At 39.0% G+C, this 144,179-nt stretch overlaps 1 protein-coding gene and 1 pseudogene across 3 annotated transcripts; one reads left to right on the top strand and one right to left on the bottom strand.

The window, feature by feature from the left end:
- NLRP3 (NLR family pyrin domain containing 3) lies at positions 30,184–115,355 on the top strand. 3 transcript variants are annotated; one of them, NM_001256770.1, is given in 11 exon segments: positions 30,368–30,399; positions 32,580–32,640; positions 33,266–33,586; positions 38,399–38,503; positions 39,061–40,831; positions 50,228–50,395; positions 55,800–55,970; positions 57,514–57,684; positions 109,636–109,806; positions 110,305–110,475; positions 114,694–115,353. In NM_001256770.1, coding segments are annotated over 9 exon segments (3,111 nt in total). In that variant the 5' UTR covers positions 30,368–30,399; positions 32,580–32,640; positions 33,266–33,303; the 3' UTR covers positions 114,794–115,353.
- Positions 60,369–72,743, bottom strand: LOC106507305 (annotated as a pseudogene).

Here is a 144,179-nt window from a genome sequence, read left to right as displayed (position 1 = left end):
TGGCTGTACTAGCTTACATTCCTACCAACAGTTCAGGAGGGTTCCCTTTTCTCCATACCCTCTCCAGCATTTGTTATCTGTGGACTTATTAATGATGGCCATTCTGACTGGTTTGAGGTGGTATCTCATGGTAGTTTTGATTTGCATTTCTCTAATAATCAGGGAGGTTGAGCCTGTTTTCATGTGTTTACTGGCCATATGTATATCTTCCTTGGAGAACAGTCTATTCAGGTCTTTTGCCCATTTTTCCATTGGGTTGTTGGCTTTTTTGCTGTTGAGTTGTGTAAGTTGCTTGTATATTCTAGGGATTAAGCCCTTGTCAGTTGCATCATTTGAAACTATTTTCTCCCATTCTGTAAGTTGTCTTTTTGTTCTTCTTTTTCTAATTCGTTTAGGTGGAGGGTTAAGTTGTTAATTTGAGATCTTTCTTCTTTTTTGAGGAAGACCTGTATTACTATGAATTTCCCTCTAAGCCCTGCTTTTGCAGCATCCCATAGATTTTGAGCATTGTGCCTTCATTATCGTTTATCTCGAGGTATTTCTTAATTTTCTTCTTGATTTCCTCATTAACCTATGCGTTTTTAGTAGCATGTTGTTTAGTCTCCATGTAGTTGTTTTTTTTCTCATTTCTATTCCTGTGGTTGATTTCTAGTTTCATACCATTGTGGTCAGAGAAGATACTGGAAATAATTTCTTTTTTTTTTTTGTCTTATTGTCTTTTTTAAGGCTGCACCCACAGCATATGGAGGTTCCCAGGCTAGGGGTCTAATCAGAGCCATAGCTGCTGGCCTATGCCAGAGCCACAGCAATGCCAGATCTGAGCTGCATCTGCAACCTACACCTCAGCTCATGGCAGTGCTTGATCCTTAACCCACTGAGCAAGGCCAGAGATTGAACCTGCAACCTCATGGTTCCTAGTTGGATTCGTTAACCACAGCACTATGATGGCAACTCCCCTGGAAATAATTTCTATGTTCCTAAATTTGTTGAGGTTATCTTTGTGCCCTAATATGTGATCAATTCTCGAGAATGTTCCATGCACACTTGAGAAGACTGTGTATTCTGTTTTTTTTTTGGATGTAGTATCCTGAAGATGTCAATTAAGTCTAACTTTTCTATTGTTTCCTTTAGGATCTCTGTTGCCTTATTGGTTTTCTGTCTGAGGATCTGTCCATTGATGTGAGTGGGGTGTTAAATTCTTCTACTATGATTGTATTCCCATTAATTTCTCCTTTTATGTCTGTTAATATTTGTTGTATGTATCTGGGTGCTCCTATGTTTGGGGCATATATGTTGACGATAGTAACATTCTCTCCTTGGATGGATCCCTTAATCATTAAATAGTGTCCTTCTTTGTCTTTTTTTATGGCCTTCATTTTAATGTCTATTTTGTCTGATATGAGTATTGCAACTCCTGCTTTCCTGTCATGTCTATTGACATGAAATATTTTTTCCCACTCCTTCGCTTTCAATCTATATGTATGTTTTGTCCTAAGGTGAGTTTCTTGTAAGCAGCAGATTGACGGTTTTTGCTTTGTATCCACTCAGCCACTCTGTGTCTTTTGACTGGAGCATTCAATCCATTGACATTTAAGGTGATAATGGATAGATGATTATTTATTGCCATTTTGAAACTTGTGTTCCAGTTGATTCTATAATTCTCCATTTTTCCTTTCTTTTTTTGGTTTGATGGTCTCCAATTATTTTCTGCTTGAGTGTTTTTCCTTTCATTTTTTGTGAATGTAATGTTTGGTTTTGATTTGTGCTTGCCCTAGTTTTTAAGTATGTTAACCCCTTCCTATAATTGTGTGTTTTAGCCTGATAATCCTGTAGGTTCAAACATTTCATTATCATAATAAAATTTAATGAAAGAAAAAAATTAAGAAAAGAATCTATTTATTTCCCTACTTCCCTTGCCCACCTTTTATGATTTTGATGTCTCTTTTGTTCTTTTTAATTTAATTTTATTTTGTTTTAAGCATCTTCATGATTAGATCTGTATGCTGGCTTATTTGAGTGACTGCTCTCTGGTTGTGGTTTCTTCCATCCTAGCTCTTCCTCCTCTCTCTCTCTCTCTCTTTTTTTTGATTTAGAGAAGCCCTTTCAATATTTCTTGTAGAATGTTTTTTGTAATGCTGTATTCTTTTAGCTTTTGTTTGTTGGAAAAAATTTTTATTTCCCCTTTTATTTTAAATGATATTCTTGCTGGATAGAGTATTCTAGGTTGCATATTTTTTCCTTTCAGTGCTTGAGATATCTCTTGCCTTTCCCTCCTGGCCTGTAGAGTTTATGTAGAGAAATCAGCTGATAGCCTTATGGGGGTTTCCCTTATAATTGACACTTTGCTTTTCTCTTGCTGCCTTCCCTCCCCAATGTAAATTTGCCTTATTAGAAAAGCTGATTGATTTGTCTGCTGCCTTATGCCCTTCTGTCATGTAAGGAAACATATTTACAACTTACAGGGATTAGTATGTAGACATGCTGGTAGGGGGTGCCTGCCATTACTGTGTCTGCCACCCTGATTTCTGCTTTCTTTGTGTCATGCTACCGTATTCAAGTGTTTGTTATTATCTTCTGTTTTCCAGATGCTTTTTCTTTTATTTTTTCCCTCCTGCATTATCTTTACATAGTTTCCATGATGGTTCTATTAAAAAACGATCAATTTTCTTTGAAATAATGTTGTTTTTCCTGGACGGCTCTTTTTGAAAAAGTAGTTGGAAGAAGAGCTAGCATAAGCCACCAAGGCTTCTGTGGCTATAGTGCATGGGTGTCTGTGAACTCGGTTGTGAAAAACACAAATCTCAATTTTCTCTAATTAATATAGGAAACAACAGCCCAGTAGTAGTCATAGACCATATACATTTGTCACCAGTAGAAATTAGAGATATTTTCACTCACTTTATAATTGTTACAGTTATGCTGAAATATCAGTTACCCTCATTATTACTTCCAAATTATACTAGTTATTGGATCTACTTTCATTAATTGATGCATAAATATCACAAATTAAGAAGTATTTTGGTACCTTCATGTTGATATGTCTCCTTTTGTAATATTATGTGCTTTGTGTATTTTAAAATAGTATTCTGAGAAGGGATCCATTCACATCAGCATGCTGCAGTGTGGGTGCAGCCTTCCTGCCTTTTGTCCTGTTCTCCTCTCTGCTGGGTGTGGTCCTCTTCTGAAAAACAGGAAGTCTCCTTGAGTCAGGTCAAAACTTGCATGTCATAGATTTTGGGTGATTTAGCTTGGACTTCTCCTCAGCTAACCAGCAAGAATCTGTTTCTTATTGATTCACTGTTTCTTCCAACACTGGAAGCAGATAACACCTTCTCTTGAAAATGCATGTACCCATTTCATCCCAATATACTATCACTGCTGTGGGTCACATGTCACTGCACAAAAGTCCTTGTGCCCAATGCACAGTGAGGCCAAACAAACTGAAATACCAGAATTTGGAGCAGAAAAAATTATTGCAGGGCCATGCAAGGAGATGGATGGCTCAGGCCCCTAAGACCCTGAACTCTCTGAAAGGTTCTGGGAGAGCTTTTTTTTTTAAATTTTTGCTGTACCAGCACCATTTGGAAATTCCTGGGCCAGGGATAGAACCTGTGCTACAGCAGGGACCCAAGCTGCTGTGGTGACAATGCTGGATCCTTAATCTGCTGCACCAGAAGAGAACTCCAGCAAAGCTTTTTAAGGGCTAGGTGAAGAAAGCGGAGGGGAGCACAGGGTATGTAATCAGTTCCTGCACAATTCTCTGATTGGTTGATGTTGGGGTAAAAGGGCAGTTAATATGCTCAATCCCTAGGACCCATGAGGCTCAAGCATCATGATCCATGATGCTCCTGATCATCAAGTAATTAACATATTCCATTTGGTGGAGGGGTTTTTGCATCTGTAAAACATCTCAGGAAATGTGCATTGAGTACTGTTATCTAGATGCTTCAAAGAGGAGCTAAATCAGAGGATATGGGGGAAGGGACTGCCCCAGGAAAGTCCTATAGGGTCCTGCTCCATTACATATAGGGTTCTAAGATGTTTGGTGATTTGCCTATATACTTGGACTTTCCAGTTCCAAGGAGGGTGGGACTGGGGTTGCTGCTTCCTACCAGTGTGTGTTCCATACTCTGTAAAACCCTGGATTCTCTTTATTTTCCTGCAGATATTCTCCCTCCTTGTATCCCTCCTCATCCTAGTTCCAGACTCCAAGAGCCTAGGGGCCCTTGTATGATTGGTGACTTTATAGAAGTGGAAGCTCTTTTTTTTTTTTGGTTTGTTCTTTTGGGTTCATTTCAGAAAGGACACAGATTCGCAAGAATTAGAAGTTTCTCTTCTGCTCTCTTTAAAGGAAGTCTTTTTCACATTTAAATTATTTATGTATTTATTTATTTATTATTTTACCTAATTGACTAATTTTGTCCACACCTGTGGTATATGGAAGTTCCTGGGCCAAGCCAGAGCAGTGACCCAAGCCACTGTAGTGACAATGCCAGATCCTACATTGCTGTGCCACAAGGGAATTCCTAATTTTTATTTAGTATTGGAGTATATTTGACTTACAATGCTGTATTAGTTTTAGGTGTACAGCAAAGTGATCCAGTTATAATATACATATATCCATTATTCTTCAGATTCTTTTCCCATATAGGTTATTACAGAATATTGAGTAGAATTTTCTGTGCCATAAAGTAGGTCCTTGTTGATTATCTTTTTATATATAATAGTATGTGTATGTTAATCCCAAACTTCTAATTTATCCCTCCCCAACCACATTTCCCCTTTGGTAATCAAAAATTTGTTTTCTAAGTCTTAGTCTGTTTCTCTTTTTTTTAAAGAAATTCATTTATATTATTTTTTTGTCTTTTTTTTTTTTTTTGCTATTTCTTTGGGCCGCTGCCGCGGCATATGGAGGTTCCCAGGCTAGGGGTCGAATCGGAGCTGTAGCCACCGGCCTACGCCAGAGCCACAGCAACGCGGGATCCGAGCCGCGTCTGCAACCTACACCACAGCTCACGGCAACGCCGGATCTTTAACCCACTGAGCAAGGGCAGGGACCAAACCCGCAACCTCATGGTTCCTAGTCGGATTCGTTAACCACTGCGCCACGGCGGGAACTCCCATTTATATTATTTTTTAAGAGTCCATGTATAAGTGGTATATGATATTTGTCTTTCTCTTTCTGACCTACTTCACTTAGTATGATAATCCCTAAGTCCAGCCATGTTGCTGTAAATGACATTATTTCATCCTTTTTTAAAATTTATTTTTATTTTTTTCAGTATACCTGGTTTATAGTGTTCTGTCAATTTTCTACTGTACAGCAAGGTGACTTACTCACACATACATATATACATTCCTTTTTCTCAATAAACTTGCTCCACCATAAGTGACTAGATATAGTTCCTAGTGCTATCAGCACAATCTCATTGCTTATCCATTCCAAAGGCAATAGTTTGCATCTATTAACTCCCAATCCCCAGTCCATCCCAATCCCTACTCCTCCCCCTTGTCAATCACAAGTCTGTTCTCCATGTTCATGGGTTTCTTTTATGCGAAAAGGTTCATTTGTGCCATATCTTTGATTCTAGATATAAGTGATATCATATGGTATTTGTCTTTCTCTTTCTGACTTATTTCACTCAGGATGAGAGTCTCTAGTTCCATCCATGTTGCTGCAAAGGGCATTATTTTGTTTTTTTTTTTGTGGCTGAATAGTTTTCTATTGTGTACATGTACCACATCTTCTTAATACATTCATCTTTTGATGGACATTTAGGTTGTTTCCATGTCTTGGCTTCTGTGAATAGTGCTCCAATGAACATATGGTTGCATGTGTCTTTTTCAAGGAAAGTTTTGTCTGGATATATACCCCAGAGTGGGATTGCTGCATCATATGGTAGTTCTATGTATAGTTTTCTAAAGTATTCCATCCTGTTCTCCATAGTGGTTGTACCAGCTTACATTCCCACCAACAGTGCAGGAGGGTTCCCTTTTCTATACACACTCTCCAGTATTTGCTATTTGTGGACTTATTAATCATGGCCATTCTGACTGGTTTGAGGTGGTATTTCATGGTAGTTTTGATTTGCATTTCTCTAATAATCAGTGATATTTAACATTTTTTCATGTGCCTTTTGGCCATCTGTATATCTTCTTTCTAGAAATGTCTATTCAGGTCTTTTGCTCACTTCTCAATTGGGTTGTTGGTTTTTTTTGCTGTTGAGTTGTATAAGCTGTTTGTATATTTTAGAGATTAAGACCTTGTCAGTTGCATCATTTGAAACTATTTTTTCCCATTCTTTAAGCTGTCTTTTTTTTTAAAAAATGGTTTCTTTTGCTGTGCAAAATCTTTTGAGTTTGATTAGGGCCCATTGGTTTATTTTTACTTTTATTTCTGTTGCTTTAGGAGACTGACCTGAGAAAACATTTGTAAAGTTGATGTCAGAGAATGTTTTGCCTATGTTCTCTTCCAGGAATTTGATGGTGTCTTATCTTATATTTAAGTCTTTCAGCCATTTTGAGTTTATTTTGGTGCATGGTGGGAGGGTGTGTTCTAGTTTCCTTGATTTACATGTAGCTGTCCAGTTTTCCCAGCACCACTTACTGAAAAGAATATCTTTTTACCTATTTCATCCTTTTTTTAAAATGGCTGTTAAAAATTGCTAAATGAGTTCCCATGTGGCATAGTGGGTTAAAGACCTGGCATTGTCACTGCTGCAGCTCAGGTCACCTCTGTGGCAAGTTCTTAATCCCTGGTTTGGGAACTTTCACATGATATGGACACAGGCAAAAAAAAAAGTTGCTAAATTTCATTATAATAGAGACAATGTAGAATTGTATGAAGCAGAAATATCTCCTTTTTCACACAGTAACCTCTTCCAGGGATGCTCTGAGAGGCAAAAATGTAGTTTGTATCTATTTTCCAGTCTTTTCTTTACATTTATATAAACACTTTAAATATTCAGTCAAGTTTATATTGGTGTAGTTGGTAAAGTGAAATATAACTGCTTATTTTTAACTATATGAGTGCTAGGAGTAGCATTTATTTTTATTTATTTATTTATTGTTTAATTACTTAATTAAAGAACTACAGTTCTTTACCCTCTTCTGGGTTAAACAAGAGAGAGAAAATTAGGGATGGAAATGTATAAAATAACTGAGTTTCACTTTTTTTGGGTAAAAGATATATATAATCTACAATTTACAATTTTACTTTATTCATTTATTAATTTATTTTTTATGATTTACTATTTTAATAAATTTTTTTGGGTAGTACACATGGCATGCAGAATTTCCCGGGCCAGGGATCAAATGCTGAGCCATAGCAGAGACAATACTAGATCCTTAATCAGAAGGTCCCCAAGGAGCTCTGATTTTAATATTTTTTAAGAGTGTAGTACAAGTATGTACATTCATGTTGTTGTTCAGCCTTTACCACCATCCATCTCCAGAACTCTTCATCTTGCAAAAGAAACCCATTAAACAATGACCCCCCCTTTCCCTCACCCTTGGCTCCCTGCCAACCACCATTCTTTCTGTGAAAGAGACTTTTCTAGGAATCTTCTATATATATAAATGGAACAGTATTTGTTCTTTTGTTAAGCTTATTTCACTTAGCATGATGTCATCATGGTTCATATTGCAGCATACGTCAAAACTTCCTTCCTTTTTAAGGCTGAATACTATTCCATGTTATGTAAATAACAAATTTTGTTTATCTATTCATTGGCCAATGAAACTTGGGTTGCTTCTACCTTTTGACTAATGCAAATAACACTGCTACAGACATAGGCCTGCTAAAATAACTTTTTTAAAAAATATGTGTGACTGAATTACTTTACTGAATACCCCTTTTTTCTGATGAGGAAACTTGAAATGTTTATTTTCTCTGTTTAAAGGCTTTCAGGTGGAGTTCCCCTCCTGGCACAGCGGAAATGAATCGACTAGGAACCAAGAGGTTGCATGTTTGATACCTGGCCTCACTCAGTGGGTTTAGGATCCAGTGTTGCTGTGAGTTGTGGTGTAGTTCACAGATGCGGCTTGGATCCTGAGTTGCTGTGGCTGTGGCACAGGCTGGCCATTGTAGCTCCGATTAGACCCCAGGCCTGGGAACCTCCACATGCCATGGGTGAGGCCCTAAAAGAAAAAAAAAGAAAGAAGTATTTCTTGGAGTTCCCGTTGTGGCGCAGTGGTTAATGAATCCTACTAGGAACCATGAGGTTGCGGGTTCGATCCCTGGCCTTGCTCAGTGGGTTAAGGATCTGGCATTGCTGTGAGCTGTGGTGTAGGCAGGCGGCTATAGCTCTGATTAGACCCTTAGCCTGGGACCCTCCATATGCCTCAGGAAGCGGCCCTAAAAAAGGCAAAAAGACAAAAAAAAAAAAAGAGACTTTCAGGTAAAAGATAAATAAGTTATGGGGACCTAACTTACAGCGTGATGACTAGAGTTAATAATATGTATTATATACTCAAAATTTGTTAAGAGCTCTTTAAATGTTCCTAACACACACAACACACACACACACACACACAGTCAAACGTAAATATGTTAAGTGATAGATGCATTAACTAATCTCATTGTGGTAATCATTTCACAATACACACGTGTACCAAATCATGCTGTACACTTTGAACTTACACAATAGTGTTGTATTGTGTGTGTGTGTGTGTGTCTTTTTAGGGCCATATCCTTGGCATATGGAAGTTCCCTGGCTAGGGGTCAAATTGGAACCATTGCCTCAGGCCTACGATACAGCCACAGCAATGCCAGATCTGAGCCACACTGTGACCTACACCTCAGCTTGTGGCTGTGCTGGATCCTTAACCCAATGAGTGAGGCCAGGGATTGAACCTGCATCATTGTGAATACTAGTCAAGTTCTTAACCTGCTGTTAAGAACAGGAAATCCTATATAGATTTTTTTCAACAGTAAATGGGATAGTATTACACAAACCACAGTTGGTTGACTCTGTATGCAGAATTTTTTTTTTTTTGGTCTTTTTGCCTTTTCTAGGGCGGCTCCCGCGGCATATGGAGGTTCCCAGGCTAGGGGTCTATTAGAAGCTGTAGCCACCAGCCTATTCCAGAGCCACAGCAACACGGGATCTGAGCTGCATCTGCAACCTACACCACAGCTCACAGCAACGCTGGATCCTTAACCCACTGAGCAAGGGCAGGGTTTGAACCCGCAACCTCATGGTTCCTAGTTGGATTTGTTAACCATTGTGCCACAAAGGGAACTCCAGAATTGTTGATACTAAGGAACCACTTAAAGGGAGGGCTGGTTATAAATTATATGCAGATTTTTGACTGTGTGGAGGGTCAATACCTCCATCCCTAGCCAGTTTTTCAAGGGTCAACTGTACTTATGAATAGTGGTTTATTTGTTTTTGTCTTAGAATGTTTATCTGTTTTCTTTCTGATTTGCAATCAAAGCTCCTGGATTTGCTTAAACTTGGAATTGGTCTCCCAAAAATGTCAGGGAACATTGAGTGGCACGTCATTTAAAGGCAGATGAGACAATAAGCAATAGTGGAGACTGCATGACAAGGATATCTGACCCTGATATTCTTTTTTTTTTTAATTTTTATTTTTTTGTCCTTTTTTTTTTTGATAGCCGCACCCAGGCTGGGGGTCCAATGGGAGCTGTAGCTGCTGGCCTATATCCAAGCTGCATCTGCGACCTACACCACAGCTCACAGCAATGCTGGAACCTTAACCCACTGAGCAAGGCCAGGGTTTGAACCCGCAATCTCATGGTTCCTAGTCAGATTTGTTAACCACTGAGCCAAGATGGGAACTCCATGACCCTGATATTCTTTTTAAAAATTGTGATTGTAGAGAACACCTTATGAACACAGGGAAAGAGAAAGCTAAATGGGAGCAAAGAAATTGATTCCAAATACTGTGCATGGGATGTCTTTGTGGAGGATTTGTCTTTTAAAAAGATTGAATTTGACGATTTTTTAAAACAATTGCCAGCAAATCTTCAATCCATGTCTCAGAAGGTGTGGTGGTCCAGGAGTTGGGGGCTCATAAAAACACTTGGGCTCTGAAACCCATGGAAACCCATTTCAACCAGGAATGCTAGACAGTCAAGAGGAGGGGGATAGCCCAGCATTCTAGGCCCCAGGAAAACATACTGCATGGGAAAGAGGGAAGAGGATAGTAGCAAGATAAATAGTCTCTGCCAGGCTTCTCCCTACAAGAGCTCACGAAGACTCAGAATGCTAAATTATAACTCTCTTTTCTAGGAGTTCCCGTCATGGCGCAGTGGTTAACGAATCTGACTGAGAACCATGAGGTTGCGAGTTCGGTCCTTGGCCTTGCTCAGTGGGTTAAGGGTCCAGCGTTGCCATGAGCTGTGGTGTAGGTTGCAGATGCGGCTCGGATCCCGCGTTGCTGTGGCTCTGGTGTAGGCCAGTGGCTACAGCTCCGATTAGACCCCTCGCCTGGGAACCTCCATATGCTGCGGGAGTGGCCCAAGAAATGGCAAAAAGACAAAAAAAAAATTGTAACTCTATTTTCTAAAACTAAATTTGACTTGTGCATTACTGCCCCTTCCTGCCACATCACATGTCTGCCATGTGATATTTCCAACAGCACTTTCAGTCTAAATGCAGTCTCTTTCTAAGAAAGCTCAACCACCTCAGCACCTTCCACCTTCTGTCTCCTCTGTTCTCCCTGCAGTGGTGGGGTATGTGGCTTCAAGGCTGATCTCTGTTCTTTTGGGCCCCTCTGACATCTCCCTTGGGTACCAGCCTCCTTCCCAGCTGTTCTGGCATGACGTCATTATCCTAGCCTTAGGCCCCGTGAAATTTCTAGTTGTCCCAGAATGCACGCTTCCTCCTTGTATCTGGGCCATGCAGGGTTTTGTGAATATGTCGTGGTGTGCCCACCTTTGCATCTCAGGCAACACTTCTTTGTTTTAGAAGAGGGATTTCTCTGAGAGGTATGTACTCTCTCTGGGCTACATCTGGGATAATGAGGCATGTTTTCCTCTATTCTCAGATTTCCTACATCCACATATAGTTTCTGTGACTCCTCATCCTGGGGCTTGGGCTGCAGCTATGGGCTTGGGCATTGGTCCTTACCCAGGGACTGTATTAGTTAGCGTTCTCCAGAGAAACAGATGTGTGTGTATGTGTATGCACGTGTAGACATACACACATATAAAAAATACACTGAATGTTTGTGTTCCTTCAAAATTCATATTTTGAGAACTAATCCCTAGTGTGATTAGTATTTAGAGCTAGCCTGGGAACTTCCTTATGTTGCAGGTAGGGCCCTAAAAAGACTAATAATAATACTAAAATGTACAGGGTAAAAGTCCTTTGTGTTAATGTAGAAAATTAAAATCCTCTGTATATTGTAATTGTGTTTGTAGTTTTATTTTTATTTTTTATTTTTTTGATTTTATTTATTTATTTATTTTTTTTTATTTTCCCACTGTACAGCAAGGGGGTCAGGTTATCCTTATATGTATACATTGCAATTACAGTTTTTCCCCCACCCTTTCTTCTGTTGCAACATGAGTATCTAGACATAGTTCTCAATGCTATTCAGCGGGATCTCCTTGTAAATCTATTCTAGGTTGTGTCTGATAAGCCCAAGCTCCCGATCCCTCCCACTCCCTCCCCCTCCCATCAGGCAGCCACAAGTCTCTTCTCCAAGTCCATGATTTTCTTTTCTGAGGAGATGTTCATTTGTGCTGGATATTAGATTCCAGTTATAAGTGATATCATATGGTATTTGTCTTTGTCTTTCTGGCTCATTTCACTCAGAATGAGATTCTCTAGTTCCATCCATGTTGCTGCAAATGGCATTATGTCATTCTTTTTTATGGCTGAGTAGTATTCCGTTGTGTATATATACCACCTCTTCCGAATCCAATCATCTGTCGATGGACATTTGGATTGTTTCCATGTCCTGGCTATTGTGAATAGTGCTGCAATGAACATGCGGGTGCATGTGTCTCTTTTAAGTAGAGCTTTGTCCGGATAGATGCCCAAGAGTGGGATTGCAGGGTCATATGGAAGTTCTATGTATAGATTTCTAAGGTATCTCCAAACTGTTCTCCATAGTGGCTGTACCAGTTTACATTCCCACCAGCAGTGCAGGAGGGTTCCCTTTCCTCCACAGCCCCTCCAGCACTTGTTATTTGTGGATTTATTAATGATGGCCATTCTGACTGGTGTGAGGTGGTATCTCATGGTAGTTTTGATTTGCATTTCTCTTATAATCAGCGATATTGAGCATTTTTTCATGTGTTTGTTGGCCATCTGTATATCTTCTTTGGAGAAATGTCTATTCAGGTCTTTTGCACATTTTTCCATTGATTGATTGGTTTTTATGCTGTTGAGCTATATAAGTTGCTTATATATTCTAGAGATTAAGCCCTTGTCAGTTGCATCATTTGAAACTATTTTCTCCCATTCTGTAAGTTGTCTTTTTGTTTTCTTTTGGGTTTCCTTTGCTGTGCAAAAGCTTTTCAGTTTGATGAGGTCCCATGGGTTTATTTTTGCTCTAATTTCTATTGCTTTGGGAGACTGACCTGAGAAAATATTCATGATGTTGATGTCAGAGAGTGTTTTGCCTATGTTTTCTTCTAGGAGTTTGATGGTGTCCTGTCATATATTTAAGTCTTTCAGCCATTTGGAGTTTATTTTTGTGCATGGTGTGAGGGTGTGTTCTAGTTTCATTGCTTTGCATGCAGCTGTCCAGGTATCCCAGCAATGCTTGCTGAATAGACTTTCCTTTTCCCATTTTATGTTCTTGCCTCCCTTGTCAAAGATTAATTGACCATAGGTGTCAGGGTTAATTTCCAGATTCTCTATTCTGTTCCATTGGTCTGTCTGTCTGTTTTGATACCAGTACCACACTGTTTTGATGACTGTGGCTTTGTAGTATTTCTTGAAGTCTGGGAGAGTTATGCCTCCTGCTTGTTTTTTTTTTTTTTTTTTTTTTTTTTTTTTTTTTTTTTTGTTTGGTATTTTTGATTGTCTGTAGATGTTGATGCCTCCTGTTTTTGGTGGAATATCTTTCCATTTCTTTACCTCTTCTTTGATTTCTTTGATTAAGGTTTTATAGTTCTCGGCATATAGGTCCTTTACCTCCTTGGTCAGGTGTATTCCGAGGTATTTGATTTTGTGTGGAACAATTTTAAAAGGTATAGTATTTTTGTATTCCTTTTCTAATGTTTCATTGCTGGTATACAGAAATGCAACTGACTTCTGAATGTTAATCTTATATCCTGCTACTTTGCTGAATTTATTAATCAGTTCAAGGAGTTTTGGGGTTGAGTCCTTAGGGTTTTCTAGGTATAGAATCATGTCATCTGCATACAGTGACAGTTTGATCTCTTCTCTTCCTATATGGATGCCTTTTATTTCTTTTGTTTGTCTAATTGCTGTGGCTAAGACTTCCAAAACTATGTTGAAGAGCAGTGGTGAGAGTGGGCATCCCTGTCTTGTTCCAGATTTGAGTGAGAAGGCTTTCAGTTTTTCCCCATTGAGTATTATATTTGCTGTGGGTTTATCATAAATGGCTTTGATTATATTCAGGAATGTTCCCTCTATACCCACTTTGGTGAGGGTCTTGATCATGAATGGTTGTTGAACTTTGTCCAATGCTTTTTCTGCGTCTATTGAGATGATCATATGATTTTTGACTTTTTTTTTTGTTAATGTGGTGTATGATGCTGATTGATTTGCTTATGTTGAACCATCCTTGTGAACCTGGGATGATCCCAACCTGGTCATGGTGTATAATTTTTTTGATATGTTGTTGGATTCGGTTGGCTAAGATTTTGTTGAGAATTTTTGCATCTATATTCATCAATGATATTGGGCGATAGTTTTCTTTTTTGGTGGTATCTCTGCCTGGTTTTGGAATGAGGGTGATGGTGGCCTCATAGAATGTCTTTGGGAGTATTCCTTCTTCTTCAACCTTTTGAAAGAGTTTAAGGAGGATGGGCACCAATTCCTCTTTATATGTTTGATAAAATTCACCTGTGAAGCCATCTGGTCCTGGACTTTTATTTGTAGGGAGTGATTTTATGATCTCTTCAATTTCATTTCTAGTGATGGGTCTGTTCAGTTGGTCTGTTTCTTCTTGATTCAGTTTTGGCAGGCTGTAAGATTCTAGAAAATTGTCCATTTCTTCCAGATTGTCAAACTTGTTGCCGTATAGTTGTTCATAGTATTCTCTTATGCTTTTTTGTATTTCTGCTGTATCCGTTGTGATTTCTCCTTTTTCATTTATAATTTTGGTGATTTGGGTTCTTTCTCTCCTCTTTTTAGTGAGTCTGGCCAGGGGTTTATCAATTTTGTTCACCTTTTCCAAGAACCAGCTCTTGGTTTTATTAATTTTCTCTATTGTTTTTTGAATCTCTATTTTATGGATTTCTTCTTTGATCTTTATAATTTCCTTCCTTCTGCTGACTTTAGGACTTTTTTGTTCTTCTTTTTCTAATTCGTTTAGGTGGAGGGTAAGTTGTCCATTTGGGATCTTTCTTCTTTTTTGAGAAAGGCCTGTATTGCTATAAATTTCCCTCTGAGCACTGCATTCGCAGCATCCCATAGATTTTGAGAGGTTGTGTCTTCATTATCATTTGTTTCAAGGTAGTTTTTAATTTCCTTCTTGATTTCCTCATGGACCCATTGGTTTTTTAGTAGCATGTTGTTTAGTCTCCATGGAGTAGGTTTTTTCTCTTTGCTTTTCCCATGGTTGATTTCTAATTTCATGGCATTGTGGTCAGAGAAGATACTTGAGATAATTTCTATGCTCCTAAATTTATTGAGATTCGCTTTATGTCCCAATATGTGGTCGATTCTTGAGAATGTTCCATGAGCATTTGAGAAGAATGTGTATTCTGCTTTTTTTGGATGTAGTGTCCTGAAGATATCAATGAAGTCTAACTTTTCTATTGTTTCCTTTAGGATCTCTGTTGCTTTATTGGTTTTCTGTCTAGAGGATCTGTCCATTGATGTGAGGGGGGTATTTAGGTCTCCTACTATGATTGTATTCTCATCAATATCTCCCTTTATGTCTGTTAATATTTGTTGTATGTATCTGGGTGCTCCTATGTTTGGGGCATATATGTTGATGATAGTAACATCCTCTCCTTGGATGGATCCCTTAATCATGAAATAGTGTCCTTCTTTGTCTTTCTTTATGTCTTTTGTTTTAATGTCTATTTTGTCTGATATGAGCGTTGCGACTCCTGCTTTTCTGTCATGTCTATTGGCGTGAAATACTTTTCCCCACCCTTTCACTTTCAATCTATATGTATCTTTTGTCCTAAGGTGAGTTTCTTGTAGGCAGCATATTGAAGGTTTTTGCCTTTTTATCCACTCAGCCACTCTGTGTCTTTTGATTGGGGCATTCAGTCCATTGACATTTAAGGTGATAATTGATAGATGATTATTTATTGCCATTTTGAACCTCGTGTTCCAGTTGATTCTATGGTTCTCCATTCTTCCTTTCTTTTTTTTTTTTTTGTTTGGATGGTCTCCTGTTATTATCTGCTTGAGTGTATTTTTTTTTTCATTTTTTCAAATGCAATATTTGGTTTGGCTTGTGGTTGCCCTGTTTTTTAAGTATGCTAACCCCTTCCCATAATTGTGTGTTTTAGCCTGATGGTCCTGTAAGTTCAAACACTTCATTACTATATTAAAATTAAGAAGAGAGACATACATACAAACAAAAAGGGTTATTTACCTCCTAACATCCCTTGCCCACATTTTATGGTTTTGATGACTCTTTCATTTTTTTCTTTTTAATTTTATTTTGTTTGAAGCATGTTCATGATTAAATCTGTATGCTGGCTTACTTGAGTGACTGCTCTCTGATTGCGATTTCCTCAGTCCTAGTTTTTCCTCTTCTTCCTTTTTTTTTTCTTCCCTTTCCTTCCTTTCTTTTTGGTTTAGAGAAGCCCTTTCAATATTTCCTTTAACCTGGGTTTTGTGTTGCTGTAGTCTTTAAGTTTTTGTTTGTTGGGAAAAATTTTTATTTCCCCTTCTATTTTAAATGATATTCTTGCTGGATAGAGTATTCTAGGTTGCATATTTTTTCCTTTCAGTGCTTGAAATATCTCTTGCCTTTCCCTCCTGGCCTGTAGAGTTTATGTAGAGAAATCAGCTGATATTCTTATGGGGGTTCCCTTGTAGGTAACATTCTGTTTTTCTCTTGCTGCCTTTAGGATCCTCTCTTTATCACTAACTTTTGCCATTTTTATTATGATGTGTCTTGGTGTGGGTCTGTTTGGGTTCAGTTTGTTTGGGGTCCTCTGTGTTTCCTGTATCTTGAATCCAGTATCCTTTAGATTTGGGAAGTTTCCAGCGATAATTTCTTCAAATATATTTTCCATTCCCTTATCTTTTTCTACTCCTTCTGGAATTCCTATTATGCGTAGATTGGCCCGCTTTATATTATCCCATAGGTCTCTTATATTGCTTTCCAGTTTTTTGAGTCGGTTTTCTGTCTGTTGACCAGATTGAGTGATTTCCATTATTCTATCTTCCATATCACTGATTCGTTCTTCTGCATTATTCATTCTGGTTTTTACTAGTTCAGTTTGCATCTCTGCAAATGAATGTTCTAGTTTTTCTTGGCTCCTCCTTATATTTTCTAGCTCCTTTCTGAGGGTATCTACATTACTGTTCATATCTTCTCTTAATTCCTTCAGTATTTTCACTATTTCTCTTTTGAACTCCAGGTCTGTCTGACTGCAGAGATCTGTTTCATTGTTGACTGTTTTAGGTGAGTTCTCCTGTTGGTTTGACTGGGGGTGGTTTCTCAGCTTCTTCATCTTGCTTGTTGTTTTCTTTCTCCTGAGGGAGTTGTACTCTCCGTTATCGGGCAGTGTTTGCCTTGTCACTGCCGTGGAATATTTCCTGAGGGCTGGCGTTGTTGGTCAATCTTTTTTGAGGCAGTGTGGCTTTTCTGGAGTGTTGATGGGGCTAACAGTGTTTCTTGGAAGCAAAGGAGGGCTTCCTGAGGGCAGACAGGACTGGGAGGTCCACACCACGATGGTAGCAGATTTCACTTGGTCATGCAGCGCTTGCTCTGGTGTTTTTAGGCTGTGGGGTTCTTGCAGGGAGTTGGCAATGTTGGGCAGCTGCTCTTCAGGGGTGCATCACCCCCTGGGGGCTGGAGCAGCTATCTGGGTCACTGAGAACCTAAGAGGCTCTTCCCTAGGGCAGCCCAACTCAGAAGGACAGCCTGAGAATGTAGGCGGATCTTTTCACAGTCTGGCCGAGCTTGTTGCAGCTTTTCTGGGCTGCAGGGGCTCTTCCAGGGGGCTGGTGGTGCTGAGCAGGTATTTCACGGGAGTGGGGCACCCCCTGGGAGCTTGGGCGGGTAGCAGGGCCCTTGGAGACCCAAGAGGCTCCTCCCCAGGGCAGCCCAACTCAGAAAAACCGTCTGAGATCTTTTCCCAACTCGGCCAGGCTTGTTGCAGCTTTTTTGGGCTGCAGGGGGTCCTACCTGGAGCTGGCAGTCCTATGCAGCTGGTCCACTAGGTCTCAGCACCCCCTGGGGGCTTGGGCGGGTAGCAGGGCCGTTGGAGACCCAAGAGGCTCCTCCCCGGGGCAGCCCGTCTCAGAAAAACCGTCGGAGAATTAGGCCGATCTATTCACGGCCTGGCTAGGCTTGTTCTAGCTTTTCTGGGCTGCAGGCCTTTTCTAGGGGGCTGGTGGTGTTTGGTGCTGCTCTGCGGAAGTGTAGCCCCTCCAAAGGGCAAGCAGGCCTGTGCAGGGACAGCCCCTGTGGTGGTAGGCTTCAGGCAATTGTTGAGGCCCGCCCTCCTGGATGGCAGGCAGCCCCAGGTTCGGCGAGAGCGTAGGGGGTGGCGGGGGTGGGGGGAGGGAATGCACTGGGAAGCACAGCTTTCTGCTAGCTAGCAGGCCTGTAAGCTTGCTGTGGCGTGGGGGGTATTCTATGGGGACCCACCCCTTCTTCTCTCCCCTCCCCAGCACGGACGCAGACCTGGCTCTTCTCCCAGGTTCCCTCTGAGGCGGCTTTCCACTTCCCCGCCCCTAGAGTATTGTTTCCTTCCTCTGCGACAGCTTTGTTTTCTAGTCTCCCAGGCAGTCTCTGCCCCGTCAAATGGTTTAGAGACCTCCCAAGCAGTTTCCGCTCTGCCCCGCCCCCCTAGCCCGGGACTAATCTCTGGAGCCGAGGTCTCGGTGCCCAGCCCCCCCCAGGCGTCCCCCGGCCCTTTCTCAGGGATTAACCTTCGGAGGCGATGTCTCGGTGCCCAGCCCCCACCCAGGCGTCTCAATTTTTGGTGACTGTGCCCGTAGTTCAGATGTTCCCTTGGGTTCTTGATCGGTTTTTCCGTACTCTGACTTACTGCTACACTCTTCTCTGCATCTGGGGATTCCTCTGGTTCGTTTGATCTTTCCCCCGGTAGGTGACTTTCCAGGGTGCGGGATCCCTTTCTCCTCTGCAGTTCCCTTTCGGGAGCGCCCGTCCCGCTCGGATTCACCTTCTCTCACTCTCCTCTTTTCTCCCGTTCTGCCCAATAATGTCACGAACTTCTTGCCGTTATTGGAGTTTAGGTTCCTCTGCCAGCGATTGGTTGCTGTTCTGTGCGAGTCATTTATTCTGTAGATGTGCTTTTTTTGTTGTGTTTGTGGGAGAGGGCGAGCGTGTCCCCCTACTCCTCCACCATCTTGTCCTCCCCCCCCCTGTAGTTTTAAATACAGTTCTTTCAAATTTATCTACACATGTATTACTAAGTGCTTATATATATATGTATGTATACATATATATATATAAATAAATAAAGTAATCCTATCTATCTATCTATCTATCTATCTATCTATCTATCTATCTCAACAGCTTGCCTAATATCTGTTAGAATAATATTCTGCAGGACATATTTTAAGATTTCCAAGCTTGAGGAATGAAGCTCCAGGAAGCCCTCCCAGGTGAAGAAAGGAGTCAGACCAGGGCCCCAATAAAACTCTGAGGTGATATGCTTGTCCTTTTCTGCATTGTCCCCACATATGATTACTGAGCCCTAAAATGCCACTAGTGCAGCCAGAACTGAATTGTTGATTTTATTTTATTTAAAAATTTTTTGGGGGCCACACTTTCAGTGTATGGAATTTCCCAAGGTAGGGGTTGAATCAGAGCTACAGCCGCCCGCCCACACCACAGCCACAGCAATGCCAGATCTGAGCCACCTCTGTGACCTACCCCACAGCTCATGGCAATGCCGGATCCTTAACCCACTGAGCAGGGCCAGGGATCTAACCTATGTCCTCATGGATACTAGTCAGGTTCATTATTGCTAAGCCACAACAGGAACACTGAAGGCTGATTTTTTTTTTTTTTGTCTTTTTGCCATTTCTTGGGCCGTTCTCGTGGCATATGGGAGGTTCCCAGGCTAGGGGTCTAATCGGAGCTGTAGCTGCCAGCCTACGCCAGAGCCACAGCAACGCGGGATTGGTGCCACATCTGCGACCTACACCACAGGTCTCGGCAACGCTGGATGGTTAACCCACTGAGCAAGGGCCGGGATCGAACCCGCAACCTCATGGTTCCTAGTCAGATTTTTTAACCACTGCGCCACGACGGGAACTCCTGAAGGCTGATTTTAATTAATTAAATTTAAGTATAAATTTCGGTAGCCATGTGTGGCTTGTGGCTACTGTATTGGTCAGTGGAGGGCTGACAAATGGAAAGTAGCAGCAATGCCTGCAGCCTAAGAGAACATCTCTTCCAGGAAAGCAATATGCCTTCTTGCTTTCTAGCTGCCTATATAGAAGTGAAACCACCTCCCCCACAGGCCCAGGAGAGTCATTAGCATAACATGTTATAACCAGTGTGGAGGTTGAGGGAAGGGGGAAATGGGAGACAATTTGGAAATTTTCAGGCCCAGAGATAAAAGTAGGATTTAGGATATTTTGTACTATTTTTGCTGTTTTTCTTTGAACTTCTTCATAGAATCTTGTCTTTAAATGTTTTGGGTCTTTCTTGCCACACCTATACTTTTGTGTCTGGATTTTTGGTTCAGAAAACTCCCATGGCATTTCCTCACTCTGCTCCCATGAGTAGAACAAGGGCTTGTTCACATGTACTTGGAGGTGGGGAGGGGAAGTAAGCCTGTCTCAGCTTTATTTCTTTCCCCTTCAACCTTTGGCAGGTTGTTTCTTGGTAGCTTCCACCAATCTTTGATTTCCCAGTAGATTTACTTTTATTTTGTTTTGTTTTTTTTTTTCTGTAGTTTATTCAATTATAAAGAATTTGTGGCAAATTTGGGTTTTGAACCCAGTACCCTGAGCTTCAGTCTATTCTGCTTTACAGAATTGAGTGCAGGTATTTCATGGGTGTAATTGTTTTTCCTTGGTTCAAAGTATTAAGTTGTTTTTCTCCATGTTTTGGGGAAGGGGGTCATGAATAAATAGGAAGAAGGATTGTTATATCCTACTTTTGTGAACTTCCTTGTTTATTATTTGTTTAGTTTAAAAAAAATTTTTTTTTTTAATTTTATGGCTGTGCCTGTGGCACATGGAAGTTCCCAGGCCAGCGGTTGAATCAGAGCTGCAGCTGCAGCCTGTGCCACAGCTTGCAGCAATGCCAGATCTTTAACCCACTGAGTGAGGTCAGGATCGAACCCCCATCCTCACAGAGACAGCATTGGATCCTTAACCCAGTGAGCCAGTAACTTCTATTTGCATTGATTTTGAGATTTCCATATCTGAAACAGAATTTTTTGGAATGCAGAATAACAGGCAAAGCATGGGATTTTTTCTTTTTCTTTTAAAAATTTTTTTAACATTATAGTTGATTCACAGTATTCTTTCAATTTCTGCTGTACAACAAAGTGACCCAGATATTCTTTTTCTCATAATATCTTCCATCATGTTCCATCACAGGTGATTGGGTATAGTTTTTTTCTGTGTGCTATACAGCAGAACCTCATTGCTTATCCACTCCAAATGCAATAGATGGCATCTACAAACCCAGTATATCCCACTCCCCCTTCCCTTTGGCAAACTCTCTGTCCATGAGTTTGTTTCTGTTCTGTAGTTATGTTCATTTTTGCCATATTTTAGATTCCACATAAAAGTGATATCATATGGTACTTGTCTTTCTCTTTCTGACTTACTTCACTTAGTATGAGAATCTCCAGTTCTATCCATGTTGCTATAAATGGCATTATTTTATTCTTTTTAATGGCTGAGTAGTATTCCACTGTGTTTATGTACCACATCTTAATCCATTCGTTGTCATTGGACATTTTTTTCTTTTTTTTATTACTCAGTGAATTTATTACATTTATAGTTGTACAATGATCATTACAATCCAATTTTATAAGATTTCCGTCCCACAACCCCAGGGCATCCTCCCACCTCTCAAACCGTCTCCTTTGGAAACCATAAGTTTTTCAAAGTCTGTGAGTCATCATATGTTCTGCAAAGAAGTTCAGTCTGTCCTTTTTTTTTTCAGATTCCACATGTCAGTGAAAGCATTTTATGTTGGTGTCTCATTGTATGACTGACTTCACTTAGCATGATAATTTCTAGGTTCATTCATGTTGCTAAATTTGCTGGTATTTCATTCTTTTTAATGGCTGAGTAATATTCCATTGTGTATATGTACCTCATCTTCTGGATCCACTCCTCTGTCGATGGACATTTAGGTTGTTTCCATGTCTTGGCTATTGCAAACAGTGCTGCAATGAACATCGGAGTACATGTGTCTTTGCGAGTCATGGTTTTCTCTGGATAGATGCCCAGGGGTGGGAATGTTGGATCAAATGGTAGTTCTATGTTTAGTTTTCTGAGGTATCTCCATACTGTTTTCCACAGTGGCTGTACCAATTTACATTCCCACCAACAGTGTAATAGGGCTCCCTTTTCTCCACCCCCTCTCTGGCCTTTATTGTTTGTAGACTTTTGGATGCAGGCCATTCTGGCTGTTGTGTGGTGGTACCTCATCATGGTTTTGATCGTCCTTTCTCTGATAATGAGGGATGTTGAACATCTTTTCACGTGTTTTTTTGGCCATCTGTATGTCTTCTTTGGAGAACTGTCTGTTTAGATCTTCTGCTCATGTTTTGATGGGGTTGTTTGTTTTTTTGGTATGGAGCTGCAGAAGGTGTTTATAAATTTTGGAGATGAATCCCTTGTCAGTTGATTGACTTGCAAAGATTTCCTCCCATTCTGTGGGTTGTCTTTTTGTGTTGTTTAGGGTTTCCTTTGCTGTGCAGAAACGTTGAAGTTTGATCAGGTCCCATTTGTTTATTTTTGTTTTTATTGTCAATACTTCTAAGAGGTGGATCTGAGATGTTGCTGTCATTTATGTCAGAGAGTGTTTGGCCTCTGTTTTTCTCTGAGAGTTTTATAGTGTCTGGTCTTCTATCTAGGTCTTTACTCCATTTGGAGTTTATTTTTGTGTGTGGCATTTGGGAGTGTTCTAATTTCATTCTTCTCCATGTGGCTGTCCATTTTTCCCAGCACCACTTATTGAGCAGGCTGTCTTTTCTCCATTGTATATTCCTGCCTCCTTTGTCAGAGAGGAGTTGGCTGTAGGTACATGGGTTGAATTTTGGGCGTTCTATCCTGTTTGTCATTGGACATTTTATTTTTTTGTCTTTTTGCCATTTCTTGGGCCGCTCCCGTGGCATATGGGAGGTTCCCAGGCTAGGGGTCTAATTGGAGCTGTAGCTGTTAGCCTACGTCAGAGCCACAGCAATGCAGGATCTGAGCCATGTCTGCGACCTACACCACAGCTCATGGCAATGCCGGATCATTATCCCACTAAGCAAGGGCAGGGATCAAACCGGCAACCTCATGGTTCCTAATCAGATTCATTAACCTCTGTGCCATGACGGGAACTCCCGGACATTTTTTTTTAGGGCCATACCCATAGCATATGGAGATTCCCAGGCTAGGGGTCAAATTGGAGCTACAGCTGCTGGCCTATGCCACAGCCACAGCAACACCAGATCCGAGCCACATCTGCAAACTACACCACAGCTCATGCCAATGCCAGATCATTAACCTACTGAGCAAGGCCAGGTATTGAAAGTGCAACCTCATGGTTCCTAGTTGGATTCATTTCTTTTGCCCCAGAATGGGAACTCCTTTTGTTGGACATTTATGTTGTTTCTGTGTCTTGGCTATTGCGAATAATGCCACAATAAACACAGTGTTGCTTGTATCTTGTTCAGTGAAAGTTTTGTCTCTATATATGCCCAGGAATGGGATTGCTGGATCATATGGTAGTTCTATATTTAGTTTTCTGAGGTCCCTCCATAGTGGTTATACCCATTTACATTCCCAGCGACAGTGTAGGAGGGTTCCTTTTTCTCTACACTCTCTCCAGCATTTGTTGTTTGTAGACTTCTTGATAATCAATTCTGACAAGTGTGAGGTGGTACCACATTATAGTTTTGATTTGAATTCTCTAATAATTAGTGATGTTGAAGCATTTGTTCATGTGCCTGTTGGCTATCTGTATGTCTTCTTTGGACAAATGTCTATTCTTTTCTCCTGCCCATTTTGCCATTGGGTTGTTTGTTTTTTTAGCTCTTGAGTTGTATGAGTTGTTTGTATATTTTGGAGATTAAGCTCTTGTCAGTCGTATCATTTGCTACTATTTTCTCCCATTCCATAGGTTGTCTTTTTTTTTTAATGGTTTCCTTTGCTGTGCAAATCTTATCAGTTTGATTAGGTCCCATTGGTTTATATTTGTTTTTATTTCTGTTGCCTTGGGAGACTGACCTAAGAAAACATTTTCATGATTGCTGTCAGAGAGTGTTTTGCTTATGTTCTCTTCTATGAGTTTGATGGTATCTTGTCTTATATTTAAGTCTTTAAGCCATTTTGAGTTTATTTTGGTGCATGGTGTGAGGGTGTGTTCTAGTTTCCTTGATTTACATTTCCCAGCACCACTTGCTGCAGAAACTTTTTCTCATTTTATTTTATTTATTATTATTTTTATTATTTTTGTCTTTTTGCCTTTTCTAGGGCTGCTCCTGTGGCATATGGACGTTCCCAGGCTATGCCACAGCCACAGCAACTTGGGATCCAAGCCGTGTCTGCGACCTACATCACAGTTCACGGCAACACTGGATCCTTAACCCACTGAGCAAGGCCAGGGCTCAAACCTGCAACGTCATGGTTCCTAGTCAGATTCGTTAACCACTGAGCCACGATGGGAACTCCTCATTTTATATTCTTTCCTCCTTTGTCATAGTTGAAATGACCATAGGTGTTTGAGTTTATTTCTGGGTTCTCTATTTTGTTCCTTTGATCTGTACATCTATTTTTGTACCAGTCCCACACTGTCTTGAATATTATACCTTTGTAATATTGTCTGAAGTCTTGAAGAGTTAGGCTTCCTGCTTGGGGTTTTTTCCCCCCTTCGGGATTGCTTTGGTAATTCTGGTTCTTTAATAGTTCTATATAAGTTTTGTGGATTTTTTCTTCAAGTTTTGTGAAAAATGTCTTGGGTAATTTGATAGGGATTGCCTTAAATCTGTAGATTGCTTTGGGTAGTGCAGCCATTTTAATGATATTAATTCTTCCAATCCAGGAGCATGGCATATTTTCCCAATTCTTTGAATCCTTTTAAATTTCCCTGATGAATGTTTTATAGTTCTCAGCATATAAGTCTTTCACCTCCTTGGTCAGGTTTATCCCTAGGTGTTTAATTTTTTTGGGGTGATATTTTAAAAGGTATTGTATTTTTATATTTCTTTTCTAATATTTCATTGTTAGTGTACAGAAAAGCAACTGATTTCTGAATATTAATCTTGTATCCTGCTACTGTGCTGAATTTGTTGGTCAGTTCGAGTAGCTTTTGTGTGGAGTCCTTACAGTTTTCTATGTACAGTATCATGCCAACTGCATAGAGTGGCAATTTTACCTATTTTCTTCCAATTTGGATATTTTATTTCTTTTGTTTGTCTGATTGTTGTGGCTAGGACTTCCAATACTACATTAAATAAAAGTGAGAGTGGGCATCCTTGTCTTGTTCCAGATTTTAGTGGGAAGGTTTTCAGCTTTTCTCCATTGAGAGTGATATTGGCTGTGGGTTTGTCATACATGGCATTTATTATGTTATGTTTTCTCTATACTGACCTGGGTAAGAGTTTTTATCATGAACAGATGTTAGATTTTGTCAAATGCTTTTTCTGCATCTATTGAGATGATTGTGTTGTTTTGACTTTTTTAAATGTGGTGTATGATGAGTGATTTGCATATGTTGAACCATCCTTGTGAACTTGGGATGAATCCCACTTGGTCGTGGTGTTCTATCTTTTTTATGTGTTGCTCAATTAGGTTGGCTAAAGGTTTTTTTAGGGCTGCACCCAGGGCATATGGAAGTTCCCAGGCAAAGTGTCTAATCGGAGCTGTGGCTATGAGCCTACGCCACAGCCACAGCAACACCGGATCTGAACTGTGTCTGTGACCTACACCATAGCTCATGGCAATGCCAGATCTTTAACTCAATGAGCTAGGCCAGGGATTAAACCCACTCCCTCATGGATATTAGTCAGATTCATTTCCACTGCACCACAACAGAAACTCCTGGTTGGCTAAAATTTTGCTCAGTATTTTTGTATCTTGTATTCTTCAAAGATTTTGGCTAGGGTGTTTTTTTCTCTTGATTATACTTTAAACATGACAAGAGCCTCTTTTCAAATTCTAGAATGACTTTTTTTTTTTTTTTTTGCTGTGGCCATGGCATGTGGAAATTTCTAGGCCTGGGATTGAACCTGCACCACAGCAGTGACCCATGCTGCTGCAGTGACAATCCTGGATCTTTAACCCACTAGGCCATGAGAAAACTTCATGGAATGACACTGGAACATGGCTTTGTACTTTGCACTTCCCTCTTAGATATTGTTTGATTTTTGCCTCAGGGAAAAGGTGATTAGCTAGTTCAGAGGTGCAGCATGAACTGGCCGTGGGGTAGTGAAGTCTGAAAATCATGTCTGCTTTTCCTGAGCTTCCCAGTGGCTAATGTACTTAAATAACTGCAACCAGTTCAACTGCATGAATTTTTTGAAACATTTCTTGATTTTTTTTTTTGGTCTTTTCTAGGGCCACATGGAAGTTCCCAGGCTATGGGTCTAATTGGAGCTGTAGCTGCTGGCCTACACCACAGCAACTCGGGATCCGAGCCACATCTGCAACCTACACCACAGCTCATGGCAATGCCGAATCCTTAACCTATTTAGCAAGGCCAGGGATCGAACCCACAACCTCATGGTTCCTAGTCAGATTCATTAACCACTGAGCCACAACAGGAACTCCTGAAACATTTCATAATTAAATTCCCTAGTTCACTACAAAACTGTTAGAATGGTGTAAACAAATAGAACACAATCAATTCTATGAAGTGCTGGCAAGAGGCAATGGAACTGAAACCCTCATGCACTGCTGGTGGGAATATAAAGTGGTACCATCACTTTGAAGACTGGCAGTTTCTTATGAAGGTAAACAAACTCTTTCCAAAAGATCTATCCATCCCACTCCTAGTTTTTTTTTTTTTTTTTACCTATGAAAAGTGAAAACTTATATTCACATAAACATCTGTTTGTGAAAGTTTATTGACAGTTGCCTAGAGCTGGAAACAACCCAAATGTGCCTTGTGTGGGGAATGGATAAACACATTGTAGTATATCCATACCATGGCATACATCCTGGCAATAAAATGGAATGAAGTACTGATAGATGCAATAATAGGGACAAATCTCACATGGATTATAATGATTTTTTGTTTTCGTTTTTTCACCTATACCTGTGGCATATGTAATTCCCAGGCTAGGGATCAAATTTGAGCTTTAGCTCCTGGCCACAGCCAGCCACAGATACTCAGGATCCGAGCTGCCTCTGCTACCTATACTGCAGGTTGTGGTAATGCTGGATCCTTAACCCACTGAGTGATGCGAGGCATCGAACCTGAATCTTCACAGACCTATGTTGGGTTTTCACACACTGAGCCACAACAGGAACTTTTGGATTATAGTGAATTTAAAGGCCTGGATACAAAATGCTGCACACTGTAGGATTCCATTTATATGGCATTATGGCAAAGGAACAGATTTAGCCACAGAACACAGGCCAGTGGATGCCAAGGTCTGAGGTTTATGAAGTGGCCCCAGGAAAAATTTGGGGATGATGGAAGTGTTCTTTGTCTCGACTCTGGTGGTGATCACATGACCATGTGTGCTTGTGAGAACTCAATATACTTGTACATGAAAAGGGCATGAGTTTTTACTGCATATAAATTAACCAGATTCACTCAATTCACCCAAATAAAAACATGCAAAAAAATCCCTTGTTAACAGATCTCAAGGATGAGCTATAACTGAATATAGCCTATTTTCTAGATTATTATTATTATTATTATTGTTATTGTTATTGGCTGTACCCATGGCATGCAAAAATTTCCTGGCCAGGAATCTAACCTGTGCCACAGCAACCACCTGAACCACTGTAGTGACAACACCAGGTCCTTAACCCGCTGTGCTTCAAGGGAACTCCCCATCTGCTATATTTCCTATTACATACACACACACACACACACACACACACACACACACACCCATATATAATAGGAAAGCATGAAATGTACATAATTGTTCTAGGAGAGGAAAAAAAGCCCATTCACAATTAGTTGTTTTTATCATTCAAAAGGTCAGAAGTCAGAAATCTTAAGTTCAAGTATCAATTCCACCACCAAGTACTTACCTGTGTCCTTAAAAAGGCCTAAATCCACCCAATTACTATTTTTCCCTCTTTAACACTACATTTAACACTGTCTACCTCTTTCATAGGTAGGTTCTGATAGTTATTTAAATGTGACAATTTCTTCTAAGATCTTCTCAAAAAAAGCAGTGTTAATTTAATATATTGTTTATTTTGTTTCTTTACATATGAGTAATGCATGTTCATGGCAGCAAAACAAAAATTCAAATAGTGCAGAAAAACATAAAAGGAAAAAGGACACATTCCCTCATCCTCAAAAAAAAAAAAAAAAAAGCAAACCAACCAAAAACCAAACCAAATAAAAATAAAGTCAACCAACTAACCCCCCAAAACTCCCCAAACCCCCAGTTCCCTGTCCAGCAAATGAGCGTCTTCCCTTTTCAGCATGAATGATTTGCTGTCTTTCTTTCTAGCTTCAGCATCTGGAGTCCTCACTGCTCCTACATGTGCCCTGGCCCTTAAAAACATGCAGAGCTTGACATTCAGGTCTGCTATGCTGCCCTTGCTTCAGTGCAAGTAGTTACCTTTTATCTCTCAGAACATGCTGCATGTAATTCTGTAACAACAGTAGCAGCAGGAGCTAACCACTGATACCAGCTTCTCTGATTCAGGCTCTGTTCTAGAGGTCTAATTTGCTTAGGATGCTGAGTGCCCCTCACTCACCACACTCTATGAAACTCATGCCATTGGACTACCGTCTGGCAGCCATGGTGTGAGCTATGAAAGCAGCTCTGGGTATTTGTGTTTCTCTCTCCTCCAGCTCCTCTTGGGTAAGGCAAGGTGCTTTTCAGCTTTGTGTTCATGTTTGTCACACACCAGGTACTCAGTAAGTGTTAGTTGAATAAGTAAGTCAATGAATCAGAGAGTATAGTTTGTGCCTACACAAAGGAATCAAAATCAGGATCTTGAAGAGATAGCCTGCTCCCATGTTCATTGTGGCATTATTCACAGTAGTCAAGATATGGAAACATATTTATATCTTCTATAAATAGCTCCAGTGGCACAACCTGTTAGGCATATTACTTATACATAAATAGAAAATGGATAAAGACAACCAAAATGTCCATCAATAGATGAATGAATAAAGAAGATGTGGTGTGTGTGTATATATAATAATATTATTATTAATATTAATGCGATATTATTAATGAAATATTAATTAATGGAATATTATTCAGCCATGACAAAGAAGGAACTCCTACCATTTGCAACAATATGGATGGACCTTGATGAAACTGCGCAAAGTGAGATAACTCAGTAAAGACAAATACTGAGTGAAATAAGTCATATGTGGAATATAAAATAGTCAAACTCACAGAAACAGAGATTAGAATGGCAGTTGCCAAGGTCTAGGGAGAAATAGAAAGGGAGAGGTATTAGTCAGAGGGTGCACAGTTTCTCTTACGCAAGATGACTAAGCTCTAGAGATCTGCTGTAAATCAGAGCCTGTAGCTGATAATATTGTATTACGTACTTAATATTTGCTAAAATGGTAAATCTTTTAAAAATAATTTTAACAATATTTTTATTTATTTATTATAATTTTAATATTATTTTTCATATTATTTTCCATTATGGTTTATCACAATATATGAATATAGTTCACTGTGCTATACAATAGGATTTTGTTGTTTATCCATTCTATACATACTGGTTTGCATCTACTAACCCCAAACTCCATACCATCCCACTCCCTCCCCCCTCCCTCTTGGCAACCACAAGTTGTTTAGTAGATAAGTTCATTTGTCTCATAGTTTAGATCCCACATACAAATGATATCCTATGGTATTTGTCTTTTTCTTTCTGATTTACTTCACTTAGTATGAGAATCTTTAGGTCCATCCATGTTGGTGCAAATGGCATTCTTTTGTTCTTTTTTATGTCTGAGTAATATTCTCTTGTATATATGTACCACATCTTCTTAATCCATTCATCTGTCAATGGACATTTAGGTTTTTTCTATACCTTGGCTGTTGTAAAGAGTGCTGCCATGAACATAATAGGGTACATGTATCTTTTTGAATTATAGTTTTATTTGGATATATGCTAAAAGATAGATTTTATATTAAGTGTTCTCACTACACACACAAATTCATAACCATAATCAGGTTTGGAGGTACTTTGGGAGGTGATACATGTGTTTAAGGCCTTCATGATATTGATGGTTTCACAGGTATATATTTGCCTTAATAAAATAGTTAAAAAATAACAGGCAATTATTATTGTACTGTCTGCTGAACACCTCCATGTGATGGCTTGATAGTGCATGGGATCTACAGTTTGACGGCTGGGTCATACTCTTGTTTCTCTCTTCTGGCTATATTCTCCACCCCATTCTCCTCTCTGTCATCACGACACTCATGAGACTGCTGTCAGAGTCAGAGAGAACATACATTAAGAAGCAATTGAATTTCCTTTCATTCTCCGCACTGTTGGCCACTGAGGAGAGGTCAGATATCTGGCTACAACCTGACTCAGTTTTGAGAACTTCAGTTTGGAAAATCCAGTGATATGAGTAACTGTTAGTCTCTGCCTTTGCCTGTGATGCAAGCCTGTTCACTCCATCTGAGACCACATCCTTCCTGTCCCTGCTGAGCTGCGACTGCTATAAATTCATCTAGTTTCCTCTTTGGCTGTTCCTGAGGCAGGCTTCTGGGTAAGTCCAGCTCTGTGGATTCGGGGTGGCTGAAATGGTCTGGGGGAAGAATGGGGACACTGTGTCAAGGGCCAGACTTGACTAGAGATTTCTTCTACCAGCGTTGACATCTGTCCTTGAACAATGTTTCTGAAATGTTCTTTTCTATTTGTCCCTACTAGTGCTGTGTGTGTAATTGCATGTGTGTGGGTTGGGGAGGCAAGAACAGGAGTGGTGACCATAGCTTACACCCATGACTCCAGCAGATTTGCCAAGCACTCCTCTAGGGAGTGGATAAATGGGGTACATAAAAGGAAATGAGCAGCTTTACAAAGCAAGGAACACAGGAGGTAAAGATCAGGACAGAGTGCACTAGGGTTAGGGATAGGAGAGCACAGAGGAGAGGCAGAGTTCTGATGTGGATGGAAAGATTGTTGGAGTAGGACCTTGGAGGGTCTGCAGAGCTTGTGGGTCTGTCTGGCTTACCCTCTCCTCTTCTGCCGCCTGCCCAACGCATAGGGGCTGTTTTTGAGGGGGTGGTTCATGAGGCCAGGAGTGAAGAAGCAGGAATGCAGATGGAAGAAGAGATGAATATGTTTGAGATATCTTGAACATTAAATTCTTCTCTTTAAAAATTACAATTTAGGGCTTCCCTAATGGCCTAGCGGCTTAAAGCATTGCCGCTAATGTAGCTCGAATTGCTGCTGTAGCACGGGATCCATCCCTGGCCTGGGAAGTTCTGCATGCTGTGAGCATGGCCCCCAAAAAAATTCCAATCTGGAGAGTGCCAAAGTTGCATGTTTTTTTTTTTTTTTTTTTTTTTTTTTTTTTTTTTTTTTTAGGGGTCACACTTGTGGCAAATGGAAGTTTCCAAGCTAGGAGTCCAATAGGAGCTACAGTTTCCAGCCTACACAACAGCCACAGCAATGCAGGATCCCAGCCTTATTGGTGACCTTACACCACAGCTCACGGCAATGTGGGATCCTTAGCCTACTGAACGGGGCCAGGGATCGAACTTACATCCTTGTGGATTCTAGTTGGGTTCGTTAACTGCTAAGCCACAAAGGGAACTTGGAGAGTGCCAAAGTTTTAAAGGGGGTCTCTCTTCCTTTAGCGTCATTTATGGCTTTGGGCCGATGTTGTTTTCCAAGTTCAGTGATATGAAGGGATCCAAATCCTGATCCCTTTGGTCAATTCCAAAGCCAATGCATTCAACAATCAAAAATCTAGGATATGTGTGTTATTGAAAGGTAACAGCAGCTGATTTCTAGTTTTTGTGGAACTCAAGGTCTAGTTAGAAAACAGAGTTGGTGAACATTATAATTTTATCACATTCCTCTCTGTGATAAAACCTGAGAAACTGTCTTTGTCTTTTAACCATTTATTTTTTCATCTTCGATCATTTTTCCTCCTACCTGACTGAGATACCTACTTAAACAGTGGAAGAAATGGTCTCATACTTTTGCAGGCTTAGAAAAGCACAATGATAGGGGCATGACTCAGAATCTGTGGCTGTGGTTTAAATCCTGGCTTTGTCCCTTCCTGGCTGTGAAACCCTGGGCAAGTCACTTAGCCTGAGAGTCAGTCTCTACTTCTATGTGATGGTGCTAGGAACAAAATCATTGGGCTTTGTCCATCAGTGCAGCACCTAGCCCATGAGAAGCTCTCAATAAATGAGTTCTAATAATTATCATAACTGTGAATTTTTCAAGGAGACATTTAAGAAATGTATATGCTTTTTATTGTCCCTTATGTACCCCAAGTTCGATCTCATTTTAGTTTTTATCAACCATTGGAATGATAAAATGGCTGTCACAGTCCATCCCTTCCTCTGCCTCCTTCTATTTCCTCTCCTTTTCTCTCTCTAGCCCTGTGCTGTTATGTTGTCACCATAGTTACTCATTCCTGGCCTCCTCCTTCTTTTGCCTCTCACTAATCTTTCCTCCGGTCAAAACAGAAAGAAGAGACCAGAGTCTTTCGGTTGGAAGAAATGTAAAACACATCTTTTCTACTCTGTCATTTTATAGATGAGGAAACTGAAGCTGAGGAATAGTTTGTTCAAGGTCATACAAGCCAGTAATCAGTGGGAACAAAATTCTCTTGGCGATATATCACAGTGGCATCAGGAAGTGGTTTAAGACACATATTTCACTGTTAACGTGATTGTGTTTGTGGGCTTAATTATTGTTTCTTTCCATAAGGACACCTTTCTTCCATGGCTCAGGACACACTCCTGGGGACAGCCAATAGGAAGACTTTTTGGTAAGTATTTGACTCACTTTTCAAAACTAAAGATGGCAACTGGTTACAGTACAGGGATTTAAAATTTTTTTTTCAGTGATTTTTTTTCCTTTGAATCTTCTGAGTATTTTTTTTTCAACCACACCCACAGCGTGTGGAAGTTCCTGGGACAGAGATCGAATCTATGCCACAGCAGTGATCCGAGCCACCACAGTGATGATGCCAGACCCTTAACCCACTGTGCCACAAGGGAACTATTGACTCTTTTGAGTTTTTTTTTTTTTTTTTTTTTTTTTTTTTTTTTTGTCTTTTTGCCTTTTCTAGGGCTGCTCCTGTGGCATGTGGAGGTTCCCAGGCTAGGGGTCTAATTGGAGCTGTACCATTGGCCTACACTAGAGCCACAGCAACGCCAGATTGGAGCCATGTCTGCAACCTACACCACAGCTCACAGCAATGCTGGATCTTTAACCCACTGAGCAAGGCCAGGGATGGAACCTGCAACCTCACGGTTCCTAGTCAGTTTCGTTAACCACTGAGCCATGACGGGAACTCCCTGAGTTTTTTATAGTTTACTTCTCTCTGAGGGTAGACTTCTAAAAAAGACTTCTTATGTAAGATGTGCTGTTTTCACTCTCCGACTTTCCAGTGTGGACCTATGCCCTGGGACTCTGACTAGGGCTGCACATGAGCATGGCAAGCGTCCGCTGCAAGCTGGCTCGTTACCTGGAGGACCTAGAAGATGTAGATTTTAAGAAATTCAAGATGCACTTAGAAGACTATCCTTCTCAGAAGGGCTGCATCTCTCTCCCTCGGGGCCAGACAGAAAAAGCAGATCATGTGGATCTAGCCACTCTGATGATAGATTTCAATGGAGAGGAGAAGGCATGGGCCATGGCCACATGGATTTTTGCTGCGATCAACAGGAGAGACCTTTATGAGAAAGCTAAGAGGGATGAGCCAGAATGGGGTGAGTGGAAGGAAGATAGTATTTTTAAAAAAATTGTGATAAAATACACATAATATAAAATATGTTATCAGTCCTTTTTAAGTGTATGATTCAGTAGTGTCAACGACATTCACGTTGTTGTGCAATCAATCTAAAGAACTCTTTTTCATCTTGCAAAACTCTGTACCCATTAAACAACAAATTCCTCATTCTATCCTCCCCTCAGCTCCTGGCAATCACCACTTTCTGTCTCTGTACATTTGACTATTCCAGTACATGTTTACAAGTGGAATCATGAAGTATTTGTCTTTTTGTATCTGGCTTATTTCACTTTGCATAAACATCCTCAAACTTCATCCATGTTGTCACATATGACAGGATTTCATTTCTTTTAAGGTGGAGTAATATTTCATGGAATGTATGTACCACATTTTGTTCATTCATTCATCCATCAATGGACATTTCAATTGCTTCTATCTTTTGATTGTTGTGAATGATGCTGCTATCAACATGGTTGTACAAATCTCTTTGAGACTTTGCTTTCAATTCTTTTGGGTGTATGCCCAGAAGTGGAATTATTTCATTGTATGGCAATTCTATTTTAAGTTTTTGAGGAATTGCCATAATGTTTTCCATAGTGGCTGCGTCATTTTACACTCCCATCAACAGTGTACAAGAGTTCTAATTTCTCCACATCTTTACCAAAGCTTATTTTATGTTTACTTGCAGCATATGGAAATTCCCTATGGGGTTTAATCAAATTAGGGGTTTAATCAGAGCTGCAGATGCTGGCCTATGCCACAGCCACAGCAATGTAAGATCTGAGGTGAGTCTGTGACCACAGCTCATGGCAATGCCAGGTCCTTAACTCACTGAGTGAGGCCAGGGATCAAAAAGCATCCTGATGGATAGTAGTCAGGTTTGTAACCTACTGAGCCACAATGGAAACTCCTTTTTTTTGGTGTTTTTTAATAGTAGCAGTCCTAAATGGGTATGACATGGTCTCTCATTGTGTTGGTTTTGATTTGCATGTCCTTATTGACTATGATATTGACCATCTTTTCATGTGCTTGTTCATCATTTGTTTATCTTTGGAGAAATGTCTATTCAAGTCCCTTTCCCATGTTTTAATTGGTTTGTTTGTCTTTTTTGTTGTTGACTTATGGGAGTTCCTTATATTAACCTCTTATCAAATATATAATTTGCAAATATTTTCTCCCAATCTGTGGGTTGCCTTTTCATTCTATGTATGGTATCCTTAGATCAATCAAAATGTTTTTTTTAAATAATTTACTTTATTATCTTGTCTTTATCTTCCATCTTCTTCTCATGATAGTGCTATGAGAAGATAGAGGAAAGCAGCTTGCTTTTTACTAACTCCCGTAAAAACCTAAGTCAGGGCTCATATACCTCTAGGAATCTTCTCTGATTAGTTACACTTTATCCAAATCTCTCCTGTGGCTGAAACTTCCCTGAGGTTTCCATCTAGCTCCTCCTAAGTCTGCCTGCATGATCAACAAACTTGAATCTCTGCTCCCGAGGCATATGGAGGTTCCCAGGCTAGGGGTCTAATCAGAGCTGTAGCCACCGGCCTACACCAGAACCACAGCAATGCAGTATCTGAGCAGTGTCTGCAACCTACACCACAGTTCACGGCAACATCAGATCCTTAACCCACTGAGCAAGGCCAGGGATCGAACTGGAACCTCATGGTTCCTAGTTGGATTCACTAACCACTGAGCCATGATGGGAACTCCTGGAATCAGTATTTTTAAAGCTTTGTAGGTGAATCTAAAGTCAGCCAAGATTCTGAACACTGAGGTATACATAAGCCAGATTGGTTATTCTTACTCTTTTAAAATTTTAAATTAATTAATTAACTATATTGAAGTATGAGTGATTACAATATGTTGGTTTCAAGTATACAGCACAGTGCTTCAGTTATACATGTACATATATACTTTTGGGGTTATATTTTATTTTACTGCTTTTATTTCTTTATTGATTAACAATATTTGTTTGAGGTATAGTTGTTTTACTGTATTATATTAGTTTCAGGTGTACAACACAGTGATGTAGATACACACACATGCACACACATATATACTCTTTTTTCAGAATTTTTTCTTTTTTCTCTTAAACATTATTTATTTATTTTACTTTTTGGCTGTGGCATATGGAAGTTCCCTGGCCAGGGACTGAACCCATGCCATAGCAGTGACTCAAGCCATGGTGATGACAATACCAGATCCTTAACCTCAGGTTAACAGATTAGGTAATCCTATACCACATCTTCTTTATTCATTCATCTGTTGATAGACATTTAAGTTGCTTCCATATCTTGGCTATTGTACACAGTGCTGCAATGAACACTGAGGTGCATTTATCTTTTTTTTAAATTTTTTATTACTCAATGAATTTATCACATCTGTAGTTGTACAATGATCATCACAATCCAATTTCACAGGATTTCCATCCCACAACCCAAGCACATCCCCCCACCCCTCAAACCGTCTCCTCTGGAGACCATAAGTATTTCAATGTCTATGAGTCAGCATCTGTTCTGCAAAGAAGTTCAGTCTGTCCTTTTTTCAGATTCCACATGTCAGTGAAAGCATTTGATGTTGGTGACTCATTGTATGGCTGACTTCACTTAGTATGACAATTTCCAAGTCCATCCATGTTGCTAAATTTGCTGGTATTTCGTTCCTTTTAATGGCTGAGTAATATTCCATTGTGTACATGTACCTCATCTTCTGGATCCACTCCTCTGTCGATGGACATTTAGGTTGTTTCCACGTCTTGGCTATTGCAAACAGTGCTGCAATGAACATCGGAGTACATGTGTCTTTGCGAATCATGGTTTTCTCTGGATAGATGCCCAGGGGTGGGAATGTTGGATCAAATGGTAGTTCTATGTTTAGTTTTCTGAGGTATCTCCATACTGTTTTCCACAGTGGCTGTACCAATTTACATTCCCACCAACAGTGTAATAGGGCTCCCTTTTCTCCACCCCCTCTCCAGCCTTTATTGTTTGTAGACTTTTGTCTTTTTTTTTTTTTTTTTTTTTTTTTGCTATTTCTTTGGGCCGCTTCCGCGGCATATGGAGGCTCCCAGGCTGTCTAATTGGAGCTGTAGCCACAGGCCTATAACAGAGCCACAGCAACACGGGATCCGAGCCGCATCTGCAACCTACACCACAGCTCATGGCAACGCCGGATCGTTAACCCACTGAGCAAGGGCAGGGACTGAACCCACAACCTCATGGTTCCTAGTCGGATTCGTTAACCACTGCGCCACGACGGGAACTCCTGTTTGTAGACTTTTGGATGCAGGCCATTCTGGCTGGTGTGAGGTGGTACCTCATCATGGTTTTGATCGTCCTTTCTCTAATAATGAGGGATGTTGAACATCTTTTCATGTGTTTTTTGGCCATCTGTATGTCTTCTTTGGAGAACTGTCTGTTTAGATCTTCTGCTCATGTTTTGATGGGGTTGTTTGTTTTTTTGGTATGGAGCTGCAGAAGGTGTTTATAAATTTTGGAGATGAATCCCTTGTCAGTTGATTGACTTGCAAAGATTTCCTCCCATTCTGTGGGTTGTCTTTTTGTGTTGTTTAGGGTTTCCTTTGCTGTGCAGAAACGTTGAAGTTTGATCAGGTCCCATTTGTTTATTTTTGTTTTTATTGTCAATACTTCTAAGAGGTGGATCTGAGAAGATGTTGCTGTCATTTATGTCAGAGAGTGTTTGGCCTCTGTTTTTCTCTGAGAGTTTTATAGTGTCTGGTCTTCTATCTAGGTCTTTACTCCATTTGGAGTTTATTTTTGTGTGTGGCATTTGGGAGTGTTCTAATTTCATTCTTTTCTATGTGGCTGTCCATTTTTCCCAGCACCACTTATTGAGCAGGCTGTCTTTTCTCCATTGTATATTCTTGCCTCCTTTGTCAGAGAGGAGTTGGCTGCAGGTGCATGGGTTTAATTCTGGGCTTTCTATCCTGTTCCACGAATCTGTATTTCTGTCTTTGTGCCAGTACCATATGGTTTTGACGATTGTTGCTTTGTAGTATATTCTGAAGTCAGGGAGCCTGATTCTTTCAGCTCCCTTTTTCTTTCTCAGGATGTCTTTGGCTATTCTGGGTCTTTTGTGCTTCCAAAAAAATTTTAAAATGCATTTATCTTTTTTTTTAATGATAGTTTTCTCCAGATATATGCCCAAGGATGGGATTGAAGGATTATGTGATGGTTCTATTTTTAGTTTTTTAAGGAACTGCCATACTGTTCTCCATAGTGGTTGTGCCAATTTTCATGCCCAGCAACATCGTAAAGGGTTCCTTTTTCTCCATAGCCTCTCCAGCATTAACTGTTCGTAGGCTTTTTATGATGTGATTATTTTTACTTTTGAAGACTCAGAATGTGGGTAAGATGAATTCCAGGCATTTGTGTCAGAGGAGGATGATTGTGAGTGCTTTGGCCATTGTGGAGATATTGGAGAGTTTGAGGATGGTCTCAAAACCAGAGCACCAGGGAGGGAATTGTTCAGAGACATGAGAATAAGAGAAACCTTCTTTGCCTCATATGTTTGCAATTTGATTTCCAGCCTGGGAGATCTGAGACTGGATACTGTGTGGACACAATGCTAGGTGGGAAGCATTGCTTGGAAATGAGGAGTACAGGATTGTCCCCAACTGAACATTCAACTGAGCTGATTTTGGTTTGGGAGATCTTTAGGGCAGGTGCCTTTGACCTGTGTCAGGTGTTGGATATTGAATCTCCATTACATCATCTTAGGGTTTCTGGGTTTTGATATTTTGCATTTTTCTTCCTTTTATTCCCAGACAATGCAAATCTTTCTGTGATAAGCCAGGAAGAAAGCCTTGAAGAGGAATGGATGGGTTTACTGGGGTACCTTTCCAGAATCTCTATTTGTAAGAAAAAGAAAGGTAAGAAAAGGAGGTGGCATTTCCAATTGGGTTTGGAGACTTGGTTTGGTAGGTACTTGAAGCTGGGAAGCTGGATATCTTGGTGATCCTAACATGTTCCTGTTCCTTGGGGTGAAAAAGTCAATCTCAGCTGAAGAAATAGATTCATGCTGGCATGGCTCCTTGCAGTCTAAGAACCAAGGGTACATAATTAAGTGCTTAAGTCTTTAAAAAGCATGAGCTGCAGAGTATCTAAAGAAGTAAACTGAATAAAAAGTGTTTTCTGGCCTGGAACAGTGCCTATGACACTTGGCTGTTCTGTTCAACAATATATTTCAAAGTTCAATAAAACTTTGAAAATTAAAAAAAAAGTGTAATAAGATTTTGACACTCTAGATTTTCCATTAGGGTGTCAGAATCTTCCATTTGTCCATACCTAAGCAGTGCAGAGAAACTGCAACTTCCATTTCTCAATTTCAGTTACCACTCCTTACACACCACAGGCCCCTGATGAAAGCTTATCTCTGGTGGATGAGCTCAGGCTTTGCCCAAAGTCTAACTTTCTTTTTCTGCCACAGATTATTGTAAGAAGTACAGAAAGCACGTGAGAAGCAGATTCCAGTGCATCAAAGACAGGAATGCACGTCTGGGTGAGAGTGTGAACCTCAACAAACGCTTCACCAGGCTGCGTCTCATCAAGGAACACCGGAGTCAGCAGGAGAGGGAGCATGAGCTCCTTGCCATTGGCAGGACCTCAGCCAAGATGCAAGATGGCCCCGTGAGTTCCCTGAACTTGGAATTGCTGTTTGATCCTGAGGACCAACACTCTGAGCCTGTGCACACGGTAGTATTCCAGGGAGCAGCAGGCATTGGGAAAACAATACTGGCCAGGAAGATCATGTTGGACTGGGCATCAGAGAAACTTTACCAGGAAAAATTTGACTATTTGTTTTACATTCACTGTCGGGAGGTGAGCCTAGGAACTCGGAGGAGCCTGGGAGACCTGATCGCCAGCTGCTGCCCTGGCCCAAACCCACCCATAGGCAAGATTGTGAGCAAGCCTTCCAGGATCCTCTTCCTCATGGATGGCTTTGATGAGCTGCAAGGTGCCTTTGATGAGCGCACAGAGGCACTCTGCACAAACTGGCAGAAGGTGGAGCGGGGAGACATTCTCCTGAGCAGCCTCATCAGAAAAAGACTGCTTCCTGAGGCCTCCCTGCTCATCACCACAAGACCTGTGGCCCTGGAGAAACTTCAGCACTTGCTGGGCCGGGCTCGTCATGTGGAGATTCTGGGTTTCTCAGAGGCCAAGAGGAAGGAATATTTCTTTAAGTATTTTTCAGATGAACAGCAAGCAAGGGAAGCCTTCAGGCTGATTCAGGAGAATGAGGTCCTGTTCACCATGTGCTTTATTCCCCTGGTCTGCTGGATTGTGTGCACTGGGCTGAAACAGCAGATGGATAGCGGCAAGAGTCTTGCCAGGACATCCAAGACCACCACTGCCGTGTATATCTTCTTCCTCTCCACTTTGTTGCAATCTCAAGAAGGGAGCCAGGACCACCACGTCTCTGCCACCCTCTGGGGTCTCTGCTCACTGGCTGCGGATGGAATCTGGAATCAGAAAATCCTGTTTGAGGAGTGTGATCTCAGGAACCATGGCCTGCAGAAGGCAGATGTGTCTGCTTTCCTGAGGATGAACCTATTCCAAAAGGAAGTAGACTGTGAGAAATTCTACAGCTTCATTCACATGACTTTCCAGGAGTTCTTTGCTGCCATGTACTATCTACTGGAAAAGGAGGATCAGGGGGAGATGAGGAATGTGCCACGAAGCTGTTTGAAGCTTCCCAGTCGAGACGTGACAGTTCTTCTTGAAAACTATGGCAAATTTGAAAAGGGGTATCTGATTTTTGTTGTCCGTTTCCTCTTTGGCCTTGTAAACCAGGAGAGAACGTCCTACTTGGAGAAAAAACTGAGTTGTAAGATCTCTCAGAAAATCAGGCTAGAGCTGCTTAAATGGATTGAAGCGAAAGCCAAGGCCAAGAAGCTACAGATTGAGCCCAGCCAGCTGGAATTATTTTACTGTTTGTACGAAATGCAGGAGGAGGACTTTGTGCAAAAGGCCATGGGCCATTTCCCTAAAATTGAGATCAATCTCTCCACCAGAATGGACCATGTAGTTTCTTCTTTTTGTATTGAGAACTGTCGCCATGTGGAATCACTTTCTCTGAGGTTGCTCCATAATTCACCCAAAGAGGAGGAGGAGGAAGAGGAGATAGAGGAGGAGGATGTTCAACACTCTGATGTGGACAATTGTATCCTCTCTGAGTCTCATGTTGCATATTCTCAGCGGTAAGGAGATTCTTGCTAGATGACAGTTACCTTCCTCTGAGGACAGGAGATTGCTTTATATGTTCTAGAAACTTCTAAGGACCAGCAGCCTGGGCATCTACCTGGTGCCTGTTAGAAGTGTCTGATCCTGGACCCATGGAGTCAGAATCTGCATTTTTAAACAATAGCTGCATTTTGGAATGACCTGGAAGTGTTAAAAATTTCAACATGCTTGGTCTCACCTCAGAGATTTTATTCCTGTGTTGTGTCTTGGCTTGGAAATTAAAAAAAATTTTTTTATGGACACACCTTCAGCATATGGATGTTCTCAGGCTAGGGGTTGAATCAGAGCTGCAGCTGCTGGCCTGCACAACAGCCACAGAAATACTGGATCTGAGCTGAATCTGCAAACTACACTGCAGCTTGTGTCCATGCCAGATCCTTAACCTACTGAGTGAGGCCAGGTATTGAACCTCCATCCTTATGGATACAATGTCGGTTTCTTAACCTGATGAGCCATAGTGGAAACTCCTGGCCTAGGGATTTTGAGAGCACCGCTGATGCTATTATGCAGCCAGTATGAGAATTGGTCTCTCGGTCACTTAGAAGAGTGTCAAGGGCCATGGGCAGGGCAACTGACTGATGAGGGAGGAAGGAGGAGAATGCCCGAGGGAGGGGCAGGAGAGTATTCACAGTAAGCCAAAATTAGAGGCTCTTGCTCTTTTTTTAGGCCACATCTGTGACATATGGAAGCTCCCAGGCTAGGGGTCTAATTGGAGCTGCAACTGCCAGCCACATCTACAGCTATAGCCACAGCCACAGCAATGCCAGATCTGAGCCATGTCTCCAGCCTACACCACAGCTCTTGGCAGTGCTGGATCCTTTAACACACTGAGTGAGGCCAGGGATCAAACCCACATCCTCATGGATACTAGTCAGGTTCTCTTTTTTTTTTTCTAGTGAGGCTGAGAATCTTGACCATTTAATAGAATTTTAACACATGCATATTATTGTTATAATTTACATATTTGGTCTTACGATATCTTGTTTTCTTCTTTTATTTTCTATGCTTCCTTGCTATTCTTTTTTAAAGCTTTTTAAATTACTCAAATGAATTTATCACATCTGTAGTTGTACAATGATCATCACAATCCAATTTCACAGGATTTCCATCCCATAGCCCGAGCACATCCCCCCACCCCTCAAACCGTCTCCTCTGGAGACCATAAGTATTTCAATGTCTATGAGTCAGCATCTGTTCTGCAAAGAAGTTCAGTCTGTCCTTTTTTCAGATTCCACATGTCAGTGAAAGCATTTGATGTTGGTGACTCATTGTATGGCTGACTTCACTTAGTATGACAATTTCCAAGTCCATCCATGTTGCTAAATTTGCTGGTATTTCGTTCCTTTTAATGGCTGAGTAATATTCCATTGTGTACATGTACCTCATCTTCTGGATCCACTCCTCTGTCGATGGACATTTAGGTTGTTTCCACGTCTTGGCTATTGCAAACAGTGCTGCAATGAACATCGGAGTACATGTGTCTTTGCGAATCATGGTTTTCTCTGGATAGATGCCCAGGGGTGGGAATGTTGGATCAAATGGTAGTTCTATGTTTAGTTTTCTGAGGTATCTCCATACTGTTTTCCACAGTGGCTGTACCAATTTACATTCCCACCAACAGTGTAATAGGGCTCCCTTTTCTCCACCCCCTCTCCAGCCTTTATTGTTTGTAGACTTTTGTCTTTTTTTTTTTTTTTTTTTTTTTTTTGCTATTTCTTTGGGCCGCTTCCGCGGCATATGGAGGCTCCCAGGCTGTCTAATTGGAGCTGTAGCCACAGGCCTATAACAGAGCCACAGCAACACGGGATCCGAGCCGCATCTGCAACCTACACCACAGCTCATGGCAACGCCGGATCGTTAACCCACTGAGCAAGGGCAGGGACTGAACCCACAACCTCATGGTTCCTAGTCGGATTCGTTAACCACTGCGCCACGACGGGAACTCCTGTTTGTAGACTTTTGGATGCAGGCCATTCTGGCTGGTGTGAGGTGGTACCTCATCATGGTTTTGATCGTCCTTTCTCTAATAATGAGGGATGTTGAACATCTTTTCATGTGTTTTTTGGCCATCTGTATGTCTTCTTTGGAGAACTGTCTGTTTAGATCTTCTGCTCATGTTTTGATGGGGTTGTTTGTTTTTTTGGTATGGAGCTGCAGAAGGTGTTTATAAATTTTGGAGATGAATCCCTTGTCAGTTGATTGACTTGCAAAGATTTCCTCCCATTCTGTGGGTTGTCTTTTTGTGTTGTTTAGGGTTTCCTTTGCTGTGCAGAAACGTTGAAGTTTGATCAGGTCCCATTTGTTTATTTTTGTTTTTATTGTCAATACTTCTAAGAGGTGGATCTGAGAAGATGTTGCTGTCATTTATGTCAGAGAGTGTTTGGCCTCTGTTTTTCTCTGAGAGTTTTATAGTGTCTGGTCTTCTATCTAGGTCTTTACTCCATTTGGAGTTTATTTTTGTGTGTGGCATTTGGGAGTGTTCTAATTTCATTCTTTTCTATGTGGCTGTCCATTTTTCCCAGCACCACTTATTGAGCAGGCTGTCTTTTCTCCATTGTATATTCTTGCCTCCTTTGTCAGAGAGGAGTTGGCTGCAGGTGCATGGGTTTAATTCTGGGCTTTCTATCCTGTTCCACGAATCTGTATTTCTGTCTTTGTGCCAGTACCATATGGTTTTGACGATTGTTGCTTTGTAGTATATTCTGAAGTCAGGGAGCCTGATTCTTTCAGCTCCCTTTTTCTTTCTCAGGATGTCTTTGGCTATTCTGGGTCTTTCATGCTTCCAAACAAACTTTAAAACATTTTGTTCGAGTTCTGTGAAAAATGTCCTTGGTAATTTGATAGGGATTGCTTTGAATCTGTAGAGTGCCTTAGGTAGTATGGTCATTTTGATAATATTGACTCTTCCAGTTCAAGAGTGTGGTATATCTTTCCATCTCTTTGTGTCATCTTTGATTTCTTTCATCAGTGTCTTATAGTTTTCAGAGTACAGGTCTTTTGTCTCTTTAGGTAGATTTACTTCCAGGTATTTTGTTCTGTTTAATGTGATGGTAAATGGCATTGCTTCCCTAATTTCTCTTTCTGATCTTTCATTGTTAGTATATAGAAATGCCGTTGATTTATGTGTATTAATTTTTTATCCTGTGACTTTGCCAAATTCCTGTTTGAGCTCTAAGGGTTTTCTGGTAGAGTCTTTAGGATTCTCTAGGAATAGTATCATGTCATCTGCAAATAGTGGTAGTTTTCCTTCTTCTTGTACAATTGGATTCATTTTATTTCTTTTACTTCTCTGATTGCTGTGGCCAGGACTTCCACAACTATGTAGAACAGTAGTGGTTAGAGTGGAGATCCTTGTCTTGTTCCTGATCTCGGTGGGAATTCTTTCAGCTTTTCACCATTGAGAATGGTGTTTGCTGTGGGTTTGTCATATATGGCCTTTATCATGTTGAGGTAGGTGCCCTCTATTCCCCCTTTCTGAAGGGTTTTTATTAGAAATGGGTGTTGGATTTCGTCAAAGGCTTTTTCTGCATCTGTTGAGAGGATCATATGGTTTCATTCTTTGGTTTGTTAATGTGGTGTATCACACTGATGGATTTCAGATATTGAAGAACCCTCGCATCCCTGGGATAAATCCCACTTGATCATGATGTAGAATCCTTTTAATGTATTGTTGGATGCGGTTTGCTAGTATTTTGTCAAGGATTTTTGCATCGATGTTCATCAGTGAAACTGGCTTGTAGTTTTCTTTTTTTGTGGAGTCTTTGTCTTGTTTTGGTATCTGGGTGATGGTGGCCTCATAGAATGAGTTTGTGAGTGTCCCTTCCTCTGCAATTTTTTGAAACAGTTTCAGAAGGAGAGGTGTTAGCTCTTCTCTAAATGTTTGATAGAATTCACCTGTGAAGCCCTCTGGTCCTGGACTTTTGTTTGTTGGAAGTTTTTAAATCAGAGTTCCAGTTTCAGTTCTTCTGATGGGTGCATTCATCTTTTCTATTTCATCTTGGTTTAGTCTTGGAAGATTGTACTTTTCTAAGAATTTGTCCATTTCTTCTAGGTTTTCCATTTTATGGGCATATAGTTGCATATAGTAGTCTCTTATGTCCATTGTTACTCGTCTTTTTCATTTCTAATTTTATTGATTTGAGTCCTCTCTCTTTTTTTCTTGATAAGTCTGGCTAAGGGTTTATCAATTTTGTTGATCTTTTCAAAGAACCATCTTTTGGTTTCATTGATCTTTTCTATGGTTTTCTTTCTTTCTGTTTCATTGATTTCTGCTCTGATCTTTATGATTTCTTTCCTTCTACTAACTTTAGGTCTTGTCTGTTCTTTCTTGAGCTGCTTTAGATGTAAAGTTAGCTTATTTTTTTGAGCTTTTTTCTTGTTTCCTGAAGTGGGCTCCTATTGCTATAAACTTTCCTCTTAGAACAGCTTTTGCTGCATCCCATAGGTTTTTGAGTGTCATATCTTTGTTGTCATTTGTTTCTAGGTACTTCTAAATTTCCTCTTTGATTTCTTCAGTGATCCATTGGTTGTTTAGTAGCATGTTTAGTCTCCATGTGTTTGTGTTTTTTGCAGTTTTTTTCTTATTGTTGTTGTCCAGTCGTATGTCTTTGTGGTCGGAAAAAATGCTTGATATGATTTCAATTTTCTTAAAGTTACTGAGGTTTGGTTTGTAGCCCAGGATGTGATCCATCCTAGAGAATGTTCCATGTGCACTTGAGAAGAATGTGTATTCTGCTGCTTTTTGGTGGAATGTCATATAAATATCTATTAAGTCCATCTGGTCTAATGCTTCATTCAGGGCCTGTGTTTCCTTATTGATTTCCTGTCTGGTTGATCTGTCCATTGCTGTAAGTGTGGTCTTAAAGTCCCCCACTATGATTGTGTTATTGTCAATTTGTCCTTTTTAGATAGTTATCAGTTGCCTTATATATTGTAGTGAACCTATGTTGGGAAAAGAAGATATAACAATTTTAAATATCTATGCACCCAACATAGGTTCACTGCAATATATAAGGCAACTGATAACAACCTGAAAGGACAAATTGACAATAACACAATATATTTTCTTCTTGGATTGATCTTTTGATCATTATGTAATGACATTCTTTGTCCCTTAAAATATTCATCATTTTACAGTCTATTTTGTCTGTTAAGAGTATTGCTACTCCAGCTTTCTTTTGATTCCCATTTGCATGGAATATTTTCTTCTATCCTCTCACTTTCAATTTGTATGTGTCCTTAGAAGTGAAGTGGGTCTCTTGAAGACAGCATATATATGGGTGTTGTTTTTGTATCCATTCAGCCAGTCTGTGTCTTTTGGTTGGGGCGTTGAATCCATTAACATTTAAGGTAATTATTGATATGTATGTTCTTATTGCCATTTTATTAATTGCTTTGGATTTGTTTTTGTTGCTCTTTTTTCTTCCCTTCTTCTCTTTTTCTCTTCTCTTGTGGTTTGAGGACTATCTTTAGTGTTGTATTTGAATTGATTTTTCTTTGTGTATCAATTGTAGATTTTTGGTTTGCAGTTATTCTGAAGTTTTGTTATAAGAGTCTATATGTATATGAGATTGTTTTAAGTTGTTCTCTTAATTGCAAGATAATCTCCAGTGTCCTGCATTTGTACCCTCCTCTTTCATGATTTCTGATTTTGGTGGCATGATTGTGCGTGGATGATTTCATGTCTTTACTGTATATATATCTTTATTGGAGCCTTGTCATTTGTGGTATTTTTGTTTCTGCTTGCTGTCTTTTCTCTTCTGCCTAGAGAAGTTCCTTTAGTATTTGTTGTAAAGCTGATATAGTGTTGCGGAATTCTCTCAGCTTTTGCTTATCTGTGAAGGTTTTGGTTTCTCCTTAAAATCTGAAAGAGAGTCTTGCTGGGTAAAGTAATCTTGGCTGGAGGTTTTTTCCTTTCATTATGTTAAGTATATCATGCCACTCCCTTCTGGCCTGCAGAGTTTCTGCTGAAAAAATCTGCTGATAACCTTATCCGTGTTCCCTCATTCCTTTGTTTCTTTTCCCTAGCTGCTTTCAAGATTTTCTCTTTGTCTTTAATTTTGGTCATTTTGATTAATATGTGCCTCAATGTAATCCTCCTTGGGTTTATTTTATATGGTCCTTGTTGTGTTTCCTGGAATCGAGGAGGGAAGTTTTTGGCTATTATCTCTTGGAATATGTTTTCTGTCCCCTTCTCTCACTCTTCTCCTTCTGGCACCCCTGTAATACGGATGTTGGTGCATTTAATGTTGTCCCAGAGTTCTCTGAGACTCTCTTCATTTGTTTTCAATCTTTTTTCTCTTTTCTGTTCGGCATCTGTGATTTCCACTAATCTGTCCTCCACCTTGCTTATTCATTCTTCTGCCTCCTTTATTCTCCTGTTGGCTGCTTCTAGTGAATTTTTTATTTCAGTTATTGTATTTTTCATCTCTTGTTTAAGTTTTATGTCTCGTGTCACTTTTCTCAGTGTTTCCTGTAAGTTATCCATTTTTTCCTCCAGTTTATTTCCAATGTCTTGCATCATCTTCAGCATCCACAGTCTAAAGTCTTTTTCCTGGAGGCTAAGAATCTCCTCATCACTTAGCTGATTTTCTGGGGTTTTTCCTTTCTCCCTCATCTGAGTTATAGTTCTCTGTCTTTTCATTTTTATAGGTTTTTGGCATAGTGACCTTTTTTTTGTTTTTTGTTTTTTCCTTTTCTAGGTCTGCTCCTGTGGCATATGGAGGTTCCCAGGCTAGGGGTCTAATCAGAGCTGTAGCCACCAGCCTACACCAGAGCCACAGCAACACAGGGTCTGAGACTTGTCTGCAACCTACACCACAGCTCATGGCAATGCTGGATCCTCAACCCACTGAGCAAGGCCAGGGATCGAACCTGCAACCTCATTGATCCTAGTTGGATTCATTAACCACTGTGCCATGATGGAACTGCAGGTTTTTGGCGTGGTAACATTTTACAGATAATGGAGTTGTAGCCCTTCTTACTTCTGGTGTCTGCCCTCCTTGTGGCCAAAGTTGGTATGGGGGCTTGCTGTAGGCTTCCTGATGGGAGGGACGGATGCCTGCCCACTGGCAGGTGGAGCTTATTCTAAGCCCTCTGGTGGGGCTTTGTCTCTGGATGGTATTAGAGGCAGCTGTGTGCCTGGGGGGTCTTTACGTAGCCTGTTTACTGAGGGGTGGGGCTATGATCCCACTGGATTGTTGTTTGCCCTGGGGCTTCTCAGTGTGGACTGATGGGTGAGGCCATATTTTCCCAAAATGGCCACCTCTAGAGAAAGGCATGCTGCTGAATATTCCCGAGATCTTTGCTTCCAATGTCCTTCCCTCACAACAAGCCACATTCACCCCTGTTTTCTCAGGATGTCCTCTAAGAACTGCAGTCAGGTTTGACCCCAATTCCTATGGAGACTTTGCTTTGCCCTGGGACCCAGTGCACGTGAAAGTCTGTGTGTGCCTTTTAAGAATGAGGTCTCCATTTCCCCCATTCCCGTGGAGCTCCTGAGTACAAGCCCCAGTGGTCTTCAATGCCAGGTGCTCCAGTGGCTCTTTCTCCCAGTGCCAGATGCCCACACATGGGAGTTTGATGTGGGGCTCAGAATTCTCACTCCTGTAGGTGAGTCTCTGTGATTCAGTTAGTTTCCATTCTGTGGAGCTTCCCACCCAGGAGGTATGGGGTTGTTTATATCATGTAATCACCCCTCCTACCTCTTGATGTGCCCTCTTCTTTGTCTTCTGGAGTAGGACCACTAGTCAGGTTCTTATTTTATTTTCATTTTATTGAGGCATAGTTGATATATAATATAGAAATTTCAGGTGTTGGATAAGCAATGAGATATTGCTGCATAGCACTGGGAACTGTATCTTGCCGCTTATGATGGAGCATGATGGAGGATAGCGTGAGAAAATGAAGGTATATATGTATGTGTGACTGGGTCCCTTTGCTGTACAATAGAAAATTGACAGAACTTTTTAAATCAAGTATAATGGAAAAAATGAAAATCATTTAAAAAATATAATAAAAATAAATATTAGCTAATAAGAAAAGAATAAATTTCAGGTGTGATTCATAGTGATTCAGTTTTTCAAGTTTATATTCCATTATAGTTATTACAAAGTATTGGCTATATTCCATGTTGTGTACAATACATACTTGTAGCTTATTTTATTTATTTATTTATTGGCCACACTGTGTCCTATGGAGTTTCAGCTAGGGAATCAAACCTTCATCCTGGTGCTGCAGAGATGCCACTAATTCCATTGCGCCACAGTGGGAATCTCCTTATTTATGTTACACATACACATTTTGTACCTCTTAAGTCACAATCCCTATCTTGCCCCTCTCCAATTCCCTCTCCTAAAAATTCATTAATTTTTAGCCATGCCTAAGGCAGGCAGATGTTCCTGGGCCAGGGATAAAACCTTGCCACAGCACTAATCAGAGGCCCAATAATGACAATGCAAGATCCTTAACCTGCTGAGCCACTAGGGAACTCCAATTTTTATTTTTTAATTGAAGTAGAGTTGACTTACATTGTTGTGTTAGTTTTAGATATACAGCACAGTGACTCAGTTATAAACACACATACATATAATTTTTCAATATTTTCCATAGGTTATTACACAATATTTAGTAGAGCTCCCTGTGCTATACAGTATGTGTATCTGTTAATTTCAACCTCTTCATTTATCCCTCCCCCCATGTCCTTTCCCCTTTGGTAACCACAAGTATGAGTCTCTTTTTGTTTTGTAAATAAGTTCATTTGTATCTTTTTTTTGGATTCCATATATAAGTGATATCATACGGTATTTGTCTTTCACTTATTTCACTTAGTGTAATACCTTCCTAGTCCATCCCTGTTGTTTCAAAAGACAAAATATCATTATTTTCTATGGCTGAATAATATTCTGTATGTGCGTCTATAAATTTACATATATATATCATCATATATCATATGTATCATATTTATGATATATATACTTATATAGTTTATATCACATCATGTATCTGAGATATTATATATATATATATAATCTCACATCTTCTTTATCCATTCATCCTGGGCTCTTCTATCATAAGGTTTGAAAAAATAATTATATATATATATATATAAAATCTCACATCTTCTTTATCCATTCATCCTGGGCTCTTCTATCATAAGGTTTGCAAAATATTCTTATCAAGTCTTCTCTGGTCATTTTCATTCCTCAGTGCACAGTCTTTGGTTCTGTGACTCATTTCTTAATTTCTGGAAGGCCTTTGAACTGATGTCAGCCACCCCTGGTCCCTAGTTTCAGCTTGATATTTTTAGAGATTGACTTTGTTTTCTCTCATTTTTTCTTCCTTCCAATCTCTAGATTGGTGAACTATCTCACTTCCAGCTTTTGTAGTGGCATCTTCTCAGTCCTGAGCAATAACTGGAATCTCACTGAATTGAACCTCAGTGGTAACAGCCTGGGAGACCCAGGGATGAAGGTGTTATGTGAAACGCTCCAGCAACCTGGCTGTAACATTCGAAGATTATGGTAAGAACCCACATGTTTGTGTGTGTGTGTGTGTGTGTGCATGCGTGTGCGTGTGTGTGTGTGTGTGTGGTGTGTGTGTGTGTGGTGTGTGTGTGTGTGTGTGTGTGTGTGTGTGTGTGAGAAAGAGAGAGAGAACCAGATTAGTGGTTTATTAGTTTTCCAAGGCTGCCATAACAAAGTATCACATACTGGGAGCCTTAAACAAACAAACAAAATTTTCTCACAGTCCTGGAACCTAGAAGTCCAATATGAAGTTGTCAACAGGGTTGGTTTCTCCTGGGACCTCTCTCCTTGGCTTGTAGATGGCTATACTCTCCCTGTGTCTTCACACAGTCTCTCTCTCTTTCTCTCTCTGTGTCTGATCTCCTCTTCTTCAAGGGCACCAGTCAGATTGGATTAAGACCTGCCCTAATGACCTCATTTTAACATAATTACCTTTTTAAAGCCCTCTCTCCAAACACAGTCACATTCTGAGGTTCTAGCTTTTGAGACTTCAACATGAAATTTTGGGCAGGCGGACACAATTCGGTCTATAACAAGTGGAAAGTAAAATGGATTGGAGGCCAGTTGTTTAGGAAATTTCATATGGGGAAGAATAAAGGGGAACCAAAAATCAGTCATTTGTTGATGGTATGAAAGAGCATGACTTTGAGTATCTTCCATTTCTTCATCAACCATGCTTATAGATAAGAACTGAAGCATTTCATCATTTACAGCACAACTACCTGGGTTGAAAGCCGTCAAAATATTTTGTATAGATTAAAATTTCACAGGGAATCTCCTGTAGATTTATTAATAAAGTGCTTGCTTTGAGCCTGAACTGTGATTTAGACTCACATACCCTGAGTTAAGCACACAATTGCATGGGCCATCCCTCTAGCCCTCCTCCATCACATATCTGCACTTTTTTTTTTTTTGGCCACATTGGTGACAAGCTCCTAAGCCACTGCCATGAAATGCCAGATTCTTAGCCCACTGCACCATAGGAGAACTCCACATATCTGTACTTTTGATGAGCTACACAGCCAATATTAAAGCCCACCACTCCAGGATGTTTTCATACCTTCCTCTCTTACTTATCACAACCACCCCATCACCAGCCTTATTAATTTTACCTAATATGCAGGCTGTTGTCCATTTTTCCTTATCCTCACTCCATTGCTGTCCATGATCCTTAGACTCCTTAATCAATATAAATTCATAAGAGGAATTCAGGCAAGTCCTTATTGGCATTTGTGTTACAGCATGAGGAAGTGAAAACAGGTAACAGGTGCCCTTACTTGCTCCCCAAGGTGGAGTGAGTTGGTGGCTTAAATGGAGTGAGAATAGGGGCTAGAGGTGTGGCTTTGGTGGTCTGCTCACACTTTTGGTGGTGTTATGTGCAAGGATCGTGCACAGTACTCTGGAACTTCAGGAATGGCAGTTGGAGTTTTAACATTTTATATCTTATTGTTTATAATTTGATTAACTATGCATGCATGCAATTATTTTTATTCCCTTGTAGTTTCTTTGTATTCTGTTGCTCAAGGAGATGTTTGTTCAGGTATAAGCATTACAGTAAAGCGTCCCAGGTCCTGGGTTCCAGCCTATCTCAACTTTACCAGTCCAGGTCCAACAACCACCATTGTTTGTCTGGATATTGCATTTGCCTCCAAGACCATCAGCTTCTTATGACGGGATTCATGTTTGTCTACAATTGTCTCTGTAATGTCTGGGCAAGCTTCCTACCACATGTTAATGCTCAGAAATACATACTGAATTAATGTTGACCCTTTGGTTTACTTTTGCCACCCACCCAAATATTTTCTGTAGAGAAAAAAGAGGGTTATTTATTTATTTAAGTTTTATTGAAGTATGATTAATTTACAAAGTAGACAGATGGTTATTTAGAAAATTATACTTTGACCATACCATTTCCTTGCTTAAGTGCTTTTTCTTTGCTCCTTTGATAAATTATAAAATCTTGCCTTCAAGGCTCTGACAGGTTTTGACACTTAACCTGCCCTCTCCACTTTTATCCCATGTCACTCTCCCCATCTCCTCTGTTGTATTCTGTATGCTTTTTCTTATTTGTGTGTGTATCTATTATAGATTTTTGGTTTGCAGTTACCATGAAGTTTTGATATAGGGGTCTGTATATATACAAAATTGTTTTAAGTTGGTGACTCTTAATTGCAGGTGCATCTCCAGTGTCCTATATTTGTACTCTATTTTTCTCATGATTTCTGGATTTGGTAGCATGTTTGTTGGTGGATGATTTCCTACCTTTACTATATGTATGTCTTTCCTGATGAGCCTTGTCATTGGCAATATTTTTGTTTCTAGTTATGAACTTTCCTTTTCCATCTAGACAAGTTCCTTTAGTATTTGTTGTAAAGCTGGTTTAGTAGTGCTGAATTATCTTAGCTTTTGCTTGTCTGTAAAGCTTTTGATTTCTCCTTCAAATCTGAATGAAAGCCTTGCTGGGTAGAGTAATCTTGGTTGGAGGTTTTTTTTCCTTTCATCACTTTAATTATATCATATCACTCTCTTTTGGTCTGCAGAGTTTCTGCTGAAAAAACAGTTAATGACCTTATCAGGGTTCCCTTGTATATTATTTGTTTCTTTTCCCTAGCTGCTTTCAATAGTTTGTCTTTGTTTTTAACTTTGGTCAGTTTGATTAATATGCATCTCGGGGTGTTCCTCCTTGGGTTTATTTTATATGGTACTCATTGTGCTTCCTGGATTTGAGTGAGTGGTTCCTTTCCCATGTTAGGGAAGTTTTCAGCTATTATTCAATTATTTTCTCTGGCCCTTTCTCTCTCTTCTCCTTCTGGCACCCCTATATTGTGGATGTTGGTGCATTTAACATTGTCCCAGAGTCATCTTAGACTGTTTTCATTTCTTTTCAATCTTTTTTCTCTTTTCTGTTCTTCATCTGTGATTTCTACTAGTCTATTTTCCACCTTGCTTATTTGTTCTTCTGCCTCCTGTATTCTGCTGTTTGTTGCTTCTAATGAATTTTTTTATTTCAGATATTGTATTTTGCATCTCTTCTTGCTTGTTTTAAATCTTGTATTTCTTTGCTCAGTGTTTGTTGTAAATTATAAATCTTTGCCTCTAGTTTATTTCAAATGTCTTGCATCATTTTCACTATCATCAGTCTAAAGTCTTTTTCCTGGAGGCTGATGATCTCCAGAGCACTTATTTATTTTTCTGTTTTTTTTTCCTGTTCCCTTATCTGAATCATAAATCTCTGACTTTTCATTTTGTATGGATTTTTGGTGTGGTTTCCTTTTTGTAGACAATAGGGTTATAGCCTCTCTTGGTTCTGATGTCTGACCCCCTTGTGGCTGAAGTTGGTATAGGGGCTTGCTGCAGGATTCCTGATGGGAAGGACTGTTTCTTGCCCTCTGGCAGGTGGGGCTGATTCTTATCCATCTAGTGGGTGGGACTTTGTGTGAAATTATAGGTGGCTATGTTCCTAGGGGTGTCTTTAGGCAGGCTATTTGCTGATGGGTGGGACTGTGTTCCTACCCAGATTATTATTTGGCATGGGGCTTCTCAGCCTGATGGGTGGGGCCAGATTTTTCAAAAGTGACTAGGTCTAGAGGAGCACATGCTGATGATTATTCCTGAGGCCTTTACCTCCAATGGATTTCCCTCACAACGAGCCACAGTCACTGCCTGTTTTCCCAGGAGATCCTCTAAGAACCACAGTCATATTTGACCCAGATTCCTATGGAGTCTCTTCTTTGCCCTGGGACCCAGTGCACATGAAAACCTGTGTGCACCTTTCAAGAATGGAATCTCTGTTTCCCCCAGTCCTGTGGAGCTCCTGCACACAAGCCCTGCTGGCCCTCAACACCAAATGCTGCAGGGGCTCCTCCTCCCAGTACCAGATCCCTGGGCATGGGAACCTGATATGGGGCTCAGAACTCTCACTCAAGTGGGTGAGTCTCTGTGATATAGCTACTTTCCAGTCTGTAGGCCTCCCATCTGGTGGGCATGGGGTTGCTTATATTGTGAAATTGCCCCTCCTACCATCTTGATGTGGCCTCCTCTTTGTCTTCTGGAGCAGGATATCTTTTTTTGATAGTTTGCAGTTTGGTTGATGGTTGTTCAGCAGTTGTTTGTAATTTTGTTGCTTTTATGAGAGAAGGTGAGCTCCAGTACTTCTACTCTGCCATCTTCCCCTCGTCTCCTCTGTGGGTGCCCCTATGTGATTCTAGAAAGTGAGATACAAACAGGGAGACATACGTAGGAATGAGATGCTTTTCAGATATATAAAGACATTGTCATCCATTTGCTTTTATTTGGTGTGGAAATCGAGGCAGAAAGGTGATTCAACAAAGTTCTGGGATATTTGAATTATTATCCTGGAAATGGGCTAGTGTATTGTTGTTGCTTCTCTCTCTCTCTCTCTCTCTCTCTCTCTCTCTCTCTCTCTCTCTCTTTCGTCCTTTTAGGGACGCATCCACAGAATATGGAGGTTCCCAGGCTAGGGGTCAAATTGGAGCTGCAGCTGTAGGCCTACACCACAGCCACAGCAAAGCAGGGTCCAAGCTGCATCTTTGACCTACGCTACAGCTCACAGCAATGCTGGATCCTTAACCCACTGAGCGAGGCCAGGGATCAAACCTGTGGCCTCATGGATGCTAGTCAGATTTGTTTCTGCTGAGCCATGAAGGGAACTCCTGTTGCTTCTCTTATAGAGACTAATTCCTTTTGTTGGTGGTGATGGTGATGGCAATGATATGTGTGCATGTATAAAGCAAATCAAGACTCAGAGCTGCTTGCTCCTTCAGTATGGATGGAGGGCTTGGATTAAATCAAGCAGAATAACAAAGAGAAGAGGTAGATGGGTATAACCCTGGAGAAAACAGCATTCTTCTGAGGGAGTTTCACCTGTTAGGAATATGTGGTAAAGAGATAGAATCCATAGGTTTACCATTCTTTTCATTTATGAAACAGGAACATGCTATTTATACGTTTGAGAGTTGACCATTATTTACAGAGGGAGTTCACTGACTAGTTCTTGCTAGCTGTTGGTCTCAGACTGAGCTAGTGAGCTGAGAGCTAACTTCCTGACATGCCTTGAGCTGTAGTCAGTAGTTCTGATGAGATGATACTTTTTTCTTCACCACACCTGCATCATATGGAAGTTCCTGGGCCATGGATCTAATTTGAGTCACAGCTGTGACCTACACTATAGCTGGGCAACATGGGATCCTTAACCCACTTCACCACAGCAGGACCTCCAAGATGATATTTTCTTTCAAGAAAACTTAGTTATAGCTTTCTCTTTGTAACATGAGAACACAAGTGCCTCTGCCTGGTGCTTGAAAACTAGCATTGACCAGAAGTCAGTGACAGCAAAGCAGCCCATGTTCAGAGGTTTTCTGTTTCTGTGCTTGTTATAAAGGTTGGGACAGTGTTGCCTGTCCCATCAGTGCTGCTTCAACATCTCCTCTGTCCTGAGCAACAACCAGAAGTTGGTGGAACTGGATCTGAGCCACAATGCCCTGGGAGACTTTGGGATCAGACTTCTGTGTGTGGGACTGAGGCATCTATTCTGCAAGCTAAAGAAGCTCTGGTGAGTCTGAACTAACTTCCTTCATGATGCGTGAACCATGGCTTCAACTATTCATGATGGATTCTAGAGGGTTAGCATTTTAGTGTGAGAATGGCCTTAGCTGCTTAGAGGATTCTGTATTTATCTCTGGGTGTTTGTCAATAATTAATTCAGTGAGTGCTTCTTGTGGGAAAAGCCCCTTACTGAGCCCTAGAGAGAAACTAAAACCATCAAAAGTATCATGCTTGCCTGTAAGTTATTTACAATATAGCTTGGAAAATAAAACCAATATATTGCATTGCTTTAGAAGAGTTTTGGAGCTTCATGCCAAGGCCTTGGTCCACACTGAATAGGAAAAACAGTGCTAGACCAATGCAGACACTTGGCATTCCATGCAGCTCTTTGATGTATGCTTCTGGGGGTACTTGAATTTTGAAGAAGAAAAGAAAGCCTTTGAAAATGGTAGAGCTGAGTCACACCCTTTAAGAATGGGTATTATGAAAAAAACAAAGCAAAAAACAGGATTTTATATTAAGTAAAATAAACCAGATGAAAAGGGCAAGCACTATATGATTACCCTTTTATAAAGTACCTAAAATAGACAAATTCTAGAGACAGGAAATAGAATGGTGGTTTTTAGGGGCCCCGGGGAGGAGAATTGGGAGTTATTGTTTAATAGGTAAAAATTTTCAGTGTGGGTTCCCTTCATGACTCAGAAGTTAACAAACCCAACTAGGATCCATGATGAGGGTTCGATCCCTGGCCTTGCTTAGTGGGTTAAGGATCCAGTGTTGCTGTGAGCTGTGGTGTAGGTCACAGATGTGGCTTGGATCCCACATTGCTGTGGCTGTGGTGTAGGCTGGCAGCTGTAGCTCTGATTGGACCCCTAGCCTGGGAACTTACATATGCCACTGGTGCAGCCCTAAAAAGCAAAAAAAAAAAAAAAGTTTCAGTTTGGGAAGATGAAAAGATTTCTGGAGATTGGCAGTGGTGATAGTTGAACAATGACATAAAAATACTTAATTGTACATTTATAAATTAAAAAAAATTTTTTTTGGTCTTTTTTTTTCATTTAGGGCTTGCACCGGTGGCATGTGGAGGTTCCCAGACGAGGGGTCTAATCGGAGCTGTAGCCACCGGCCTGTGCCACAGCCACATAACATGGGATCTGAGCCATATCTGCGACCTATACCATAGTTCACGGCAACATCAGATCCCTAACCCACTGAGAGAGGCCAGGGATCAAACCGGCGTCCTCATGGATGCTAGTCGGGTTTGTTAACCACTGAGACACAACAGGAACTCCTATAAATGTTTTTAATGGTAAATTTTATGTTACATCTCAATTAAAAATAAGTGTAGAGATTTGAGAAGATGTTGCAATGTTTCATGGGCTTAGAAGGTGTTTACTTGCTATTAGACCAACAGAAATGGAACAAAAAATTAATAGAGAGCTTGAGTACTCTTACCATGCTGGACAGGAGGCAGGGGCAGGGGCAGCACTCACAGCAGAGTGGGAATAGGGAAAGAGAGGTGTTGTGACATTCTACCATCTCTATGGAAGGTTGGTCAGTTGCTGTCTCACATCAGCGTGTTGTGAGGATCTTGCGTCCGTCCTGAGCAGCAATCATTCCCTGACCAGACTCTACTTGGGTGAAAATGCCCTGGGAGACTCAGGAGTTGGAATTTTATGTGAAAAAGCAAAGCATCCACAATGTAACCTGCAAAAACTGGGGTAAGTCTTCATGAGTTTCTCAGCAGTAAAGCAAGTTATCTTCAGGGATGCGTTATTTGGAAAATGTGAATGAGGGTTACTCTAAAAAAAGGTTAATCAGATAAAGTTGAGGGTAGAGAATGGAAGAGACAATGTCCAAGGTAGTTTGGAGTGCTAGATATTACCTACTGCTAGTAAGATAGTTATGTTTGTAGAACAGGAGATTCTCAGAGCTGAAAGTAACCTTAGGAATTGTGCAGCCCAGTTCACTATTAAGTGAAACACTTACTTCTAAGACATTCACATGGATAGTCAGTCGCTTGTTTTATGTGTGAAAACTTCCAAGCAGTGCGGTCATTACCACACCTCCTGCAGTTCTTATTTCTATGCAGCATCTTCTTTAATTTTTGTGCATTTGTCTGTGTTCTGCTCCCCAGATTCTGCTGAAGGATGCTAATCTCAATTCCTCAAAGACAACATTTATACTCTAGGTCTTCTCATCTTTTGCCTGGATGTCTCTAAATCCTTAACTAGGACATGGCTTAGTACCTTCACCTCTTTGGATATGCTGCCCTAGGTAAAGGTTGGTCTGTTAATGTTCCTATTGGAAGGGCAGTGCCCAGACCTGAACCTGATACCGCTCAAAACATGGGGTGGAATTTTACCTCCTGTATGAGGGCACTATGCTGTCACTGGTTAGATCTGGAATTTTCCTTATACTTTTGGCAATCACATCAGATCATGAGTTCAATTGGAAGTCTGCAGTTAATAATATTATACAATTCTGGGGGTGTTTTCTAACACCAATAATCAATTCTCTGCAGACGCCAACCAGGTGTCTTACAAGTCAATTCAGTTTCGACACTAACCACCCAGAGTTATTATAGACCCCAAGTTAAGGGCTCAGTCCTACAAGACTGCCTTCTCCCAGCCCCACACCAATGTCAGATATCAACTGCAAGTAGTGGGTCCCTAGATTACGCATACTGCTTTCTGACTTGGCTACAAATTGGGGATTCCCATGATGCCCTACTCAGGTTTGAAAATTTGCTAGAATGACTCAGAAATCAAGGAAATAATTTACTTACATCTACATTTATTATAAAGGATATTTTAAGGAGCACAAATAAACAACCTGATGAAGAGACGCATAGGGTAATGTTCAGGAGTGTTTGGAGTCCAGGAGCTTCTAGCACCATGGAATTGGGGTGTTCCACCCTCCTGGCATGTGGATGCATTTACCAACACAGGTCTCCAAATCTCATTGTTCAAGAGATTTTTTTTCTTTTACATTTTAAAAATTGTACTTGATTCACAATGTTGTGCCAATTTCTTCTATAGAGCAAAGTGACCTGGCCATACGTGTGTGTGTATATATACATATACATACATATATATATATTTTTTTCTCATAGTATCTTCAATCATGTTACATCTCAAGAGATTGAGTATAATGCCTTGTTCTATACAGTGGGATCTTATTGCTTATCCATTCTTTTTTTTTTTTTTTTTTTTAGGGCCACACCTGTGGCATATGCAAGTTCCCAGGCTAGGGGTTAAATCAGAGCTGCAGCTGCTGGCCTACACCACAGCCACAGCAATGCGGGATCTGAGCTTCATCTGTGACCTATACTACAGCTCACCATAACACCAGATCCTTAACCCACTGAGCAAGGCCAGGGATCAAACCTGAGTCCTCATGGATACTAGTTGGGTTTGTTACTGCTGAGCCACGACAGAAACTCCTGCCTATTCATTCTAAATGTAATAGTTTTCATCTACTGACCCCAAATTCCCAGTCCATCCTACTCCCTCCCCTTTCCCCCTTTGCAACCGCAAGTCTGTTCTCTACATCTGTGAATCTGTTTCTGTTTTGTCAATAGGTTCATTTGTACCAATCACATATAAGCGATAGCCTATGGTATTTGTCTTTCTTTTTATAACTTCCTTCACTTACTATGAGAATCTCTAGTTGCATCGATATTGCTGCAAATGGCATTATTTCATTCTCAAGAGATTTTTTATAGAGCTTTATCTCCAGACTTCCACCCCTCTCTTTTTTGGAGGTTAGTGGGTGGGCTGAAATTTCCAACTTTCTAATCACTGGGTCTTTCGGATGATCAACTCCATCCTGAGCCTACCTAGGGGCCCTGCCTTAAGTCATCTCATTAGCATAAGATCAGATGTGATCAAAAGGGGCTCCTTTTCAATGGGGACCTGCTGTATAGCACAGGGAACTCTACCCAAAATTCTGTGATAACCTATATGGCAAATGCATCTAAAAAAGAATGGATATGTGAATGTGTATAACTGAATCACTTTGTTATATAGTAGGACTTATCACAACTTTGTAAATCAACTGTATTTCAATAAAGCTTTCAAGGGGAAAAATGGGGCTCCTTTGAAAAGCAAAAGACACTCCTATCACTCAGGAAACTCCAAGGGTTTTAAGACCTTGAGCCAGGAATGGGGGACAAAGACCAAATATATTTATTATACCACAAAAATACCCACTGATACTTGCACTTAACTATGTGATATTGCTCTTGCATGTACTTTGCATGGGTTTTCTCAGTTGGCCTCATAAAAACTATGCCAAGTAGGTATTAGTGTCTCCAATTTATTTTTTATTATTTTTTAAAAAACAACTCAGGAATGTACATCTAATTGATACTACATTGTATTAATCAATAGCTACACTTTTGGCAAACTGTGGCTATGACAGTCCTGAACAAGAAGGGTTTCCTGTTTAAGCTGCAGTAACTTTTCTGTCTATGTTGTGAGCCACATGGGAAGTCCAGCAGTAAATTTTCTGACTATGGATCATTGTTCCTCTTTTTACAGTTCCTCTGATGCATTTGGGATGACTGTCTCAAAGTAACCTGCAACTTTCCTGACAACTCCTTGCTCTCTCTCCTGCTAAGAACTGTAGCCCTTTTCTGCTGAGTTTTTAGAACCTTCTGCTACCATATCCACCACTTCCACCACCAGATCCATAACCACCACCATAGGGACTGCCTGAGCTTCTTCCACCAAAACATCCCCCCTTCACGGGTCCATAATTTGTTGTTGTCCACTATAGTTTCCAAAATCATTATAGTTCCCACCACCATCATAGTTACCACCTCCAAAATTTCCTCCTTCATTGTAACAATCATATCCCCCCCACCATATCCACCACCTTGGTTTCCACATCCTGGTCCTCCACCGCCATAGCCTCCTCTACTACTGTAACCAGGACAACCACCATATTTGCCACCATCACCTCTAAATCCATTATATCCACCATCACCTCCTCCATAACTACCCCTGCTGCCACCACCTCCACCACTATAACTTCCTCTTCCACCAAAGTTTCCACCACAGCCAAAGTTGCCTCTACCATCTCCATGACCCATAAAGTTGCCAGATCCCTCTCCATGAGCTCTCTGTGATCTGGTAAATTGCATTTCTTGTTTAGAAAGGGGATTTTTCACTTCACAATTATGCCCATTTATAGTGTGGTATTTCTGAACAGTTTTAAAAACTGTATCATGATCATCACAAGTTACAAAAGCAAATCCTCTCTTTTTCCTACTCTGCCTGTCTTCCATAACTTCTATGGTTTCAATTTTGCCCTACTTTTCAAAGTAGTCTCTCAAATTGTATTCTTCTGTATCTTTAATACCACCAACAAAATTTTCTTCACTGTTAGATGGGCACCAGGCTTTACAGAATCCTCTCTAGAAACAGCTCTCTTTGGTTCCACTACCTGCCCATCAACCTTATGTGGTCCAGCACACATTACTGCATCCACCTCTTCAACATAAGAATAAGTCACAAAACCAAATCCCCTGGAACATTTTGTTTGGGGGTCTCTCATCACCACACAATCTGTAAGTGTTCCCCATTTCTCAAAATGTTCTCTTAAACTATCATCTGTAGTTTCAAAGTTCAGACCACCAATAAACAGTTTTCTCAATTGCTTTGGTTCCTTTGGATCATGGCCCTCCTACCCCCCACCCGCCCTACTGCAGTGGCGGCAATGGCTGGAGTCCAGCTGGGGGTGACCAGGCGGTGGTTTTACCTCCACTTTGAGACTGGACTCACTGCTTCCAGCTCAAGTTCAATATCAATGTCTTCAGTTTAAAGAGGAAAAAATGAAGCTCAAAGAGCTTAGAACCTTTGCTCAAAGATACCCAGGTAGAAGGCAGTGGAACCAATGTAGATACAGCCCAGTGTGACCCACCACCCACTACCTTAACCCCAGTGCAACACTGCCTCCTGACCAGTTTCTAGTAGGCTCTCTAGAGGGCTTCGGTGTTCTGCTGTCTCCAACGCATGGGACCTCACATTTAGCTGTTAAATTTCATCCTTTTCTTTTGACTAGGCATTTTTGAATCATGATTCTGTCAATATTACCTAGATATACAGCAAATGTAAATGTCTTCATTCACATTTACTGTAAATGTCTTCATTCACATTACTGATATACATTAAATACGAACCATATCAGCACCAAATAGAGCAGGAAGGGTCTTTATGAAGGAAGAATCTGTTAATCCATAATTAAATCTATAGATGTTCACAAAGTTCTGTTACCTCCTTGGGCCTGTCCCAGCGGTCTATCCACAGATATTGCCACATCTCTTTACTAAAAAAAAGTCTGTATTCAATGCTTTCATTTCCTTCCCTTGTATTATCACTCTACCTCAGCAATTCGGCTTCTGCTAGTCTTGGTTTGTTCAACAGACACAATAGGCCCCTTCGTTTTCCAGGTCCTCTGGGGACTCAGTCATGGGTGCTAACATTGGTAGTGAGTACAATGAAGACCCTATTTTCACATTCTCATAGGGGGTAATAATAACTAGGCAATAGATAAGCAAAATAATATACATCTATGTAAGTGGTATTATAAAAACTAGAGTGACAATGAAGGCTGCTTCCTTGCCCAGATGTTCAGAAAATGCTCTAGTGGAAGTGACATGGGGATTAGGTACTAAATGAACTGAGGATGAGAGACGTGAAGGAGATGGGGAAAACACTCCACACAGAAAGCAAACAGAAGTGAAGAGACTCAGAACAGAAACTCTCAGTTGATCCTCAGTGATCCTGGTTCTAACTCTTGAAGATCCTTCCCAGTCCTAATTCTAGTTGACATCTGTTGCCTTTAATTCTATTCATCATCTCTTCCTTGAAACTCTTATTTATTTTTAAGACCCTGCTCAGACTTTCCTGCTAATTTTATAGCTCCTGCTTCTTTGGGTTCTGCATTGACTTATTTTCCTGTGGTCTGCAGATTTCACCGCTGATTTTCTCTTTCACTAAATGTTTCTATACTCCCTGGGAACTCTCATGTACACCTGAGTTTTTAAAACAGCTTGTATACAGATGGCTCTCCAAACAGATCTTAAACCTAGATATTGCTCTTAAGCTCTTTTCTTTCTCAGTGGAGTTATATTTTAGAGCAGGATTAGATTCACAGAAAAATTGAGAGGAAGATACAGAGATTTCCAAAATACCTCCCACCCCTACATATGCATAATCTCTCTCTCCCATTATCAATGTCCCCCACCCGAGGGGTACAGTTGATACAATTGATGACCCTATGTTGACATATCACTATAACCCAAAGTTCATTGTTTACATTAGGGTTAATTCTTGGTTTTGTACTTTCTATGGGTTTGGATAATTGTGTAATAATATGTATCTACTATTGAAACATAGAGAGTCATTTTACTGCCCTCCAAATCCTCCATGCTTGGTTTATTCATCTGTCCTTCACCCTTAATACCTGGTAACCACTGATCCTTTTTCTGTCTCCATAGTTTTTTCTTATTCAGAATGTGATACTGTTGTAATCATAAAATACGTATTCTTTATATTTGGGGCACTCCTGTGACATGTGGAAGTTTCCAGGTCAGGGATGGACATGCACAACAGTAATAACCCATGCCACAGCAATGACGATGCCAGTTTCTTAACCGCTAGGTCACTAGGGAATTGGCTTCTTTTATTTAGTAATATGTATTTAAGTTTTCTCCATTTCTTTCTTTTTTTTTTTTTTTCCTTTTTGCCATTTCTTGGGTCACTTCAGCGGCATATGGATGTTCCCAGGCTAGGGGTCGAATTGGAGCTGTAGCTGCCAGCCTACGCCAGAGCCACAGCAATGCAGGATCCGAGCTGCGTCTGCGACCTACACCACAGCTCACGGCAATGCCGAATCGTTAACCCACTGAGCAAGGGCAGGGATTGAACCCACAACCTCATGGTTCCTAGTCAGATTCGTTAACCACTGCTCCATGATGGGAACTTCTTCTCCATTTCTTTATAGCACTGGCTAGTATTCTACTGTCTGGATGCCAAACAGTTTATTTATCCATTCACCTACTGAATATCTTGGTTGCTTCCATTTTTTAAAATGATATTAAATTTATTTCACTTTTTTTTGCCTTTTCTAGGGCCACACCTGTTGCATATGGAGGTTCCCAGGCTAGGGGTCCAATTTGAGCTGTAGCCGCTGGCACACACCACAGCCACAGCAACGCGGGATCCGAGCCGCATCTGTGACCCACACCACAGCTCATGTCAACGCTGGATTCTTAACCCACTGAGCAAGGCCAGGGATTGAACCTGCAACCCCATGGATCCTAGTTGGATTCATTAACCACTGAGCCATGATTGGAACTCCAAGTTTATTTCACTTTAAAAAGTTTTATTGAAGTATAGTTGAGTTACAATGTGGATAATTTCTGTTGTACAACAAAGTGACTCATTTATACATGTACACATATCCATTCTCTTTCACAACTTTTTCCCACATAGATTATCACAGAATATTGGGTAGAGTTCTCTATACTATACAGCAGGTCCCCATTGGCCAATCATTCCATAATACCTCAGTGTGCATATGTCAGTCTCAAAAACCCAGTCCATCCTTCCCTCACCACCTGTCCACGTTAGTTACCATAAGTTTGTTTTCAAAGTCTGTAGGTCTGTTTCTGTTCTGCAAATAAGTTCATTTGTATAATTAATTTTTTTGTTTTTATTTTTATATTTTAAAAACATTTATTAGAATTTTTATTAAAGTTAATTTGCAATGTTCTATCAATTTCTGCTCTACAGTAAAGTGACCCTGTTACACATATACCTACTTTCTTTTTCTCACCTTATTCTCCATTATGTTCCATCAAGTGACTGGATAGGATTCTCTGTGCTTCACAGCAGGATCTCATTGTCTTTCCACTGCAAATGCAATCTATGCCAAATTTCCAGTCTATCCCACTCTCTCCCCCTCATCCATGGCAATCACATGTCTGTTCTCCATGTCCATGAATTGCTTCTTTTCTGTAGATAAGTTCATTTGTGCTACATATTAGATTCCAGATATGTGATAACATATGGAATTTGTCCTTCTCTTGCTGACTGACTTCACTTAACATGAGAATCTTAAGTTCCCCTACATGTTGCTGCAAAAGGCATTATTTTGTTCTTTTTTATGGCTGAATAGTATTTCATTGTGTACATGTACCACATATTCTTAATCCATTCATCCGTTGTTGGACATTTAGGTTTTTTCCATGTCTTGGCTATTGTGAATAGTGCTGCAATGAACATAGGGGTGTGTGAATCTTTATCAGTAAAAGTTTTGTATGGATATATGTCCAAGGGGGGGATTGTTGGATCAGGTGGTAGTTTCTATATTTAGTTTTCTGAGGTCCCTTCATATTGTTTTCCATAGTAATTGTACCAATTTACATTTCCAGCAACAGTGTAGGAGGGTTCTCTTTTCTTCACACCCTCTCCAGCATTTGTTATTTGTAGACTTATTAATAATAGACATTCTGACAAGTGTGAGGTGGTACCACATTGTAATTTTGATTTGCATTTATCTAATACTTAGCAATTTTGGAGCATTTTTTTTCATGTGCCTGTTGGCCATCTGTATGTCTTCTTTGGAGAATTGTCTATTCAGGTCTTCTGCCAATTTTGCCATTGGGTTGTTTGTTTTTTGCTCTTGAGTTGTATGAGTTGTTTGTATATTTTGGAGGTTAAGCTCTTATCAGTTGCATTGTTTGCAACTATTTTCTCCCATTCTGTAGGTTTTTTTTTTTTATGGTTTCCTTTGCTGTGCAAATCTTTTGAGTTTGATTAGGTCCCATTGGCTTATTTTTTTTATTTCTGTTGCCTTGGGAGACTGACCTAAGAAAACATTTGTATGATTGCTGTCAGAGAGTGTTTTGCCTATGTTCTCTTCTATGGGTTCGATGGTGTCTTGTCTTATGTTTAAGTCTTTAAACCGTTTTGAGTTTATTTTTGTGCATAGTGTGAGGGTGTGTTCTAGTTTCATAGATTTACATGCAGCTGTCCAGTTTTCCCAGCACCACTTCCTGAAAAGACTGTCTTTTCCCCATTTTATGTTCTTGCCTCCTTTGTTGAAGATTAATTGACCACAGGTGTCTGGGTTTATTTTTGTGTTCTCTATTTTGTTCCATTGGCCTGTTTGTCTGTTTTTGTACCCGTCCCACACTGTCTTGATTATTGCAGCTTTATAATATTGCCTGAAGTCAGGGAAAGTTAGGCCTCCTGCTTGGGTTTTTTTCCCCCTCAGGATTGCTTTGGCAATTCTGGGTCTTTTATGGTTCCATATAAATTTTTGGATTGCTTTTTAATGATATTAATTCTTTCAATCCAGGAGCATGGCATATTTTCCCAATTCTTTTAATCCTCTTTAATTTCTTTGATTAATATTTTACAGTTCTTAGCATATAAGTCTTTCACCTCCTTGGTCAGGTTTATTCCTAGATATTTAATTTTAAAAGTCATTGTATTTTTATATTCCTTTTCTAATATTTCATTTTTAGTATACAGAATAGCAACTGATTTCTGATATTAATCTTGTATCCTGCTACTGTGCTGGATGTGTTGATCACTTCAAGTAGTTTTTGTATGGAGTCCTTAGGGTTTTCTATATATGGTATCATGTCATCTGCGTAGAGTGACAATTTTACCTCTTGTCTTCTAATTTGGATACCCTTTGTTTATTTTGTTTGTCTGATTGTTGTGGCTATGACTTCCAATACTACATTAAATAAAAGTGGTGAGAGTGGGTATCCTTGTTTTGTTCCAGATTTTAGTGAGAATCTTTTCAGTTTTCCTCCATTGAGTGTGATATTGGCTGTGTGTTTGTCCTAAACAGCCTTTATTTTTTAAGGTATGGTCCCTCTATACTGACTTTGGTAAGAGTTTTTGTCATGAGTCGATTTCGAATTTTGTCGAATGCTTTTTCTGTGTCTATTGAGATGATCATGTGGTTTTTGACTTTTGTTAATGTGGAGTATGACATTGATTGATTTTCATATGTTGAACTCTCCTTGTGAACTTGGTTTGAATCCCAATTGGTGTATGATCATTTTTATATGTTGGTGTATTTGGTTGGTGAAGATTTTTGTTGTTGTTGCTTTTTAGGGCCACTCATGCAGTATATGGAAGTTCCCAGGCCAGGATTGGAATGGAGCTACAGCAGCTGGCCTATACCACAGCCACAGCAATGCAGCATCCATGCCACATCTGCAACCTACACCACAACTTACGGCAACACCAGATCCCTGACCCACAGAATGAGGCCAGGGATCAAACCTGCATCCTCATGTCTATTAGTCAGATTTGTCTCTGTTGTTCCACAATGGGAACTCTGGTTGGCTAAAATTTTGTTGAAAATTTTTGTGTCTATATTCACCAAAGATATTGGCCTATAATTTTCCTTTATGGTGGTATCTTTGTCTGGTTTTAGTACTTGGGTGATGGTGGCTTCATAGAATGTTTTGGGATCATTCCTTCTTCTTCAACCTTTTGAAACAGTTTGAAAGTGTGGGTATAATTCTTCTTTGTATGTTTGGTAGAATTTTCCCGTGCAGCCATCTGGTCCTGGACTTTTGTTTGTAGGGAGTGTTTTTATTACATATTCAATTTCATTTCTAGTGATCAGTCTGTTCAATTGATCGATTTATTCTTGACTCAGTTTTGGCAGGCTGTATGTCTCTAGAAAGTTTCCCATTTCTTCTAGTTTGTCAAATTTCTTGGCATATAATTGTTCATAGTATTCTCTTATGGTTTTTGTATTTCTGCAGTATCCATTGAGATTTGTCCTTTTTCATTGCTTATTTTGTTTATTTGACTTCTTTCTCTCCTCTTCTTGGTGAGTCTGGTGGGAGGTTTGTCAATTTTGTTCAATCTTTCAGAGAACCAGCTCTTAATTTTGTTGTTTTTTCCTATTGTTTTCTGAATCTCTATTTCATTGATTTTCCCTTTGATCTTTATGTTTACCTTCCTTATGCTGACTTTCTTTTTCTAACTCTTTTAGGTGGTATGTTCAGTTGTTGATTTGAGATTTTTTTTCTTTTCTTTTTTTTTTTTTATTTTCCCACTGTACAGCAAGGGGGTCAGGTTATCCTTACATGTATACATTGCAATTACAGTTTTTTCCCCCACCCTTTCTTCTGTTGCAACATGAGTATCTAGACATAGTTCTCAATGCTATTCAGCAGGATCTCCTTGTAAATCTATTCTAAGTTGTGTCTGATAAGCCCAAGCTCCCGATCCCTCCCACTCCCTCCCTCTCCCATCAGGCAACCACAAGTCTCTTCTCCAAGTCCATGATTTTCTTTTCTGAGGAGATGTTCATTTGTGCTGGATATTAGATTCCAGTTATAAGTGATATCATATGGTATTTGTCTTTGTCTTTCTGGCTCATTTCACTCAGTATGAGATTCTCTAGTTCCATCCATGTTGCTGCAAATGGCAGTATGTCATTCTTTTTTATGGCTGAGTAGTATTCCATTGTGTATATATACCAAAGCTTCCGAATCCAATCCTCTGTTGATGGACATTTGGGTTGTTTCCATGTCCTTGCTATTGTGCATAGTGCCGCAATGAACATGCGGGTGCATGTGTCTCTTTTACGTAGAGTTTTGTCCGGATAGATGCCCAAGAGTGGGATTGTGGGGTCATATGGAAGTTCTATGTATAGATTTCTAAGGTATCTCCAAACTGTTCTCCATAGTGGCTGTACCAGTTTACATTCCCAGCAGCAGTGCAGGAGGGTTCCCTTTTCTCCACAGCCCCTCCAGCAGTTGTTATTTGTGGATTTATTAATGATGGGCATTCTGACTGGTGTGAGGTGGTATCTCATGGTAGTTTTGATTTGCATTTCTCTTATAATCAGCGATGTTGAGCATTTTTTCATGTGTTTGTTGGCCATCTGTATATCTTCTTTGGAGAAATGTCTATTCAGGTCTTTTGCCCATTTTTCCATTGATTGATTGGTTTTTTTGCTGTTGGGTTGTATAAGTTGCTTATATATTCTCGAGATTAAGCCCTTGTCAGTTGCATCATTTGAAACTATTTTCTCCCATTCTGTAAGTTGTCTTTTTGTTTTCTTTTTGGTTTCCTTTGCTGTGCAAAAGCTTTTCAGTTTGATGAGGTCCCATGGGTTTATTTTTGCTCTAATTTCTATTGCTTTGGGAGACTGACCTGAGAAAATATTCATGATGTTGATGTCAGAGAGTGTTTTGCCTATGTTTTCTTCTAGGAGTTTGATGGTGTCCATTTTTTTTTTCTTTTCTGAGGAAGGCCTCTATCACTATAAACTTCCAAGAACTGCTTTTTGGCATCCCGTAACTTTTGACTGGCAGTGTTTTCATTATCATTTGTTTTGATGTATTTTTTAGTTTCCCTTTTGATTTCCTCATTGATCCATTTTTTTAAAATAGCACGTTGTTTTATATCCAGGCAGTAAGTTTTTTCTCATTTCTTTTCCTGTGGTTGATTTCTAGTTTCATGCCATTGTGATCACAGAAGATGCTTGAAATCATTTCCATACCGTTAAATTTGTCGAAGTTAGTTTTGTGCCCCAGTATGTGGTCAGTCCTTCAGAATGTTCCATGTGCACTTGAAAAGAATGATACTCTGATTTTTTTGGATGTAATATCCTGAAAATATCAAGTCTAGGTTTTTTATTATGTCATTTAGGATTTCTGCCTATTGATTTTCCTGTCTAGAGGATCTGGCCATTGATTTGAGTTTGGTGTTAAATTCTCCTATTATAATTTTGTTAACCTCAATCTCTTTTTTATATATGTTGGTATTGTTGTATGTATTTGGGTGCACCTCTGTTAGGGGCATATGTATTGACAAATGTAATATCAACTTCTTGAATTGATCCATTTATCTTTAAATAGTGTTCTTCCTTGTCTTTCTTTACGGCCTTAATTTTAAAGTCTATTTTGTCTGATATGAGTATTCCAACTCCTGCTTTCCTGTCTTTTCAATTTTCATAAAATATCTTTTTCCATCCCCTCAGTTTCAATCTGTGTGTGCTGTTTGCCCTAAGGTGGGTCTCCTGTAAACAGTATATTGTAGGGTCTTGTATTTTTTTATCCCGTCTGCTGTCCTATGTCTTTTGATTGGAGCATTTAGTGCATTGATATTTAATGTGATTATGGAGAAATATGTATTTATTGACATTTTAAACCTTGTTTTCCAGTTGATTCTATTTCTTCTTTGTTCCTTTCATTGTTTACTTGGATGAATTCCTTTATTTTATGCTTGTGTCCTTTTCTTTTAGTTTTTGTGAATGTATTGTTTGGTTTTGATTTGTGGTTGCCCTGTTTTCAATTATGTTAGCCCCTTCCTAAATCAGCTTGATGGTCATATAGGCTTAAACACATTCTAAAAAAAATATCAAAATTTTCTTACTCTCATTCCCCATATTTTATGATTTTGATGTCCTGTTTTCCCTTTTGTTGTTCCTTGTCTTTATTGTTGCTTTTACAGTAGGTTTTTTTTTTACCCTTTAGATCAATATACTTGCTTATTTAAGTGATTACTTTCCAATTGTGATTTCCTCCATCCCATTTTTCTTACTTTTTTCCTATTTAGAGACCTTTCAGTATTTCTTTAGAATGGATTTAGTATTGCTGTATTCTTTTTGTTTTTGTTTGTTGGAGAAATACCTTATTTCTTTTTCTATTTTAATTGATATTTTTGCTGGGTACAGTATTCTAGGCTGTGATTTTTTCCCTTTTAGGACTTGGAATATATTTTGCCACTCTCTTCTGACATTAGTGTTTCTGTAGAGAAATCAGCTGATAGCATCACGGGTGTCCCCTTGTAATTAACTCTTTGGTTTTTTCTTGCTGCCTTTAGAATCCTGTCTTTAACTTTTGCCATTTTTATTACATTATGTCTTGGTGTGTGCCTGCTTGACTTCAAGTTGTTTGGGGGCCCTCTGTACTTGAAAACTGTTTCCTCTGGATTTGGAAATTTTTCAACCATAATTTCTTCATAAACATACACACATATATATGTTTTAGGGCTGCACCCATGCCATATGGAAGTTCCCAGGCCAGGGGTCAAATCAGAGCTGTGGCCACTGGCCCAAGCCACAGCCACAGTAATGCAAGATCCGAGCCACTTCTCCAACCTACACCACAACTCATGGCAACTCCAGATCCTTCACCCACTGAGTGAGGCCTGGGATTGAAAAAGCATCCTCATGGGTATTCTTTACCACTGAACCATGTTGGGAACTCTCTTAAATATATTTTCAATCCCCTTTTCTTTTTCTTCTTCTCCTTATGGAATCTCTATTATGCATATAATGGCTTGTTTTATGTTATTCCGTAGATCACTTATATTGCTTTCATGTTTTTTCATTTGGTTTTCTGTTATTGTCCTGATTTGGTGATTTCCATCATTCTATCTCCCAAGTCACTTATTTGTTCCTCTGAATTATTCATTCTGCTCTATGTGCCTTCAACTCAGCTTGCATTTCTGAAAATAAATTTTCTAATTTTTCTTGGCTCTCCCTTATATTTTGTATTTCCTTTCTAAAGTAATCTGCATTACTGTTCAGATCTTAATTCCTTCATATTTGCTCTTAATTCCTTCAGTATTTTCACTCTTTCCTTTTTCAACTGGGTGTCTATTAGACTGCAGATGTCTGTTTCATTATTTGCTCCTTCAGGGGAAATCTGTTCTTTTAAATGGGAATCGTTCTTGAGTTCTTCATTTTGCACATATTTTTCTTATTTTGTGAGTTCAAGGAAACGAAGTACTGTTGTCTTGGAGGGCAATTTATATGCAAGAGCACCCCTGAGTATTTTGTGAGGGCTTACTCTTTATTTTTGGTGTGAGGGATGCTTTTGGTTTGGATGCTTGCTGTCTCTTCCTTCAGCATGTGCATGTTTTTACCCTCATGCTGGTGTGTGGCCTGTGCATCCTTCCAGGGAGATGGAGGCAATGGGCAGGGCTAGTAGTCAGAGCCTGGTTGCTGGGCCATTGGTAGTAGGAAGGAAATGCAGGAATGTGGCACAGGCTGCTCCTGGGAAGTGGCAGTGACTCTAAGGTAGATGTAGGTGGCACCAAAAGTGTTTGGCAGTGGCACCAGCAGTGTGTGTGTGTTCCCCGGGGAGTAAGAACAATAATAGGTTGTGCTCAGTTGCAGTGCCCTCCTCTCTGCCAATCCCTGAGTTGACAAGGGCCATTGAAGGTGTCTTTTCTAGGACCCCTAGTAGTCATGGGCCATTCCCACCTCTGGATTCTAAGATGGCTGTGGTTGTTAGCCCCACCACCTGTATCCTATGCAAGAGTCTTCCCTGCCACCCTTAGCCCTCCTAAGAGGTGCCCTACTGCCTTTAGCCTGCGTAAGAAGTGCCCTGCCACTAAGAGTCTATGTGTGCACAGAGGAAGATATTCCTATGGTGGTCCACACCTCCTCATCTTGCCTTCCCCAACAATGACTCCGTCTTTTCCGGTGGGCACAGGCCTTCACCTGCATTCCCTCAGCTCTGGTGCTCCATCTCCCAGCCTGTGGCACACTGATCCCAAGCCTATCAGGCTGTATCCACACAGGCTACCCTGGTCCTCTCCCTGGAACTGACCTCCAGAACCTGAGTCTCAGGGCCCAGCCTCCATTTGAATTTCTCAGGTGTGTTATCTGGGGCAGAGGTACTGATGGTTTGTGCAGCTCTCTCTCTGCTTTTCCCATCAGGTCCAGCTTCTGCAGTTTTCTCTGAGGTTTTTTCAGCTGATTTCTGCATCAGTTAGGTGGCTTTCTAGGGTGTGTATTCCTTTCCTCTTTCACAGCTCCCTCTTAGGAATGCTGTTGCTTTCCTGATTCCCTTTTTCTCTCTTCTCTCTCTCTCTCTTTTTTAACCGCTTTTGTTCTACCTAGTTATGTGCAGGGATTCTTGCCCTTTTTTGAGGTTTAAGGTCATCTGCCAGAGTTCAGTAGGTGTTCTGTATGAATCATTGTACATTTTTTTAAAATGTGTTTGTGGGAGAAGGTGAGTGTCATATCTTGCTCCTTTGCCATCTTGATATCCTCTATCCTTTTTTTAGATTCCACATATAAGTGATATCATATGATGTTTTTCAATGTTTGACTAACATCAGATAATATGATAATCTCTAGGTCCATCCATGTTGCTGCAAATAACATTACTTTATCTTCTATGACTGAATAATATTTCTTCCAAGTTTTGATAATTATGAATAAATCATCCATAAACATCTGTGTGCAGGCTTTTGTGTGGACACAAATTTTCAGCTCTTTTGGGTAAATACCAAGATGTGATATTGTTGGAGTATATGTTAGCATAATGTTTAGTTTTATAAGAAACTGCAAAGCTGTCTTCCAAAGTGGCTATGCCAGTATGCATTCTCATCACTAATGACTAAGAGTTCCTGTTGTTCCATACCCTTGCCAGAACTTGGTGTTTTCACTGTACCAGAGTTTGATCACTCTGATACATGTGTGGTGGAGCTCATTGTTGTTTTTTTTCCCCAAGTCTCCAGTATGTGGAAATTCGTGGGGGCAGGGATTGAACCTGTGCCATAGTAGTGACTCCAGCCACTGCAGTGGCAATGCAGTATCCTTAAACCACTGTGCTGCAAGGGAACTCCTCATTATTGTTTTAATTTGCATTTCACTGATAGCATATGAGCAGAGCATCTTTTCTTAAGTTTATTTACCATATGTATATCTTTGGTAAAGTGTCTGTTAATGTATTTGGCCCATTTTTAACTGGATGATTTGCTTTCTTTTTCTGGCTATGCCATGCAGTGGCTTGATGTAGGATCTCAGTTCCCAGACCAAGGATTGAACTCAGGCTGCAGTGGTGGAGGTGCTGAATCCTAACCACTTGGCTACCAAGGAACTCCCAGGGTTACTTTTCATACTGTTGGCTTTTAAGTGTTTTGGATGATAGTCCTTTATCAGATATGTCTTTTGCAATATTTTCTACCAGTAGGACTTGTCTTTATTCTCTTGACAGTGTCTTTCCCAGAGAAGAATATTTTAATTTTATTGTTTTTTTGTTTTGTGTTGTTGTCATCTGCAGCATGTGGAAATTCCTGGGCCAGGGATCAAACCCATGCCACAGCAATGATCTAAGCCACTTCAGTGACAATGCCAGATATTAAGCCCATTGAGCCATACAGGAACTCCAGAAAATTTTAATTTTAATAAAGTCCAACTTATCAATTTTTTCTTTTCTAGATCATGAATTTAGTGCTATATCTAAAAAGTCATTGCCAAACCTAAAGTCCTCTATTTTTTCTTCTATGTTATCTTTTTAGGAGTTTTATATTTTTGCATTTTACATTGAGGTCTGTTTGGGGTTCATTTTTTGAATTATTTTTTTGTGAAGGGAATAAGATAACTGGATTCATTTTTTTTGTATGTGGGTGTCTAGTCATTATGTCAATATCCACACAAAAAACTTGCTGGGAGCTGGGGATTTTATTGGAACTGCATTGAATCTGACATCTTGACAGCATCAGTTCTTTCTATCCACAAACAGGAAATACCTGTCCATGTATGTAGTTTTCTGATTTCTTTGATCAAAGTTCTATAATTTTCATTATGTAGATCTTATGCATATTTTGTTAGATTTATATATATATTTCATTTTCAGGTACAATATAAATAATGTATTATTTCAAATTTTACTTGTTCATTGCTAGTACATAGGAAAGTGATGGATTTTTTTTGCATATTCAAATTGTATCCTGCACTCTGCTATAATTGCTTTTTCACTCTAGGAGTTTTTAGTCAGTTCTTTCAGATTTTCTAATAGAAAATCATGTCATCTGTCAACACAACTTAATTTTTTTTCTTTCCAATCTTTATACCTTTTATTATTTTTTCTTTTGTCATCTTACTTCATTAGCTAGGACTTCCACTATGAAGAAATGGATTGGTGATGTTACCAGAATTCTTGGCATCCTTAATCAATAGAAATCGATAAGAAGCTAGACGAGAAATTCAGACAGCTTTACTGCGGCTCCTGCTGCAGCAGGAGTGAGCAAAAACAAGGAATAGTTTCCCTTGCTTGCTCCCTGATGGGGGATGAGCTGGTTTCTTATGTGAGATGAGGAAATGGGTGTCTTAGGTGGTCTCCCCACCCACTTGGTGGTTCCGTGTCCAGGGTTCATGCACAGTGCCCTGATTTTGGTCCAGATACCTAAGAAGTGGCAGTTGGGTTTTGACCTTTTTGTATTTTTTTATTTTATTTTATTTTATTTTCCCACTGTACAGCAAGGGGATCAAGTTATCCTACATGTATACATTACATTTTTTCCCCACCCTTTGTTCTGTTGCAACATGAGTATCTAGACAAAGTTCTCAATGCTACTCAGCAGGATCTCCTTGTAAATCTATTCTAAGTTGTGTCTGATAAGCCCAAGCTCCCGATCCTCCCACTCCCTCCCTCTCCCATCAGGCAGCCACAGGTCTTTTCTCCAAGTCCATGATTTTCTTTTCTGAGGAGATGTTCATTTGTGCTGGATATTAGATTCCAGTTATAAGTGATATCATATGGTATTTGTCTTTGTCTTTCTGGCTCATTTCACTCAGTATGAGATTCTCTAGTTCCATCCATGTTGCTGCAAATGGCAGTATGTCATTCTTTTTTATGGCTGAGTAGTATCCCATTGTGTATATATACCACATCTTCCAAATCCAATCCTCTGTCGATGGACATTTGGGTTGTTTCCATGTCCTGGCTATTGTGAATAGTGCTGCAATGAACATGCGGGTGCATGTGTCTTTTTTAAGTAGAGTTTTGTCCGGACATATGCCCAAGAGTGGGATTGTGGGGTCATATGGAAGTTCTATGTATAGATGAACAATTTTCTAGAATCTTACAGCCTGCCAAAACTGAATCAAGAAGAAACAGACCAACTGAACAGACCGATCACTAGAAATGAAATTGAAGAAGTCATAAAAACACTCCCTACAAATAAAAGTCCAGATGGCTTCGCAGGCGAATTCTACCAAACATATAAAGAGGAACTGGTGCCCATCTTCATAAACTTTTTCAAAAGGTTGAAGAAGGAACACTCCCAAAGACATTCTATGATGCCATCATCACCCTAATTACAAAACCAGGCAGAGATACCACCAAAAAAGAAAACTATCACCCAATATCATTGATGAATATAGATGCAAAAATTCTCAACAAAATCTTAGCCAACTGAATCCAACAACATATCAAAAAAATTATATACCATGACCAGGTAGGGTTCATCCCAGGTTCACAAGGATGGTTCAACATATGCAAATCAATCAACATCATACACCTCATTAACAAAAAAAAGCCAAAAATCATATGATCATCTCAATAGACGCAGAAAAAGCATTTGACAAAGTCCAACATCCATTCATGATCAAGACCCTCGCCAAAGTGGGTATAGAGGGAAAGTTCCTGAATATAATCAAAGCCATTTATGGTAAACCCACAGCAAATATAATACTCAGTGGGGAAAAACTGAAAGCCTTCTCACTCAAACCGTATCTTGTTTTTTATAATTTGCTCCAACTGCATATGCATGCAGTTATTTTCAGTCCCTTATGGTTTCTTTGTATTTTGCTGCGGAGGGAACTTTGTCCAGGTGCAAGCACTGTAGTAAAGAATTTCAGGTCCCAGAACCCAACTGGTCTCTGTGAGAGGAGATATTCTTGTCTCTAGCCTAATATTAGTAAGGAAACAACGTTCCTTACCTTTAAGTATGTTGTTAGCAGTAGGTTTTTTGTAGATTTCTTTTGCCTTTTTAAGGGCTGCATCCATGGCATATAGAGGTTCCCAGGCCAGGGGTTGAATTGGATTCAGCTGCTGGCCAACACCATAGCCACCACAACACCAGATCAGAGCCGTGTCTATGACCTACACTGTAGCTCATGGCAATACTGAATCTTTAATCCACTAAATGAGGGCAGGGATTGAACTTGCATCCTCATGAATACTGGTCAGGTACATTACCACTGAACCATAATGGGAACTCTTGGATTTTTTTTAACAAGTAAGGGGAGGTCCCCTCAACAGTATGTTGAGTACTTTTATCATTAATGGGTGTTAGATTTTGTCAAATGCTTTTTCTGTATCTATTGATATTATCCTGCAGTTTTTTCCTATATTTTGTTGCTGTGATGGATTACATTAATTGATTTTCTAATGTTGATTCAGTCTTACATACCTGGGTAAATTCTATCTGATCATGGTGTATAACTTTACATTGTTGGATTGAATTTGGTAATATTTGGTTGAGAAATTTTGCTCCTCCCTTCGTAAGAGATATTTGTAATTTTCTTATCACATTTTTAGTTTTGATATTAGGGTAATGAATTTGGAAAAGAATGAGTTTGGAAGTAAGTGTTTCCTCTGCTTCTCTTTTCTGGAAGAAAATGTAGAGAGTTGGTAAAATTTCTTCCTTAAATATTTGTTAGAATTCTCCAGTGAAACCATCTGTGTCTAGTGCTTTTTTAAATATATTGATTCAATTTCTTTAATAGATAAAATTCTCTTCAGATTGTCTATTTCTTCTTGTTTGAGTTTTGGCAGATTTTGTCCTTCAAGGATTGGTTCATTTCATCTAGGTTATAAAATTTGTGAGCATAGAATTGTTTATAAGATTCCTTTATTATTCTTTTAATATTCTCTGAAACTGTAAAGATCTCCCTTCTTTCTTTTCAGATATTAGTAATTTGTATCCTTTTGCTCTCTCTTGTTCGCCTCCCTAGAGGTTTATCAATTTTATTAATCTTTTCAGTAAATTAGCTTTGGATTCATTGATTTCCTGATAAGAATTTACTGTTTTCAATCTCATTGATTTTTGCTCTAATTTTTATTACTTCTTTTCTTCTGTTTATTTTAAATTTAACTTGGTCTTCATTTTCTAGTTTCCTAAGGTGGAAGCTTAGATGATTAATGTTAGACCTTTATTCTTTCCTAATATATGCTTTCCCTCTAAGAACTGCTTTTGCTGCATCCCCCGAAATTTTTAAATAGCTATTTCCCCAATACAATTTTTTTTTCTACTGCACATCATGGTGACTTAGTTACACATACATGTACACATACTATTTTTGCACATTATCATGCTCCATAATAAGTGACTAGACATAATTCCCAGTGCTATATAGCAGGATCTCATTGCTAATCCATTCCAAAGGCAATAGTTTGTATCTATTAACCCCAAGCTCCCCTCCCCAACCACCTGACTCTTTTCCCCTCCCTCTTGGCAACCACAAGTCTCTTCTGCAAGTCCATGATTTTCTTGTCTGTGGAAAGGTTCATTTGTGCCTTATATCAGATTCCAGATGTAAGTGATATCATATGGTATTTGTCTTTCTCTTTCTGACTTACTTTACTCAGGATGAGAATCTCTAGTTCCATCCATGTTGCTGCAAAAGGCCTTATTTCATTATTTTTTTGTGGCTGAGTAGTATTCCATTGTGTATATATACCACATCTTCCGAATCCAATCATCTGTTAATGGACATTTGGGTTGTTTCCATGTCTTGGCTATTGAGAATAGAGCTGCAATGAACATGCGGGTGCATGTGTCTTTTTTAAGGAGAGTTTTGTCCAGATATATGCCCCAGAATGGGATTGCTGGGTCATATGGTAGTTCTATGTATAGTTTTCTAAGGTACCTCCATCCTGTTCTCCATAGTAGTTGTACCAGCTTACACTCCCACCAGCAGTACAGGGGGGTTCCCTTTTCTCTACACCCACTCCAGCATTTGTTATTTGTGGACTCATTAATGATGGCCGTTCTGACTGGTGTGAGGTGTTATCTCATGGTAGTTTTGATTTGCATTTCTTTAATAATCAGGGATGTTGAACATTTTTTCATTTGCTTGTTGGCCATCTGTATATTTTCCTTGGAGAAATATCTACTCAGTTCTTTTGCCCATTTTTCCATTGGGCTTTGGATTTTTTGCTGTTGAGTTGTATAAGTGTTTCATGTATTCTAGAGATTAAGCCCTTGTCTATTGCATAATTTGAAACAATTTTCTCCCATTCTGTAAGTTGCCTTTTTTTTTTTTTTTTTTGGTTTTCTATGCTGTGCAAAAGCTTGTCAGTTTGATTAGGTCCCATTGGTTTATTTTTGCTCTTATTTCTGTTGCTTTGGTAGACTGACCTGAGAAAATATTCATAAAGTTGATGCCATAGAATATTTTGCCTATGTTCTCTTACAGGAGTTTGATGGTGTCTTTTCTTATATTTATGTCTTTCAGCCATTTTGAGTTCATTTTTGTGCATGGTGTGAGGGTGTGTTCTAGTTTCATTGCTTTGCATGCAGCTGTCCAGGTTTCCCAGCAATGCTTGCTGAAATGACTGTCTTTTTCTGATTTTATGTTCCTGCCTCCTTTGTCAAAGATTAAGTGACCATAGGTGTCTGTGTTTATTTCTGGGTTCTCTATTCTGTTCCAGTGGTCTATATGTCTTTTTCAGTACCAGTACCACAATGTCTTTATGACTATGGTTTTGTAATATTGCCTGAAGTCTGGGAGAGTTATGCCTCCTGCTTCTGTTCCTCAGAACTGCTTTGGCAATTCCGGGTCTTTTGTGGTTCCATATAAATTTTTTGATTGTTTGTTCTAGTTCTGTGAAAAATGCCATGGGTAATTTGATGGCGATTGCATTGAATCTGTAGATTTCTTTGGGTAGTATACCCATTTTTACAACATTAATTTTTCCAACCCAGGACCATGGAATATCTTTCCATTTCTTTACATCTTCTTTAATTTCCTTGATTAAAGTTTTATAGTTTTTGGCATATAAGTCCTTTACCTCCTTGGTCAGATGTATTCCCAGGTATTTGATTTTTTGGACATCCCACAAATTTTATATTGTGTTTTGTTTTCATTTAGTTTTAAATATTTTAATTTTTTGATATTTACTCTTTGACCTATATTTTATTTAGAAGTGTGTTGTTTAGTCTCCACATATTTTGGAATTTTCCATCTATCTCCTTGTTAGTTATGTCTAGTTTCATTCAGTTGCAGTGTGATTTTTTTTTAACTTATTAAGGTATATTTTATGACCCAGAATGTGGTCTATCTTGGTGAAAGTTACATGTGAGCCTGAGAGAAATGTGTATTCCTCTGTTTTTGAATGAAGTAGCCCATATATGTCAATTGTATTCAGTTCATTGATTATGTTGTTGAATACAAATATGTCCTTATTTTCTGCCTTCTGGGTCTGTTTATTTCTGATAGAGGGATGTTGAAGTATCCAAACATGTAGATTTATATAATTTTTTCTCCTTGCAGTTCTGTAAGATTTTACCTCACATATTTTGATTTTTTAAAAAATCCATAGACGTCTACTACTTAATTTATTTATTGTTTATTTATTTTTTTTGTCCATGCCTGTGTTATGTGGAAGTTCCCAAGTCAGGGACTGGACCCGCACCCAAGCCATAGCAGGTACAATGCCAAATCCTTAACTGCTAGGCCATATTATATTTAAAGTGGGTTTCTTATAGACAACATACAGTTGGGTCTCATTTTTTGTTCACTCTCCAATATCTGTCTTTTAATTGGTTCATTTAGACCATTGATAATCAAATTAATTATTGACTTATGGACTGGTATTTCTTTTTTTTTCACTTAAAATATATGCATTTTATTGTATGTAATTCTATCATAAATTTAAAAAAACAAAACAAACAACCAGAAAAAGAAAAATCTCTTTAATGCCCTACATCTCAGTGTGGTTGACAGAATAAAAAGAGATTCTACTTTGGTCAGGGTGTCTGGTTTGCACATACCTAATGAACTAGGTCTTTTATATACTAGTAGAAGGCTGATTAAATACATACAAAGTACTGTAGGCTATTTATGAAAATCATAATTTTAAGCAAGGTTTATTCCACCTGGACAGCGTGATAAAGCCCAAACACGATGGACTGGTATTTCATATTCGTTCTTCTTTTCCCTTTGTTGCTTTTGTTCTTTGATCTTATTATTTGTTTTTCCTTTAGCTGTAGCCATGACATATGGAAATTTCTAGGCCAGGGATTGAATCTGAGCAGTGCAGTTGCAACCTACACTACGATTGCAACACCACTAGATCCTTAACCTACTGCAGCACAGAGAACTCGTGATCTTGTTTTCGGCTTCATTGGGCCTTTTGTGACTTTAATTGGGCCCTTTGTATAATTCCATTTTGTCTCTTCTTTTAGCATATCCATTATACTTTTAAAAAACCTTTCTTAGAGGTTGCTCCAGAGTTTGCAATATGTATTTACAACTAATCTAAGTTTATTTTCAAATAACCTTAAACTGCAATAATACCTATCATTAACAAAGTAATCCTAATTCCACTTTCTGTCCCTTGTAGATTTGCTGTTATTCATCTCACTTATACACAAGCATATAGATACACATAAATATAAATAATTGAATACATTGTTTCTGTTATTTTGAACATCACATTATTTGATCACAAGAAAAATAAAAATAAGATTTTATTTTACATTTACTCGTTCCTTCCTTGATTTTCTTCCTTTCTTTATGCACATCTAATATATATTATTTTCCTTCTCTCTAAAGAACTTTAAAAAATTTATTTTCTTGCAAAGTGGTCTATTGGCAACAAATTCCCTTTCTCAAACAGCCATTGTTTGTCTGAGAAAGTCTTTATTTTTCTTTCATTTTTGATGGCTAATTTCACAAGGTACAGAATTTTAGTTTTTGTTTTTTTCTCTAAACACTAAATATTTCATTCTATTGTCTTTTTGTTTGCATGGTTTCTGAGGATAAATCAGTTGTAATTCTCATCTTTGCTCCTATACAGATAAATCTGCCTGGCTTCTTTCAGGATTTTTATTTTACCTTTAATTTTCTGTGTTCTGAAAATGATATGCCTACCTGTAGGTTTTTTTTTTCCCTTTTTTTTTGGTATTTATCTTGCTTGATGTTCTCTGAGCTTCCTGTATCTGTGGTTTGGTGTCAGATATTAACTTGTGGGGAATGCTTGGTCCTACTTGTTTCTTGTAATTCTTCTGTTTTCTTCTCCTTCTGCTATTCCCATTATATGTGTGTTACACTTATATAACTTTTTATAGTTATTCTACAGTTCTTGGATAGTCTGTTTTTTTCTATTTGCTTTTCAATTTTTGAGGTTTCTATTGAGATATCTTCAAGCTCAGAGATTCTTCTCTCAGCTATGTTCAGTCTATTAATAATCCCATCAAAGGCATTCTTTTCTCTTAAAGTTTTAAAAAAATCTCTAGTGTTTCTTTATGGTTTCTTCTTGAAATTGTCATCTGTCTTCTTCTTCTATTGCCCATCTGTCTCCCATGCTATCTACTTAGACCATTAGATCTCTTAGTGTTTTAATCATAATTGTTTTAAATTTCTAGTCTGATAATTTCACATTCCTGCCATATCTGACTCTGGTTCTGATGTTTCCCCTGTCTCTTCAAATTCTATTTTTTGCCTTTTAAAATGTCTTGTAGCATTTTCTTGGTGGCTGGACATGATGTACTGGGTAAAGGGAACTACCGTAAATAGAACTTCAGTAATGTGGTAATGAAGTATGAAGAGAGGGGAAGCACTCTATAATCCTATGATTAGGTTTTACTCTTTTATTGAGTTCATACCCCTGGGCTCTCATTTCCCAGTGCTCTTCAGCTGCTTCTGAGTCTTTTTTTTCCCCTTATTAGCAGAATGGGATGGCTAGAGTGGGCTGGAGTTATTTATCTTCCTTTAGATCAGTTATATGCCCAGCATGTTAGGCTTTGGGTAACTATTTTCTCCTGAGTACAAGTATTATTGAAAAGGACAGAGTGCTATCTATGGTATATAGGCATACATCAACTTATTGATATTTGCTATATTGTGATTCACAGATACTGCATTGTTTTTTTACAATTGAAAGTTTGTGGCAACCCTATATTTAGCAAGTCTATTCACATAATTTTCCAACAGCATTTTCTCACTTTTTGTCTATCTCATTTTGATATTTCAGATTTTTAAATTATTATTATATTTGTTATGGTGATCCACAGTCAGCATATTTTGATGTTACTGTTGTAATTGTTTTGGGGCACCACAGAAAATGCCCATGTAAAACAGTGAGTTAATTGAAAAATGTTGTGCCTGTTGTAACTGCTCCACCGACCAGCTGTTCCAGTGTCTCTCCCTCTCAATGGGCTTTCCAGCTTCCTGAGATACAACACTATTGATTAATTATCCAGCAGTTCCTCTCAGTTCAAGTGAAAGGAAGAGTCAATTGATGTGGCAAACTTCATTGCTACCTTATTTCAAGAAATTGCCACAGCCACTCTAATCCTTAGCAACCACCATCTTGATTGGTTAGCAGCCATCAACTCTGAGTCAAGACCCTCCACTTGAAAAGATTATGACTCATTGAAGGCTTAGATAATAGTTAGAATTTTTTTTCTATTTAAATTTTAATAGCTTTATAAAAACATAATTGGGTTCCTTTGGAATCCTATATTTTTCATTTTGTTATTAAAAACACTCGGAGACCCGGCCCAAGCACAAAAAAGTTCCAGTGCTGCCACCTAGCGTCCTCTCTAGGCCCTATTTCACATCTGTAAATGGTAAACCTTGGAAGTTGAGAACCAAAATGTCTCTGGTACGTGCAGCCTTTAGAACAGAGCCTGGAATAAAGGACATCAGCTATTATTATTGCAGTAATGGTGGACACCTCCCCGCCTGTGCTAATAAACTTTCAGTGATCTGTGCTGTCAGGGTGGGCGGTGACTCGTGGGAGCTGTTGAGAATCCCGGAAGTAAGGCCCAGCTGTTTTGAATGCAGAACGGAAATTGACAAAGAATGGAAATTCTGAGTCATGTCAGAGAAACCCTCGAAGCACCTCCTCACCCTCTATCCAAAGGGTCGCCCAGGCAACCCGACAGAACCTTGCCAAGGGACCAGAAAGACTTATAGCGACCGATGGGCAGTTGCCAGGCCGAGCTAGAAGGCAGGAGGCATGGAGGATGCGTTCAGATTCCCACCCCAACGTAGCTTCCCTAAGGCCTTCCAGCAGGAAGCTGTGGCGTCGGCTAGGTCGCAGGTGGCGGGGGGTGGGGTGGTGGTGGTGATGGTGGCACAGGCCCACTGGCCCCTGGGGTCCTCACCTTGCAAGGCCGCTCACTCTATCAATGGGCTGCAATGGGAGGCGGCAGAGCCTGTCTAACCCGAGGCTCAACGACCCCTTCAGTCTTGGTTCAGCTCTCCAATTTACCAGCCTCCCCCCCAAAAACCTTGAAGTGGCCTCCAAATTCTTGGCCGATCTCTCCCTTGCACCCCTCCCCCGCTCTCGGCTGGGGCGCGACTGGGTATCCGCCCCCGGCCTCTCAGCCTCTCCTCCAGGTTACCTGCCGCGCCCTCGGGCACCAGCCCCAAGAGCAGCAACACCAGCAGCGGTGGCGGCAGCAACGGCCGGCCCCGGAAGCTCCCGGGGCTCGGCGGCCCCCTGGTCGCCAGCCTCACGCGCAGCCCCAGGGCGCAAGTGCCCGCGGAGTCCGTCTTCAGCTGTGGGGCCGGTGGCCTGTTGCCAACGCCGGCCGCCGGCCGACCACAGCACGCGTCCCTCGCCCGGTCCGGAGCGGGGAGCGCTCAGCGCCTCCAGAGCCGCCCCTTCTGCGACTCAGATAATAGTTAGAATTTTTAACAATAAAGTATTTTTAATTAAAGTATGCACTTTATTTTTTTAATAGACATAATGCTATTGCACACTTAATAGGCTACAGTTCAGTGTAGACACAACTTTTACATGGACTGGAAAACCAAAAATATTGTGTGACTTTATTGCAATATTTGCTTTATGGTGTGGAAATGAACTCACAGTATCTCTGAGGTATGAATAGTTCCTTTACTCCTCCCTCTGCTGGAAGCAGAGAGGTATTTTTCTGATATTTAGTGTGAGGACCTAGTTGAGCTCCTGAAGATAAAATTCACGAATGTATGGGATCCCCCTGTGATGGTCCACTGGTGTTTTTATCTCTCAGACTTGTCCACAGCTATCCTTTAGCTATTATTCAATTATAGTTCAGATTTTCCTACCTGGGCACTGATTCTCATGGAGGTTTAAGTTCATGGGTTTCTGACCCAGGCAGTTGTGAGTCTTTGTACTTGCCTCTGTGTCTTCCCAGCTTGGGGGCAGCAGATTGTGCTTTGAACACACTTCTCGTGTAGGTTTAAGAAGAATTGTTGATATGTCTTTTTTGTACAGCTTTTTTTTTTTTTTTTTGGCTGCCCCACGGCATAAACCAGGGATCAAATCCAAGCTGAGGTTGCAACCTATGCCACAGCTGTGACAACACCAAATTCTTAACCCACTGTACTGGGCCAGGGATCCAATCTGCATCCCTGCCACTGCAGAGACATTGTAGATCCAATTGCACCACAGTGGGAACTCCAGTTTGTACAGCTTTTAACTTGTTCTGATAGGATGGCGACTTTTAAGCTTTCTACCTGCCTGCATGGAAACTAGAAGTCCTACTTGTGAGTTTTTATTATAAAAGTAATACATATAGTGTGTAAATATTAAATAATACAGATACATGAAGTGATAAGTGAAAGCTCCTTTTCAGTTTGCTTCTGAGAGAACCATTTTCAACAGGCTGATGAGCGAACTTCCAGACATTTTGTTACCCATGAGCATTCATCCATTTATTTATCTGTCCATCTACCTACTCATCTTAATACATTCTGCATGTTAGTTTTCAGGGCTAGCAAAGTACCATAAAAGGAGCAGCTTAAACAACAGACATAGATCTTTATTTTTTCTTTCAACTTTTTGGATATATAATTGGCATACAGCACTGTATAAGCTTAAGTTCTACAGCATAGTGACTTGACACATGTCTATTGCAAAATTATTACAGTTAATATCTATCACCTAATCTAGTTACAAAAAATGTTTTGGAATTTACTCTCTTAGCAACTTTCAAATATATCATGTAGCAGTGTTAACTATAGTCATCGTGGTGTGTATTATATCCCCAGAACTTATGTATGTTAAATACCAGGAAGTTTGTGCCTTTGACCACCTTTATCCAATTCCATCCTCCCCACCCCCTTACCCTTTGCCTCTGGTAATCACAAATCTGATCCCTTTTCCTATGAATTTGTTTTGTTTTAGTTTGTGTTTTAGATTCCACATGTAAATGAGATCATATATTATTTGTCTTTCTCAGTCTGACTCACTTCACTTAGCATAATGGCCACCAGGTCCATTTATGTTGTTGCAAATTGCAGGATTTTATGACTGAATAGTATTCTGTTGTAGATATCTGTACCTATATTATATGTCAATCTCACATCTTCATCTTCTTAATCCATTCATTTGTTGATGGACACTTAGGTTGTTTCTCTGTTTATAAATAATGCTGCAATGAATGTAGAAGTGCACATATCTCTTTGAGATATTGATTTAATTTCCTTAGAGTTAGTGATTTCATTTCCTTTAGATATATACCCAGAGGTAAGATTGCTGGATCATATGGTAGTTCTATTTTCAAGTTGCTGAGAATACTCCATACTGCTTTATGTAGTGGCTGTACCAATTTACAATCCCATAAACAGTGCACAAGGGTTTCCTTTCTCCATGTTCTCCCCAACGTTTGTTATCCCTTTTCTTTTTGATGATAGCCATTTTAACAGGCATGAGGTAATATCTCATTGCAGTTTTAATTTGCATTTCCCTGATGAATAATCACATTGAACATTTTTTCATGTACCTGTTGGCTATTTGAATATCTTTGGAAATATATCTATTTAGGTTCTTTGCCTTTTTTTTTTTTTTTTTTTTTTTTGCTGTGCCATGGCATGTAGAAGTTGTTTGGGACAAGGATCAAACTCAAGCCACAGCAGTGAAAATACCGAATCCTTAAGCACTAGGCCACCAGAAAACTCCTCTTTGCCCATTTTAAAATTGAATTATTATCATTATTGCTATTATTGAGTTGTCTGAGTTCTTTATGCATGTTGGATATTAACCTCTTATCAGGTAGATTATTTGCAAATATTTTCTCTCATTCTGTTGATTATTTCTTTTGTTATGCAGAAACTTTTTAGTTTTATGTAGTCCCATTTGTTTATTTTTAATTTTGTTGCTAATGCTTTAGGTGTCATGTTAAAAAAATCATTACTAAGACCCATGGTAAGGAGGTTTGTTTCCTATATTTTTGTTCAAGAGTTTTATAGTTTCAGGTCTTACATTTAAGTCTTTGATACATTTCAAGTTGACTTTTGTGAGAGGTGTATGATAGGGATCTAGTTTCATTCCTTTTCACATGAATATCTAATTTCCCCAGCACCAGTTATTGAAGAGATTGTTTTATCCATTGAGTATTCTTGGCTTTGTCAAATATCTATTGACTGCATATTATGGGTTAATTTCTAGGCCCTTGAACCTGTTCCACTAGACTTTTGCATGTTTTTATGCCACTGCCATACTTTTTTTTATGTCTTTTCCAGGGCTGCACACACAGCATATGGATGTTCCAAGGCTAGGGGTCTAATCAGAGCTGAAGCTGCCAGCCTATGCCACAGACACAGCAATACCAGATTCAAGCCACGTCTGCAATCTACACCACAGCTCACGGCAATGCGAGTTCCTTAACCCACTGAACGAGGCCAGGGATTGAACCCGCAAACTTATGGTTCCTAGTTGGATTCATTAACCACTGAGCCATGACGGGAACTCTTTCTTCCCATACTGTTTTGATTACTATAGCTTTACAATATACTTTGAAATTGGGAGAAGTGATGCCTCTGGATTTGTTCTTCTATCTCAGAATTACTTTGGCTATTATGGATATTTTGTAGTATCACATAAATTTTATCAGTGTTTTTTATACTCATGTAAAAAATTCCATTGAAGTCTTGATAAGGATTACATTGAATCTATAGACATCCTTGGGTAGTATGAACCTTTTGAGGACATTAATTTTTCCAATACGTGAACAAGGGATATCTTTCCATTTGTTTGTGTCTTTTTAAAAGTTATATTTGAATTATAATGTTGTGTTAATTTCAGCTGTGCAGAAAAGTGATTCAGTTATATGCACACTCTTTAAAAAATATTCTTTTCCATTACAGTTTATCATAGGACATTGAATGTAGTTCTTTGGGCTATGCAGTAGGATCTTGTTGTTTATCCCTTCATGTATATATCTGCTAACCCTAACCTCCCACTTCATCTCTCCCCCAGTGTCCTCCCCCTTGGGAATCTTGAATTTGTTCTCTATGTCTGTGAGTATGTTTCTGATTTGTAGATAGGTTCATTCGTGTCATGTTTTAGATACAACATGGAGTTTGTCTTTCTCTTTCTGATTTGCTTCACTTAGTATGATGATCTCTGGTTGCATCTACGTTGCCATGAGTGGCATTACTCCCTTATTTTTTTAAGGGCTGACTAATATTCTGTTGATATATGCACCGCATCTTCTTCTTGTTTTCCTGCAACTCCCACAGCATGTGGAAATTCCCAGCATAGGGATTGAATTGGAGCTGTAGCTGATGGCCTACACCACAGCCATGGTAATGCAAGATCTGAGCTGCATATGTGACCTACACCATAGTTCATGGCAATGCCATATCCTTAACCCTGAGTGGGCCAGGGATTGAACCCGAATCCTCATGGATACTAGTCAGGTTTGTTACCATTGACAAAAGAATGGATAAAGAACTCCCCACATCTTCTTTATCCATTCTCTGTTGATGAAGCATTCAAGTTGCTTCCATGTCTTGACTATTGTGAATAGTGCTGCAATGATCATATGAGTGTATATATCTTTCTGAATTATGGTTTTGACTGGATATATGCCCAGGAGTGAGATTGCTGGCTCATATGGTAACTCTATCCTTAGTTTTATGAGGAATCTCTATACTGTTTTCCATAGTGGTCGTATCAATTTACGTCCCCACCAACGGTGTAGGGGGGGTTCCCTTTTCTCCATACCCTCTCCAGTATTTTTTTTTGTAGACTTATTAATGACAGTCATTCAGACTGGTGTGAGGTTGTACCTTCTTGTAGTTTTGATGTACAGTTCTTTAATAATTAATTAGTGATGTTGAGTATTTTTTCATGTGCCCATTGGCCATCTGTATGCCATCTTTGGAGAAATGTATATTTAGGTCTCTGCTCATTTTTCAATTGGGTTTTTTGGTTTTTTATTGTTTAGTTGTATGAGCTGTTTGTATATTTTGGAGATTAAGCCCTTGTCAGTTGCACTGTTTGCAACAATTTTCTCCCATTCTGTAGATTGTCTTTTCATTTTTTTATGGTTTCTTTTGCTGTGCCAAAACTTGTAAGTTTGATTTGATCCTATTTATTTATTTATTATTTATTTATTTATTTATTTATTTCTATTGCCTTGGGAGACTGACCTAAGAAACATTTTTATGGTTTATATCAGAGAATGTTTTGCCTTGTTCTCTTCTGAGTTTTATGATTCCTTATCTTATTTTAATTTTTTTTTGTCTTTTTGCCATTTCTTGGGCCAGTTCTGCAGCATATGGAGGTTTCCAGGCTAGGGGTCTAATTGGAGCTGTAGCCGCCGGATCATGCCAGAGCCACAGCAACGTGGGATCTGAGCCACATCTGTGACCTACACCACAGCTCATGGCAATGCTGGATCCTTAACCCACTGAGCAAGGCCAGGGATCGAACCCACAACCTCACTGTTGTTAGTCGGATTCGCTAACCACTGAGCCATGATGGGAACGCCTGATTCCTTATCTTATGTTTAAGTCTTTATGCCTTTTTGAGTTTATTTTTGTTCATGGTGGGAGGGTGGGTTCTAATTTCATTGATTTACATACAGCTGTCCAACTTTCCTAGTTCAACTTGTTGAAGAGACGATCTTTTTCCCATTTTATGTTCTTGCCTCCTTTGTTGAAGATTAATTGATTTAGGCGTCTGGGTTTATTTTTGGCTCTCTATTCTGTTCCATTGATCTATATGTCTGTTTTTGTGCCAATACCATGCTGTTTTGCTTACTGTAACTTTGTAGTATTGTCTGAAATCTGGGTGAGTTAATTGTTTTTTTTTTTACCCCCCTCAGGATTGCTTTGGCAATTCTGGGTTTTTTATGGTCCAATATAAATTTTTGGATTTTTTTTCTAGTTCTGTGAAAAATGTCATGGGTAATTGGATAGGGATCACATTAAATCTGTAGATTGCTTTGGGTAGTATGGACATTTAATTTTTTTTTATTTTTTAAGCTGTTTGGAGTAATTTATTTATTTTCTTTTTTCTTTTTTAAATACTTAATGAATTTTATTACATTTATAGGCATACAACAATCATCACAACAAAATTTTACAGCATTTTCATCCCAAACCCTCAGTTCATCGCCCTACCCCCTCAAACTGTCTCAATTAGAAACCATGAGTTGCTCAAAGTCTGTGAGTCAGTATATGTTCTGAAAAGAAGTTCATCATATAGCCATTTTAATAGCATTAATTATTCCAATTCACTCTCTGACATAAATGACAGCAACATCTTCTCAGATCCACCTCTTACAGTAATGACAATAAAAACACAAATAAACAAATGGGACCTAATCAAATTTAAACGCTTCTGCACAGCAAAGGAAACCCTAAACAAAATGAAGAGACAACCCACAGAATGGGAGAAAAATCTTTGCAAATGAATCAACTCACAAGGGATTCATCTCCAAAATTTATAAACACCTCCTACTTCTCAATACCAAAAAAACAAACAACCCCATCAAAAAATGGGCAGAAGTTCTAAACAGACAATTCTCCAAAGAAGACATACAGATGAGAAAAAAACACATGAAAAGATGTTCAACATCCCTCATTATTAGAGAAAGGATGATCAAAACCATGATGAGGTACCACCTTATACCAGCCAGAATGGCCAGCATCAAAAAGTCTACAAACAATAAGTGCTGGAGAGGGTGTGGAGAAAAAGGAGCCTTAGTACACTGTTGGTGGAATTGTAAATTGGTGCAACCACTGTGGAAAACAGTATGGAGATGCCTCAGAAAACTAAACATAGAACTGCCATTTGATCCAGCAGTCCCACTCCTGGGCATCTACCCAGAGAAAACCATGACTTGCAAAGACACATGTACTCCAATGTTCATTGCAGCACTATTTACAATAGCCAAGACATGGAAACAACCTAAATGTCCATCGACAGAGGAGTGGATCCAGAAGATGAGGTACATATACACAATGGAATATTACTCAGCCATTAAAAAGAATGAAATACCAGCATTTTTTGCAACATTGATGCACCTAGAAACTATCATGCTAAGTGAAGTCAGTCATACAATGAGACACCAACATCAAATGCTTTCACTGACATGTGGAGTCTGAAAAAAGGACAGACTGAACTTCTTTGCAGAACAGATGCTGACCCATAGACATTGAAAAACTTATGGTCTCTGGAGTAGACAGTTTGGGGGTTGGGGGGATGTGCTCGGGCTATGGGATGGAAATCCTGTGAAATTGGATTGTGATGATCATTATACAACTACAGATGTGATAAATTCATTGAGTAATAAAAAAAAGCATGGAATATCTTTCCATTTCTTTAAAGTATCTTCAGTTACCTTTATTAAAGTTTATAGTTCTCAGTGTATTAGTCTTTCACCTTCTTGGTCAGGTTTATTCCTAAGTGTTTTATTTTTGAAGCTGTGATTTTACAAGGAATTATGTTTTTACATTTCTTTTCTGATATTTTCTTGTTATTGTAAAGAAATGTGACTGATTTCTGTATGTTAATCTTGTGTCCTGCCACTTTGTTGAACTCATTTATCAGTTCTGGTAATTTTTGTTTGAAGTCTTTAGGGTTTTCTACATATAGCATCTTTTTGTCTGCATATGCAGATAATTTTACCTCTTCCCTTTGAATACTTTTATTTCTTTTTTGTCTGATTGCTGTGGCTAGGAAGTCCAATTCTATACTGAATAGAAGAAGTCAGAGTGGGTGTCCTTGTCTTGTTCTGGATTTAGTGGGGAGGCTTTCATCTTTTCACTATTTAGTATTATATTGGCTGTGGGTTTGTCAGGTAGCTTTCATTATGCTTTCTATATATTTTTTCTATACCCATTTGGTAAGCATTTTTGTCATGAATATGTGTTGAATTTTGTAAAATGCTTTTCCTGAATCTATTGAGATGATCATGTGGCTTTTGCTTTTTCTTTTGTTAATGTGATGTATTACATTGATTGATTTGCCTATGTTGAACTGTCCTTGTGAATGTGGGGTGAATCCCACTTGGTTGTGTTGTATGATTATTTTTTATGTGTTGTGGGATTCAGTTCACTAAAATTTTGTTGAGAATATTTGCACTTTTTTAATCAAAGATATTGGCCTATAGTTTTCTTTTTTAGTGGAGTCTTTTGTTTTCTATCAGGGTGATAGTGGCTTCACAGAATGTTATTGGGACTGTTCCCTCCTCTTCAGTTTTTTGGAAGAGTTTGAGAAGGACTGGTATAACTTCTTTACATGTTTTGTAGAATTCACCTGTGAAACCATCTGGCCTCAGACTTTTGTTTGTATGGAGTTTTAAAATTAGAGATTTTATTTCACTTTGTGTGATTTGTGTAAGTTAGCTATTTCTTCTTTCAATTTTGGTGGGCTATGTGTTTCTAGAAACTTGTCCATTTCTTCTATGTTGTCAAGTTTGTTGATATATAGTTGTTCATTGTTTTCCATTACGGTTTTTTTTTTTTTTTGTATTTCTGCAATGCTTTTTGCTATGTCTCTTTTTTCATTCCTTATTTTATTTGGGTTCTCTATCTTTTCTTCTTGCTATGTCTGGCTAAAGGTTTATCAATCTTATTTACCCTTTCAAAGAACCAACTCTTGGTTTTATTAATTTTTTTCTTTATTTTTTGGTTGAGCTCAAGGCATGTGGAACTTTCTGGGCCTGGGATTGAATGTGAGCCATGGCTGTAATAACACCAAATCCTTAATTACTAGGCCATTTCTATTGTTTAATCTATTTTATTTATTTCCACTCTGATCTTTATTTTTTCCTTCCTTTTGCTGACTTTAGGTTTTGTTTGTTCTTCTCTTACTAATTCTTTTATGTGGTAGGTCAGATTGTTCATTTGGGATTTTTCTTTTTTTTTGAGGAAGGCCTGTATTGCTATGAACTTACCTCTGTGAACTGCTTTTGTGGCATCCTGCAGATTTTGTATGGTTGTGTTTTCATTGTCAACTGTCTCAAGGTATTTTTAAATTTTCTCTTTGATTTAGTTTTTGACCCATTGATTTTTTTTAGTAGCGTGTTGTTTAATCTCCATGTAATCAATTTTTTCTCCTTTCATTTTTTTTGTGGTTGCCATTTTAGTCAGAAAAGATGCTTGAGATAATGATAATTTATATCCTCTAAAATTTGTTGAGTCTTTTTTTTTGCCCTAATTGATTTTTTCTTTTGTCTTTTTGTCTTTTCTAGGGCTACACCTGCAGCATATGGAAGTTCCCAGGCTAGAGGCCTAATTGGAGCTGTAGCCACTGGCCTATGCCACATCCACAGCAACATGGGATCCGAGCCACGTCTGTGACCTACACCACAGCTCATGGCAATGCTGGATCCTTAACCCATTGAGCAAGGCCAGGGATTGAACCTACAACCTCATGGTTCTTAGTCAGATTTGTTAACCACTGAGCCACAATGGGAACTCCCCTATTTGATTTTTGATCAATCCTAGAGAATGTTCAATGTGCACTTGAAAAGAATGTGTATGTTGATTATTTTGGATGTAATATCCTGAAAATATCAATTAAGGTAAACTGTTCTATTGTATCATTTAACATCTCTGTTACCTTCTTGATTTTCTGTCTAGAAGATCTGTACATTGATGGGATGCTAAAGTCTCCTACTATTGTTTTCCTGTCTATTTCTCCTTTATGTCTGTTATGTCTGTTATATATGGATTTGGGTACTCCTATATTGGGTGCATACATGTTGACAAGTACAAAATTCTCTTTTTGTATTGATCCTTTTATCATTGTATAGTGTCCTTTATCTTTTTTATGGCCTTTTTTTCAGTCTGTTTTGTCTGACATGAGTATTGCAATCACTGCTTTTTTGTCATTTCCATTGCATGAAAAATCTTTTTCTATTCTCTAATTTTCAATCTGTGTTTGTCCCTTACCTTAAAGTAGGTCTCTTGTAGGCAGTGTATTGCAGGCTATTATATTCAAAATCCATTCTGCCAGTCTGTGTCTTTTTTTTTTAATGGCTGCTCCCATGGCATGTAGAAATTCCTGGGGCAGGAATTGAATCTGAACTGTAGATGTGACCTACATTGAAGCTGTGGCAATGCCAGATCCTTTAACACACTGTGCTAGGCTGGGGATTGAACCTGTGTTTCCACAGCTAAATGAGCCACTACAGTTGGATTCTTAACCCACTGCATAACAGTGGAACTCCCAGTTTGTGTCTTTTGATTGGAACTTTTAGTTCATTTACATTTAAGATAATCATTTATAGATATGTATTTATTACCTTTTTACATCTTGTTTTCCTGTTGATTTTACTATTTCATCTTTGTCCCTTTCTTTTTCTTTTTGTTTTTTCTTTTGTGGTTTGATGATTTTCTTTCTTATTATACTTATGTTCTCTTCATTGTGCTTTCTGTGAATTTTCTGTATGCTTTTGGTCTGTGGCTACCTTGTTTTTCAAGTACATTAATCCCTTCTTACATCTGCTTGCCTTAGTTTTATAGGCTCAAACACATTCTAGGAAAAAAAAATCTACATTTTTTTTTACTCTCCTCACCCACATTTTTTATTTTGATGTCCTCTTTTACATCTTAATGTTCATCTTTTTGCTGTTCATTGTGGTAATCATGGTTTTCACAGAGGCTTTTTAATTTTTTTCTTTAAAAAATGTGTTTACTGGTTTATTTAAGTGATTTACATTCCAACTCTGTTTTTCTCTTTCCTATAGATTCTTACTTCTTTTATTTAGAGAAAAGCTTTTAATATATTCTTTATGGTCGGTTTCATATTGCTGTATTCTTGATTATCTGGTAAATTCTTTATCTCTCCTTCTATTTTACTTGATAATCTTCACTGGATAGAATATACTAGGTTGCACATTTTTCACTTTCAGAATTTTAAATATATCTTGCCACTCCCTTCTAACATGTCATGTTTCTGTAGAGAAATCACCTGATAGTTTTATGGGGTTTCTGTTTGGGGTTAACTTTTTCAGACCCTCTGTGTTTCCTGTACCTGACAATCCCTTTCCTTCTTTAGGTTTGGCAATTTTTCAGCCATAATTTCTTCAAATACTCTTTCAATCCCTCTTCTCTTTCTCCCCACTCTGGAACCCCTATTATGCATAGATTTGCACACTTTGTATTTTATTTTAGGACTATTATCTTGCTTTCATTTTTTTTTCCATTTGACTTTCTGTCTGCTGTCCTGATTGGGTGATTTCTATTAGTCTACCTCCCAACTCAGTTATATGTTCCTCTGAATTATTCATTCTTCCGTTTGTTGCCTTAGCTCAGCTTTTGTCTCAGCAAATGAGTTTTCTGATTTTCTTGATTCCTCTTTATAGTTTCTAGTTCTCTTTTCCAGTACTCTGCATTTCAATCAATGGCCTTTCTAAATTCCTTACATATTTTCATTATCTCCTTTTTGAAGTCAGGGTCTATTAATCTGGTCTGTTTCTTTTTATGTCATTTCAAGAGAGTTCTCTTATTCTTATAACTGGGAGTGGTTCCTCTGCTTCTTCATTTTACTTACATTTCTCTTATTTTGTAAGTTTAGGAGAAACAGTTTTCTACTGTCTTCTTGGGGACCTGTTTATATGTGGGAGCATCACTGTGTAGCTTCTTTTTGTTTAATATTTTTGGTGCAAGGGCTATTTTTATATAGATGCCGGTTGCCTCTTTTCTCAGCATGTGCTAGCCATTGTCCCTTTGATAGAGGGTAGGAAGAGGCAGTGGCTGGTGCACAGTCCTGCCATTCTTGGTGGTGGTGGTCAACCAACTGCGCCCTCGGAGCACAGGTTGGGAGTGGAGGCAGGTCATGATTGCTCCTAAAGCTTGGGAGGGTGGAGGTAGGGGTGGAAGCTCATGATTGCTCCTGAACCATGTTGGTAGCTAGGCTGGTGGCAACTCATAACCACTCCTGCAGCTCAGGAGGGGACAGCATCAGCTCATGTCTGCTCCTAGAGCTGCGTAGGCAGTGTCCTCTCCCTGAATATAATCTCCGAAGCTCAGGCTCTAGCTCTCAGATACTGCCCACATGGTGGGGGGGGGTGTAGGACAGTGGCACTGACCATCTGTGCAGGTCTAAAACTGCTTTGGCTGCTGAAAACTGGTTTCTTTGTTCTTCTCCAAGGCTCTAAAGCTCCCCAAATCTCCTGGCTGACCTCCCTGTGAATGAGGGTATTTCTAAGCTCCATTCCAGGGGTGCAGGTCCCATTTTGTTTCCTTTCTCACTTTCTTTTTACTTTTTCTTTTGTCCTATCCAGTTGTGTGGAAATTTTCTTGCTCTTTCAGAAGCCTGAGGTCTTCTGCCAGTGTTCAGTAGATTTTTCTGTGAGATTCTTTCCACATGTAGGTGTATTTTTGATGTATTCCATCCTCTTTGATTTTTGGAAGAGTTTGAGAGGAATTGGTGTTAATTTTTCTTTAAATATTTAATAGAATTCACCGGTGAAGTCATGTGCTTCTGGGCCTTTCTTTGTTGGCAGTTTCTTGGTTACTGATTCAATCTCCTTACTAATAATTGGTCTATTCAGATTTTCTATATATTCCTGATTCAGTATTGGTAGTTTGTTTGTTCCTAAGAATATTTCCATTTCTCCTAGGTTGTCCAGTCTGTTATAGTTGTTTATAGCAGTTCTTGTGATCTTTTTTTATTTCTGTGGTATCAGTTTTAATGCCCCCTCTTTTGTATAATTTTATTGATTTAAGCCTCTCTCTTTTTTTCCATTGGTTTGTCTAGGTAAAGGTTTATAAATTTTGTTTATCTTTTCAAAAGGCTGACTCTTATTTTGCTATTTTTTCTGTTCTTTTTTATTGATTTCTGTTGTAATCTTTTAAATTTTCTTCTTTTGTTAACTTTGGGCTTGGTTTATTACTCTTCCTCTAGTTCCTTGAGGTGTAAAGTCAGTTGTTTAATTAAGATCTTTCAGAGGAGTTCCATTCATGACACAGTGGAAACGAATCTGACTAGGAACCATGAGGTTGTGGGTTCAATCCCTGGTCTTTCTCAGTGGGTTAAGGATCCAGTGTTGTCATGAGCTGTGGTGTAGGTCACAAATGTGACTTGGATATGGCATTGCTGTGGCTGTGGCATAGGCTGTCAGCTATAGCTCCAATTAGACCCCTAGCCTGGGAACCTCCATATGCTGTGAGTGTGGCCCTAAAAAGCAAAAAAAAAAAAAAACAAAAAAAAAAAACTTTCAATTTTCTTTTTTTTTAAAAATTATAGTTGATTTACAATGTGCCAATTTCTGCTGTACAGCAAAGTGTCTCAGTCATATATTCTTTTTCTCATACTATCTTCCATCATATTGTATCCCAAGAGATTCATTCCCTGACCTGTACAGTAGGATCTCATTCAATTTTCTTGATGTATGCATTTATAGTATACATTAAAGCTAGAAACTTGCCCATTAGAACTGATTTTTGCTGCATCCTATAAATTTTGGTATATGTGTTTTAATTTTTTTCTGTGTTTGTGTTAATTTTTTTGATTCAAGATTTTTAAAAAAATTTTCCCTAGTTTCTTCTCTGATCCATTGGTTGTTCAGAAGAGTGTTGTTTAATTTTCATGTATTCTTGAGTTTTTAAGCTGTGGTAAGAGAAGATATTTGGGATAATTTCAATCTTCTTAGAGTTGCTAAGAACTTTTTTTATGTGGCCTAGCATATGATTTATCCTAGAAAATGTTTCCTATTTCATGTGTGCTTGAGCATAATGTGTATTATGCTATTGTTAAAATATTCCAACCAAAATTTATTTTGTCTTAGCATTGGAGGCTAAAAGTCCAAGATCAAGGTGTCTGCAGGGTTGGTTCCTTATGAAACTTGTGAGGAAGAATCTGTTCCATACTTCTTTCCAGCTTCTTATGGTTTTCTGGCAATCTTTGACATCCCTTGACTTATAGATGCATTACTTCAATCTTAGCATTATCTGTGCATGGTGTTCTCACTGGGTTGTGCATATCTGTCTTTGTGTTTAAATACAGCAGTTTTATAAAGATACCAGTCATGTTGGATTAGGGCTTACCTTACAACCTCATCTTAACTAAATACATCCTCAGTGATCTTATTTCTAAATAAGGTCACATTCTGAAGTACTGAGAGATAAGACTTCAACATATGACATTTTTGGGGACACAATTCAAACCATAAGATCTGTCCAAACTGGAATCTTTATATGAATACTTTTCCATGATTTTCTTTTTCATTTCTTGTTTACACATTGCCATGCTGATATATACAAATTCACACATTTTGGCATAATGCTCCATAATTTGCATTATGGTGATATATTTAGATGCTCATTGAGGATGAACCTTTGAATGAGTTTCTACTTTTTTACTATTACAAACAACTCTGAATAAAAGCATATTTATACATACAATTTTATGTATTTTTGAGTCTTTCTTTCTTTCTTTCTTTTCTTTCTCTCTTTCTTTCTATCTTTCTTTCTTTCTTTCTTTCTTTCTTTCTTTCTTTCTTTCTTTCTTTCTTTCTTTCTTTCTTTCTTTCTTTCTTTCTTTCTTGTTTCTTTCTGCCTTTCTCTCTGACTGCATATTGACTCCACAGTGTTACACAAGCATCACACACCAAATACTTGCAAAATTCTTTATTTCTTATAAATTTCCCCCTACTCCTCTCCTTCATCCTAGTTTTTTCTCTTTTCTGCCTTGTTTAATAGTGGAACTTTTCAGGAGGCTGACAAGTAAGCAGAGGAAAAATATAATTTTTTAAACTTTCAGTTCCTTCTACCTCTCATTTTCCTTTTACATAACATCAAAGGGAATTTTCTAAAGTACAATTTTTTTTACTTTTTTTTTTTTTGCTTTTTAGGGCCACACCCATGGCACATGGAAGTTCCAGGCTAAGGGTTGAATCAGAGCTGCAGCTGCTGGCTCACACCACAGCAGCATGGAATCTGAGCCACATCTGTGACCTATACTGTGGCTTGTGGCAAAGCCAGATCCTTAACCCTCTGAGTGTGGCCAGGGATTGAACTCATCCTCATGGATACTAGTCAGATTCATAACCCACTGAGCCACAGTGGGAACTCCCTACTGCATATTTTGAAACAAAGTGCTGTTTTTATTTTATTGCTTATGTTTTATTGTTTTGTGCTTATATTTACTTTGGATATGAGATCAATATTATTAAATATGCATAATTCTGCAATTCAAATTCTGCAATACACACACACAGGCAGACACACACTGATATAATCTGGTTAAAAAATTCTTTCTTGCCCATTTACAAGAGAGTCAATATAGCTGTTTCATCATAGCTTCAGAATTTTCTAAAATGCAAATTTGATAATACTGAGCTTTAGTTCAAAAAACATTCAAAAGTTCTTCTTTGAAATCAAGGTGAATTTGGTCTATCTTAGCTTGGCACACAAGGCTATGCCATATGTGGCTGTTCCTTTCCTCTTGCCTACCATACCCTTCACTCTATTTTGAGTCATACTGAATTAGTTTTTAGTTCTAAGAACCTGGTCTACTTTCTCACCCTTCCTCATCCTTGCATACTTCTTTTCTTTCCCTCTTACTCTCCCACTGCAACTTCCACCATCCATCTAGAAAACCTCTTCTTGTTCTTCAATTCATTTCTCTGGTCCTCAGTTTTTCTATTTAAAAATAGGGACAAAAACAGCACTGCATCTTGGTTTTGTAATAATTCAATGAGAGAGCCAAGATCTTAGTAAATACTCAATGAATGTTAAATCTTCAGTTTTCTTTGTGAGACATTTTTTGTGACATAATTCATATCATTAGTAATTTTTTAATGAAAAAATTAGTAATTTAACTTAATATAGTACATGGCAAGATATCTTTGCTCAGTAAGTGTAGATCTGAATTGAATGGAGTGGTTGAAACCAAGATGTATTATGTTGGTTACATGCTCTTAATCTAGTGATAGGGTTTGTTGTTTGATTTTCTAAATATTTCTATATATCCATCACTCAGTCTCAGTGTTTACCAATATTTTGATAATTCTGATGTGACTTATTCTTAAAAAAAACACTCTATCAGCTTGTAATTGCTGCCTCATTCGCTGTGTACTTCTCCTCAAAAGTCTGTTGCATAATATCTTCTAGCCATTTTCTGGAAATTATGGTAAAGATTACTATTCTGTAACGTTCAAAATAGTCTTTCATTTCCTTTTTTATGACCACATCTAGTCTTCTGGAATGTTTTCATCTTTACTACAGTCTTAGTCCATAGACTGGGTGGCTCAAACAGCAAACATTTATTTCTCATGGTTCTGGTGGCTGGAAATTGAAGATCAAGGTACCTACAGATAATTTGGTTCCTGGTGAAGCCTTGATTTCTAGCTTTAATACAACCACTATTGCTTTGTTCTCACATGGTGATGGGGAGAGGCAGGTTTCTTGGGTCTCTATCATAAGGGCACTAACCCCGTCATGAGAACTCCACCCTCAATTTCATCTCAAAGGCCCTACATTATAGTACCATCACATTGGGAGTTATGATGCCAACATATGAAATTTGGGGGGAACTGAAAACATTCAGTCTATGACAGCCAGGAATCCTGAAAATCCCTTCTGCATGTTCACTAGAGACCCTCTGATAGAATTCTTCTTAGCTGGAGATAAGAACTTACTATAAATAATTCGATTGTTTTTGATCATCCCTTTTGGGCCTCATTTCCCTTTTCATGTTGCTTACTCAATCTTTTTCTTTTTTTTTAAATTACTCAATGAATTTATTACATTTATAGTGTACAATGATCATCCTAATGCAATTTTATAAGGTTTCCACCCCACAAACTGAACACATCCCCCACCCTCCAAAATGTCTCCTTGGGAAACCATAGGTTTTTCAAAGTCTGTGAGTCAGTATCTGTTCTGCAAAGAAGTTCATTCTGTAATTTTTTCAGACTCCACATGTCAGTGATAGCATATGATGGTCTCTCATTGTCTGACTGATTTCACTTAGCATGATAATTTCTAGGTCAATGCATGTTGCTAAAAATGCTGGTATTTCTTCACTTTTAATGGCTGAGTAATATTCCATTGGGTATATGTACCACATTTTTTTTTGTCTTTTTGCCATTTCTTGGACCAATCCCATGGCATATGGAGGTTCCCAGGCTAGGGGTCTAATTGGAGCTGTAGCTGCCATCCTACACCAGAGCCACATCAATGTGGGATCTGAGCCACGTCTGCAACCTACACCACAGCTCACAGCAATGCCGGATTCTTAACCCACTGAACAAGGGCAGGGATCGAACCCACAACCTCATGGTTCCTCGTCGGATTTGTTAACCACTGCACCAAGATGGGAACTCCCCATGTACCACATCTTCTGAATCCACTCCTCTGTCGATGGACACTTAGGTTGTTTCCATGTCCTGGCTATTGCAAACAGTGCTGCAATGAATATTGGAGTACATCTATCTTTGCAAGTCATGGTTTTCTCTGCATAGATGAACAGCAGTGGGATTGCTGGATCAAATGGGAATTTTCTTTTTAGTTTTCTAAGGAATCTCCATATAGTTTTCCACAGTGGTGGCACCAATTTACATTCCCACCAACAGTGTAATATGGTTCCTTTTTCTCCACACCCTCCAGCACTTATTGTTTGTAGACTTTTGGATAATAGCCATTCTGGCAAGTGTAAGGTGGTACCTCATCGTAGTTTTGATTTGCCTTTCTCTAAATAAATAGTGATGTTGAACATCTTTCCATGTGATTTTTGGCCATCTGTATGTTCTTTGGAGAATTGTCTGTTTAGATCTTCTGCCCATTTTTTGATGGGGTTGTTTGTTTTTGTGGTATTGAGCAGTAGGAGGTGTTTATAAATTTTGGAGATGAATCCCTTGTGAGTTGATTCATTTGCAAAGATTTTTCTCCCATTCTGTGGGTTGTCTCTTCATTTTGTTTAGGGTTTCCTTTGCTGTGCAGAAACGTTTAAGTTTGATTAGGTCCCATTTATTTCTTATTGTTTTTACCGTCATCACTCTAAGAGGTGGATCTGAGGAGATGTTGCTGTGGTTTATGTTGGAGGGTGTTTGGCCTCTGTTTTCCTGTAAGAGTTTTATAGTGTATGGCCTTCTATCTAGGTCTTTAATCCATTTGGAGTTTATTTTTGTGCATGGTGTTAGGGAGTGTTCTAATTTCATTCTTTTCCATGTGACTGTCCAGTTTTCCCAGCACCACTTATTGAAGAGGTTGTGTTTTCTCCATTGTATATTCCTGCCGCCTTTGACAGAGAGGAGTTGGCTGTAGGTGTGTGGGTTTAATTCTGGTCTTTCTATCCTGTTTCACTGATCTATATATCAGTCTTTGTGCCAGTACCATGCAGTTTTGACGACTGTTGCTTTGCAGTATAGTTTGAAATCAGGGAGCCTGATTCTTCCAGCTCCATTTTTCTTTTTCAGGATGTCTTTGGCTATTCTGGATCTTTTGTGCTTCCAAACAAACTTTAACATATTTCATTTGAATTCTGTGAAAAATGTCCTTGGTAATTTGATAGGGATTGCATTGAATCTGTAGATTGCCTTGGGGAGCATAGTCATATGACTATGCTATCAATATTTGATAATATTGACTCTTCCAATGCAAGAGCATGGTATATCTTTCCATCTATTTGTGTCATCTTTGATTTCTTTCATCAGGGTCTTATAGTTTTCAGAGTACAGGCCTTTTGTCTCTTTAGGTAGGTTTATCCCTAAGTATTTTATTCTCTTTGGTGTGATGGTAAATGGGATTGTTTTCCTAATTTCTTTATCTTTTGCTGTTAGTATATAGAAATGCAGTCGATTTCTGTGTATTAATTTTGTATCCTGAGACTTTGCCAAATTCATGGATGAGCTCTAAGAGTTTTCTGGTAGAGTCTTTAGGATTCTCTAGGTATAGTGTCATGTCATCTGCAAATAGTGATAGTTTTACTTCTTACCTACCTATTTGGATTCCTTTTATTTATTTTTGTCTCTGATTGCCATGGCTAGGACTTCTCAAACTATGTTGACTAGTAGTGGCAGGAGAGGATATCCATGTCTTGTTTCTGATCTCAGCAGGAAGTCTTTCAACTTTTCACCATTGAGAAAGATGTTAGCTCTGGGTTACTCATACATGGCCTTTATTATGTTGAGGTAGGTTCCCTCTATGCCCCCTTTCTGAAGGTTTTTTTTTTTTTTATCAGAAATGGGTGTTGGATTTTGTCAAAGTCTTTTTCTGCATCTATTGAGAGGATCATATGGATTTGATACTTCAGTTTGTTAATGTGGTGTATCACACTTAAGGATTTCAGATATTGAAGAACCCTCGCATCCCTGGGATATATCCCACTTGATCATGATGTACAATCCTTTTAATGGATTGTTGGATGCAGTTTGCTAGTATTTTGTTGAGGATTTGTCCATTGATGTTCATCAGTGAAAGTGGCCTGTAGTTTTGTATTTTTGTGGTATCTTTGTCTGGTTTTGTTATCCGGGTGATGGTGACCTCATAGAATGAGTTTGGGAGTATCCCTTCCTCTGCAATTTTTTGGAATAGTTTCAGAAGGAGAGGTGTGTTAGCTCTTCTCTAAATGTTTGATAGAATTCACCTGTGAAGCCCTCTGGTCCTGGACTTTTGTTTGTTGGAAGTTTTTTGATCAGAGTTCCAATTTCAGTGCTTGTGATGGGTGCATTCATCTTTTCTATTTCATCTTGGTTTAGTCTTGGAAGATTGTACTTTTCTAAGAATTTTTCCATTTCCTCTAGGTTTTCCATTTTATTGGCATAGAGTTGCGTATGGTAGTTTCTTATGACCCTTTGTATTTCTTTGATGTCCGTTGTTACTTCTCCTTTTTCATTTCTAATTTTATTGATTTGAGTCCTCTCTCTTTTTTTCTTGATAAGTCTGGCTAGGGGTTTCTCAATTTTGTTGATCTTTTCAAAGAACCATATTTTGGTTTCATCGATCTTTTCTATGGTTTCCTTCATTTCTGTTTCATTGATTTCTGCTCTGTTATTTATGATTTCTTTCCTTCTACTAACTTCAGGTCTTGTCTGTTCTTCTCTCTCAAGCTGCTTGAGATATAAAGTTAGCTTGTTTATTTGAGCTTTTTCTTGTTTCCTGAGGTGGGCTTGTATTGCTATAAACTTTCCTTTTAGAATGGCTTTTGCTGCATCCCATAGGTTTTGGAGTGTCGTATTTTCATTGTCATTTGCTGCTAGGTGTTTTTTAATTTCCTCTTTGATTTTTTCAGTGATCCACTGGTTGTTTAGTAGCATGTTGTTGAGTCTCTACATGTTTGTGTTTGTTGCATGTTTTTCTTGTTGTTGATGTCCAGTCCTATAGCGTTGTAGTAGGAAAAGATGCTTGATATGATTTCAATTTTCTTAAAGTTACTGAGGTTTGGTTTGTAGCCCAGGATGTGATCCATCCTAGAGAATGTTCCATGTGCACTTGAGACGAATGTGTATTTTGTCACTTTTCGATGGAATGTCCTATAAATATCTCTTATGTCCATCTGGTGCAATGCTTCATTCAGTGCCTGTGTTTCCTTATTGATTTCCTGTCTTGATGGTGTGTCCATTGCTGTAAGTGTGGTGTTATAGTCCCCCATTATGATTGTGTTATTGTCGATTTGTCCTTTTAAGGTTGTTAGCAGTTTCTTTATATATTGTGGTGAACCGGTATTGAGTGCGTAGCTATTTAAAATTGTTATATCTTCTTCTTGCATTGATCCTTTGATCATTATGTAATGTTCTTCTTTGTCCCTTAAAATATTCATCATTTTAAAGTCTATTGTGTCTGATATGAGTACTGCTACTCCAGCTTTCTTTTGATCCCTGTTTGCGTGAAATATTTTCTTCCATCCTCTCACTTTCAATTTGTATGTGTCCCTAGAAGTGAAGTGGGTCTCTTGAAGACAGCATATGTATGGGTGTTGTTTTTGTATCCATTCAGCCAGTCTATGTCTTTTGGTTGGGGTGTTTAGTCCATTACCATTTAAGGTAATTATTGATATGTATGTTATTGCCATCTTATTAACTGTTTTGGATTTGTTTTTGTTGCTCTTTTTCCTTTCCTTCTTCTCTTGTTCTTTTCTGCCTATAGAAGTTCCTTTAGTAATTTTGTACTGCTGGTTTAGTGTTGCTGAATTCTCTCAGCTTTTGCTTATCTGTGAAGATTTTGATTTCTCCTTCAAATCTGAACGAGAGCCTTGCTGGGTAGAGTAATCTTGGTTGGAGTTTTTTTTCCTTTCATCATGTTAGGTATATCATGCCACTCCCTTCTGGCCTTCAGAGTTTCTGTTGAAAAATCTGCTGATAACCTTATCGGGGTTCCCTTGCATGTTATTTGTTTCTTTTCTCTGGCTGCTTTCAAGATTTTTTCTTTGTCTTTAATTTTGGTCAGTTTGATTAGTATGTGTCTCAGGGTGATCCTCCTTGGGTTTTTTTTATATGGTCCTCGTTATTCTTCCTGGATTCGAGTGAATGATTCTTTCCCGATGTTAAGGGCGTTTTTGGCTATTATCTCTTGGAATATTTTTTCTGTCTCCTTCTCTCTCTCTTCTCCTTCTGGAACCCGTGTAATATGGATGTTGGTGTATTTCACGTTGTCCCAGGGTTCTCTGAGACTCTCTTCATTTCTTTTCAGTCTTTTTTCTCTTTTCTGTTCTGCATCTGTGATTTCCACTAATCTGTCCTCCACCTTGCTTATTCATTCTTCTGCCTCCTTTATTCTCCTGTTGGCTGCTTCTAGTGAATTTTTTATTTCAGTTATTGTATTTGGCATCTCTTCTTGTTTAAGTTTTATATCTCGTATCTCTTTGGTCAGTGTTTCCTGTAAGTTACTCATCTTTGCCTCCAGTTTATTTACAATGTCTTGCATCATCTTCAGCATCCACAGTCTAAAGTCTTTTTCCTGGAGGCTGAGAATCTCCTCATGGCTTAGCTGTTTTTCTGGGTTTTTTCTTTTTCCCTCATCTGAGTTATAGTCCTCTCTCTTTTCATTTTTATAGGTTTTTGGTGTCGTGACCTTCTTACAGATAATAGAGTTGTAGCCTCTCTTACTTCTGATGTCTGCCCCCCTGTGGCTGAAGTCAGTATGGGGGCTTGGTGTAGGCTTCCTGATGGGAGGGGTTGATGCCTGCCCTCTGGTAGGTGCAGCTGATTCTAATCCCTCTGGCTTAGTCTCTGGATGGGATTAGAGGCAGCTGTGTGCCTGAGGGGTCTTTAGGCAGCCTGTTTACTGAGGGGTGGGGCTGGGATGCCACCTGTGTTGTTTGCCCTGGGACTTCTCAGCAGCTGACTGATGGGTGGGGTTAGATTTTCCCAAAATGGCCACCTCCAGAGAAAGGCATGCTGCAGCTGAATATTCCTGAGAGCTTTGCTTCCTATGTCCTTCCCTGACAGCAAGCCACATTCACCCCTGTTTTCCCAGGATGTCCTCCAAGAACTGCAGTCAGGTTTGATCCCGATTCCTATGGAGACTTTGCTTTTCCCTGGGACTCAGTGCACCTGAAAGTCTGTGTGATCCTTTTAAGAATGGGGTCTCCATTTCCCCCAGTCCCATGGAGCTCCTGCGTATAAGCCCCACTGGCCTTCAATGCCAGATTTTCCAGGGGCTCTTTCTCCCTATGCCAGATCCCCACACGTGAGAGTTTGATGTGTGCCTCAGAACTCTCACTCCTGTATGTGAGTCTCTTTGAACCAGTTAGTTTCCAGTCTCTGGAGCTTCCCACCCTGGAGGTATGGGGTTGTTTATGTCATGAAATTGCCCCTCCTACCTCTTGATGTGGCCTCCTCTTTTTCTTCTGGAGTAGGGTATCTTTTTTAAGGTTTCCAGTCCATTTTGGTGAAGAGTGTTCAGTCTTTAGTTGTGAATTTTGTTGTTTTTAGGAGAGAAGTTGAGCTCCAGTCCTTCTATTCTGCCATCTTAATCCTGTCTCTACTCAATCTTTTTCATTGTGATTCATCTCTGATATGGAAGATAAATACCAGTGTATGGATAAGTACTTCTATTTCCTTTGGTCATCTGTTCATACTATACTGTCTGAATGACTTATTTCTCTGTTTCTATTTTTCCTGATTTCAAGACAACTTTGAACTCAAGGATTCTGGTAGAAAGGAGTGTGATTGCATGAGATATTCTTTTTTAAAAAAGTTTTATCGAAATATAGTTGATGTGTGAAACATTCTTAAATCAAAGCTGAAGGGCTGGCATGTCACTTTATACTGTATAATACCCTCTGTGTTTCTGTGTAGGAGTGACACAGCTCTATTTCAGAGCCTTATGCTCTTGATAGTATATGCTCATCTTGGCCAAGATTATTTGGTCAAAATTCTTAATTCCATTGAGTATAATGGTGCCTTAGACTTTATGCTTAAAGAGGCCCTTGACAATGCAGAAGGTAGCATGAAATGGACAGAAGAGGAAATAGAATGGGGGATAACACTAGAAAGCATAAATTTGGGTCCCCTCTCCACTACATACTTTCTCTTTGACCCTAAAAAAAAATCACATGATTTGATGAACTTTAGATTTTTTTTTTAAATTGGGAACTCCCATTGTGGCACAATGGAGACAAATCTGATTAGTATCCATGAAGATGAGGGTTCAATCCCTGGCCTTTCTCAATGAGTTGGGAGCTGTGGTATAGGTCACAGACACAGCTCAGATCCTCTGTTGCTGTGGCTGTGGCATAGTTTTGCAGCTGTAGCTCCAATTTGACCCCTAGCCTAGTAACTTCCATATTCTATGAATACAGCTCTAAAAAGCACACAAAAACTTTTTTAAAATAGAAGTGTAGTTGATTTACCATGTCACATTAATTTCTGCTATACACCAAATTGTTTCAGTTATACATATATACAATTCTTTTTTAAATACTATTTATTGCCCAACACTGTTAGTGAAAGGGTCAAAAACAAATATTTGATATATATATACAAGAACACTTCCTAAAGTCTACAGAACTAAAAGTGTTTTTTTTTACCTTTGGCTAATTCCATTGTGAATGGATAGAAGAGTTGAATTCTATTTTTGGCTCTCTCACTAACAAACTCTGCTGATGTTGCTTGACCTCTCTTGGCTGTATTCGTATACTAGATAATTATAGCAGTAATGGCCACCTTAGATTGCTGGTTACCACACATAAACATATTATTTTTCATATTCTTTTCTATTATGGTTTATCATGGGATATTGAATATAGTCCCCTGTGTTATACAGTAGGGCCTTGTTTATACATCCCACATATCATAGTTTGCATATTCTAATCCCAACCCTCCCAATTACCTCCCCCTTGGCAACCACAAGTCTGTTCTCTATATCTGTGATCCTATTTCTGTTTCATAGATAAATGCATCATATTTTAGATTCCATATATAAGTGATATTTATAGTATTTGTCTTTCTCTTTCTGACTTATTTCACTTAGCATGATAATCTCTAAGTCCATCCATTTTGCTTCAAATGGCATTATTTCATTCTTTTTTATGGTTGAGTAGTATTCCATTGTATATATATGCCACATCTTCTTTATCCATTTATCTGTTGATGGACATTTAGTTTGTTTCCATGTCTTGGATATTGTGAGTAGTGTTTCTATGAACTAAGGGTGCGTGCATCTTTTTGAGTGATAATTTTGTCTATATATACCCAGGAATGAGATTGCTGCCACCTCTATTTTTTTAGCTTTTTTGAGGAAACTCCACATTGTTTTCCACAAATTTACATTCCTGCTAAGAGTGGAGGAGGGGAGGGTTCCCCAGATTTCTAATGTGTAAGAAAAATATTCAGTAGTTACATTTGCACTGACACTTTGCCTGGTTGATATAAGAATGAAATAAGATGAGCTTGTGCAGTGCTGTGGGAATTATTATTAAGAGACAATACAGGATGTCTTTCTGGAATAAATGGCAGTGAGGAACATGTAGGGCCAGATGAAATATGTATAAGAAGAAAGAGGAGGGAGTTCCCGTCGTGGCTCAGTGGTTAACAAATCTGACTAAGAACCATGAGGTTGTGGGTTCGATCCCTGGCCTCAGTGGGTTAAGGATCCGGCGTTGCCATGAGTTGTGGTGTAGTTTGCAGACGTGGCTCAGATCCCGCGTTGCTGTGGCTCTGGTGTAGGCCGGCGGCTACAGCTCCGATCGGACCCCTAGCCTGGGAACCTCCATATGCCGTGGAAGCGGCCCAAGAAATGGCAAAAAGAAAGAGGAATGTGGAGGGAATGTTGATCAGCTTGCTTTTGCTCTATCTCTTCTACTGATCTAAGAAAGCATCTGCTGAGACCATCATTTGTTTCTTTTATGGGGACAGATATAGGGAGTCATACATTCCTCAGATTATATCCAAGATGCTAGTTTTGACCTTTAAGTTGGAGGATGAGGCTTTTCAGACAGGTTGAAGTTCCTGTATTGAGACAGCTGTCCAAGGAAGGCTGGATGTTGAGGATTCTTTTCCTTGTTCCTTCTACAGGTTGGTGAATTCTGGCCTTACATCAGGTTGTTGTCTAGCTCTATCCTCAGTGCTCAGCACGAACCAGAATCTCACTCACCTCTATCTACGGGGAAATGCTCTTGGAGACATCGGAGTCAAGCAACTCTGTGAGGGACTGTTGCACCCGAACTGCAAGCTTCAAGTGTTGGAGTAAGTCTCTTAGCTTATTATGGTGATGGGGATGCATAGTGGCTACAGGGAAGGGAATAGTTTGGGAGAATTATGAGATAATCTGTATCTGAGAAGTGATGGTGTCTTCTTAGGGTTTGACTCATTATAGGATCATGGGACTGGAAGGAGTTGTACTTTTAGATTGTGGAGAGGTAAATACTGGTGTTGCTTTCACCATAAATATTGGAGTTGGAGCGGTGTGGCACTTGTGTTTTAGGAAAATTTGTTTGGGAGACACAGAATTCTGGAAAAATTATTTCACAAACTACTATTACCAATTTGATCTGCACAAGCCAATAGGCTGGAAAATATACTCTCATTTAAGAGAGAGAAAAGAATAACCCTTGGCACATAAGGCAGTTCCAAGCTTGTTAATCTTGTGCTTTTTCTTCACTTGAAACATTACAGGCTAAGATCTGGAAGACTTGGAGGCGTAATTAAGAAAACATTTTCTTTAAATCGTCTTATTTCTTGCAGATTAGAGAACTGCAGCCTCACATCACACTGCTGCTGGGATCTTTCCACACTTCTGACTTCTAACCAGAGCCTGCGAAAGCTGAGCCTAGGCAACAATGACCTGGGTGATCTGGGGGTCATGCTACTCTGTGAAGTGTTGAAACAGCAGGGGTGCCTCCTGAAAAGCCTTAAGTAAGCATGCACTGCAGAGATTTGTATGACAGGACTCATAGTTGTAAGGAAAATTTGGCCAGTTTCCCAAATCCAGGATGGCTTCATTTGCACTTTGGGTGAGGTTGTGCCTGGAACAGCTGCAGTTTTTTTCTTCTTTTTTTTTGGCTGCATCCACGGCATATGGAAGTTTCCAGTCCAGGGGTTGAATCTGAGCTGAAGCTGCAACCTATGACATAACTATAGCAATGCTAGCTCCTTAACCCATTGTGCCACCATGGAAACTCCTAATTTTTTTTAATACATGGGATATGTGAGTCATGAAATACATAGTCAAATTCATTCAGACATTTATAATAATCATGGTTTAGTGGGTGTGAAAAGTGTTTCCATTCCATTCCTGAAAGAAACACAAGTCCCAGTGAAAACAAGACAAATAGAGTTATATTCCTATGCAAGGTATTGTACTTTATAGAATTCGACAAGTCATCCTAATTGCAAAGATCTTTGCATAGTTGGGGTCTGTTGGTCTTGGTTCTGAGAACTAGTAAATGGAAAATTCTCCAGAAACATCAAAATTAGAAATTCTATAAAATTTGGCCTATCTACAATGTGTTGGGACCATTCTCTCCCTTCCATCATCACTGGTACCACTGGGGTACTCATTACCTCTCTAGTAAGAGCTAGTCTGTCATCCCTGATGATCCCATTCTCCACTTTATATATTTCCTTCACTTGGCTTTAGGGACAACACACTCTCCTCTGCATTTTCTCCTACTACATTAACTATTTCTGCATAGTATCCTCTGGCTTCTCTTCATCTTTTTGACTTCTACATGCTGAATCTCCAGGACTCAATCAGTGGGTTAATTTTTCTTCTCCACACTTTCTTTTGTTTATATCATCTAGTCTTCTTGTTTTATCATATATGTGCTATGCTACCTCCAATTAATATCTTCACAAATTCCATGTCCAAATGCTTATCTCAGAGTTCCCATTGTGGCTCAGTGGGTTAAGAACCAGACATAGTGTCCATGAGCATGTGTGTTAAATCCCTGGTCTTGCTCAGTGGTGTTGTCACAAACTTCAACCTAGGTTTCAGGTGTGACTTGGATCCAGTGTTGTCACGGCTGTGGTGTAGGCCTGAAGCTGCAGCTCTGATTCTACCCCCAGCCCAGGAACTTCCATATGCCACAGGTGTGGCCATTAAAAAAAATGCTCGTCTCATCTTTCTACTTGGATGTCTAAGAAGCCTCCCAAATTTCAGATATCCATTTCCAAACATATGCTATTCCCTTCTGCCTAAAACCTGCTTCTTCTCCATCTCAGTCAATGGTAACCCAGTCTGAATTATTCAGTTCAAAAAAAAAAAACCTGCTGTCAGAGTTCCCTGTGTCTAAGCAGATTAAGGATATGGTGTCACTCCTGCAGCTCGGGCCATTGCTGTAGTGCTGGATGCCTGGTCAAAAAGAAAAAAGATCCTGGAGTTTTCTTTGACATTTTTTTCCTTAGGCACATATTCAATCCACTGGCACGTCCTATTAACTCTGCTTTCACAGTATACCCACTCATTGATGATTTTTTTTGGCCAGCTTCATGGTTCTTACCCTGGTTCAAGCCATTGTCATCTCTTGTTTTGATTATCCTGGTGGCATTCTTTAAGGCTACTCTGCATTTCTTGTTCTTACTATAGCAGATGGAGGGTAGAGCTAAAACATAAGTCAGATCATATCATTCCTACTAACATGTTCTTGTCACATTCAAAGTAAGAGCCACAAACTCATGACAATGTCCAAGGCCCCACATGATCTGGACCCTGCTGTTTCCACAAATTAATCTTCTCCTAGCCCTAGTTCCTTCTGCCTCACTCACACTGGTCTCCTTGCTGTTTTGAAAAAACATGGTCACCTCCAAAACTTTACACTTGCTGTTCCCTCTGCCTGGACATCCCCCTTGCTTTGATATCCACATGGTTTATTCCTGTGCATCTTTAAATTCTCTGCCTAGAAGTCTTCTCTGTGAGTCTGATTCTAACCATTCTACTGAAAATAGTGGGCCCAGCATGCTTTTCCTCTTCTCTACTAATTTTCCTCCTGAGTGTTGACAACCATCATACATTCTATATCATTTTCTCATTTATTTTTTATCTATGTACCACCTCAAGATTACAAATTATTTTTTCCCTTTCTTATGGCCGCACTTATGGCATATGGAAGTTCCCAGGCCAGGAATGAATCTGAGCTGCAGCTGCAACCTACGCTGCTGCTGTGGCAATGCTGGATCTCTTAATTCATTGTACCCAGTGAGGGATCGAAACCAGATACCCTCTACAGATACCCAAGCTTCTACATTCAGATTCTTTTTTTTTTGTCTTTGTAGGGCTTTACCTATGGGATATGAAATTTCAGCTAGGCGTTGAATCGGAGCTGTAGCTGCTGGCCTACGCCACAGCCACAGTAATGTGGGATCTGAACCACATCTGTGACCTACACCACAGCTCACGGCAACACCAGATCTTTAACCCTATGAGTGAGGCCAGGGATTGAATCTGTGTACTCATGGATGCTAGTCAGGTTCATTACCATTGAGCCACAATGGGAACTCCCTGCAGTACAGTGGGAACTCCAAGATTATAAATTCTATTTAGCCCAGAAATTTCTGTTCTTGCCCATGACCTCAAGGCTGAGAACCCACTGGCATTCAGGTTTGAATAAGTAGTTCAAATTAGCATTGTATCCTTATACTAACAGAGTGGAGCATATTCATTGCAGGAAAAGCCATTCTCAGAGCTAAGAGAAATAAGGAGCAAAGGGAATTATTGGTCAGGATGAAGCTGGGGATATTGTTATATGTGGGTTCACTGACTCAGCCCTGAGAGATAGTTTGTAAATGAGGGACAGGTTTAAAATAGACTGGGGAATTCTTGGATGCAATCAACCTGGCTTGTGAACTCAGGCTGCCATAACAAAATAACATAGATGAGGCGCCTTAAACAAACAATGAACATTTACTTCTGACAGTTCTAGATGATGGAACATTCAAGATCATGGTGCTGGCTGATTTGGTTTCTGGTGGGAGCTCTTTTCTGGGCTTGTTTTGTCCTCAAGTACACAGAGAGAGACAGAGAATATGTGCTCTGGTATCTTCTAATCCACTCCCATGACCTTATCCAACCCTAATTACATCCTAAATGCCCTATATCCAATTACCATCACACTGAAGGTTAGGGCTTTAACATGAATTTTGAAGGAACACACATAGTCCATAACATAACCAAATCGAGATTATTATAAATGATGCAGGACAATGGTATGATTTCATAGTCAAGTTGCAAGGGGAACATATAAAAAGAAAAGGAGGAAGAGCTGATATCAAAGAAGACTTGAGAGGGAATTCCCTTGTGGAGCAGTGGGTTAAGGATCAGGCCTTGTCACTGCAGCGGCTCGGTTGCTGCAGTGGCACAGGTTTGATCCCTGGTCTGGGAACTTCCACATGCAGCAGGTATGGCCAAAAGAAAAAAAAAAACAAAAACAAAAACTGAGAAGCATAGTGAGAAATTGCAATGTGTGGACTTTAGTTCCTGACTGAATGAAGATGATATAAAAATCTTTTCAGACAGTTGAGGAAATTTAAACATATTGACAGCTATCGGTTTTAGAAAATTTAAATATATTGATATTTAGAAATTATTATTAAATTTTTTCGGTGTGATGATGACATTATGGTTATGTTTTAAAAATCTTCATTTAGAAGTTCCCTGGTGGTCTAGAGTTTAAGGATTTGGCATTGTCACTTCTGTGGCTTGGGTTCAATCCCAGGCCCAGGAAATTTTCATTCATGGGGTTGGCCAAAAAAAGTCTTCATTTAATGTTATACATTGAACTATTTATAGATACATGAATGCTGTTTTTAAAATAATTTATTGATGTAAGTAGTGAGTGGGTGATAGATGAAGCAAGATTGAACATGTGCTGTTAATTGTCAAACCTGTGTGAAAAGCATGAAGTGATTCGTTATAATACTCGCATTATGTTTTCATTATACATTTACAAGTTTCAACATTTCTAAACCTGAAGGTTAAAAAATACAACAGAAACCGAATTAGGCATATAGTGCAGCCCTGGAAAGCTGAGAAATATAGGGTGAAGTGAAGTGAGAAGAGGAGATTTTTTAAAGCCCCAAACTCTGAACCTGTTCATTTGAAGAGAATAATCTATGGCTCTCTATTTGCTTTTACAGGTTGTGTGAAATGTATTTCAATTATGATACAAAACATGCATTACAAACACTGCAAGAAGAAAAGCCTGAGTTGACCATTGTCTTTGAGCCTTCCCAGTAGTGGTGGAAGCAGGGCTGCCAGATGCCAAGGCTGTCAGACGCCAATGTTATTTGCCCTCCCTGACATCTGGGTGTGTATAAGTGATAGTGAGCCTTCTCCATCTCTCTGGTCCAGCATGGAAGAGTCAAAGCTCGCTGATGGTGTCTGCCTAGAGAACATGAATATCTCTTCTACTCTAGGTTGAAGACATCAGGGCAATAAAATCATCCAAATGACAGTTTTCACCACAGTGCCTCATTCAGAGAATGTGTTCTTCTTGGTGACCTCATATGACTAACTCATTCAATACAGCACTTTTTCTTTCCTTTCCTTTTTTTTTTTTACTCTGACTCTCCTTTCTCTCATATCTTTTTCCTCTTTTTACTTTTTAACATATCATCCCTCCTGCCATCTTTCTCTTAACTGACCATAGCAGAATAAGTTATATATATTATGTTGCAATTTTGTGGCAGCGATTTATTTATTTTTAATTTTTTGAACGGTGATATTTTCTAATAAAATAATTCATGTTTATTGTGTTGTGGCTAGTTGAAGATTTGGAAAATATAAAAACTTTATTGTATTTATTGAGTTAATTTTTTCCCTTTCCTTAATTTTAAAAGACCATGCCTAGAAATCTTTTTAATTATTTATCTAAACTACTAAAGGTAAATCAAATTGCTTTAAAAATGTCTTTGCCAAATGATTCAGTTGTGAGGAGTAGGAAAAAATTCCTCAGCCTAACTCTGAGGTTGGAAATCTCAGCTCTAGTATGGCAAGAGGTTGAAAATCATGAAAAGGAAGCATTGTTTACAATAGCCAAGACATGGAAATAAGCTAAATGTCCATCAACAGATGAATGGATTGAGATGTGGTACATATATACAATGGGATACTACTCAGCCATAAAAAGAACAAAATAATACCAATTTGCAGCAACATGAATATAACTAGAAACTCTCATACAAAGTGAAGTAAGAAAAAGACATATACCATATGATATCACTTGGTGTGAAATCTAAAATGTGCCACAGATGAACCTATCCACAAAGCAAAAACAGACTCATGAACATAGAGAACAGACTTGTGATTGCTGGGGAGGTAGGGAGTGGGATGGATGGAAAGTTTGGGGTTAGTAGGTGCAAACTATTATGTTTAGAATGGATAAGCTATGTGGCCTACTATATAGCACAGGAAACTATATCCAATCTCTTGGTATACAACTTGATGGAAGATAATATGAGAAAAAGAATGTATATATGACTGGGCCACTTTGCTGTACAGCAGAAACTGACAGAATATTGTAAATCAAGTATAATAAAAATAAAAAAATAAGGTCTTTAGGAGTTCCCATTGTGGCTTAAATCGGTAAGAACCCCAAATAGTTTCTGTGAGGATGTGGGTTTGATACCTTAACCCACCTCTCTCAGTGGGTTAAGTCAAGCTGTGGTGTATAGGTTGAGGATATGTCTTTGGTGCAGTGTTGCTGTGGTTGTGGCATAGGCTGTATGGCTGGGTCACTTTGCTGTACAGCAGAAATTGACAAAACATTGTAAGTTAACTATTCTTTAATTCTTTTAAAAGAAAATTATGCAAAGGAATGTTTTAGAGTTGATGGCACCTATACTCATAAATAGAAGTATTATATAGAAAATGCATTTTGCCTTCAGTTGTGGGAACTTGGATTTATTCATTCCAGATTCAATTAATCTACCATACTTCACATAGCATTGTATCATTAATAAGTATTAATTAATTACTTCTTTACATGTAGAACAATGCTTGAGCCACATTGTTCAGAATCATTTAGGGTAGAAATACTACTTTCTTTGACAAATGAGACACCCAGACCTCTGCTTGTCAAAGTGTGCCCTGTGAACTGTTGATATAAGGAACTTACATAAATCAATGACTTTACTAAGGATGATTTTTAGATAAAATGACTTTTTTTATGGTAAGAATTTTTCAATAAAGGAAGCGGTGTGTTATTTATATTGTGATACACACACACACATTCATTTTTTCACATTATCCTCCATCATGTTCCATCACAAGTAGCTGTGCTATACATCACATGGTTCCCTGTGCTATACAGCAGGATCTCACGCTTATCAAACCAAATGAAACAATTTGTATCTACTAATACCAAACACCCAGTCCATCCCACTGCCCCCAATTTGGTAAACACAAGTCTGCACTCCATGTCCAGGATTTTCTTTATTTTCTGTAGATAGGTTCATTTCTGCTATATTTTAGTTTCCACATTTAAGGGATAAATATGGTATTTGTATTTCTCTTTCTGACTTACTTCACTAAGTATGAGAATCTCTCATTCCATCCATGTTGCTGCAAATATCATTATCTTGTTCTTTTTTATGGCTGAGTAGTATTCCACTGTGTATATGTACCACATCTTCTTAATCCATTCATCTGTCGATGGACATTTAGCTTGTTTCCATGTCTTGGCTACTGTGAATAGTGCTGCAATGAACATAGGGGTGCATGTATCTTTTTCTTTTTTTTTAATTGTTATTTTGTTTTTTTATTGTTATTTCCACAATACAATTCTTCCCCCCACTATTTAGCATGGTGACCCAGTTACATATACATGTATATATTCTTTTTTCTCACATTGTCATGCTCCATCATAAGTGACTAAACGTATTTCCCAGTGCCACACAGCAGGATCTCATTGTTAATCCATTCCAAAGGCAGTGGTCTGTATCTATTAACCCCAAGCTCCCCAACCACCCCACTCCCTCCCCCTCCCCCTTTGGCAATCAAAAGTCTATTCTCCAAGTCCATGATTTTCTTGTCTGTGGAAAGGTTCATTTGTGCCATATATTTGATTCCAGATATAAGTGATATCATACGGTATTTGTCTTTCTCTTTCTGGCTTACTTCATTCAGGATGAGAGTCTCTAGTTCCATCCATGTTGCTGCAAATGGCATTATTTTGTTCTTTTTTTATGGCTGACTAGTACTCCACTGTGTGTATATGCCACATCTTCCTAATCCAATCACCTGTCAATGGACATTTGTGTTGTTTCCCTGTCTTGGCTATTGTGAATAGAGCTGCAATGGACATGAGGGTGCATGCGTCTTTTTTTAAGGAAAGTTTTGTCCAGATATATTCCCAAGAGTGGGGTTGCTGGGTTATATGGTAGTTCCATGTATAGTTTTCTAAGGTACCTCCAACCTGTTCTCCATGGTGGTTGTACCAGCTTACATTCCCACCAACAGTGCAGGAGTGTTCGTTTTTCTCCACACCCTCTCCAGCAATTGTTATTTGTGGACTTACTAATGATGGCCATTCTGACTGGTGTGAGGTGGTATCTCACGGTAGTTTTGATTTGTAATTCTCTAATCAGAGATGTTGAGCATTTTTTCATGTGCTTGTTGGCCATCTGTATATCTTTCTTGGAGAAATGTCTACTCAGTTCTTTTGCCCATTTTTTAATTGGGCATGTATCTTTTTCAACGAAAGTATTTGTCCAGATATATGGCCAAAAATGGGATTTTTGGATCACATGGTATTTCTATATTTAGTTTTCTGAGGTCCCTTCATACTGTTTTCCATTGTGGTTGTATAAGTTTACATTCCCACAAACGTTGTAGGAGGGTTCCCTTTTCTCCACATCCTCTCCAGCATTTATTATTTGTAGATTTAATAATGATGGCCATTCTGACTGGTGTGAGGTGGTACTTCATGGTAGTTTTGAATTTTATTTCTCTAATAGTTAGTGATGTTGAGCATTTTTAATGTGCCTGTTGGCCATCTCTATGTCTTCTTTGAAGAATGTCTATTCAAGTCTTTTGCCAATTGTATTCAATTGTTTTAATTTTTTTTTGTTGTTTAGTTGTATGAATTGTTTGTATATTTTTGAGATTAAGTTCTTTTCAGTTGGCTTATTTGCAACTATATACTCCCATTCCTTAGGTTGTCCTTTTTATGTTTTATGTTGAAGTCTTTAAGTCATTTTTAGTTTATTTTTGTGCATGGTGTGAGGATGTGTTCAGGTTTCACTAATTTACCTGCAACTGTCCAGTTTTCCCAGCACCACTTGATGAAGAGACTCTTTCTCCTTTTATATTCTGGCTTCTCTTGTCAAAGCTTAATTGACCATAGGTGTCTGGATTTATTTTGGAGTTCTCTATTCTGTTCCATTGGTCTGTATGTCTGTTTTTGTACCAGTACCACACTGTCTTGTTTACTTTAGCTTTGTAGTGTTGTCTGAAGTCTGGGATATTTATGCCTCCTGTTTGGTTCTTTTTCCTCAGGATTCCTTTGGCAATTCTGGATCTTCATTCTAGTTCTGTGAAAAATGTCATGGGTCTTTTGATGGAGATTGCATTAAATCTGTAGATTGCTTTGGATAATATGGATAATAATTAATTTTTATGATATTAATTTTTGTAGCCCAGGAGCATGGAATATCTTTCCACTTCTTTGAATCCTCTTTAATAATGTTTTATAGTATTCTGCATATAAGTCTTTCGTCTTTTAGTTAGGTTTATTCCTAGGTATTTAGTTCTTTTGGGTGTGATTTTAAAATGTATTGTGTTTGTTCCTTTTCTAATATCTCATTGTAAGTATACATAAATGCAACTACTTTTGGAATATTAACTTGTATCATGCTACTTTGTTTAATTTGTTGACTAGTTCCAGTATTTTTTGTGTGGACTCCTTAGGGATTTCTATATATAGTATCATGTCATCTGCATATAGGGACGATTTTACCTCTTTTCTTCTAATGTGGAATATATTTTATTTCTTTTGTTTGTCTGATTGCTGTGGCTAGGACTTCCAATAATATGGTGAATAAAAGTGGTGAGAGTGGGCATGCTTGTCTTGCTCCATATTTTAGTGGTTAGGTTTTCAGTTTTTTTCCATTGAGTATGATATTGGCTGTGGGTTTTTCCTAAATGCCTTTAATTAAGTTATGTTCCCTGTACACCTACATTGGCAAGAGTTTTTATCATGAATGGGTGTTGGCTTTTGTCAAATGGTTTTTGTGCATCTATTGAGATGATCATGTGGCTTTTGAATTTTCTTTTTTAATGTGGTGTATGATGTTGGTTGATTGCCTGTGATTAACCATCCTTGTGAACTTGGGTTGAATCTTACTTGTCATGGTGTATGACCTCTTTTATATGTTGTTGGATTCAGTTGCAGAAAATGTTGTTGAGAATTTTTTTGTTTATGTTCATCAAATATATTGGCTTATAGTTATCTTTTTAATTTTATGCAATTAATTTTATTACATTTATAGTTGTACAATGATCATCACAACCCAATTTTATAGTATTCCCACCCCAGACACGCAGCTCATCCACCCCCCCACATGTCTCCTTTGGTAACCATAAGTTTTTGAAAGTCTGTAAGTCATTATCTGCTTTGCAAAGATGTTATGTCCTTTTTTTAGAGTCCACACGTAAGTGAAAGCATATGATTTTGGTATTTCACTTAGCATGATAATTCTAGGTAAATCCATGTTGCTGCAAATTCCATTATTCTTTCCTTTTAATGGCCGAGTAATATTCCATTATGTATACATACCACCTCTTCTTTATCCACTCCTCTGTATATGGGCATTTAGGTTGTTTCCATGTCTTGGCTATTGTATATATAATGCTGCAAAGAACATTGGAATACGTGTGTCTTTTTGAGTCATGATTTTCTCTGGATAGATATCCAGGAGTGAGACTGTTGGATCAAATGGTAATTCTGTTTTTAGTTTTCTGAGGAAACTTCATACAGTTTTCCACAGTGGTGGTACCAATTTACATTCCCACCAACAGTGTAATAGGGTTCCTTTTTCTCTACCCCCTCTCTAGCATTTATTGTTTGTAGACTTTTTGATGCTGGCCATTCTGGCTGGTGTAAGGTGGTACCTCATTGTGGTTTTGATTGACATTTCTGTGATAATGAGTGATGTTGAACATCTTTTCACGTGTTTTTTTAGGCCATCTGTGTGTCTGCTTTGGAAAATTGTCTGTTTAGATCTTCTGCTCATTTTTTGATGGGGTTGTTTGTTTTTTTGGTATTGAGTGGTAGGAGGTGTTTATAAATTTTGGCAATGAATCCCTTGTCAGTTGATTCATTTGCAAAGATTTTCCCCCATTCTGTGGGTTGTCTTCTTGTTTTGTTTAGGGTTTCCTTTGCTGTGCAGAAATGTTTAACTTTGATTAGGTCCCATTTGTTTATTTTCATTTTTATTGTCATTACTCTGGGAGGTGGGTATGAGAAGATCTTGCTTTGGTTTATGTAGGAGGGTGTTTGGCCTATGTTTTCCTCTAAGAGTTTGATAGTATCTGGCATTATATTTAGGTCTTTAACCCATTTTGAGTTTATTTTTGTGCATGGTATTAGGGAGTGATCTAATTTCATTCTTTTTCATGTGGCTGTCCAGTTTTCCCAGCACCACTTATTGAACAGGCTGTCTTTTCTCTATCATGTATTCCTGCCGCCTTTGTCATAGATGAGTTGGCTGTGTGTGTGTGGATTGAATTCTGGTCTTTCTATCCCGTTCCACTGATCTATATCTATGTCTTTCTGCCAGTATCATGTGGTTTTGATGACTTTAGCTTTGTAGTATAATCAGAGTCTAATGCCTCTAGCTCGATTTTTCTTTTTCAGGACGTCTTTGGCTATTCTGGATATTTTTTTTCTTTTTGCCATTTCTTGGGCTGCTCCCATGCCATATGGAGGTTCCCAGGCTAGGGGTCGAATCAGAGCTGTAGTGGCCAGCCTACGCCAGAGCCACAGCAACTCGGGATCTGAGCCACATCTGCAAGCTATGCCACACCTCATGGCAATGCCAGATCCTCAACCCACTGAGCAAGGCCAGGGATTGAACCCACAATCTCATGGTTCCTAGTCAGATTCATTAACCACTGAGCCATGACAGGAACTCCAGGCTTTTCTGGATATTTTGTGCATACAAACTTTAAGATATTTTGTTCTAGTTCCATGAAAATGTACTTGGTAATTTGATAGGGATTGAATTGAATCTGAAGATTGCCTTGGGTAGTATAGCCATTTTGATAATATTGACTCTTCCAATGCAAGAGCATGGTATATCTTTCCATCTATTTGTGTCATCTTTGATTTCTTTCATCAGGGTCTTATAGTTTTCAGAGTACAGGCCTTTTGTCTCTTTAGGTAGGTTTATCCCTAAGTATTTTATTCTCTTTGGTGTGATGGTAAATGGGATTGTTTTCCTAATTTCTTTATCTTTTGCTGTTAGTATATAGAAATGCAGTCGATTTCTGTGTATTAATTTTGTATCCTGAGACTTTGCCAAATTCATGGATGAGCTCTAAGAGTTTTCTGGTAGAGTCTTTAGGATTCTCTAGGTATAGTGTCATGTCATCTGCAAATAGTGATAGTTTTACTTCTTACCTACCTATTTGGATTCCTTTTATTTATTTTTGTCTCTGATTGCCATGGCTAGGACTTCTCAAACTATGTTGACTAGTAGTGGCAGGAGAGGATATCCATGTCTTGTTTCTGATCTCAGCAGGAAGTCTTTCAACTTTTCACCATTGAGAAAGATGTTAGCTCTGGGTTACTCATACATGGCCTTTATTATGTTGAGGTAGGTTCCCTCTATGCCCCCTTTCTGAAGGTTTTTTTTTTTTTTATCAGAAATGGGTGTTGGATTTTGTCAAAGTCTTTTTCTGCATCTATTGAGAGGATCATATGGATTTGATACTTCAGTTTGTTAATGTGGTGTATCACACTTAAGGATTTCAGATATTGAAGAACCCTCGCATCCCTGGGATATATCCCACTTGATCATGATGTACAATCCTTTTAATGGATTGTTGGATGCAGTTTGCTAGTATTTTGTTGAGGATTTGTCCATTGATGTTCATCAGTGAAAGTGGCCTGTAGTTTTGTATTTTTGTGGTATCTTTGTCTGGTTTTGTTATCCGGGTGATGGTGACCTCATAGAATGAGTTTGGGAGTATCCCTTCCTCTGCAATTTTTTGGAATAGTTTCAGAAGGAGAGGTGTGTTAGCTCTTCTCTAAATGTTTGATAGAATTCACCTGTGAAGCCCTCTGGTCCTGGACTTTTGTTTGTTGGAAGTTTTTTGATCAGAGTTCCAATTTCAGTGCTTGTGATGGGTGCATTCATCTTTTCTATTTCATCTTGGTTTAGTCTTGGAAGATTGTACTTTTCTAAGAATTTTTCCATTTCCTCTAGGTTTTCCATTTTATTGGCATAGAGTTGCGTATGGTAGTTTCTTATGACCCTTTGTATTTCTTTGATGTCCGTTGTTACTTCTCCTTTTTCATTTCTAATTTTATTGATTTGAGTCCTCTCTCTTTTTTTCTTGATAAGTCTGGCTAGGGGTTTCTCAATTTTGTTGATCTTTTCAAAGAACCATATTTTGGTTTCATCGATCTTTTCTATGGTTTCCTTCATTTCTGTTTCATTGATTTCTGCTCTGTTATTTATGATTTCTTTCCTTCTACTAACTTCAGGTCTTGTCTGTTCTTCTCTCTCAAGCTGCTTGAGATATAAAGTTAGCTTGTTTATTTGAGCTTTTTCTTGTTTCCTGAGGTGGGCTTGTATTGCTATAAACTTTCCTTTTAGAATGGCTTTTGCTGCATCCCATAGGTTTTGGAGTGTCGTATTTTCATTGTCATTTGCTGCTAGGTGTTTTTTAATTTCCTCTTTGATTTTTTCAGTGATCCACTGGTTGTTTAGTAGCATGTTGTTGAGTCTCTACATGTTTGTGTTTGTTGCATGTTTTTCTTGTTGTTGATGTCCAGTCCTATAGCGTTGTAGTAGGAAAAGATGCTTGATATGATTTCAATTTTCTTAAAGTTACTGAGGTTTGGTTTGTAGCCCAGGATGTGATCCATCCTAGAGAATGTTCCATGTGCACTTGAGACGAATGTGTATTTTGTCACTTTTCGATGGAATGTCCTATAAATATCTCTTATGTCCATCTGGTGCAATGCTTCATTCAGTGCCTGTGTTTCCTTATTGATTTCCTGTCTTGATGGTGTGTCCATTGCTGTAAGTGTGGTGTTATAGTCCCCCATTATGATTGTGTTATTGTCGATTTGTCCTTTTAAGGTTGTTAGCAGTTTCCTTATACATTGTGGTGAACCTATGTTGGGTGCATAGATGTTTAAAATTGTTATATCTTCTTCTTGCATTGATCCTTTGATCATTATGTAATGTTCTTCTTTGTCCCTTAAAATATTCATCATTTTAAAGTCTATTGTGTCTGATATGAGTACTGCTACTCCAGCTTTCTTTTGATCCCCGTTTGCGTGAAATATTTTCTTCCATCCTCTCACTTTCAATTTGTATGTGTCCCTAGAAGTGAAGTGGGTCTCTTGAAGACAGCATATGTATGGGTGTTGTTTTTGTATCCATTCAGCCAGTCTATGTCTTTTGGTTGGGGTGTTTAGTCCATTACCATTTAAGGTAATTATTGATATGTATGTTATTGCCATTTTATTAACTGTTTTGGATTTGTTTTTGTTGCTCTTTTTTCTTCCCTTCTTCTCTTGTTGTCTCCTCTTGTGGTTTGATGACTATCTTTAGTGTTGTGTTTGAGTTGCTTTTTCTTATTTGTTTATGTATTTTGGTTTGCAGTTATTCTGAACTTTTGATAGGTCTATATATATATATATATATATATATATATATATATAATTGTTTTAGGTTGTTAGTCTCTTAATTGCAAGTGAAAGTCCACTTTCCTGCATTTGTTCCCACCTCTTCTCATGATTTCTGATTTTGGTGGCATAATTGTGCATGGATGATTTCATATCTTCACTGTATATATGCCTTTACTGGTGAGCCTTATCATTGGTGGTATTTTTCTTTCTGGTTGTGGCCTTTTCTCTCTGCTTAGAGAAGTTCCTTTAGTGTTTGTTGTAAAGCTGGTTTAGTGGTGCTGAATTCTCTAAGCTGTTGTTTATCTGTGAAGCTTTTGATTTCTCCTTCAAATCTGAATGAGAGTTTTTCTGGGTTAAGTAATCTTGGTTGGAGATTTTTTCCTTTCATCATGTTAAATATATCATGCCACTCCCTTTTGGCCAGCAGAGTTTCTGTTGAAAAATCTGCTGATAATCTTATTGGGGTTCCCTTGTATGTTATTTGTTTCTTTTCGCTAGCTGCTTTCAAGATTTTCTCTTTGTCTTTAATTTTGCTCAGTTTGATTAATATGTGTTTCGGGGTGTTCCTCCTTGGGTTTATTTTATACGGTCCTCGTTGTGCTTCCTGGATTTGAGTGAGTGGTTCCTTTCCCATGTTAGGGAGGTTTCCATCTATTATCTGTTTGAATATATTTTTCTGTCCCCTTCTCTCTCTCTTCTCCTTCTGGCACCCATGTAATATGGATGTTGGTGCATTTAAGGTTGTCCCAGAGTTCTCTGAGACTCTCTTCATTTCTTTTCAGTCTTTTTTCTCTTTTCTGTTCTGCATCTGTGGATTCCACCAATCTGTCCTCCACCTTGCTTATTCGTTCTCTGCCTCCCGTATTCTGCTGTTGGCTGCTTCTAGCGAATTTTTTATTTCAGTTACTGTATTGTGCATCTCTTCTTGTTTAAGTTTTATATCTTGTATCTCTTTGCTCAGTGTTTCCTGTACATTATCCATGTTTGCCTCCAGTTTGTCTCCAATGTCTTTCATCGTCCTCGGTATCCACAGTCTAAAGTCTTTTTCCTGGAGGATGAGAATCTCCTGATCACATAGCTGTTTTTTCTGGGCTTTTTTCTTTCTCTCTTATCTGAGTTATAGTTCTCTGTCTTTTCATTTTCATAGGTTTTTGATGTGGTGACCTTTTTACAGATAATAGAGCTGTAGCCTCTCTTACTTTTGGTGTCTGCCCCCCTTGTGGCTGAAGTTGGTATGGGGGCTTGCTGTAGGCTTCCTGATGGGAGGGACTGATGCCTTCCCATTGATAGCTGGGGCTGATTCCTATCCCTCTGGTGGGTGGGGCTTAGTCTCTGGATGAGATGAGAGGTGGCTGTGTGCCTAGGGGTCTTTAGGCAGCCTGTTTACTGATGGGTGGGGCTCTGATCCCACCTGGATTGTTGATTGGCCTTGGCTTCTCAGCACTGATGGTTGGGGCCAGATTTTCCCCAAATGGCCACCTCTAGAGAAATGCACGCCTAGTGAAGATTCCAAAAAGCTTTGCTTCCAATGTCCTTCCCCCAGAACAAGCTATATTCACCCCTGTTTTCCCAAGATATTCTCCAAGAATGCAGTCAGGTTTGACTCAGTTTCCCTTGGAGACTTTGCTTTGCCCTGGGACACAGTATATGTGAAAGTCTGTGTGTGCCTTTTAAGAATGATGTCTCCTTTTCCCCCAGTCCTGTTGAGATCCTGTGCACAAGCCCCACTGGTCTTCAATACCAGAGGGTCTGGGGCCTCTTTCTCCCAGTGCCAGCTCCCTACAAATGTGAGTTTGATGTGAGGCTCAGAACTCTCACTTCTGTAGGTGAGTCTCTGTGATACAGGTACTTTCCAGTCTGTGGGGCTTCCCACCCTGGAGGTATGTGCTTGCTTATATCACATAATCATCCCTCCTACCTCTTGATGTGACCTCCTCTTTGTCTTTTGATATAGGATATCTTTTTGAAAGTTTCCGTTCCATCTTGTTGAAGACTGCTCAGCATTTGGTTGTAAATTTTGTTGTTTTTAGGAGAGAAATTGAGCTTCCAGTCCTATTCCACCTTCTTAATCCCATCTCTTCTTTTCCTATTTTATATTCTTGTCTCCTTTGTTGAAGTCGAATTGACTCTAGGTGATTGGGTTTTTTTTTGAGTTCTCCATTCTGTTCTATTTGTCCATTTTGCTGTTTTTGTACCAGTCTCATACTGTCTTGATTATTGTACCTTTTTAATATTGTCTGAAATCTTGGAGAATTTTGCCTCCTTTTTTTCCCCTCAGAAATTGCTTTATCAATTCTGGGCCTTTTATGTGTCAACATAAATTTTTGGATTGTTTGTTCTAATTCTGTGGAAAATGTCGTGGGTCATTTGATAGGGATTGCATTGAATCTGTAGATAATTTTGGGTAGTATGGGCATTTGAACAATATTAATTCTTCCAGTCGGGGATCATGGAATATTTTTCCATTTCTTTCAATCCTCTTTAGTTTCCTTGATTAATGTTTTATAGTCCTTAGCATATGTCTTTCACTCCTTGGTCAGGTTATTTAATTTTGGGAGTGCAATTTTAAAAAGTATTGCATTTTCATATTCCTTTTCTAATATTTCATTGTTAGTATATAGATATGCAAGCAATTTCTGAAAGTTAATTTTTTAACCTGCTACTTTGCTGAATTCTTTAATCAGTTCAAATGATTTTTGTTTGTAGTCCTTAGGGTTTTCTATATATAGTATAATGTCATCTGCATAGAGTGACAATTTTACCTCTTCTCTTCCTATTTGGATGCTTTTTATTTCTTTTGTTTGCCTGATTGCTGTGGCTAGGGCATCCAATATTATGTTGAATAGAAGTGGTGAGAGTTGGCATGCTTGTCTTGTTCCAGATTTTAGTGGGAAGGCTTTCAGCTTTTCTCCACTGAGTATGATATTAGCTGTGAATTTTTCTAAATGTCTTTAATTATATTATATTCCCTGTACATCCACTTTGGTAAGAGCTTTTATCTTGAATGGATGTTTGATTTTGTCAAATGCTTTTTCTGCATCTATTGAGATGATCATGTGTTTTTTTTCTTTTGTTAGTGTGGTGTATGATGTTGATTAATTTGCATATGTTGAACTATCCTTGTGAACTTGGAATGAATACCACCTGCTCATGGTGTATGTTTTTTTAGTATATTGTTGGATTCAATTGGCTCAAATTTTGTTGAGAAATTTTGCATCTATATTCATCAAATATATTGGCTTATACTCTTTTTTGGTTGAATCTTTATCTGGTTTTGCTGTTAGGGTGATGGTGGCTTCATAGACTCTCTTTGGTAGTGTTCCTTCTTCTTCAACCTTATGGAAATATTTAAGAAAGATGGGTATAAATTCTTCTTTGTATGTTTGGTAGAATTCTCCTGTGAAGCCAACTGGTCCTGGACTTTTGTTTGTAGGGAGTGCTTTTATTACACATTCAATTTCATTTCTAGTGATCAGTCTGTTCAATTGATCTATTTCTTTTGTTTTGTGTTGTTTTGTTTTCTCATCTTTTTTAGGGCTATGCCCACAGCATATGGAGGTTCCCAGGCTAGCGTTCGACCAGAGCTGTAGCTGCCAGTGTATGTCACAGCCACAGCCAGATCCAAGATGTGTCTGCAACCTACACCACAGCTCATAGCAATCCCAGATCCTTACCCCACTGAGGCCAGGGCTCAAACCTGCATCCTCATGAATACTAGTTGTGTTCTTTAATGCTGAGCCATGATGGGAACTCCAGTCTATTTCTTCTTGATTCAATTTTGACAGGCTGTATGTCTGTAGAAATTGTCCATTTCTTCCAGGTTGTCAAATTTTTTGGTATATAATTGTTCACAGTATTCTATAACTTTTTTTGTATTTCTGCAGTATTGTTGGGATTTGTTCTTTTTAATTTCTTATTTTGTTAATTTGAGTTCTTTCTCTCCTCTTCTTGGTGAGTCTGGCCAGAGGTGTGTTAGTTTTGTTTACCCTTTCAAAGAACCAGCTCTTGATTTTATTGATATTTTATATTGCTTTTAAATCTCTGTTTTGTTGATTTTCTCTGTGATGTTTATGATTTCCTCCCTTTTGCTGATTTTAGGCTTTGTTTGTTCTTCTTTTTCTCATTCTTTTAGGTGGTAGGTTCAGTTGTTGATTTGAGATTTTTCTTCTTTTTTGAGGAAGGCCAGTATCATTATGAACTTCCCTTTCTGCCTTTGTGGCATCCTGTAGATTACGAATGTTTGTTTTCATTACATTTGTTTTGAGGTATTTTTTAATTTTCCTTTTGATTTTCTCATTGGCCCATTTTTTTAAGAGCATGTTGTTTAGTCTTCATGTAGTGAGTTTTTTCTCATTTATTTTCCTGTGGTTGATTTGTAATTTCATTGCCTTGTTGTCAGAGAAGATACTTGAAATAATTTCTATACTATAAATTTGTTGAGGTTACTTTTGTGCACTAGTATGTGTTCAATTCTTGAGAATGTTCCAGATGTACTTGAAAAGAATTGTATTTTCTTTTTTTGGGGGGGGGTGTTCTAATGTCCTAAAAAATATAAATAAGGTCTAACGTTTCTATTATGTCATTTAGGATTTCTGTTGCCTCATTGATTTTCTGTCTAGAGGATCTGTCCATTTATGTTAATGGGGTGTTATAGATTCCTACTGCTATTCTATTCCCAATGATTTCCCCTTTTATGCCTATTAGTATTTGTTGTATGCATCTGGGTGTTCCTATATTAGGGGCATATATTGAGATGTGCAGTATCCTCTTCTTGAGTGGATACTTTTATCATAAAATAGCGTCCTTTTTCTTTCTTTATGGGCTTCATTTTTGACTATTTTGTCTGCTATGAGTATTGCAACTTCTGCTTTCCTGTCTTTTCCATTCACATGAAATATCTTTTTCCATCTGCTCACTTTCAAATTATGTGTGTCCTTTGCCCTAATGTGAGTCTCTCTTAGGCAACATATTGTAGGCTCTTGCTTTTTTAAATCCAGTCTGCCAATCTATGACTTGATTTATGTATTCAGTCCTTTGACATTTAAGGTAATTTATGTATTTATTTCCATTTTAAACCTTGTTTTCCAGTTTTCTATGTTTTTCCTTTGTTCCTGTTCTTTTTTTGCTGTTGGATTATTTCCTTTTTTATGCTTGTGTCCTTTTATTTTCAGTTTTTGTGAATGTATTGTTTGGTTTTGATTTGTGGTTGCTCTGTTTTTTAAGTATGTAAACTGCTTCCTATATCTGCTTGCTTTGGTCTGATAGTCATATAGGCTCAAACACAGTCTAGAAAAAAAGGGTCTAGATTTCTTACTTTCCTTCCCCACATTTAATGACTTTGATGCCTTTTAACATCTTGGTATTTGTTGTTTTCTTGTTCCTTGTGTTTATCGTCACTTTTATAGTAGGTTTTTTTTTTTCCCTTTTAGATCTGAATACTGGATTATTTAAGTGATTGCTTTCCAGTTGTGGTTTCCTCCATCCTATTTCTTCTAACTTCTTTTTAATTTAGAGGACCCCTTTCAATATTCCTTTTAGAATGGGGTTGGTTTTGCTGTATTCTTTTTTGTTGTTGGTTTGTTGGAGACATTCTTTATTTCTCCTTTTTAAATGATAGTCTTGCTGTGTAGAATGTTCCAGGCTGCAAATGTTTCCCTTTTAGAACTTTGAATATATTTTCCCCCTCTCTTCTGACTTATAGTGTTTCTGTAGAGAAATCAGCTGATAGCTTTATGGGGGTTCCCTTATAATTAACTCTTTGTTTTTCTTTTGCTGCCTTTAGAATCATATCTTTACCTTTGTTTTGTCATTTTGATTATAATATGTCTTGTGGGCCTGTTTGGATTCAACTTGTTTGGGGCCCTCTGTGCTTCCTATAACTTGCTATGAGTTTCCCTTAGATTTGGAAAGTTTTCAGCCATAATTTTTTGAAATATATTTTCAATCCCCTTTTCTTTTTATTCTTCCCTTTCTGGAGTCTCTATCATGCATACATTGTCCTGCTTTATATTATCCTATCGATCTCTTATATTGCTTTCATGTTTTTTATTTGATTTTCTGTCTGCTGTCCTGATTGGGTGATTTTTATTATTAAATCTTCCAAGTCGCTTATTTCTTCCTCTGCATTATGCATTCTGCTCTTCAGTGCCCTTAACTTGGCTTGCACCTCTGCAAGTTAATTTTCTAATTTTTCTTGGCTCCTCCTTTTATTTTCTATTTCCTTTCTAGAGTAATCTGCATTGCAGTTCATATTCACTCTTAATTCCTTCATTATTTTCATATCTCCTTTTTGAATTGAACATCTGTTAGAATGCAGAAGACTGTTGCACTGCTTGCTCCTTCAGATGAATTCTCCTGTTCTTTTAACTGGGAATGGTCCTGAGTTTCTTCATTTTGCTTATATTTTTCTTATCCTGTGAGATTAGGGAAGAACAACTACTAGAGTCTTGGAGGGCTATTTTTATGTGAGAGTGCCCCTGGGTATTTTGTGAGGGCTTTATTAATTTTCAGCATGAGGGTGGCTTTGGTGTCTCTTTACTCATGTGTGCAGGCTGTTATCCCCTTGACAGGGTGCTGCATGTGCTTAAAGGGAGATAGAGGCAGTGGGCAGTGCTAGTAGTCATTGCCTGGTTTTTGGTCCCTTGAAAGTAGCAAGGACCTGTGGGGAGGTGGTGCAGGCTGCTCCTAGTTGCAGAGCCCTAAGAAGTGGCAGTGATCTTCAGGATGGTGTGTGTGGTACCCAGAGTGTTTTGCAGTGGCAGCAGAAGCACATGTGCATTCCCAGAGTGTGAGAGAAACAATGGGTGGTGCTTGGCTGCAGTGCCCTTCTCTTTGCCAACCTCTGAAGTGATTGTGCCTTCAGGTAGTGCTGTTCATGGACTCCTAATGTTGGTGGGGCACACCTGCCTCTGATGTCTGATATGACTGCCATTGTTTGCCCTTGCTACCTGTAGACCATGCAAAAGGTGTCATGTTGAACTTAGCCCCCTTCTGACCTTAGCCCACGCAGCAGGTGCCTGGCCACCCATACTCCACACAAGAGCTGATGCCCAGGCACCTGTAACCTGAGCAAGTGGTGCCTCACCACTTGTAGCCTGTGTCAGAGGTGCCACACCCTTTGAGAGTCCTTCTTACATAGCAAAATATATTCTTTTGGTGATTCCCCCCTCACCCTCCCTGACAATGGTGCCTTGCTCCTCCTGTGGGCCCAGACCTCCTCCTGGGTTTCCTCAGATGTGGTGATCTGCTCCCTACACTGTAGTGCACCACTCCCTAGCCTCTCAGGCTTTCTCCACATAGCCAACCCTAATCTTCCCACTGAAACTGACCTCTGGAGCCTGAGTCTTAACACCAGTCACTGCCCAGGCATGTCAGACTGTGGTCTGTGGTATTGTCTCTCTCTCTTTGCTTTGCCCTCCTCAATCCAGCTGCTGCACTTTTCTCCAAGACTTTGAGATCCTTCCATCTAAGCTGATCACTACATTTGTTAGGTGGTTTCCCAAGAGTGGGTTCCTCTCCTCTTTCACAGTTCCCTCTCAGGAGAGCTAGTCCCATTTTGATTTATTTTTTTTCTCTCTCTCTTTCTTCCCTTTTGTACTACCCAGTTATGTGGAGGGTTTATGGCCCTTGTTGGAGATTTAGTCTTCTGCCAGCATTCAGTAGATGTTCTGTGTAAATCATTCTACATGTAATTTTTTTTTGATGTGTTTATGGGAGAGGGAGAGTGCCATGTCTTACTCCTCTGCCATCTTGATTTTTTTCACTCTTTTTTTTCTCTTTTTTTTTTGTCTTTTCTGGGGCCATACCCATGGCATATGGAGGTTCCCAGGCTAGGGGTCTAATTGGAGCTATAGCTGCCAGCCTACACCACAGCCACAGCAACACCAGATCTGAGCTGCATCTGTGACCTACACCATAGCTCATGGCAACGCTGGATTCTTAACCCTCTGAGGAAGGCCAGGGATTGAACCTGCAACCTCATGTTTCCTAGTCAGATTCATTACTCACTGAGCCACGATGGGAACTCCCTCTCTTTTTTTTCTATTTTATAGGTTGACTTTTCACTTTATCAATGGTTTCTTCTGTTATGCAGAAGCTTTTTAGTATCATGCACTCTCAATTTTTAATTTTTTATTTTGTTGCTTGTGCTTTAGATGTCATATTGAATTATACATTTTATTTACTTTTTTTGCCTTTTTAGGGCCACATCAATGGAATATGCAAGCTCCCAGGCTAGGGGTCAAATCACAGCTGTAGCTCATGGCAACACCTGATACTTAATCCACTAAGTGAGGCCAGGGATCAAACCTGAATCCTCATATATACTAGTCAGTTTCATTACCACTGAGCTACAATGGGAACTCCTTGAAAAATCTTGACTGATCAATGGCAGACCATCTATGGGTGTCAGTGAAAATTTTAGATTATATAATTCAAATTTTCTTGAGGTAGATCTTGGTTTTCTCTTGGCATACTTCCATGTTCATTTGAGAAGGTTAATACCAGGCTACTTTGACTAAAGCATCAACCATGTGGCCCATTAAAGATCATGACTTTACTCTTAACTGGCAACATGTAACACCCACATTCAAATACCTCTTAAAATATACACGTGGGCATTTGCAATGAAAATATTCTCATCATTACTAATTATTAGAGATATGCAAATCAAAACTCCAGTGAGGTACCACCTCACACTTTTCATAATGGCTATCATCAAAAAGTCTACAAATAGGAGTTCCCCAGTGGCTCAGTGGGTTAAGTCTGGCTTTGTCATTGCTGTGGCTTTGGTTACTGCTGTGGCACAGGTTAAATCCCTGGACCAGGAACTCCCACATGCTGCAGGAATGGGCAAAAAAAAGTCTACAAAATAATACATGCTGCAGAGGAGGTGGAGGAAAGGTAATCCTCCTACCGTGTTTGTGGTAATGTAAATTGGTACAGCTACTATGGAGAACAGTATGAAAGTTCCTCAAAAAACTAAAAATACAATTGTCATATGATCCAGAAATTCCACTCCTTGTCATATATCTGGATAAATCTACAATTCAAAAAGATACATACATACACCCTATGTTCATAGCAGCACTACTCAATACCAAGACACGGAAACAATCTAAACATCCATTGACAGATCAATGCATAAAGAAGTGTTATATGTACACACACACACACACATACACACACACACAAACACACAATGGGATACTACTTAGCCATAAAAAGAATAAAATAATGCCATTTGCAGAAACATAGATGGACCTAGAAGTTATCATACTCTATAAAATAAGTCAGAAAGTTAAAGACAAATATGGTATTGCTTATATCAATACCATATTGTCATATTTTATATTCCAAAAATGAACTTACCTACTGGGCACAAAAAAATCTCATGGACATAGAGAACAGACTTAGAGTTGTCATGGGTGAGGGGTTAAGTGAGAGGGATGGATTGGGAATTTGTGATTAGCAGATTCAAACTGCTATATATAAAGTGGATAAACAAAATGTCCTACTGTATAGTGCATGGAATTTTATCCAATATTGTGTAATAAGCCATAAAAGAAAATAATGTGAAAAAGAATATATAATATAAATGAATCATATTTTGCACAGCAGAAATTAACACAACATTATAAGTTACCATACTTCAATAAAATATGTTTAAAAAAGAACTTGGAGTTCCCGTCATGGCGCAGTGGTTAACGAATCCGACTAGGAACCATGAGGTTGTGGGTTCGGTCCCTGCCCTTGCTCAGTGGGTTAACGATCCGACGTTGCCGTGAGCTGTGGTGTAGGTTGCAGACGCGGCTCGGATCCCGCGTTGCTGTGGCTCTGGCGTAGGCCAGTGGCTACAGCTCCGATTCGACCCCTAGCCTGGGAACCTCCATATGCCGTGGGAGCGGCCCAAAGAAATAGCAAAAAGACAAAAAAAAAAATAAAAATAAAAAAGAACTTCTTAAGAGTTTCAATATATTCACATTACATGCCAATATATTCACATTACATGCCAATATACTTCCAAAGCTTTATAGGTAAAAATAATATTTTTGAAAGAGTACATGAAGAGCACACATTCTTTTTTTTTTTTTTTTTTTTGTCTTTTGTTGTTGTTGTTGTTGCTATTTCTTGGGCCGCTCCCGCGGCATATGGAGGTTCCCAGGCTAGGGGTCCAATCGGAGCTGTAGCCACCAGCCTACGCCAGAGGCACAGCAACGCAGGATCCGAGCCGTGTCTGCAACCTACACCACAGCTCACGGCAACGCCGGATCGTTAACCCACTGAGCAAGGGCAGGGACCGAACCCGCAACCTCATGGTTCCTAGTCGGATTCGTTAACCAATGCGCCACGATGGGAACTCCAAAGAGCACACATTCTATCCTTTCTTTTCCACCAGTGTTTCTAAATTTTCTACCAAGTATAAAGGAAGAAGAAAATGGATTTTAGGAAACTTACTGCAAAACAGAGCAGGGCACTAAGAACACACAAATATTTAAAATTATGGGTTTTATTATAAAAGTTTATCTATATTTTTATATCTAGGATGTCAGTTTATTATAATGTGAACATATTAGTTTAATTATTAGTCAAATTTTTAAAGTATTTCCCTTAAAATGTTGCATAATATTGATGCTTCTGGAAAATTTAGCATGTATATCTTGTGGTTTTACATAATTCTGATATTAGATATTCTTGGGTTCCCTGGTATTCCAGTTTTCTGTTGCTTCCTGCCAAACCCCATGAGGCTTAGAATGACAACTTATTATATCTCAAAATTTTATGGGTTAGGAGCTTGGGCAGAACTCAGTTGGGAGATTCATCTTCTCCATGTTGTGTGTGCTAAGGTCACTGGATGGTGTTCACCTGTGGACATGTCTAGGCTAGCTCCACTCAGGTGTGGAAAATCTGGCTGGAAGCCTGTCTTGGATGAGATGGTGGATAATAGCATTCACCTGTAGTATCCCTAGCATGGCTATCTTAGGGTAGCTGGAATTCATATCTGGCATCTCGGGGACCCAGAAAGACTGTTATTAGCTAAAGCTGCCAAAATTTTCTTACAAACCTGCCTTGAAAAATCTACAGTATACTTTTACTTCATTTAAATAGTTAAGTCTTCATTGTCAGACTTTATTTAAAAAGAAGAAAAATGGGTCTCCATTTTTCATTGAAAGGTAGAAAAGATCTTGAGATTATTTTGTCTGTTTTGAGAAATTGAATACTCTAAAATGTGTCCTAGAATTGGGTCAGTTAACGACTCAGCTATGTGTACTTACTGACTTTTTTCCAGGCTACATTATATTAATTGAATTGTGCCTTGGATCTGTGCCATTGGGAAAAATTAGAAAAGAAATTTCTGGGAGGAAGGCAAGATGGCAGAAGAGTAGGGGGACACGCTCACCCTCTCCCACAAACACACACACAAAGAACACACATCTACAGGTTAAACGACTCACACAGAATAGCAATTAGTCACTGGCAGAACTTAAACTCCAATAATAGCAAGAATATCATGACATAACTGGGTAAAACAAGAGAAAAGATGAAAGTGAGAGAAGGGGAATGAGGGCTGGAGGGGCGCTCCCGAAAGGGAACTGTGGAGAAGAAAGTGATCCCACACCCTGGAAAGTGACCTACTCCACAGAAAGATCAACCAAATCGGAGGGATCTCCAGATGCAGACAAGAGCGCAGCAGTAAGTCTGAGATCTGAAGAGCAGAGTGAGAACCAAACAGATCATCTGAACTACTGGCACAGTCACCAAATACTGAGATGCTTGGATGGGGGCTGGGCACTGAGACCTCGGCTCTGGAGGTTAGTCCCCAGGAATTGGCTGGGGTGGGTGGTGTAGAGACTGCTCGGGGGACTAGGAAGTGGAGCATCATAGGTGGAGGGAGCAATACGTTAAGGGCTGGGGAGTGGAAAGCCACATCAGAGGGAACCTGGGAAAAGAGCTGGACCCACAGGAGAGAAAAGGCACCAGTGTTGGGGAGGGGAGAGGAATAAGGGTGGGACGCCATAGAATACTCCTTGCACCAGAGTGAGCTCACTTGCCTGCCAGCTATCAGAAAGCTGTTCTTCCCAGTGCATTCCCCCTCCCCCTCCCCCATGCATGTGTGCTGGACCTGAGGCTTCCTGCCATCCTGGAGGGCTGGCCTCACCATTTTTGGGAAGCTAACCACTGCAGGGGCTCTCCCTACCCTGGCCTGCCTGCCCTCTGGAGGGGCTACATCTCTGCAGAGCAGCACCAAGCACTGCAAGTCCCCTGGAAAAGGCCCACAGCCCAGAAAAGCTAGAACCAGCTCTCTGGCCATGCAAAATCTGCTTCCTTGGGGAAGAGCCCCTTGGGTTCTCAGTGGCCCGGCTAGCTGCTCCTGTCCTTGGGGGGTGCTGCACTCCCATGGAACAGCTATCCAGCACTGCCAGCTCCCTGCAAGAGCCCTTGCAGCCCAGAAAAGTTAGAACAACCTTGACTTGACCATGAAAAATCTGCCTCCACTGCAGGGTGATCCTGCCAATTCCTGCTGCCCTAGGAGAGAGCCCCTTGGGTTCTCAGCAGCCTGGATATCTGCTCCTGCCCTCAGCAGGTGCTGCACTCCCATAGAACAGCTGCCTAGCACCGCCAGCCCCCTGGAAGTGTCCCACAGCCCAGAAAAAGCTAGAAAAAACTTGGCCTGGCCATGCAAAATTTGCCTCCATTGCGGGGTGGTCCTGCCAGTTAAGGCTGCTCTGGGGAAGAGGCCCTATGGTTCTCAGCAGCCCAGACAGCCATTCCCAACCTTGGGGAGTTCTGCACTCCTGTGGAACACCTGTCCAGCACAGCCAGATCCCTGGAAGACCCCCACAGTCCATAAACACCAGAGGAAGCTCTGCCTGGCTGTGAGAAATCTACTTCCATTGCAGTGCAGACCTCCCAATCCTGTCTACCATCAGGAAGTCATCCTTTGCTTCAGAGAGACCCTGTCAGCCTCACGCACCCTCGGGAAAAGCCACACTTCCTCAAAGAAGACCAACCAACACCACCAGCCCTCAGGAAACATTCCACAGCAGCACCAATGCAAACCCTACCCAGCCACGGGGAGTACAACGCCACCAAGAAAAAGAAATTAACAAGGAAGATGAAGAAGCTGAGAAACCACCCCCATTTAAGCCAACAGGAGAACTCAACTAAAGCAGTCAACAATGAAACAGAATTCTGCATCTGACAGACTTGGAGTTCAAAAGGGAAATAGTGAAAATCCTGAAGGAATTAAGAGAAAATATGAACAGTAATGCAGATGCCCTCAGAAAGGAACTAGAAAATATAAGGAGGAGCCAAGAAAAACTAGAAAATTCATTGGCAGAGATACAAACTGAACTAGGGCAGTAAAAACCAGGATGAATAATGCAGAAGAATGAATTAGTGATGTGGAAGATAGAATAATGGAAATCACCCAATCAGGTCAGCAGACAGAAAACAAAATGAAAAAACATGAAAGCGTTATAAGAGACCTATGGAATAATATAAAGCGGGCCAATCTACACATAATAGGGATTCCAGAAGGAGTAGAAAAAGATAAGGGAATGGAAAATATATTTGAAGAAATTATCACTGGAAACTTCCCAAATCTAAAGGATACTGGGTTTAAGATACAGGAAGCACAGAAGGCCCCAAACAAGTTGAACCCAAATAGACCCACACCAAGACACATTATAATAAAAACGGCAAAAGTTAGTGATAAAGAGAGGATCCTAAAGGCAGCAAGAGAAAAGCAGAATGTTACCTGCAAGGAAACCCCCATAAGGTTATCAGCTGATTTCTCTACAGAAACACTACAGGCCAGGAGGGAATGGCAAGAGATATTTAAAGTGCTAAAAGGAAAAAATATGCAACCTAGAATACTCTATCCAGCAAGAATATCATTTAAAATAGAAGGAGAAATAAAAATGTTTCCAACAAACAAAAGCTAAAAGAATAAAGCAATACAAAACCCAGGTTAAAAGAAATACTGAAAGGGCTTCTCTAAACCAAAAAGAAAGGAAGGAAAGAACGGGAAGAAAAAAGAAAAAAAAAAAGAGGAAGAACTAGGATTGAGGAAACCACAATCAGAGAGCTGTCACTTAAATAAGCCAGCATACAGATTTAATCATGAACATGTTTCAAACAAAATGAAATTATAAAGAAAAAAAAAAGGGAACAAAATCACAAAATGTGGGCAAGGGAAGTAAGGAAATAAATAGACTTTTAAAAAATTTTTTCTTTTCTTTTTTTGTTTCTTTTCTTAATTTTAGTATAGTAATGAAGTTTTTGCACCTACAGGACTATCAGGCTAAAACACACAATTATAGGAAGGGGTTAGCATACTTAAAAAACAGGGCAACCACAAATCAAAACCAAATATTGCATTCACAAAATATGAAAAGAAAAACACTCAAGCAGAAAATTGGAGACCATCCAACCAAAAAAAGAAAGGAAGAATGGAGAATCATAGAATCAACTGGAACACAAGGTTTAAAATGGCAATAAATAATCATCTATCAATTATCACCTTAATGTCAATGGACTGAATGCTCCAATCAAAAGACACAGAGTGGCTGAGTGGATAAAAAAGCAAAAACGTTCAATCTTCTGCCTAGAAGAAATTCACCTTAGGACAAAGGACACATATAGATTGAAAGTGAAAGGGTGGGAAAAGATATCTCATGCCAATAGACATGACAGGAAAGCAGGAGTTGCAATACTCATATCAGACAAAATAGACTTTAAAACAAAAGACATAGAGAAAGACAAAGAAGGACACTATTTCATGACTAAGGGATCCATCCAAGAAGAGGATATTACTATCAACATATATGCCCCAAATACAGAAGCACCCAGATACATACAACAAATATTAACAGACATAAAGGGAGAAATCAATGGGAATACAATCACAGTAGGAGACGTTAATACCCCACTCACACCAATGGACAGATCCTCTAGACAAAAAACCAATAAAGCAACAGAGATCCTAAAGGAAGCAATAGAAAGTTAGACTTAATTGACACTACATCCAAAAAAATCAGAATACGCATTCTTCTCAGGTGTGCATGGAACATTCTCAAGAATCGACCACATATTGGGACACAAAGCTAACCTCAACAAATTTAGGAGCATAGAAATTATCTCAAGTATCTTCTCTGACCACAATGCCATGAAAGTAGAAATCAACCACAGGAAAATAAATGAGAAAAAGCCGACTGCTTGGAGACTAAAAAGCATGCTACTAAAAAACCAATGAGTCAATGAGGAAATCAAGAAGGAAATTAAAAAATACCTTGAGACAAACGATAATGAAGACACAACCTCTCAAAATCTATGGGATGCTGCAAAAGCAGGGCTCAGAGGAAATTTATAGCAATCCAGGCCTTTCTCAAAAAAGAAGAAAGATCCCAAATGGACAACTTAACCCTCCACCTAAACGAATTAGGAAAAGAAGAAAAAGGACCTAAAGTCAGCAGAAGGAAGGAAATTATAAAGATCAAAGAGGAAATCAATGAAATAGAGATTCAAAAAACAATAGAGAAAGTTAATAAAATCAAGAGCTCGTTCTTTGAAAAGGTAAACAAAATTGACAAACCCATGGCTAGACTCACTACGAAGAGGAGAGAAAGAACCCGAAAAAACAAAATTAGAAATGAAAAAGGAGAAATCATGACTGGTACCACAGAAATATAAAAAAACCATAAGAGAATACTATGAACAACTATATGCCAACAAATTTGACAATCTGGAAGAAATGGACAATTTTCTAGACTCTTACGGCCTTCCAAAACTGAATCGAGAAGAAACAGACCAACTGAACAGACTGATCACTAGAAATGAAATTGAATATGTCATAAAAACACTCCCTACAAATAAAAGTCCAGAACCAGATGGCTTCACAGGCAAATTCTATCAAACATATAAAGATGATCTGGTGCACATCCTCCTTAAACTTTTTCAAAAAGTTGAAGAAGAAAGAACACTCCCAAAGACATTCTATGATGCTACCATCACCCTAATTCCAAAACCAGAAAAAGATACTACCAAAAAAGAAAACTCTTGGCCAATATCTTTGATGAATATAGACAAAAAAATATTCAACAAAATCTTAGCCAACCGAATCCAACAACATATCAGAAAGATCATACACCATGACCAGGTAGAGTTCATCCCAGCTTCACAAGGATCGTTCGACATACACAAATCAATCAACGTCATACACCACATTAACAAAAGAAAAGCCAAAAATCATATGATCATCTCAATAGATGCAGAAAAAGCACTTGACAATGTCCAACATCCATTCATGATCAAGACCCTCGCCAAAGTGGGTATAGAGGAAACATTCCTGAACATCATCAAAGCCATTTATGACAAACCCACAGCAAATATAATCCTCAATGGGGAAAAACTGAAACCTTCTCACTCAAATCTGGAACAAGACAGAGATGCCCACTCTCACTACTGCTCTTCAACATGGTTTTGGAAGTCCTATCCACAGCAATTAGACAAACAAAATAAATAAAAGGCATCCATACAGGAAGAGAAGAGATAAAACTGTTGCTATATGCAGACAGCATGATACTATACATAGAAAAACCTAAGGACTCAACCCCAAAACTACTTGAACTGATCAACAAATTCAGCAAAGTAGCAGGATATAAGATTAACATTTAGAAATCACCCACGTTTCTGTATACCAACAATGAAATATCAGAAAAGGAATACAAAAAATACAATACTTTTTAAAATTGCACCTCAAAAAATCAAATACCTTGGAATACACCTGACCAAGGAGGTGAAGGACTTATATGTTGAGAACTATAAAACTTTAATCAAAGAAATTAAGGAAGATGTAAAGAAATGGAAAGATATTCCATGTTCATGGATTGGAAAAATCAATATTGTAAAAATGGTCATACTACCCAAAGCAATCTATAGATTCAATGCAATCCCTATCAAATAACCCATGACAATTTTCACAGAAGTAGAACAAACAATCCAAACATTTCTATGGAACCACAAAAGACCCAGAATTGCCAAAGCAATCCTGAGAAACAAAAACCAAGCAGGAGGCATAACTCTCCCAGACTTCAAGAAATATTACAAAGCCACAGTCATCAAAACAGTGTGGTACTGGTATCAAAACAGACAGACAGACCCATGGAACAGAATAGAGAACCCAGAAATAAACCCAGACACCTATGGTCAATTAGTCTTTGACAATGGAGGCAAGAGCATAATATGGGAAAAAGGATGTATATTCAGCAAGCATTGCTGGGAAACCTGGACACCTGCATGCAAAGCAATGAAACTAGAACACACCCTCACACCATGCACCAAAATAAACTCAAAATGGCTGAAAGAATTAAATATAGGACAAGACACCATCAAACTCCTGGAAGAGAGCATATGCAAAACACTCTCTGACATCAACATCATAAATATTTTCTCAGATCAGTCTCCCAAAGCAATAGAAATTAGAGCAAAAATAAACCCATGGGACCTCATCAAACTGAAAAGCTTTTGCACAGCAAAGGAAACCCAAAAGAAAACAAAAAGACAACTTACAGAATGGGAGAAAATAGTTTCAAACGATGCAATGGGCAAGAGCTTAATCTCTAGAATATACAAGCAACTTATACAACCCAACAGCAAAAAAGCCAATCAACCAATGGAATAATGGGCAAAAGACCTGAATAGACATTTCTCCAAGGAAGATATACAGATGGCCAGCAAACACATGAAACAATGCTCAACATCCCTGATTATAAGATAAATGCAAATCAAAACTACCATGAGATACCACCTCACACCAGTCAGAATGGCCATCATTAATAAGTCCACAAATAACAAGTGCTGGAGGGGTTGTGGAGACATTCACACTGCACTGCTGGTAGGAATGCAAACTGGTATGGCCACTATGGAGAACAGTTGGAGATACCTTAGAAATCTATACATAGAACTACCACATGACCCAGCAATCCCACTCTTGGGCATATATCCAGACAAAAGTTTCCTTGAAAAAGACACATGCAGCCATATGTTCATTGCAGCACTATTCCTAACAGCCAAGAGATGTAAACAACCCAAATGTGCATCAACAGATGATTGGATTAGGAAGATGTGGTATATATACAGAATTGAATACTACTCAGCCATAAAAAAGAACAACATAATGCCATTTACAGCAACAAGCGTGTAACTAGAGATTCTCGTCCTGATTGAAATAAATCAGAAAGACAAAGACACTTATGATATGATATCACATGTCTGGAATCTAATATACAGCACAAATGAACCTTTCCACAGAAAAGAAAATCATGGACTTGGAGAACAGACTTGTGGCTGCTGTGGGGAGAGGGAGGGAGTGGGATGGATCTGGAGCTTGGGATTATTGGATGCAACTTGTGATGGATTTACAATGAGATCCTGCTGAGTAGCATTGAGAACTATGTCTAGATACTTATATCACAACAGAACAAAGGGTGGGAAAAAAATGTATACATGTAAGTGTAACTTGGTCCCCATGCTGTACAGTGGAAAAAAATAAATTAAAAAAAGGAAAAAAAAAAGAAATTTCTTATGCATCACTGTGTATATTCACTAAGGTGGTTCTTTTTTTTCACTTCTCAATACTTATTCACTTTAACTAATATGTAAACTGTTTTTAATACAAGATTACTACATTTTAAAGTTTTAAAGGATCTTTTTATATTACCCAGTGGCAGCTATATGGCAGCCCAGGAGAAAAATCCTTTATGAGCTTGATGCCAGGAATAGTCACAGCACTTTCAATTTTCTTAAATGAAATGCTATAGCCTGTGATTCATAGTCCCCTTTCTTCTTAAGAATTTTTTTTTGCCACACCCATGGCATGTGGAAGTTCCTGGGCCAGGGATCAAACTCATGCCACAGCAGTGACAATGCCAATCCTTAACCAGCTGTGCCACAAGGGAACTACAACTTTTTGTCTTTACAGTAGAAAGACTTCTTCAATTTTCCTTTTGTCTGTCCTGGTTTTCATACAGTATTATTATCATTATTACTATTATTATTATAATTTATTTTCTCTTCTTGGTTATGTTAGTATTTGGCATGTGCATGGCAGGGGGATAAAAATGAATAAATTAAATTAAAATAAATCTAGAAGTGGGGAAAACAAAGTGCAAACAAAATGTCCTAACATAATGATTCTGTTCTACTAAAGGTGGTGGCCCATACAGACTTTAGTGCTGGTCTCAGTTCTCTCATTTATCAGATGGACCTTGCCCAAGTTATTGCAACCTCTCTAATAATCAAATTATGACAATGAATAATCATAAATTGATTACATTATAAAGTTATTTGAGGAGTAAACAAGATGGTGTGCATAATTATACTTAATCTAGTACTTGCATTTTGGAAGCTTACACGTCACATATTGCAATTACCTTGAACTATTTAGTTTTATTGACATTAAATATAATTGTATTTATATCTTCTGTTCTCAACTAGAATGTATTTTTTTTCAGATAAGAGGTTGTGCTATTTTAATTCATATTCATAGAACCAATATAGAGTCTTACATACCTATGATACATATGCTTTTACTAGTTTTGAGTCAACGGTGGAAAAACTTTCCATAGACAAAAGCTTGGATGATAGAAAATTTCATAATCTAAGATCACATAAAGAAGAAAGTTATCTACTTCAGTTTTTGAATCTTTTTCAAAATTACATACAATTTATGGAGATTTAAATATATGGAGAAGCACA

This window comes from Sus scrofa, chromosome 2 (assembly GCF_000003025.6).
Source record: "Sus scrofa isolate TJ Tabasco breed Duroc chromosome 2, Sscrofa11.1, whole genome shotgun sequence".
Lineage (NCBI taxonomy): Eukaryota > Metazoa > Chordata > Mammalia > Artiodactyla > Suidae > Sus > Sus scrofa.
This window is presented reverse-complemented; position numbering and strand designations above follow the sequence as displayed.

Bases quoted from the DNA above. Each gene is read 5' to 3' on its own strand.
- NLRP3 (XM_021078922.1), top strand. From the start codon at position 38,452: ATGGGTTTACTGGGGTACCTTTCCAGAATCTCTATTTGTAAGAAAAAG. The intron at 40,832-50,227 runs GTAAGGAGATTC...TCCAATCTCTAG, and splicing joins CATGTTGCATATTCTCAGCG to ATTGGTGAACTATCTCACTT. The intron at 57,685-109,635 runs GTAAGTCTTCAT...TTCCTTCTACAG, and splicing joins TGTAACCTGCAAAAACTGGG to GTTGGTGAATTCTGGCCTTA.